A 113,956-nucleotide genomic window follows, 5' to 3' on the forward strand; every position below is an offset into this window, starting at 1 on the left:
AAAGCCAGACAGTTTAGACTCTAGAAATGACTTCTAAAGCCCCACATAACTGATTTCATCTTCATCCAATAACATTTCTATGTACATAGGAAATTAACGTCAGGCAGAAGGTTTCTACTCTCCTCCCTGACATGCCAGTTTTCTATGTGCAAGGATTTTTTCTCTTGCACAGAGGAGCATAAGAGACTCAATTGCAGTCCTAAGCACAGCAGTCAAGAAACAGCTTTATCATCCCAGCTGCTGTTTGTGAAAGCTAGGCCTAATAAGGATGGCTTTTGTGGGGAAAATATGCTAGGTATCTGACAGTAACATTTGAGTGATAGCACACCATTTGAATGCCAAAAGATTTTCCTCATAAGCAGGGACCCCTTACAAGATTTCACTACAACCTTCTATGGCTTGGCCTGTTTTAACCTTGCAGTGTTTTCTGCTTAGTCAATTTGGCAATAGCGGTTAGTCAATTTTGCTTACATTAGCACATGTTTGAATTGTGCTCACGACAGCACAACAGCTTCCAAAATACTACAAATTAAGTGACTCCCAAAGCGTTTTTGCCTTGTAGTCCCTAAACATCAGACCACACTTGTGTACCATGCTATCCTAAGTCCTTTACTTAATGTGAAAGGTGAGGCTTATAGGATTATGACAGGGAGCCTGTGGGCAATAGTAAATAGTTTACTGTGAGCTACTTTATGTCACCAGCACATATCTATCTAAACTTGTTCGAGGTCCAGTTCCCTAGCCATCAGCCCATGGGTGTAAATGGGTGTACACCAATTCTGGTATACATCAGTATACATCAATTCTTAGCAATTTTTGAAGATCACTTATGCCTGTGACAAAATTTCTGAAGAACATAAGTTTACACAACAAGAGAACATAGTATTTTGAACAGCTGCCTAGTTGAAGTGGACTTTCATTCTCTTGGGAAGGGAAGGGAAGAGAACCAACATATTTCCTTCTACAAACTTTGTAACAGAAACTTTCAGAAAATAGTTTCAGGTTGTAGATTTCTGCTTTAGCAGTGCCAGATTTCATTTTCGGTGGTGAGCTATGGAGCTACTACCACTTTCCTCTGCTAGGAAGTTAGTCCAACTGCCTATAAACACAAAGTCAAAGTCTGCACAAAATGGTGTTAGAAATACAGTGTAGCTGTCTCAAAATCAGACCATAACTCTGAAAATTAATGCCTGTGTATGCAGCAGTACATCAAACTGAATTTTCAAAACATTCTGAAATGGCCTGACTCAATATGCATTAAAATTAACAGATATGCCTTCCCAAAATATGGGAATGGGAAGTGAAAACATGATTTCAGCAGAAATAAAAGTTCTTTGGAAAACTTTGTTTTTAAAGCCAATGTAGAGACAAGACAATAGGTTTTCAGGCATCTCTTTAACTCATGTACCCTTTTCTATTTCTCTGGAAAATTTGGTACAAAGCTACAGGAAACTTCAGGAGGGATACAGTAGCAGAATTGTTAACCCAGAAGATCTGGCTGTACCAAGTTAGAAAATCAACACCTAAAGCCCTCTGCTCATTGTACAGCCCAATGAGAAATACCTATGAAACCCAATTCTCTATGTACTTGTCCCTTTTACAGGTGACCATGAATCAATTTTGGCCTATTACCCTAGGACACACTAAGATAGGTGTTTAATCCTACAATGAAGTAAATACTTACCTGGTAGGAAGCCCCACAGAACATCACAGAACTTTTTTAAGCAACCTTTTCCTAAATATAACCCAAGCTGTATCTCTTCCCTAGGGCAAACTCCTGACTTAAATAGGATGTTTATAGGTCTCAGAATTCAGAATCTAAAATGACAGCTTAAGTACAGCCCCCTCTGTAACATCATGGCAGTTTAGCCAGTGGGACCATGTTTCCCCTGCCAAATCAGTCCCTAGTGTGGCATCAAAACTGATCAGTGTTTCCTCAGTTTGATTTTGTGTACATAAAGTATATAAAAAAATGGCCTTTCTGGAGCAATAAAAAAAAATCACACTGAAGGAATAATTCTGGCCATGAGAAGCCTGACTAATTAAAGAATTTGAGAGTTAAAAAAAATACTTCTAATGTGTGTTTACGCCTGAAAATTGTGTGATTAAGCCAAGGCAGATGAGGCACATAAACCCTGAGCCGGGGGTTGCAGGGACTTCTGGAGCCAGTTAAAGTTGGGAAAGGAATTCTTACGACTACTATTAATAGTTAAATACTTCTCTCTCCATGTCTCACTCTCGCACTCATTCATATGCAGGTTATTCAGAGTTCTTCCATGACAGAAGAGAAAGCCAGGTACTGGAAGAATTGAGTTCTGGCTGGACTGCTGTTGAGTAACTCCTCCGTTGTTTGCAGTGGATATGCAGCAGCATCTCTTATTTGCAGGAAGAGCTTTTACTGCACTAAATTATCCCATGAGTCACTGGGCAGCATACAGCAACTTGTTGCTTGTGGGTGGCAGCTGGCTTTAATGCAGTGGGTTGTCAAATACAGCATCAGGCAAGATGGAGACTTTCAGTTTCTTTTCAGGCCAACTATACTCCTTTGGAAGTTTGAACTAAAAAAGCAAAGAAGTTATTAGTTAATATAACTTACTATGATGTATGATACACAAAGCAAACAAAACAATACCATTAGACCCAAGAGAAGCAAAAGTTTCCAGCTATCAGGTAAATAAGGAAATATTTTCCAAAGTGGTCATTTGGGACAGAATACTGTTATTTTATCATTATTTATTAAAAACGTATAGCACCCTTCATCCAAAGATCACAGTTCAGTTTACATAGATTACATATCCAAGTATTTCCCCCCCCCCTATTTCTACCACTCACTTGTGCATCACTGTCTTACTTTGCTTTCTTTTAACTCACCAGGGCCTTTTTTTGGCACCTGCTTAGTAAGGACTGAGTCAGTGAATTCAGAGGTTTTCTAGCCCAGTGTATCATGCATATAAGACTTCAGGGTACAGCAACACACACAGAGTTCAAGACAAAATCGAAAATTCTTTCTAGTAGCACCTTAGAGACCAACTGAGTTTGTTCCTGGTATGAGCTTTCGTGTGCATGCACACTTCTTTCAAGACATTGAAAATACAGTGAATAGGTTTTAAAATAGGTTTGATATACAGCAAACACAAGTGAACCCCCACAATAAGGTAGTTGAGGAAGAAGCTGGTGAGACTGGCAAATAAAGTATTCATGCAAGGGTCGTGGGGAAGTGAAGTCCCAATAAGCCTCTCAAGGTTAACATCCATAACACATGAACATAACAAAAACAGCAAAACTAGCAGAAATATGAGCTTCTGGTTATTTGGGAACAAATTCATTTCCCTGAGGCTGACTCTGAAAAACAGAGGGGCAGAATTCAGGGACATGTACAGGAGCCTTACTCCATGCCAACAGCAGCAGGTAGGTACCCATAGGATACCTATCTGAAGAAGTGTGCATGCACACGAAAGCTCATACCAAGGACAAACTCAGTTGGTCTCTAAGGTGCTACGGGAAGGAATTTTTTTATTTTTTATTTTGTTTTGTCCATGCCAACAGTTCATTTGCTATTATGGAGAATGAGGGTCTTAGCTGAGGAATTGGGGGGGGATTTCATAGAACTGTCCTATTTCTTGGGTGCTTAATAACTTACAGGTATGGATTGGAGAAGGGGCTAGTAAAAGGCAGTCACAAAGTTGGGGGTGGCATCTGCCTGATGGGAAGACTGTAGAATCACTTGCTGGATAGATTGTTAGATGGAGGAGTCAATGACCATTGTGCACATTGGCTGAGGAGTGGTTAAGTTGCATGGGCTTTTTTTCTGCCAGAACTTAGTTCCAGCAGCTCTCAGGTGGGCACCATTGCCATTCTAAGAGAACGAGAGAGGTATTCATGCTGAGTTCTGGCACCTCTTTTTCTAGAAAAATAGCACTGAGTAGAACATTGAGTCAAAGCCCTCCAAGGTACAGGAGTACCTCTAGTTACAGACTCCGCTAACCCAGAAATAGTACCTTGGGTTAAGAACTTTGCTTCAGGATGAAAACAGAAATTGTGCAGCGGTGGCGTGGCAGCAGTGGGAGGCCCCATTAGCTAAAGTGGTGCTTCAGGTTAAGAACAGTTTCTGGTTAAGAACGGACCTCCAGAACGAATTAAGTTCTTAACCTAACCCAAGGTACCACTGTAGTCTTTTCAGAAATGCTCTCTCTCTTCCACATACAGGACCAGCTAGACTGGTGGAACTGCAGGGCCCTAGTTCTTGGATGTGATAGTGGTATGAGGAGGAAGAGTATAGATTAAGGAAATTTCTATCACACTATTAAGCAAAGCGTTTTAGAGCAGCCATTTGCTAGACATTAGGGTCTCTTCTGGGACAAGCTGAGCCTGTACAAAAGAGGCACCCTCCACTTCAACTGCAGTGTAACTGCTGGTTCTGAACATGAAAGAAGTCACAGAGCAGCTTGTAGAATTAACTTCTCAGGGTAAGCAAACAGGAGTTGAGGATCATCAAGTTCGGGATGATTTAACACTTAAGGATGATGATGTAAATGTTTTTCAGGTAAAGTGGAGGACAGAGTACAACTCTAAAATGAGTGTACAGAGAAAAATGGTAGCTAGCAAAAACCCAAAGAGTGACTGAAGAAATTGAACTAGAAAATGTCATTTGAAGAGAGATATAATGTATAGGTGTTTATATGTTAACATTAAAGAAATCTCTTAACCATGATGGGAGAGCTTAAGAGCTTGGCAGCTAAACAAAACAGGTATCCTGGGCATATCAGAAACCTATTGTCAACAGAGAGAACCAGTAGATCATGCTTACAGAAAATCAAGAGAAAGCTCACATTAGAGCTCTGGTTCTCTGAGGGAAGATCATTCAGTGGTAAACTTATTTTAAAACTCCTCCAATAATTTCTTCACATGAAAAAATGGTTAAAAAGTAATTTAGAATTATCATTTATTCACTAAAAACTTGGATTATCTTGAGATAAATAAAAATTAGGGAGGCAGTAAACTTGGTGTAATAATGAAATACAACTTCATTCACATTTACTGGGTTAAGTATTAGATGCAAGATGAAACAGTATTTTAACTTCATTCTAGTTTGTGTTGCTGTAAACACACACACCCACCCAAATTTGATGTTGATTTTTCCTCAAAATGTCTCTCAAATCCATTGTAATCCATGTAAGAAGTGTGCAAAGCCTTCCTGCATGGCTTTAAGAGTCTAGGGAACTATGCAGTTCCTGAGCCAGCTGTCTTTCTGGCCCTGACCAAGAGGCAGTCACCAACTCCTCATATGATGAACCAAACTTCTCATCGACCTAAGACTTTGGGGAATGGAGAGAGTTCCCCATTGCCAACCCTGAAGACTGTTATGAAGCACCCCTAAAAATAAATATGAAGCATGCCTAAAAATAACTTTTCTATAGTAGCCTGCACCTTAAAAGGAAGTTTCAGTTTTGGCCAGGAGAGGCCCCAAGACAGACTCCATTGCAGAAAACCAGGTGTGCATGCTCCAAGTTGGTTGTGTTATCTCCTTTGACTATAAATTTCTGCCACCCTCCCCTTATCCTTTGTCAATTTAAAAATAAACTACTACTTTAACTTTAATTACAACACAGCGTTCTAATTCTGAGACTACAAAACTTCAGCACTAAGAATTAAACAACAGGGCTGTTTTGGCAGTAGAAGTAGGAAAGGCTGTTCTACAAGCAGATAAACCTTACTGGAGTCAACAGGAACTGTGAGAATTAGGATTATTTGCTTTTCACGGCAATGAATGAATGTTAGGGAGGATTACCTTACGATATGCACATGAAAAACCATTAGCAGTCCCACAGAGGAGTACTATAAATGCTCTTACCACAATGCATGGCTGTCAAGTAAGCAGTAAAAAACTATTGAAGGTGTCATTACAGACAGTCAAAGTCTATGTCTACATTCAGTAGACTATAAGGGATAGGAACTCCGTCGGAATTTTGCCAAGACATCAACAACTGCCAGGGGAGTGGCTAGCATAGATGTCCTAAAATAGAACATTCAATCTTTACCATCCCCAGTGCTCCGACCACATAATCTTGGGGTGGCCACATGAAGGACTTTCAAGGACTGGGTGATAACAGCAAAGAAAACATGAGCCCTGGATTTATAGCCAAGAAACCAGGCCATCAAACCATCAACCAAGCAAATCAAACCCCTGAATACAGAGAGAGTCCCTTTGGATATTAAGAGTTTAATAAACTTACTTCCTCTGAAGAATTCAGATCTTCTAGGTCTTCCAGCATTCTTTCCACAAACTCTTCAGTCAGCAGGATCTGCAAAAGGGAGAGACAGTAGTTTTATTCTTTTACGCTCCAAGCTTCACCTAATTGCCAAGCAACAGACTCTTTCTTAGTGCACAGAGAAGAAACTGTACTGTTGTTCATACAGAAATTCACAAAGCCCTTGGAGGTCGGTTTGTTTCCTCCCCTAGTACCTAGAAAATGCTGCAATTATTAGGGAATCTGGTTGTATCATCAATTATCTCCCTGTGTCAAAAACTGAAAGCTTTGATTCAGAGAAGAAGAAAAGCTAAGAATTGTGAAGAGAGATCACATTATCTGAAAAGACAGGCAATAGGAGAAAGGAGGTGCTTTTTGTCTGAAACACCATAAGCTAGCCTTAGGCTTCAATGAACTGATAGGAGGAAGAGGAGCAAGCTACTATTAGCCTGCAAACAGATTTCCTACCAAATGGGTCAAATAATCTAACCTTCAAAGAACTTCTTTGTTAAACCATGCCTGAATTACCAAGACATAATCCAGTGCTAATAGACAAAAGTTATACCTGCCCTAGCTCAAATCATGTTTCTCCTGCAAGGATCAGATAAACCAGATACACAAGGGCATTTAGGCACAGCAGCAAAAACCCTAATCTCCTACCCATGTCTTCACCTTCAAGAGTTCCTACTGCATGGCTTTTAAGGTGACTGTATCGTTGGCTATTATCAACAATATCTTTTTCACAGCATTCCTTAAATTCAGCACTGTTCCTGCAGTGGCGGCACCACATTACACTAGAAATCACATGCATTTGATGTGCATGATATTAAAGGTGACATCTGCAGCAAATCAACATCACAGGCTGTCATAGCTCTAGGCACCTCATTTAATTTCTTCTGGGATTTAGAAGCTTAGAAGTTGAAATTGAACAAATAGGCCCTGTTCTTTGAAAAATGTTCAACTTGAACTGAGCACCACCCTTTGAGAATATTTAAGAGCTCCTTTCAACAGGACACTATGAAGAGACTGGTAGCAGACAGTAGCCATTTATTCCCCTATGGGGGGATTCCCTGTAAGTAAATGATAGGAAAATCTGAGATAAGTATCTCTGTTGTTCTGCACTCATTCAAAACTCTCATCCAAGAGGATCTTTTCCTCCCAGGGAAACTTTCAGCTACAACTAACATGGTAAACAGCCCCTAGAGCAGCAAACAGTCCCTAGGCTATCAGATGGTACTCACTATGGGGCTTTTGAAATGCCACAACACTTCAATAGACCTGGTGGCATTGTGCAAACAGTTCCTGCCTCACTAGCCTGCTGTAACTGGTTTCTCAAGCTAGGACATGGTTCTGCCTTTGTATGGAGACTGTTTGTAAAACATACAACACCCCCCTCTACCTTACAAGTGTGCTCCGCCTTTAGCAACTGATGCTAGGTTTTCTAGGCTCGGGCAAACAGTGGACATATCTGGACAGCAATAACTAGAAATATGCTTCAGGAAAGACCACAGCAGGGGATGAAAATAGCCCTCCTCTGCTGTTTGCACCTCAGCTATGGATGTTTAGAGATAGACAATCTCTGAGATTGGGAGGCTCTGTTTAGACATCATATTATGCAGTGATAACACCCATCCTCTATAAGTGTGCCACTCGCATTTTAAAGTCATCTAAGCCTGTGGCCCTCACTACATCTTGCAGCACTGAATTACACTAGGCAAGATGGAACAATGAGAATACTGTGCAAACACAGAGATGATACTTTACGTTTATGGAGAAGACATGTTTGTATTTTGAGGCTATTTCCCCCATCATGCAGGATCAGCAGTTAGGAATTTGAATCTCTTTCATTGACCAAGAGCACTTAAAAAGACCAACTGAACTCACATTTCTTGTTTACAATGAAGGCTTGGCATACTATACAATGACAAAATAGGAAAGCTGATACATTTTCTATAAATGTGAAGAAGAAGAAGAAGAAGAAGAAGAAGAAGAAGAAGAAGAAGAAGAAGAAGAAGAAGGAATAGCATGCCCAGCAAAACCTCTCTCTCATCCGTTGGAGGGAGTCTCTACAGCAAGGCTAAAGGAAACTGGAGGTTTTGAGGAAGCAAAAGTAACTCTGTAGGTCTGCTTGTTAATGCTAAGAAACAATAACAAATTCCTTAAAATTACATTTTACGAACTAATGTTAACAGGAAAAACTTGGCTGCCCAACAATAGATGTTCTCTGTAAAAAGGATTTGTCTGCACCAGTTGTTACCCAACCCCAGATGTATCCTGGAAACATTCTCATTCTAATAGTCAATCTCATAGAGCAGGGGTGGGGAACCAATGTGGCCCATGAGGCCATTTCTCCCAAACCACGCCTACCTGCCGATGTCAGTGGTGATGTCAGCAGATCAATGGGAGGATGGGGCTTAATTCTGGCTTGGCTGTGTATCCTATTCCCAGCAGGATGTAATCTCTGCTCAATTGCCCATGGGTGGGAATTATATCTTGCTCAGAAGTGCTGTTTAAGGCAGCTCATGTTCTTCTCCTACAAGTACGCAGGCAGCAGCAACAGCGGTGTGAGGAAGAAAGGTCTCTCACACTCCCCCCCCCCGCCACTACCACCTGCTCACAAGAGAAGTGTGCAAGTGGCTTCAAACAGTGCTTTTGAGAAGCACTTTAAGAGAGCCCCATGCTCCTGGTTCAGCAAAGGGTTGCATAAAAGCATTGTTTAAAGGAGAATGGGGATGGATATTTCAAATAGCGCTTTTGGAACTCAGTACCTAGCAGCTGGCATGAAGGAAGAACGATCCTCCTAAGCACTGGGCTTTCGGTGCATGTGAGAGCACTTTGCTAAGCCCTGCACTAAGCAGGATCCCCACCACCATTGGCTGATGCAAGGGCAAGTGAACCTGTTTGGTCCAGGAGTGCAAGAGTGCACCCTGCAGGGAGCTCTCTCACATGCCTGAAATTAGCATTAAAATAATCCCCCTCCCTAAGCACTGGCTAATGTGAAGGGTGAGCAATCCTGCTTGCTATTCAAGAGACAGCAGCAAGTGAGGCTTCTCTCCTTTTGCTTGCAAAATATAGCTTTATTTCTCCCACCCCAAGTCAAGAGAAGGGGAGAGGAGAAACAAAGCTAGGTTTTGCCATCCTTCTCCCTTGATCCAGGTACCCCAAAGGCTATATTTTTCAACACACATTGTCTAACTTCTTAAACTATGCTGGAATCCACCAACCTGTCCCTCTGTACACGACTCCCTTGGCCTACAATGATGACATGATGACCATGGACATGACAGAAATGTGGTAGGTGGCTGAAGTGCCACAGCAAAACAGCATTTTTGGGGGTAGGGAGTATAGCTGTCAACCCTCCCTGCTGTTTCCCAATGCTATAATAAGGGAATTTCCCACAAAAAAGGGAAAGGTTGACAGCTATGGCAGGGAGAGACAATGCTGCTGCAGCTTCTATGAAGGAAAAGCTTTTTGTGGGAACAAGCAGTTTGTTGTTTGAATCCTGCTAATTATTTCACTTATAAAAGTTGCCACCTTAGACCATTCTTGCTGTGACATATTCACACCATCTAAAACCTGAGGAAGTATTTTTTGTCCTTCAGAACGATTGTTTAAGCCACCAAATGGAATCACACAAATGAAGGTTTATTAAATTAGGTTGATGGCCTGAACATGGACCTGGACCTGGACCAGTTCAAGCAGCCAGTTCACTTTCTGGACACCAGTGTGCATCTATCCAATGAAAATACAAGCACCACCTTATACCAGAAACCCACTGCACATTTGTATTCTTTCATCCCAAAGACACCACAAGATCCAAAGAACTGCATCTGTTCCAACTTGTTGGACAAGGACTCATACCTTTAGGATTTACATCAGGTATTTCTTAAACTATTAACACCCACCCAATGAAGTGAAAAAGCAGGATCATCAAGGTTATACTTGTATCCAGAAATAATCTACTACAGGAGAGTCCCATAAGGGGAAAAAATTGACAGAACACCACCTGTCATATACAGCTCACAAGTAAACCATGTCTGCATAATGTCAAGGATCTACAGGCCATCCTGAACAATGATACTGTTTTCTCACAGGCCTTGAGTTGACTTATCCTTGCTTAAAGATAGCTGCTCTCAAGATCAAGGTTCTGGTTGACACATAAAGCCCTGAATGGTTGAGGCTCTGACTACCAGAAGGAGTGCCTCTCCTGCCCAGGGTCTGATATTTCCTGAGGAGATCTTTTTAAGTACAGTGAGGGGGGGGGGAAGTATTTGATCCCCTGCTAAATTTGCCCTCTGATGAAGAAATGACCAGTCCATAATTCTAATGGCAGGTTTATTGTAGCTGTGAGAGTCAGAATAATAACAGAGAAACCCAGAAGACAAAAGTCAGAGATTGATGTGCATGATAATGAGTGAAATAAGTATCTGATCCCCTATCAACCAGCCAGATGTCAGGCTACCTGGTATCTTCACTGTATGTAACAAGCTGAGATTAGAAGCACCTGCTGTAAGGTGCTTCTAATTTTACCTGTAATCCCAGCTTGTTACAGTACCTGTACAAAAGACACCTGTTGACAGAAGCAATCAATCCAGCAGATTGCAAAGTAGCCACCATGACCAAGACCAAAAAGCTGTCCAAGGATGTCAGGGATAAGATTGTAGACCTGCACAAGGCTGGACTGGGCTACAAGACTATTGCCAAGCAGCTTGGTGAGAAGGTGACAACAGTTGGTGCAATAATTCACAAATGGAAGAAACACAAAATAACTGTCAACCTCCCTCGGTCTGGGGCTCCATGCAAGATCTCATCTTGTGGAGTTGCAATGATCATGAGAACGGTGATGAAGCAGCCCAGAACTACACGGGGGGAACTTGTCAATGATCTCAGGACAGCTGGGACCATAGTCACCATGAAAACAGTTGGTAACACACTACACCGTGAAGGACTGAGATCTTGCAGAGCCCGCAAGGTCCCTTGCTCAAGACAGCACATGTACAGGCTCATCTGCAGTTTGCCAATGCACATCTGAAGGACCCAGAGGAGAAGTGGGTGAAAGTGTTGTGGTCAGATGAGACCAAAATCGAGCTCTATGGCATCAATGCAACTTGCCATGTTTGGAGGAGGAGGAATGCTGCCTACGACCCCAAGAACACCATCCCTGCTGTCAAATATAGAGGGGGACATATTATGCTTTGGGAGTGTTTTTCTGCTAAGGGGAAAGGACACCTTCACCGCATCAAAGGGATGATGGACGGGATCATGTATTGTCAAATCATGGGTGAGCACCTCCTTCCCTCAGATAGGGCATTGAAAATGAGTCGAGGATAGGTATTCCAGCATGACAACGACCCTAAACACACGGCCAAGGCAACAAAGGAGTGGCTCAAGAAGAAGCACATTAAGGTCCTGGAGAAGCTTAGCCAGTCTCCAAACCTTAATCCCATCAAAAATCTGTGGAGGGAGCTGAAGGTTTGAGTAGTTACATATCAGCCTCAAAATCTTACTGACTTGGAGAGGATCTGCAAAGAGGAGTGGGACAAAATACCTCCTGAGATGTGTGCAAACCTGGTGGCCACCTACAAGAAACGTCTGACCTCTGTAATTGCCAACAAGGGTTTTGCTACCAAGTACTAAGTCATCTTTTGCAAATGTATCAAATACTTATTTCACACATTATAATGCACATCAATCTCTTGACTTTTGTCTTCTGGGTTTTTTCCTGTTGTTGTTGTTCTTCTGCCTCTCACAGCTACAATAAACTTACCATTAAAATTATGAACTGGTCATTTGCTCGTCAGAGGGCAAACAGGCAAATTTAGAAGGGGATCAAATACTGGTACTTTCCCCCCTCACTGTAGCTGTACATGGACACAGACCCTACTGCAACTCACATGCCTGAGTGTTTATTAGGACAAAGTTGATGCACTATTGTAAGACCTAACGTTAAGGACTCGTGCACCTGCTCATATTCCTTTGTAAGATATTGTCACCTGCCAGCAATGTCCTTCTACATAAAGGCCAGTCTCTATGCAAAAGACAAAATGTTCGCAAATCAGACACTAGAAATGGCAGCATTCAGAAACCAGTAAGAGTACATTTCAACATCCAGAGCACTGTTGCTAACCTGAAAAATTGCATTCTCTGAAATTTTTTTACAGGAGACTCCAGCGTGAAATTGTTGAATTAGAACCAAGAAGTCTAATTCTGTTCAGGTTTGAACACAGACAATAGTTTCCTGTACAGTACAAATGTTAACTAACAATTGCAAAACTTAGGATAATTATATTATCACCAATTGCTGCTTTTGTGAATGTTTTCCCCCTCCTCTTCAGGTTTATAGTTGTGACAATTTTATGTACTTGTTGCTGTTCACGGCCATTTGGCCCCATTTTTTCTCCCTTTTCTATACCCATACTGCCAACTGTGTATAATACTACATGTATCTGACGAAGTGGACTTCAGCCCATGAAAACTTATGCTAATATAAACACTGATGCCATGGGACCCTTTGTTTTCAATTCTCTGCAATGTACCTACCCAATTCTGGACAGACATTGCCAAGAACAGTGCCTCCTTCCCTCCAACAGTGGAAGGGAGAGAGGGAGGCCTGCATCTTTCTACTTCATACTGCTAATGGACCTTCTTATATGAACAGCAGCCAGGAATTTAATGGGGCAAGAGCTGGCAAACTTGAGAGCTGGCTGTTTCTTCTCTTGCTAAAAATGGGATGGTGCGGCAGTCATTCAAGATCAGACTGTAGAATCAACCCTATGCTGGTCCCTAGAGAGGCTAAACATGGCTTAATAGTGCCTCTCAACACCTACCAGAGGGTAAGGCACTATTGCCTTGTTTTGCTTCAACAAGCCTATGGGATGATTTGCACAGAGCTATGTATGTACACAAATCTTGAGAAAGTGATAAACTGCTAAATGCTCGCCTCTGGATAGCCTTACTAGAACAGAGCAATTGTACAATATATTAAGTCCGCTCTCTAAGTAAAGCAGTTTGTGGTGGGTGTTGGTAATAGTGTTGGAATGTGCTTGTCACACTCATCACACTTCCCCTGTAAAGGGAGACCTTGAGGAAATGACACAAAGACTCAACCTATATTGCTCCACAAACCTTTAGCATATATTGGAATTCCCAACATGCCACTGAGACTTGGGGAACTTTAAAGAAAAAAACTGTCATTGTTTTATTGAAACAAGAAATTACTCTTCAGAAGTAATCTCAAAAACTGCATGTCAGAGACCCTTATTTTCTTATGAAATGCTTGGAGAAGGATTTTTATGAAGAGAAATCCTTTATCAACGTAACAGAATTTTTTGGGCATGAAACCTAAGAGTGATTCAATGCACATCAAAGACATGGACCTTTCAAAAAGGTACATCAAGCTCCCTGCTCTAAAAATAAGAACCCAAGTCAAGGCCTGTTAGGGATTAGCCTTCTGTTAAATATTAAAGAAAAGTAGCTATCAGGAGGAAAAAATGGCTGAATATTAGGACATTCCAAGGACTGGTTTTGAGTCTGGCTGGTTAAGTACAGTTTCAACTTATGTTTGCTTTTTTCACCTGATGCTATGGTTTTCACCTGTTTTGCCACATTTGTGACTTGTTTCCCTATGCTGTTACATACCACCTTGGGGCCCTACATGACAAAGGTTAAATAAATAAAATACATGTTACAGCTGTTGCTATTATTACTGTTGTATAGCCAAAGCTTGAGAAGAACTTGATAGCAAGGGTGATCAACAGAATGGCAGACTGAAGCCTTAATAGTGACTTAAATGTGCACAGTGGAGCTTCTCACTTCCCATGCCGGGCCTGGTTCAAGTGCTGCCCTGCATACTTGCTTGACAAGCCAAACTCCAGGCACTTTTGAAAGCAAATTTTGAATGTGGTATGAGCAGTGGCTGCTGCAATTTCTTGTGTATTTCTTCCCATTGTTCACATATGCAGCTACACTTAGACAACACCAAGCACAGAATTAGTTACCACTACCTAAAAGGCAGTACCAATTTCTCACCGTGGCCAGCTCCTGGGAAGATGGCAAACACAACATAAATGCAAGAGCCCTCCAACACTGTTGCTCCCAAGCATATTGTTGTATTCACTGGCATACTGCCTCTTAACATGGCTCATGGGCATAGCTGGGAGGGGGCAGCTGCCCCCCATTAAGTAAATAAATAAAAAATACTTAACTAAAAGTAGAAACTGTAGAAAGATTTTTGACAGGTTTTTCTGAGCAAAAGAAAGTAATTTAAAACAGTTGTTGAGACATTTCATTCCAAATCTGCCAGACAGAGGATGATGACAGGTGGGTGTCCTGCTCCCCCCCCCCCCCCAAATCCTGCCTATGCCTATGGCATGGCTGTTTCATACACCCATTATGGCTTACATCTGTTGACATGCCTATGCTCCGCAACAAATAGGAAGTTAAATTTTATTTGGAAACAGATAACACACAGCAACAACAAGAGACATTTTTTTTACACTGCTCATACCTGTAGGCACAATCAGGCATGGCTGCAGCCTTCTTTGGTTATTAGATTTGTATCATTGTCTAAATTGTACGAAGTGACTGTATCAAGGAGGGGAACTTTTGTATTTGCGGGGGCTCCCTATAGGGAAAAGTATGGTTCCAAAATGTGCTGGAAGCTTGCACATATATTAAAGGCTTCCCCACTAGACACAGTCACCTTTTACAAAGTGGAACACGACAAAAACTGATGATGGCCAAAGCTAGAATAATCATCCCTAACAGCCCCTGTTTCCTTACCCACATTTCTTACATCTGAAGGCAGATAGTGTTGCTATTTTTAATACTTTAATAATAGCTGGGAGGGGGTGGCAGGGGAGATCCAACCAGAATCACAGAACTGGAGTATTTTTTAACCACTCTCTCCACACCATTCTCTCTGTGGGTCAAAACATGCAGATATTATAAAGGTATGAATTTCTGCCCAAGACAAATGACAGCCCCAGGGAGAAGCATTATCCCTTTCCTCTTACACTGTAGTTTCAATGGGGGGAGGCATGGCTGTGACTATTAAAATACTGTTTAAAAAATCAGCTGCCTACTGTTGTATATAGTTTGGCCCTGAGCTGTAGAACTTTTGTCACCAGCAGCATAGTAACATCCAACAGCAAAATCATGTTACAAAAAATGGCTAAACATGTTAAAGAGACTGTAAATTACAGGACTGTTTTTTCAAACAAGCTTTCGCCTAGATGAAGCTGAGGTCAGGCTCAGCACACCAGTTTCTCCAACCTGTGTATTTACAGCAAAATGAACATTTTTGCCAGTTTCAAAATAATGATGTTAGCCATTTTTCTTACCTTTCACATTATATTGTTAGATGTAAACATACAAATTCAGAGTGGGCAAGCAACAACTATGCATTTGCAAATGCCTGTTAAGCAGATAAAGACACAATGGAGCCAAGAGAGGGGTGGCCCTTTAATAAAGCAAATGCACTGGCAAATGCATGTGTGCGGCTACATAAAGCATGTATTATTTCAGAAAAAGGAATGTCTTAATGCAAGTTCTCTCTTAGCTTTTTAATGCTTTGACTATTCCTAACACAATGGAGTGACAGATGCTGGAAGAAAACAGGAAGAAATGGAAAATGCTGTTTTAATAGCTCCAATGCTATTAAAAATTTTGTATGTGGTTTCTATGACAGAAACCCCATTACACAACACTGGATAGGCTATTTGTTTGACCCAGCATGGCTGTTTTAATGCTCACCTGAAGCATTCACTCTGCCCCCAGGAAGAGGTTTGCCTTAGCAATATCTTCAGAAAGAGGTGCTGATGCTTTTGGCAGCCATTATTCCAGAGGAGGTGAAACCGTTGCTGGAAGCCTTTGATCATGTACAGCATTAGTATGAGCGTTACACATCAGAGACACTGCCACAGTAACTAACATACAAACAGAAGCTTAGTACTAACAAATGAGACTTCTTGCTTGCTTAGCATCTTTGTGGCTCAAAGTGATTTTCTCATTGAACAATACCGGAGACAGTGGAAGGTGTTAGGGAATTAAGCTAGGCTGACACAAGGAATCCTGAAGTTTCAGCTTTGTGTAACTGATTAGCAGGTATAAAAACTTGTAGAAAAGTTTTCTTCATGGACTTTAATATGTAATGCTAAAAAAATCTCAAATTTTGTAGCCAGAAAACCTTAATTTGCTATGAGATTATTATAAAATCTAAATAATAATAAGTTGCACTCCCCCCCAAACACTATTTGGGGGAGCATATAGATTCCTAAACAATCCGGAATTGTGTGTTCCAAGTTGGTGTTAGGGAGCTCAGCAAGTTCTGAGCTTAAAAAAGGTATGCAACTGCAAGAGAGTATTAAAAAAGACTATGAGCTGCACTGAGGGCAGAAGGCTCACTTTGTGACTAATGGATGCTCTCTGTAGGAAAGATGGATAGTATCTGCATCAAGTACTAGCAATAGTAGCTTTTGGGGACTCCAAACTTTTGGTGTGGAAGCTAAACCCAAACATGACAGAAGCCTTATTTTGGTGTTCAATCACCTCACATGTAAGCAAAGTGGGGCCAACAGTTGAACTCAAACCATGAAGTCAAACAAAATGGGGTCTGAAGTCACTGCAAGTCAGCTCATCAGTGGCAGCTGCAAGCCCCAACTTCCAGCAGGAACTGGCTGCACTCATGAGATCCTGTGTAGAACCAATCCCAGAAGCAGATTTGACACTCATTTTAAAAGGCACCAAATAAAAGCCCTCTCCCAATGCAGCTGTGTCTTTTTACCTGCCTCACACCTGACATGTGACATCAAGTGTGGGGTAAGTGGACATGGATTGGGGGAAATTGCCTCCAGAGGTATCTCACCACTGCTGTAATCCACTGGACGTGTGACTGTCTTTCAACAATGTTCACTGAGGCAGAATGTGTGCCTGTTAACAGATACTGACTGCCAGGGATTTTATTATTTCAGAGTTAAAACATCTAGACTGGATTTCAGTTTGCTTCCAAGGTTTTGTTTGTTTGTTTTTACCAGAGAAGTGAGTAGTTTGCTTCCAAGTTAAATGCAAAATACTGGGTTATGCTTTGTTTTCCTTTTAAAGCCTTAAACAGGCTAATGTCAGGGTATCTAAGAGCAGCCCAGCTGAATCAGACAAGGGGATGAGCTGATTTTTCTTGCTCCATTTAATTCACCTTCACCTTGGCAAAATTAGTACTTAAAGTGGAGCTAATCAATTCTTTGTAAACACACCTTGTTCCTGTAGAAGTATGGCCTTAGGGTTTTTGGCAGCTGATTTGCTGTAAGGTAGTAGTAATAGAAGGAAAAGGTGCTTTGGAAACATGAGTGCCATATTTCCAAAGAAGGCATACAAAGCACTGGTTGACCTCTGTGTCAAGATTCAGAGAGCACAGCTGGATTGCTGACTGCTAAAAGGTTTAAAGATCTTTCTATAAGGATGCACATTGTATTTAATTTATAGCTGAACATTTACATTTCATCATGTTCAGAATCAAGAAAAGTCCAACCTGGATCTTCCTTAGTTCAGTCACATGCTCACCTTTATATAAATCCTTGCTATCACGATTTCCTGGTGGTTTTTACATTAGGAAAAATAATATAATCCTCTACATGTCTACTCAGGAGTAAATCCCATTATGTTCAGTGTAGCTTATTCCCAAGTAAATGGGCAAAGGCTTATAGTCTGAATCTTACTACATTCTCTTTTGTTATTGTTATCCAAAACATGCTTTCCATTTAGAGCCAAATACCTTTATGCTTCTTATGAGGAGTCAAAGCACTCATTTAGAGGTCACATTTTTTACATTTTCACAAATCTCCCACTTCCTTGCTAGACAAAAATGAAACACAGTAAAAGGGCTGGGTATCGAACAGGGAGTAAATGTGGTTGGGTGTCCAGAGCACGCCCAGCCCCAACGAGGATAAGCAATTGGTAGTTTAGTTCTTTGTTGGCAAAGCACTCAACTACATCAGCTCCTAAGGTGCAAGGGATATACACAGCACTCCTACTAATTAGCTAGCAAGGCACCTACTTTTTCAGACTTGTACTCTGGCTCAGTCAGTTGGAGCAACCATGCCACTTCCAACTCACTTAAGCCCCCTCACACAAGCAACTGGCAACTTCACCTGCACAGCAGCTCCAGCTGCTCCTGTTGCTTTAAGCCCCTCCTTGTCCTTGGGAGACAGCGGGATAGGGACAGAGGAGCCCCCCACCCGCCCGGACTCTTCCTCTTCCTCTTCCTCCAACCCCAGCTCCTGCCTCATGGGTGGCACAGAACCCCATAAATCTCACGGGTGGCACAGAACCTCACAAATCACTGGCTTCTTTCCCTGCCCCATCCTCCTACACCCGTTCCTTCTCTGCCCACCCCTCAGGACTCCTGCTTGTCCCTGCCATTGGGGCATTCTTTATCTGATTATACAAAACCTCTGCTGAGGACAAATGTGCTCTTCCATTCCCCCCAAACATGGGTTGTGCCAAGCTGCTATTTCATTTCGAAAACTAAGAATATTCTACAACTACAGGTTCACCTACTAACCTGCCTGCTCTAGGCACTAACTACTTATTCTAGCTTTCCTATATCTGTCAGTTATGTCTAATTATAGGGCAGGTAGCAGCAAGAAGGATGGCCAGAGGTGCATGAAACTGGGTAAGGTTATTTCCAAAAATGCCACACCCACAACCAGCAAATGTAGATCATTCTTTGTTCTGAAAAGGGTCTGTGCTTTCTTAACAGCCGGAGCACTAACTGAGAAGCTATACAGGGCTCTTCAATACATTCTTACATGGGCAAATCCTAAAAAGCCATTATCTGGAGCAAATATTCAGAGGTCACAGGCAATAGTACAAGAACTAGAACAATGGACTAGATCCTTTGAGTGTCTATCCTAAATCATTAGTGTGCTGGGAAAGCGAATCCATTTCTCAGAAAACAAGCTGACAGGGACTTCCTACAGCTCTTCAACATGTTCTAAAAGCGTATCAGGTTCATATGCCTTAAGAATTTTTTTTTTAAGTTCATACCCAGTCCAATTGTGACACCTACAGGAGCAAAGAACTTAAGGGTTCTTAGGAAAGAAATGCATCTTGAAAAATGTGAGGGGGCAGAAATGGCCACACATCTAAACTTCCTGTCCTTTTCTGAACTAGTTGTAGATTATATACACAAAGCTACAGCCTTTGAAAGTATTTCAAGACGAGAAAGAGTCCTAACCTAACTGTATCTTGTGAGATACAGAAGCCATGCAGAGTCCCATCCTTCATAGGCATAGATTTCACTCAGTTGTTTCAAATAGTTCCTCTATTTCCTGCCCCCACTAGCTCATCCTAGAGGATGTATGCAGTTATGATGGCAGGATTTTAGGAAGGGTGAAACATACCCAATGTACAAAGGGGCTGGGAGGAGTGCTGTCATTTCTAGGAATTCATATTGTGGATACCTTAAGAAAAAAACGAATTCTGTGGCTCTCTCCTCAAAAACCAGGCCTCTTCACAACAGTACCCTAGGCGAAAATCATTTTGCAAGGTTCCCATTTCTGCAGTTTTGATTTTCCTTTTGAGTTTTTCATGGGTTCAAGTATTGTAACCTTGTCTTCTAGGCTGCATTGTGCTGTTCAAAAACAGTAACTACAAAAGGTAGCTGCATTGCAGTGGTAAGAGAGGGAATTAGAGGATACAGGGTTTGTAAAATGTTCTGGGATTCTGGGAGAGAAAATTGCTGTTTACACAGAAGAGAGTATTAGAGACTGCCATTACATTTTGGCTTTAAATTCTCTTTCCTAAACACTTCAAAAGAAACTGCAGCAGAATGCAAAGGCTTCCTTGGCCTAAAAATAATCTAGCAAAATGGGAAGGAGGGAGTGACTGCAGCAAGATGGAAAGAGGATGAGAGGGCTCTTACTTGTAACCAAGGCCCATGTGCTGCATATGGATGCTCCTCTGTAGCAAAGGCCCCTTCAACTCCTGTTGACACAAAAGTGATTGCTGTATCTCCCGTAATACTTTTGTATGTAAAGTGCCGTCCATGTAATAGTCTGCCCCTGGAAGAGTAAATATAAACACTCATAAATGTGATTTCTAAATCCACAGTATCTTCTCCATGTGGCACACTGCTATGTCATAAGCACTAAACTACTCAAGTCTCACAGCATCTAAGCACATTACTCTAAATTCACAGATAATAAAAAGTAAGGCATAAGTGGGCAAACTTAACATGACCACAGTAACATATGATTAAGGCCCTTGCTGACTATTTTGGCCCTGGGTAAAAAAAAGAAAAGAAGGTGACTTAGATTTGACCTGTGTTTCAGTTTCAATACTGATGAGCACAGTGTAGCCTCATGGGTTCACACCACAGGGAATTAGGTCCTACGCTACTGAGTGTGTTGTAAGGGAGCTCAAGTGAAAGCAATTCCATACCTAAACTCCACTTTCAATAACCACACTCAATCGTACACTTCCTCACTAACTGCAATACACAATCTTTCATAAATCATACAAATCAGCTGACAATTACTTAGGATTATATCGATCAATATACAGGGCTGTATATTGGACTAAATTATGATAAAAGCAGTGCCTTGCGTACCAGTGCATTATTATTAGCATGTACATTCACAAGTGAATGTCACATGGACAAAATGCCTTGTTAAATGGTGACAGTGGGCTTGAAGTGACAGCAGCAAGAGGGTGGTAGTTCACAGAATTATAGAAACGTAGAGCTGGAATCAACACCAAGGATCATCTCGTCCAACGCCCTGCAATGCAAGAATATGCAGCCGTCCCATACGGGTTTTAACCTGCAACCTTGGCATTATCAGCACCACGCTCTAACCAACTGAGCAAACCAGGCTGACTACTCACCTTAAACAAAGTGGAATCAATGCTCCTGATTCCTGGTTGAATTTCAGGTGCACACTCTCAAGCTGTCTTGTGCGAATCAACTCATGAGGAATAATTGTTGCTGAGCTTTCACTTTCTAGGCTGTCCTTCCGACTCCTAAGAGGAAAAAAAAAACATAGGTGTGCATTTAGAGCCCAAGACCAATACCCTGCTTTACATCACTTTGTAAAGAAGATTTTTATTGATGGCAAAAGCAGACAGCTGTGCCCTGGAAAATGGACAACACACTTTTCCAACAGAGAAGAGCATGGCTGTATGCAACCATCCTCAGCAAAACTTCAACTTAATAATAATACCCTCCAACTTAATATTCCGGCATATCACACGCCATTTTGATCCAGTAGTTCTGGCTCACAGGCAGCTTATTCACCAGCTCTCTTCATGTGCTGTAAGTGTTTACAATAAGCATGGGGGGGCAGTAGGGTAAAATGTGCTAGGTCCACCACTATTGCCTTCAAACCTATGAAAGCATTCCAATACACACAGGAAGCCACTACAGATACAAAAGCCCTCCCACTGCAGACAGACATTCTCCTTTCCCAAGGCAGAAGGCAAAAAATAGAGGGTGAGGGATGAAACAAACATACAGTGGTACCCCTGGTTACATACCTGATCCATTCCGGGGTGCCGTTCACACCCCAAAAAGTACACAACCAGAGCGGTGATACCGCACATGCACGCAAGTGCATCAATATTTTTTTTAAGGTGTCACTCCTACTTTCTAGTAGTATCCAGGCCACACTTAGGTCTTATGATTCTTTCAACTGGATTTGTGCCTCACTGGGGAAACTGGCCAGAAGTGTCGAGGAAGGCTTGACAAAATTTTCCAAATCCAAGCTATTGCAAAGATTCATGAAGACGTTTGGCAGGATTGTATAACCTGAAGGTAGTAGCTATGGATTGGGAATATAGAATCATAGAATTGTAGAGTTGGAAGGGACCCTGAGGATCATCTAGTCCAACATCCTGCAATGCAGGAATATGCAGCTGTCCCTTACGCGGACTGAACCTGCAACCTTGGGGTTATAAGCACCACTGAGCTATATGCATTGCATGTGAAAAACCAGCTGAGAAGTGACGTGATGTCATTTCCCTGCTGGAGGAATCCTATTTGAGACATCACTTAAGAGATGGTAGCATACCGTGAAAATATTGGGAACCTGCTAGAGCCAAGCTCCTGCAGTATCCATATTAGTATTTGTATGCCTACATAAATTTGTTAAGTCATCCAACCTCTCACATAGCCGAGATGTATGTAGCAAGCATGTCCCGCTGAGTAAAATAGGATGATCCACAAGTAAATATTCATAATATTGCCTTCTCACAGCTAAAGACCCACAGGCATATTTTCCAGAGGATTTTTCACTGCACAGCCTAGCCAGGTCCTATCATGGATGGCCTATTTTTACAGGCATCTTATAAGGCACTGTGAATATCCTCTTCAATGTAGAAACAACCTTACTGCCGATTTTATTATCATAGTGAGCTGGAATCAGTGTGAGAAGTTACTGATGCCTCTAGACATCATCTGTGATGATGGAGTCGCTAAAGGAAGAATAACCATGTCTGTTAACACTTAGTATTGATTCAAATATACATTCACACATAACGGTACCTGAAGACGTGAAACGTCTTCCTAAGTGGTGCTCGACAAGTCTGGTTGCCTTAGAAGCAAAGTTTCAAACACTGTTATATGGAATTTTTAAGAGATCAGGTCAGTTCTTACAGTACTGCTTGATTTACATATGGAAATTAACAAAGGTGTGTATCAGGAGCACAGTCTAAAGGCAGTCTGACGCCCAAACACAAGGTCAGAATGAGAAGCAAGATCTGAAGGCAGTCTCAAGTCCAAACGTCAGGGGGGGGGGTGAGCAGAGGCGTAGGAAGGTCAGTGCGGAAAATTTCTTGTCACCCCCCATTGATTTTATTTTTTTTGCCTGCAAAAATTGTTTTACGTTATTTCATATTTTCTTACAAAGGAATGTATATTCTAGGCTTCTGATAACAAGTAGACGACTATGGATAGATACTTAAATCTACAGGATGGATTGTGCTTTGGCTTGTGTTATTTTATTTATATTTATTATTTATTTAATAAAATTTATTTTTTAAAACCTGCAAAGTGGTTTACAAAAAACAAAAAAACACAGCAGTAAAATCAAGAAAAATTAACAATCCTACTTTAAAACATACAAAAGCTCAAATATTAAGATTAAAATCACTTCAACTTCCTAAGCATCTAGGTATGCTTGCCTAAAGAAGAATGCTTTTAGCAGGTGCTCAAAAAGAGTCTAGCAAAGGCACGTGCTTTGTTGCAATAGGTGGGGAGTTCCAAAGTGCAGGTGCTGTCACAGTAAACAGTACAGATATTATGTGGAACCTGTAGTAGTGCTTGAAACTACTGAAGGGAAGGTTTTATTTATTGTGATGTCACCATGCTCTGTATTATCTGAAAAGGAAGACATTTATTTAAAAAACAGGACTGCAAAGCAGCAATCTAGTCTCATCATGATCAGTGGGACTTACTTCCAAGCCAACAATGCATAAGATGGGCTGCAATCCTATGCACCCTTTGCATCCAACTTGTACCTAAAACTCTACACAAGCCTTCATCAGAGAATTGTAGAGTTGGAAGGGACCCCTGAGGGTCATCTAGCCAAACCCCTGGTGCAATGCAGGAATCTCAACTAGACCATCCCTGACCGATGGCCATCCGTCTTCTGTTTTGCCCCTCAGCCAGGACACACAACAACAGAGACTGGAGGTGGGGGGAAAGATAAATTTTGACAATGGGGCAGATTTGTCAGGTGCGCACAGGAACAGCTTGAAGACTTTACACAGAGGAACCCCACATAGGTTTCCCCGCACGTAACATAACAGGCAGGGAGCCAGCTCAGATAGAGAGAAAGACATTGGGGAAGGACAGGACAAAAGAGTACCAAAGTCCGCCCATTTTATCCTCTTTGGGATGGTGGCGCTAGGGCTCTGGGACCACCCTCCCCAAAATATTTACTTGTCTTCAATGTATTGTTACCACTGTTATTCTATAGTACAGATCCTTTTTAAATTAAACACTTTCTCTAAAATTAAAACGGCAGAAGTAATCAGTAGCATAGATATCAAAGGAAAAAACGAGAGAATAGTCCCTAATAGATGCAAGGGAGACACAGATACACAAGCACACAGAAGTAAATAATCCAGCCTTGGGGAGAGGGGTGGGAATGTACAGTTTGATGTACTTAGCCTCGAGACGGGAGACTGAAAGGGATAAAAAATTAAAGTCTTGTGTCTAGGAATATTTTTCTGCAAAAGCATCAGACTGGTTGTCAAAAGTGTGAACTTCATTAATAGACCCTATTTAAGCTTTTCTCTTCCGCTCTTGCTGACAGCAAGGTGCCATGCCGGCTAAAGGACCCCTCCAGAGCGTGCAGGTCTTCGGCAGGTAGAAAACTGCTCACTGCAAAAGAGGAAATGGCCTCATTAAGGTGAATGGAAGGCCTCTGGAAATGATAAAGCCCAGAACTCTGCAGTACAAACTGCTTGAACCAGTTCTCCTTTTGGGCAAGGAGTGCTTTGCAGGAGTCGACATCAGAGTCCATGTGAAGGGTGGAGGACACGTAGCACAAATTCGTAGTACACAATTTGGCAGTGTATTTCCAAAGTGCTGGTGGCTTATTACCAGCAATATGTTGATGAAGCTTCCAAGAAGGAGATAAAGGATATCCTTATTCAGTATGATAGGACCCTTTTGGTTGCTGATCCTTGTCGTTGTGAATCTAAGAAGTTTGGTGGACCTGGTGCTCGTGCACGTTACCAGAAGTCTTACCGTTAAAAGAAAACTATGCATTTGTTCAATCTTTTAAATAAAGATGGAGAAAACTGGAAAAAAATTTAGACCCTATTTAAAGGAATTGGTCAATTAGCCACAGAATTGCTTTGCTGATTTTTCTCATCTTCTTTTAATTACACAACTGCTTTTTTTGGGGGGGGGGGTCCTAGCTTCATGCAGGGGAGACTGGGGGCAAAGGGGAGGCCGGCATGCCCAGGGCAGCACTGAGCTGCTCCTCCCAGCACCATGTGCGAGCAAAATGGGGTGGCAGCCAATCAGCTGCGGGCAGGGGGCGGGGCAAAGGCAAGGCAAAATCTACTCAGCCTAGTCTCATTTTCTTCACATAGGCCTACTTTCCAGGACCCGGGAAACCCAGTGGAGGGTAAGGCAGTAGGGCAGTTCATAAAAAACTTGACCCTGCTCCACTGAATTGAAATTTCAGCTTTCATGACATAGGAAAACAGCCAAGTAAACAGCTATTTTTGTGGAGGAGGGTCAAGATATTAACTGATATGCATGAAATTTCATATATAGCTATATAATCCCTAGTGTAGTAAGATAAGACCGTTGGAGCAGGCATTTAAAAAAGTTTTTTATGAACCACCCTAGTAGGGCAGGAAATGTTCCTTGATAATTTGTCACCCCCCTCCATGGTGGCACCGAGGGCGCACTGCCCCCGCCCTTCTTCCTACGCCCCTGGTGGTGAGAGGTCCTAGTTTGGTAATCAGGGGATATTGAAGACTAGGAGCTGGTGCACACATTGTTCCAGGACTCTGTCTAGAACTGAAGGCTTTTAAGCTTCAAGCCTTCAGAGCCCCTACTTGTGAAGAGTGGCTTATTCTCAAATATCTCTTTGCTCAAGTGGATACTTTATACCTCAGGCAAGTACCTGCAGCTGGAGATTGACCAATTCTGCCCCATTAGGTACCTGCACTCCTGAGGACTAGGTGGCCACTTGGCATCTGCCGACAAGACATGACATTGGATCACTTCTCAGTTAGCCGGTTGTTCACATGCAATAATTATCTATAGCTACTGCCTTCAGGTTATACAACCCTGACAAACTTGGTGATGATTCTTTGCAAAAGTTTGGATTTGGAAAACTTTGTCAACCGTTCCTCAACACTTCCTGCCAGTTTCCCCAGTGAGGCACAAATCCAGTTGAAAGTATCACACCTAAGCCAGTAAAAGTTTTATTAATGCCAACCTCTCTATAAGATACTAGCCATTCTTTAATAGACGGAAGGCATAAAGAAAGGATGGGGAAGCTATGGTTCTCTGGATATTGCTGGACTCTACCTCCTGGTTGGGGCTGATAGAAGAGCCCAACAACATCTGAAGGGCCACTGGTTCCCCACCCTGACTTGGATGACTATGATCTAAGGGTGAAAAAAGGGAATAAATCTCTCCATGCAAATAGTGAAGAAAGATGTGAACAAAACCCTTTGTGATTTCATCTAAGGCAAGCATGGGGAATACTTTTCAACCAAGGGCCACAGACTCCTGTGGGCAACCTTCCAGGGTGTTCATGCCAGTCATGCATACAGCCAGATCCAAAAGCAAGTAGAACAATGGGTGTGACTCTTACCTTTCTATAACAGGCTATATCCCAACTATGTACAACTCAGAGATTTCTACACATCTCCACTCTGGCAAGCAATAGAAATGGCAAGGACACATTCCTCTGAGGCAAAAGCACTTGATCAGGGTACAGAGCAGGGCTAGTGAGAAATATGGATGGGGAGAGAGGCCTACAGGGCTGCATTCAACTTGCAGGCCAGACATTCCCCACCCAATTTAATGAACCCTGGCAAGAAGTGCAGAGGAGGATGTCTTCCATGACTCACTGATTTATTCCAGCCCACCATTTCAGAACTGTTGCCATGTGGGTCATAGAACATTCAGGTTGATACAGCTGGAACCTCTGGAGAAAATATATTTCACTCCCCGCCAAATGCTTTCAGACTAGATAGGATACAGAACTACACTGATGTGTCGGTGGGGCCTTTGTTTTTTTTTTTAAAAAACCCAACCATTGCTTGGAGCAGACTCTTGAATAATGAGTTTGGCAGTTTATCATTTTCTCCTAAAATAACTGAACAGCCAATTGACACTTAAGTTAAGCTTTCTTGATCTCCAATGTACATTTAGCAAAATTATCCTGCTACCAACACATTCTTTTTATCTGACACTAACTACTAAAAGCAGCATATAGTCACCAGAAGAATTTCAAATTTTGGCTGTGAGTCGTGGAAGACTTGCTCCCTGCCTTACTAGCCTGCTCCATCTGGCTTGGGAGGGCAGAGCCCTGACTGACCCCAGCTACAAAAGCTGAGGCTGCTGAATAGACTCTTGGGTTGGGGTATTGTTTAGGAGAGATTGTTTGGGGTGGGGTGGGGTTGGTGCTGTTATATTATTTTTTGTATGTTTATGTTTACATCTTATTTATTTACATCTTATTTATGCAGAAATTGTTCAATAATGGTTGTGTACTTTTGATATGCTTTATTCATTGTTTTTGACTACTTTTGATATGTTTGTAATTATGTAATTTTTTTCATGTGTAAGAAGTCTTGAACATGGTTTTAACTATGGAAAGACGGCATACAAATTAAATGGTGGTGGTAACAGGTAGGTAGCCATGTTGGTCTGCCATAGTCAAAGCAAAATAAAATAAAAAATTCCTTCCAGTAGCACCTTAGAGACCAACTAAGTTTGTTCTTGGTATGAGCTTTCGTGTGCATGCACACTTCTTCAGATAGAAATTTTTCAACCCTAAGTTGCAAGCTAAGGAAACAGTTGCAAACCTTATGGACACCGAAACCAAACTGTGTTTACTCTGTAGCTATAATAAAAAATGAGATTAAGTACCGTATATACTCGAGTATAAGTCGACCCAAATATAAGCCGAGGCACCTAATTTCCCTACAAAAATGTGGGAAAGCTTATTGACTCAAGTATAAGCCGGTTCACCTTTGCCACTGTGGTAGAAGAGGAACGAGCAGCCCTTTGGGCTGCTCCTTCCTCTTCCTCCTTTGCTGCTGTGGAGCTCACCCCATCGCAGGGTTTCGAACCGCCATTCTTCTGATCAGCAAGCCCTAGGGCTCTGTGGTTTAACCCACAGCGCAATGTTCCCTTGTGTTATATAGAGAAGGCTGGGATCCTGTCCTGTTTAAGCAGGAGCCATGGAAAGTGAGCACCTGTGGCGTTTTAATACTTCCTTAACTGATAGGCTTTCTGCCTTCTGGGGTCTAAAGTTTGCATTTATGTGAGCAGTTCAGGAATGGAACAAGCTGCCTGGGGAGAGTAAAGAACCACCGTTCTTGTACACTTCTTAAGGAATGGTTGACTTGAGTATAAGCCGAGGGCAGCTTTTAAAGCACAAAAAGTGTGCTGAAAAACTAGGCTTATACTCAAGTATATACGGTATTCATTGTAATGCTAAATAAGGGGGAAGAATTCATGCTTATACTCTGATGCTCCAACTGTGACAATATATTTGGCTCTAGTGTTAAAGCAGTAATAATGGCAGCTGTGTGTTTCTCCAGACAGCAATTTACAAGTAAATTTACAAGTTTTAGGGATTAGGCTCACATTATGTTTTTGTATGAGGTCCACTGCTGAGAGAACCCCAAACCATAGGAGTTCTAGGGCATAGTGGAAATAACTGTAGCCACTTAGATTTACTTAGCTGTGCTTCTGTTTACAAAAACCCCAGATAGAACTGTTCTTACTGTAGATTGTGCTCTAGTGTTAACTTGCCCACATAAATTGTGCTTCAGTGCCAACTTCTCCATTGCCAAGCCCTAATCACAAGATCAGGTTCATTCATCTTACTGAGAAGGGGGTTGCTACTGACCAGAGCACCAAACTACACATAAAACAACAGTGACCAGAATGCAAATGCCATGTTGTCCAAATGCAGTGTTATGCATCCCAAACTGCTGTAGCTGGGTCCACAGAACATCATAAATCAATAGAATATTCTGTACTATTGTATTAAGGTGTCTTCTGCAGCTTGAGAAGCCCGTATCTGTTTCTGGCAAGAGTGTAGCTGCACCACTATCAACAGCATATGTTGTGTATCTGATCACAGGTTATATTATAGTTACGTATCCCAGCGTTCATTCTGGACTGTTACAGAATAGGCTGTTAGCATAACAAGGGATATTTATGTATTTTTCTTTCTCAGAAAAACGAACAGAACTGATTTTAAAGTCCATGAACACTCCACGTGCCTTTTGCTGCTGCAATTTCCTCCTTAAAGCTCTGCCTGCTCCAGTATTCCAGGAGTTTGTTCCCCTAACCTGAACCGTGCCTCATTTCCTGACTTGACCACATCCTGATGAGCTTCTTCTCAAAACAAGACAATATATTAAGTCCCTGGAATAAGCTTCCCGTAACCCATATGTGATTCAGATTTGCTGTTCTAACTCTTGAACCAAGAGGTTTTCTTTACAGAGTGACTCCAGAAGCGTAGAATTTCCCATATACTGTAATTTGTCTCCTAAGTGAAGGCCCTTCTCTTTGCCTTGCCAGCCTTTGAATGGGAGGGTAGTGGAAGGGCCACCCACACATTAGATGTTCAATAACCTACACACTAAGCTGAAAACCAAGTATGCAGGAGATTTTCACATTCTTCAAGCATGAATTAAAATCCATGCCTGGCCTTTGGAAAAGAAGGCAACCTAGATAGGGAGTGGGAAGGGGGGAATCAGTGTGTGAGGGGAAGAACCCAATAATTCATTACTGCACTTTCTTTTATCTAAAAAATATAGCTTTAAAAATGACAGTTCAGCAAGCCTTTTGTTTCAATTACTTGCATTTTTGTGACCATTCATCTTGGCCTCTCCCTGCTCCTTCCCAAGAGTGTTAGTAAAAGGTGCCACAAGTTTTCTTTTTTGCAGTAACTAGCACATAAAAATATTGTAAACATCTCCACCAGGCTGAATGCTTCACCCAACCAACACAAATAATTCATGATCCCCATTTTGCATCCAGAAAGAAATGAAACAAAAAACTGACAAAAGCCAAGGCTGCTGTGTTAGGAGAGGGAGAGCATTTGAATGAGAGCAGTGTGCCGGAAATGCCCCAGTTTGAAGACTGCATATCTAGCATTTTATGGAACTGGAGGGGAATCTGAGATTAAAGCTCATTCCCTAGTGACTGAAGGATTGTGGGAGGTGTAAGTGTGGGCAGTTGTCAGATTAATTCTTTAGATGATTAAATTCTTTTTGTTTCTTTAAAGCTGTTTGTAGTCATGTTTGAAGTCTCTTCATTCTGAGCGAGTGTAATGCAGCAGTTACCAAGGTGACTTTTGCTGACTTTCAACTATTTCTTCCCCCATCTTCTGTCCTTACCAACAGCCTGAATTGGTTTTTAAATCATGTGAACTGAGATGAACAACAGTGCTGTTAGCCGCAGTGCTGTTAGCTGCAGCCACATTAGACTTTGGCACTGGGCTTGTGCAGCAGTTGGCCAAACTGGTAACTTGCATCAAAACCACATACAGTCATAACTCATGTTGCATACGCGCCGTGTTGTGTACATTCGGGATACACACTCCCGCACCCCGGAAGTGTTTTTCGGAGCACGTGCGACTGCTGGATGCGCAGAACGCTTCTGTGCACTTCGTGCATGCACAGAAGCGCTCAAATAGCGCTACTTCTGGTTTTTCGGGTTTTTTAAAACGTGCGTTCGAGTTATGCACGCCCGCGTTATGCACAGTGACCCGGAACAGATCACGTGCGTAACCCAGGGTTCCACTGTACTGCAGCATCTCCTTATCTTTTTACTATATGCAAAATGACTGAAGAAACAACCTGGTTAAAACACGCCATGACCACATGCACAAACCTGCAACCACCTTTGGTCCTCTTGCCACATTAGAAATAGATGGCTGAAATCAGCATCCCTTGATGCCAATTAGTAAAAATCCTTAGGCCCCTGGAGATATTCCAACACTTACTTGCTACACAAAGTTTAACCATTCCAGTCACATGCACAAAAGTACCACAGACACAGAACTCCTTGCAAAATCTTACTTTGCAGCAAACTATATTTTGCAATTTTATCCAAACCAGGCAAATTCTGGTTTGCAAAAGCCAGAGATTGCAAGCAAAGCAGAGTTCACAGGTAGCTGAAGGAATCTAACCACGCAAATTCAAGTCTCAATAATTTAATGCCAAACCACAGTTTGATGCTACATTTGAACTGACACTATGTCCATTTTATATGCTAGGATAGTACAATTCAGCAAACAGGAAAATGATAATTGGATGTTAGTAGAGTTTAACTTGCATGTAGTGCAACAACCTTGGCACTGTGAAAGTCAGTCTCCTCCGCTTCACAACTGAACTGGAAAAAAGACAGCATTTGAGCACTATTAAGCTGAGTAAGACGTTTATACTTCAATTTTGCCATATTCATAGTTGAGAAAGCCTTACTGCCTAGAATATTGCTTTGGTTAACCCATTATTTAAATTGCTTTTAGATTCTCATACCACACAACTTCCCTGTGTTTCACCTGAACAAATGGTGCACTCACACTAATTCCATGTAGTATCACAGACTACAAATGGTCTTTAGAACATTCTCACTGAGAAAAGGTGTTTAACAGATACATGATAAATAATTTGAGTTGCATTCAACTAAGTCCTACTCAGGAGTAGAACTGGCACCCACCCTTTTATTTCTAATCCCATTTTGAGGTATTGAGACCATGGGTTTGATCTGCATCTCCTAGATTTCTTGTGGGATGCAGCAGCAGCTTTAAATATGTTAAGGTTTCTGATGCAGGATTTATTGTACTGAAAACTATTAAGAAGTCTGGCTGATCTTTGCTACTCTGAGCCAGGGCATTTCATACCAGCCCATTATGCTGAAAGCTTAAGGCTGTTGCCAGTTCTGACAGTTGTGTACCCGTGCTAGCCTTTCTTCTGACATCCATCACAAAGTATACATCAGAAAGAATAAAATACATCTTCAGCATACACAACCATTCTCATACTCCAATTTTACTACATATATCAGTTCTCTCATATCCATTATTTTGGGCATTTTATTTGGCCAAGAGGCGGACAACTAACCTTTTCCATGATGGTGTATATTATGATAACTGGAAGTAAGAGAGCTTTTCATTTTTCACATCCTGACTGTCTGAGGTGCTCCCACAGTTCCCCTCATCTTCCTTAGAAGCTACGCATCTTAACTCTCCATCTTACTCATTGATCTGCCTTGCCCTTGCTCCAACACAATATGCAATGCATGACTACCTAAACTGTGTTCTGGCTGCATCTGGGTGGGCTTAAACAATCCAAACCACCACCCTTAACAAGACCCTAATCCTAAAGATTTGTTCTGGTTCTGAGACTTTGAAAAAAGTCACCATGTCTGTGATGGTACACTGCCATGTTTGAATTTGCTCTATTTGCAGGTGAAAAATGCTTGGGATCAAGCTATTTGAAAGGCTTAGCATAACATAGTTTAAGAACACCTTTCCTAACATGAGAGCAAGAGTACTGGGTAACCAATATGAATACTTTTTGCAGGTTTGCTAGTCATACCTTTCAGCATATACACTGAGTCAATAAGTGCTATGAACAAAAACATAATTTTGATAATTTTGTCTATAAGCCTCCACTTACTAGGCTAATGAGAAAATAACCTACATCACAGGCAGCAATAACCTTCTTTAGTATGCTCTGAAGAGTTTAAGACCACACACAATGCAAGATGTATTGCTCTGGTGGGCAGCTTGTCCTCAGCTTAAAGTTTGTAGACCTAATACCATGTACCACTATCCTTGGCCAAACCAAGGTCCAATCTGAAGGTAAATTCTGTGGCCAGTGCCAGGTGCTTCTGATCAAGTGCATGGAAAGCTGCAGAAAAAAAGTCTTCTTTAAACAAACAAAACAACCTGAGGATACTAGAGGCCTGTTTAGGAGTTGCTGCAAGTAATTTAGGCTGCCACTATAACCTCACTAACCTGGAAGTGAACCCCATCAAATTCAACAGAACTGAGTAAACATGGTTAGAATTGCTCTGTTAGACAAATTACTTCCTTTCAATAACTTTCCTTTGAGAGAAACTGAAACCGTAGTTAGAAAGAACACTCATAACTAGCGTTCATGTTAATCCACATACCATGTTTTCCCCAAAATAAGACACTGTCTTATATTTATTTTTCCTCAAGAAGACACACTATGGCTTATTTTCAGGGGATGTCTTATTTTTATCACTTCATCGAGGAGACTTTTACTTTCACTTTCTACCGGTCACCTCCGAGCCTCCTTACCACTGGAGGAGCTGCCCTCCAGCTGCTGCCCGTCTTCTTAACCACTCTGCATCGGTACGCGGCATAGCCACACCTATCCAGGGCCGTCTTAAGGGCACTGCCGGCGGGGCTGGAGCTGTTGCTGGGAGGCGCCGCATCCAGCCTCACCTCTTCCTTGGCGCCCTCCAGAACTGCGCCTATCACTATGGCTTATTTTCAGGTTATGGCTTATATTGCGCAAATGCTTAGAAATCCTGCTACGGCTTATTTTATGGGTATGTCTTATTTTCGGGAAAACACGATACTACCTGCTTTATCAATAGTAACTGGTTCTTCATATAGCTGAGAGAACATATCCAAAAGCATTTACAAAACTGAAAGTCTTTGGGGACATGGGAAGAAGAAGAGAAGCAACTTGTGTTTCTGTTCAGCTATCCACCAAACTGAGCACACATACACCCCACCAGTCCCTCCAGAACACTGGGAAGTAGCTGCATTTGATTCATGCAGAATACAGGAGAATATTTTTCATCACTGTGTGCCATAGGATCAAGGAAAATGGCAAAGGATATTGATTCCTGTGCTTGTTTGCTCCCAGCAGTTGCTGGAAGCCAGGCATGTGAACGGATTCTCTGTCACACCCTTTGGATGTAAGGCAACTGGGAATATGGCAATGATCACCATGCCATCACTTCCTTACTTCCACTAGGTTAAAAGGCCAATAGCTCAGTTCAGAGGTAGGTCTCCTTAAATATCTGAAGCTCAAAGAAGCAACATTCATGCAGACATGCAATCCCATCTCCAGCCCAGTCCAGCATAGACTGTATTGCAATTTATTGATTATGCAACAGAGGGCGATCTAAGGCTACTTCATGGAAGAAAAAAAAAACAAATATTCCCTGTTAACTGTTATTCTTGGATTCTTCTGTTCTGTTACACACATGGGACTGAATCTGCACAGTTCCCCCTTCCTCTATAACCATCTGGAAGCAAATAGTAGGGCACAGTAGCTTCTCATTTAGTTATTTCACACCACCGAAAAGCTGCAATTCAAATAATGTCAGTTATATTCCTCTAGAGGAGGAGAGGAGTACAATGCAATTCCAACATAAAAGGTAAAGAACTTCATTTTCTTCATGACTTATGCGATCCTACATACAGGAGATTAGCAAACTGGCTTACATGGAAAAATCTGTCAATTACACAACTGAAGAACTGCCTGTTCTGCTGCTGCAGCCTCTCTTGGTTGGAGGACCCTAGTGTAGGCTAGATGATCTTTAAGAAGATTAAGAAAGACAATGTTGCCCTCCTGAAATGTCTGTTAGGTATTAGCCTTACCAGAAAGCAACAGAGGATAACCAAGACAATCAGCCAGACTACTGTACATGCAAAGTCTACATCTTTGAGAAAGACTGGCAAGATACCAGCAGACCTTTTTGCTATTGGCAAAACCTGTGGAACAGCTGGGGATTTTGATAGTTCCTGGTTCTGATTAAACGAGAAAGTAAGGGCTTGACAAAACACAGTGTGGAGAGAGAGTATGGAATACAAAGCAAGTAATGAAGGCTTCTTAGGCTGCACCAAACCTATTCTACAACAACCTCTCATGTTCCTTTGCTTGTTCATAATCTTATTCTTTGCTAACAGTACACACTACCTCTGTGGAGTTTATTCCAACACCCTCAAGACTCATGTCACTGCTCCTCATTCCAGTGAACTGACTTGTGACTTGGGTTCTGAGATCACAAACAACCTCCCTTTCAATGAATATACCAACCTGTCACAAGTATTTAGAGCACTCTGGAACAGCATCTTTGACAAGAGTATGAACCACATGTTGTCTGAGAGCAATATTCAACCACCATTTTGGGGTGGCTCTAAAATATACATTTTTGGTGGGGGGGGGATGAAAGTAAGCTATTGAAATTCTAACAAACTATGACAAAAGGCACTTGGTGGTAGTAGTAGTAGTAGCAGCAGCAGCAGCAGCAGCAATTATTATTTAATTAAATTTATACTCTACTACTAAACTCAACTCTCTTTTCTTGTGACAGGCAAGAACAAACTTCCTTTTGTGTACCTGGAAATTATCATTTTGGGACCACCCTACTTTTTTGTGAGTCTTTGTACATCAGAGGCCAGACTTCCCCAACCTGGTGCCTTCCAAATGTTTTAAACTACAACTGCCACCAACTAGCACAACCAATAGTCATGGAGTGGTGAAAGTGGTATCAAAAACATCTGGAGGGCACCAGGCTGCTGAAGCCTATCAGAGATTATAACTACCTGGACTCAGTGCATCTCAAGGAAACCATGAAATCTGTGTTTCTCATTCGTTTTGCTGGCACCCCCACTGTCTCAGGGATAGCTTTTATTGTTAATTATTAAATTGCCATTTTGTTACATACACCCTCTCAATAAAACTCCATTTGTGTTCTTCTCTCTGTTGTTCCCTGCATGCCTTACACAAGGGCACTAGACTAAAACAAGGCAAAGCTACTCATGCTACACTCCTGCATATTTCAATAAGTGAGCTAGTTTCTGAGTCAGCTCTACCAGATGGACAGCAGCTTATCCTCTGGCACAACAGGCAGGGATGCAGTGGGTAAGTGTCTCCTTAGCACACATAAAGCCTCAGTCATTTGTGTTCAGGAATATTTTATTCCCTGAATGGAGAAGCCATCTGCAGACATATTTAGGGATGTGTGGTTAGAGTAAGCTGGGGCAGGCAAGTAGAGACAAGCTATATATACTTCTGATATTCCTTTGAAGGGACAAAGCCTTACAATAAAGGAAATGTACCGCTAAATCAGGAATCAAGTAGCAAATTGGCAATGGATTCTTTTCACTGGTTTCAGATGGGTTTTCTGGCAAGACTCAAGCTTGTGTATCTCAAGTTCAGCACATGAAAGTCCACAAGTTATTCCTGCAAGGAATACCACACTTAGTGTAGCCAACTAAATTTTACTCAGAGTAGGGCAATTAAATTAATGGATCGAAGTTAGCCATGCTCATTATTTTCAACGGGTTTACAGTGGGGAAGACTATAATTTGCTACAACCCAAGGATAGCAGAATTGTTGATGTTGGTGCTGCCTCAAACAGGGCACTATTCATGCACCTTTAAAAAAATCATCAATGCCATGCATAAGATGAAATATGAAGATATGTGTCTTTCAGGCCCAAGGGCACAAAGTGCACAGTGGAGCAGGATTTCTAGCAAACAAGGCATATAGAATTCTATGTGGCCAAACATGTTCAGCAACAAAAGATCTAATACTGGAGGGCAACCACCTGCCTATCTTGGGAACTGCAAATTAGTAAGAACAATCCCTTGCTCTCCTCCCAAAGGGGAACAGTTCTCTCACTCTTGAACAGAAGTGTTTCCGACTCCTGCAGAAGGAAGAGATTCTGACGATTCTTGCAATGTCCTGGTCTCTGTCAAGATGATTAAGAAGGCTCTGTTAGAACTCTATAAAGAGTAACTGGTTCTGAACTGGATGGACACAATGTTCCAAGCAATGGATTCCCACACTAGAAGGATGTGATTAAGCTGATACCCATACGAATGGCTGGCCAGGATGCAGTGCTTACAGATATAGTTACTAAGGCTCTGTCTCTCATGGGAAGTCATGGGAGTTGGCTACGCTTTTTCACAGACTTTTAACAAGATTCAACAATGTAATCCTCTCCAAGGTATACTGGATAGCAAATGTAGAAGATGAGATCTTGTCCTCAGAAAAGACAGTGTTTTTTAAAAATAATTCACCCCCTTGAGCCATCTACAGATAGCAGACAATGATAGTGCACAGCAGATGCTAAGAATCACCTTTGAGAACAAATTCTGCTACTCGTTACTACCACAAAAGAGAGTACAAAGGAAAAATATCAAAAAAAACCAGCAACGTATACTAGTTATACAAACAAATTTCAGAGAACAATGCTCTTCTTTATCACTACTAATGCACTGGTCATAAGGGGCCTCCCTACAATCTCATGTGTGAAGTGCAAAAGGCCTTCAAATGAAGGGAGGGATGAACATATGCTTCTGAGAAGGCTCTACTATTAACTGGATGGCAAGCAGGACAAATATAAAATACCCCAAGTATCAGTGACAGGCCTCCACATTCATTCACTCACTCGCTTGCAGTCCATAAGTAGTCATGCTTATGTTCTTTTTTGCAATTAAGTTTATTAGTTTATCAATATTCCCCCAATAATAGCCAAATTATAGCAATATCAATTAATTTCATAACAATATCAATTAATTGCCAAGCTTATGTTCTGCCCACCCACTGATAAGATCACTTAGGCCTGTTTTGCAGAGCCCCGTTTATTTAACCCATTAGTATCTATGTTCCTATCTGGCCATCATCCACTTTGCTTATATCATCTACTTTGTCAGTCCCATAACACCATGGATGACTTAACTATCAAGAGGTACACACTGTGTAATTCTTGGTCAGCAGTCTATAAATTCTGAACCTGCTCTAAAACACAAGCCTACCTTTATGTTGCATTCTCCCTTTTCAATTTGTCTTTTAGATTGTGAGCCATCTAGAAGTATTGCATAAATAGCTATCACCAGGTTAGAAACATTAAGCCAGACTTTCCTTCCATTATTTCCCCAAGGCTAAGCAAAATTAGACACATCTTCCACCACCACCGGACCCAAATACAAGACTGAACTTACGGAGCTCTGTCATTATTCAGTCCATTCTGTCTCTGATGGTTAATTGGGGGCAGAACAGGCTTGCTGTTAATCTCAAGTCCCCTTCGCAGAGTCTCCCGGATTTGCTCTGTATCTGAAATGATAGTTTGAAAACTGAGTCAGGTTCAGTTCAGATGATCCTGCAGAGCATGGACTGGAAGATTAGAAACAAACTTCACACACTTCCCCACTCATATGGCTTCCTTCCTTTCCTGCACTAAGGCAAACTATTCTTGGCTGAATTGGGAGCCGCAGAGATGGGTGTGTGTGTGTGTTTGTGCAAATTTACTGTTGTTGTTGTTGTTGTTGTTGTTGTTGTTGTTGTTGTTGTTGTTGTTGTTGTTCATGGTGCTTACCCTCCAAACCACAATCAGAAGCTATAGAAGTGGAAATTAAATGTAATGTTTTGTTTGTTTGTTTTAAAAGAAAGTGGTTGGGGGGGTGGGGGGAGATGAAACACCACAGAACCGACTCTAACTGCCGAGCAGCACACAGAGTACGAAGTGATTCAGGTTTGCTATAAATAAATTAACAAAAATTGAGAGGGTTGGGAGGGCTAAACTTTGAATTTAACTTGATATAACAAAAAATTCAAGTTCCGTACGAAGCAACTTTGCTCATCAAATAATCATATTAAATTTAATGAAGACCTCATAAAGCACACCTTGATGCAATACAGCTCCCAATTTCATACTTTTAGCCATGCCTTCTACCACTTTAAAAAATACCTGTGATTATCAAGTATGTGACTTGTAAAAATAATTTTAAAAAATAGGGAACTATCTTCTTATAATAGTCCAAAAACATTTAAAAATTTTGTATGCTGACATGGGATGAAAACAAAATATCAAGGTTGTAATGGAGGAATGCTGCAAGTATTTAAAGTTGTAAACAAATTGTACCTATTTAGAAACACAACAGTATGAGAACTCCATCCAACTTAGCTGTGATGCTGAGAAAACAACCTTCCGAGTGGCTTTCCAGGTTCCCTCTTACCTTTCCCAGACAATCGTCGGGGATGTGTGCCAATGCAGATACTTCTACTGTCTTCGTCATCCTCTGGCGGCCGGCTAAGATCATCCCAGGCACATTTAGCACTGACACCACTCAGGTTCGAACCGTCTGTCTCAATCCCTTTATCAACTCTGTCCTGCTTAAAAAAGATACAAAACATCCAAGTCTTTTGAAGCCAAAATCCCACCTGTGCCACTACAGGAACTACAACCTCATGGAGTATATTTTCCTAGATTGTGAATCACCAACACAGAGCCTGTGGATGCCCACAAGTCTTCAAACGCCTGCCTTGTCATCCATCGGGTCTCCCCACCCCCCACCCTGGCTCCTTGAAATTAGTCTTCAAAGCAGCCTTCCAGTGAAAACAAAGGAAAAAAGATTCCACTACCCTTGACAAAAATGCAACTTAACAGTGTTAAGAGGAAAACATTCAATTCTAAACTGTATAAAAATAGATTTTTAATATTCCATAAGATAAAATGAAAAGTATAAATGAATATAAATATAAGCACTTTTTTTTCACTTACAAGCCACTGCCAATTAAAAATAAGGGCTTCTAAAAACAAAACAGCCAGACACATTTCAACACAGTCTTTTTCTGTGGTTCAGTCATTATTATCTAAGACAAAAGTAAGTAGAAATCGTTATAGTCAAAATCCTAGAAAGGCAAAACATTATTTCAGAAACAAAAATATAGTTCAATTATTCACCCTTATGCCTCCTTAAAAAAAACTTTTTAAACTGGAATGATAACGTAAGTGTCCATACATGTGTACAAATCAATGAATTCCATTGAAGACATATAAACACATTTCAAATATCAGTGCAAAGCCATTCTGGAATATTAAAATATGGAATATTAACACTCTATATTTATACAACTTATAATGGAAAGCCTTCTAGTGTGGCCATTAGAAGACTTTCCAAGGCTACAAGCAAGCTGGGGAGGAAAGGGTTAATCCTCTCCTTTGGAGTGAACCTCACCCTGAAACCTCCCCCCTCACCACAATTAAGATTCAAGGAAACCTTCTATTGGCTACAATAGGCTTCTTTGAAGTCTAATTCCAAAGGAGGGGCAAAGTCTGAAGTTGTCACTGCTGGAGAAAGGAAGGATTACTCTTTCCTTCCCAGCCCCCATCCAAGCAGCTGTGACCTCCCCACCAAAAAATCCACATGGTCCCCACTGTAATTAGGCTTTAAAGTAGCTTTCTAACATAACATGTCCCTCCATCCCCCAATGTAATTTATAGGGTGGAGAAAACTCTGTGTGTGACCTCCTAGCTGAGGAGCCACAGTTAACTCTTACCTCCCCAGCTGAACTCTCCAGGAATATCACAGACTGAAACACCGTTCCCCCCCCCCAAAAAAAAACTAATTGCAGGGGGGAGATGGGATTGTGTATGCCTCTGTATGGTTGCCATGTGAGCACTTGGTGGTGTGTGTTTGGAACCCAAGGTAGAGTCTTCAGTTTGCAAATGGAAAATTGGAGATCCCTATTCTATGTTTCATTGGCAGTCAGCACTTGAGAAATGAAGGGCTTTTATACTGTCCCACATTGCTCTAAAGGAAAGGAAATGTCAGCCACAGTTTTTAATTCATCAAAACAAAATTTTGCAAAAAGTTGTTACATCAAAAATAGGCTTCAGTGAATCCTCAATACATCCTACCGACATGTGTCACTTGTGATTATCAAATTTCCCCCTTTGAACAGTGCCTGACTGTAGAAGAATCAACGTCATAGTGATTCTACAAACTTAAATCAGAATGAAAAGCTCTGAACATAGTATTCCTGCATTACATGCAAACCAGAAATTCAAAATGTAGACAGAGCAACTTAGGAAAATTATTTGTTTCAGCTTCTAACATTCACCACCAGGTGATGCTGTTAAGCTAAATATCGCGGTGAGGGGGGCCTTACAAGGAGAAGCAACTGCAGCAGATTAATGTAAAAACCAAGGAGAAAATATTTATTCAAATTTTCTTTTCACATGCAAACATATATACTCAACTCTACATGGAACTACATTTAAGAAACTTATTTCTCTGCTTCACTAATCAAATATGCTTAGCTCTTTGGCATGGTGAAAGAAAATTTCACTCTGAGCTACCAGATTCACACATACAGTGTTTCGCCATTTTTAATGCCAAATTTGGAAAGGTAAGCTTCTCCTACCACAGCAACAAAATTCTGTATTAAATGTATTTATGAACAGTTTGACATTGTAGCTTTATTAAGAGCTGTACAGAGGTAATTGCTTTTCAGCTTTTTGTATTGTATGGTTCCTGTGTTGTTCAATATGATCTGAAGAGAACCAGAGTGTACTGTGTTGGTTATTATGTCCTTCTGGTGAAGGTTAGTATATAAAATTCTTCATAATTACATGTGCTAAATTTCTGTACAGCTTACTGTTAAAGGCACAGGAACCCTACTCTGTCATTGCCGTACCTTGTAAACATGCAGAGAAAATTGCATGTAGTAAGTGACTTCCCCATTCATTCCCACCCTCTCCAAAGCATACATGCACTAGAAAACAGACAAGGCAGGGAAAATAAAGGTTTATTAGGGTAGGAGACTGAGCTGCTTGTGGCCCAGTTGCCCAATATTAAGCTGCTCAAATGTGTTCAGGGACACTCAATGAAGCCAATCACACTTTGATCAGGCAATCAGTGATCTACAACCATTGCCTCTAATCAACAAGTCTACCCTGAGCATATTCCGTTACCAGAAGGCAGCTGTTCCTCATGACAAAGAAAGCAATGCCCTGCTGTCATCAAGGACCAGATTGAGTAGTTACATACTTGCAGGTGTGGATCTATTTCAAATATGGTCTCTCCACGTCGCATGTCTGTTATCAACCATGGGCCTCCTGCTCTATAAACAAAATCAAAAAAAGAAAAATAAGTGAGTGTACTACCATTGCCCCAATGCTTCTAGGTCTCCAATGATTTTAGTGCAAATGCAATAAGGGACAGAAAGGAGGGATGGATTTGGGGTTGTGGATGAATAATTAGCACTTCTACCTGTCCATTTTAGATGTTGGATTATTGTTAAGCCTCTAATTCAACTACAGAAAATGGACAATTTAACTGCAGGATGGTAATCTGTACTGTTTTCCCATTTATCATGAAGAAAACAGACCCATTTTTTTTTGTATGACTGCAATATCTCACAGCAAGAGGGTAAAAATGGTTGTAACATCGAAGAGAGACAGGGATCTTCATGGACTGGACTTACCCTTCCTGCATATAAATGGCCCCTCAATTTGAAAGCAGAGAACAATTAGCAAAAAGATTATTCATGTCCAAAGATAAAAGTACAGAATTGGAAAGAACCTCAAAAGTCATGTAATCCTTGTACCGTCAGCATTCTCTAGAATTAAGCTGTACAAGACAGATGACAAACCAGTTTTCTTCAGATAATACTCATATTGAGCTTCTTTGTTCTACAACTTTCGTTCCTAGAAGTGAAAATTCTGTAGTACATGTTTAAGGGTGGAGGGCTTGTATTAAATAAGCGCCTGAGCACTAAATACTTTTCTAGGGCAAAAGGTTAAAAATTGCTAATGGAATTTTAAATACAGAAAAAGCAAATTGTCAAATATGCATTTCTAGATTAATTTAATTTCTAAATTAAAAGATATTCAAACATTCCCAAGCATAGGTGGAGAACCTCATATGTGGGGCCCAAATGCAGATCTTCGGGTTTCTGCATCTGGCCCTCAGGAGCTCCCAATTAGGTCATGTGTCTCTCAAGGTCATAACCCCACCAGTTCTGCTCCACACAAACCTTAAGGGCTTTTGCCTGGATGTAAAGTATCCTTAAACTGTGTTAATGCTTCTTACTTGGCCTGGATGGAAGTGGGTGAGTGGGTGAGTGAAGAAACCTCTTAACTTTGATGTGGATGGAAAGAGGTATTCTCTGCCCACCCATGCCTCTTACCATGCCCACTTTTGCCTCCAGCACGCACCCCCACACCCAAAGTTTTCTATGAGGTGGTGTAGCCACTGGTCTGAAAAAGGTTCCACAAACTTTGAGCAAAAAGACCGAAAAATTCAAATTGAGCTTTGACATCAGAATAAACCATGTCAATGTATATGCAGATATCCCAAACTACATAATTTATTCCAGCTGTAGAACTGATAACCTTTTATGACTGCATTCATCTTTATCAGGCAATATTTCTTTAAAGAATATTTACAATATTGTTTTTAGTCAGCTGGCAATGCCGTACTTACACAGGAACAGTCCGAAGCAGTTCCAATATACCCTGTCCATTCCACTGCTGTGCTGCATGAAGCTCCTCTGTACAGACGCCAACAATCTGGAAAAGGGGTTAAAAGGGGTGGGGTACACACTTGTAACATATATTAGGATCAGGTTCTACATTGGTGTACCATCTCCAAGGCTTGAAACTCTGGCTATACACTCTTTTTTGAGAAATCCCTCCTCCATCACGTTTCATCTAGATTTCATTTAGCATGAACTAGATTTACTATGAAGGATATCACAGTTGGTAGAGCATGAGACTCTTAATCTCAGAATCATGGATTGCAGCTGCATGTTGGACGAAAGATTCCTGCACTGCAGGGGGTTGGACTAAGTGATCTTCATGTTCCCTTCCAACTCTACAATTCTGTGATTCTGTGATCCCTGATTGGGCATCTTATGATGAGTGCTAATTCCATAATATGGATTTGTACCTGGGGAGGTTAGATTAGTATTGACCATAGCTTTCCTGATTCAAATATTATGTCAAGCTATAGTCAAAGGAAACCCAGAAATGAAAAAGGGAAAGGAAATATATCAGCCCATGGCACACCCTCAGTCTTCCTGTCAGAACTTAGCAAGATGACTAATAATAATAACAAATAATAAATTTTTTATTTATACCCCGCCCTTCCCTGCCAAACCGGGCTCAGGGCAGCTAACACTAATAAATTCACAACAAAAACATAAAACAATTCATTAAAATACAGCTTAAGATACAATTTAAAATTTAATCTAGACTGCAGCCTCATTTTTAAGTAGCCCACCAACCACACCAAAAGAATGATAATAAAGACAAGGACATGGCTACACAAATCCTTCACATTTGTTTTCACATGTTGAGCTCCTCAACAGAACCATAGAGATGAAGCAACAGCCTTGCATCTGCAAAGCCTAGATCTTGTTTGGAATAATACACACAGCCAACTGTATATGGAATGATCTGTTCATTGGCACAGTGGAAGCCAATACATCATTCTGAGGTTAAACAAGTTTGCTACCATTGCAACATACCAAACTATGCCAGATCAGTAAATATCACCAGCTGCCTCGGAAATCAAGACAAAAACAACAACACTTTAAACACACAATAATTGCTAAGTTAACTACAATACTTCAATACCAGTTGGAATATACTTTGTTTTGTATGTAAAAAATAGATATTGCGGACTGTATCATGGTAGTGTTTCCCTGCTGCCCCGTTAAAGCCTATGAATAAGCAACTGTATTAGTAATATTTTGCAAAAAGTCAGGGTTATCGATTCTCCCAGCTTTACTCTGTTTAAACCCAGATTTATGTATTTGCAGTCCTTCACTTTTCTGCTGCTATTAATACTCTCAGAATACTGACAAAACCTCCTAGTAACTGGTATATTAGGCTTAGGTATAAGATGGACACCAACACTAAAGCAGGAAAGTATTTCAACTAAGACTGTTGGTTTATTAAAAAAAGTCACTATGGTACATAAGGAATACTTCAATTTACACTGGGGTCCTAAGCTGTCTGGTGACAGTTTCTGTTCCTGACACTAGCCTTTAAGCGGCTTTTACCTCAGGCCAAATTCTCTGAACCTCCACCCCAGTCAATTACTCCCACAACCCAGTCCAGTTACTGGGGACAACCAGCCTCTGTACCCCAAAGCTCTTCCTGCTGTACTTCTGGATGCCTGAACAGTTTAACCAACTTTAAAAAACCAGGTGTGTGACCTTCCTCTGGTAAGACCTTACATAGGACAGCCTCTCAGACCAACTCAGCCACCGGCTCCCTACTCCTGATCTTCACCAAACAAGTGTTATTATCACAGTGGGAATTAATATTCAGGCCTCAACTTTTCCCTCAGCTTATATTGCAGGTTTCCTGAACAATAGCACATCACCTGAACCATTTCTCCATGCTTCTTAAGGCAAGGGCTAGCACACCATAAAAAAGCCCTTGGAAATCAGAATCCAAGAATATGTATTCCATGAATGAAAGCACTCCATGCAAAACGTTGACAAGAACATGAAAATATGCAGAATTTACTCAGGGCTCTGGAAAGCTTTTCACAGCTGAAAAGGCTCAGTATCATATTAGATAAACATTTGTTGTTGTTCAGTCGTTCAGTTGTGTCCGACTCTTCGTGACCCCATGGACCAGAGCACGCCAGGCACCCCTATCCTCCACTGCCTCCTGCAGTTTGGCCAATCTCATGCCAATCGCTTTGAGAACACTGTCCAACCATCTCATCCTCTGTCGTCCCCTTCTCCTTGTGCCCTCCATCTTTCCCAACATCAGGGTCTTTTCCAGGGAGTCTTCTCTTCTCATGAGGTGGCCAAAGTACTGGAGCCTCAACTTCAGGATCTGCCCTTCCAGTGAGCACTCAGGGCTGATTTCTTTAAGGATGGATAAGTTTGATCTTTTTGCAGTCCATGGGACTCTCAAGAGTCTCCTCCAGCACCATAATTCAAAAGCATCAATTCTTCGGCGATCAGTCTTCTTTATGGTCCAGCTCTCACTTCCATACATTACTACTGGGAAAACCATAGCTTTAACTATACGGACCTTTGTTGGCAAGGTGATGTCTCTGTTTTTTAAGATGCTGTCTAGGTTTGTCATTGCTTTCCTCCCAAGAAGCAGGCGTCTTTTAATTTCGTGACTGCTGTCACCATCTGCAGTGATCATGGAGCCCAAGAAAGTAAAATCTCTCACTGCCTCCATTTCTTCCCCTTCTATTTGCCAGGAGGTGATGGGACCAGTGGCCATGCTCTTAGTTTTTTTGATGTTGAGCTTCAGACCATATTTTGCACTCTCCTCTTTCACACTCATTAAAAGGTTCTTTAATTCATCCTAATTATTATTAATAGATAAACATATTAATAATAATAATAAACCTGACATTTGAAAAATATTATTAAAGTGACATGAAATATTACCATAATGGATGATGGAAAAGATCTAGTTTTGCCTTCACCCATGCCAAACCTGCACCTGCTTTTAAGTACTGGTACCCCATAGTTACCACAATCTCATTTCAAAGAAAACTCCATTGTTCATTTTGGTTATTAGCTCCTTAAATGAATACCCAGAATACTGATTCTGTTACCATACCTGAAGAAAAGTCACCACCCCAAATGGTGTCTGAACTGGCTGCATTTGTGGATCTTCAGTCAGCAGCATATGTTGGATCCTTGACTCACTGTTGTCCAACGGACTATGCCATGATACATGATCACCACTACAAAATGTATTTTCTGGTGGGGAAAGAGAAATATGAGCAATTAATACATATTTCTAACTGCGTAAAAAAAGACACCTGCACAAAAACCTTAACAACACTGAGGAAACATCCTCACAAACAAGATATATAATTTTTCCTATTACTGTTACCCATCTTCAGTGGTGATATAGTACAAAAAACAAAAAAGGAGAGACTGCTTGATAAAGCTATGCTGATATTTGGTACATCAACTTGTTAATACCAACATTATAGAAAGGCGAGTAGCTCTTTCCTATGTACAGGGAATCTGTATGTAAGATGAGTTGTTAATGTACATAACAACCTACCATTGTGCACATGCACCAAACCAGACCCCACTGCCATCACATGGTTGCATTAGACCTGATTCTGGCTCCAGACTGTCATGGAGATTTGCCTCCCATATCTCATCTAATGACCCTGCTCACATGAGCAGCAGGGACTGACTGTGGCCCCAGTTCTATATTAAGCCGTATGTACTATATTCTTCTAATTTAACATGCAAATTGCAACTCCACTCAACCAGCTGAATTATGCATTTTATTTATTTCAAGTCAACTGTAGTCTGGACTACCTATGGATAATGTACACTGGCCTCACAAACATAATGTATTGCTTGGTAACAGGCAGTTTAAAAGCATGGAGAAGAACAGCAAACTATAACACAGCTTTTTTGATGGCTCTGTCTTCTAGATGCAAGGGCTCCTGGAATTTGGTTGGAGAATGGGGTGCCAGGTGAACCACAGCTCTTGAAATGCAGGTTTAACACACATTTCATAAATGATCAGCTTCCCCACTCAATTCGATTTATGTATTTAAACTGCTCAACATTAGCTGTGAAGTGGAAAAAGAGATTAGAATCTACTTTCTCAGGAACAAATCTTTAAAACCAGCTGCAGCAAATCCACTGAAATGCAATCATGAAAACCAGCCTTATAGCCTGTTTGATGTTACTTTCCCATTTGGGCAATAGAAGAGGTGACAAGTACATGATCTGCACTATTTTCCTCCTGCTATGGAGAGATACCATATGATAATGAAGTCTGAAAGATTACCGGTAAGTAAGGAACGGATCATCTTCTTTCTTCTTGCCAGATCATAAATGGTCACAGTGAGAGTCAGGATAGCAGATAGAGCTTTCTAAATCAGACAACACTTCAGGAATGAAGGTAAGGTGGAGCTCATCCCATTAACACATTACAGTATAGCTTGCTTGGTTCAGACATCTGGTATTCCTAATCTTATACTCCTCATACACACAAAATGTGCATGGTGCATTTCAGTTGCTCCCACTCAGTGGCATGCTGTAATATGCATCAAGACTAGCATTCCTCTATTATCATATAAACTGATCTGTGGGGAGTGTTTGTTTATGGATGATCCTTCTTCTCAACAGGCCTAAAATTGTAACATTCACACCTTGAATTAACAGTCATTCACTTCTGCAATGATACTAATCTTCCTTTCTTTCTAGCACCTTTTATCAGTAGATTAAAAGGACACCACTATACCAAGATGCTCTTTAGAAAATTCTGATGATCCTGACAAAATGAATGAGCTTTGAATAGAAACTTTCCCAGTCTTGAATGCCTACATATATTTCATGGAGAGCTCCCTTGACGTGAAATTCTTCATCTTGCTTGAAATGTAAACCAAGATTATTTCAAGTTTATATATTGACTATGAACCTGTGACATCTAGATTCATCATACTAACTAGGCTCTAGGCTCACATAGTCTATGAGATATCAGTTGGCCAGGAAAACTCATTAGCTCACCAACCTTCCCTGCACTGCAAATTCCCAAGGCAGTGCAAGAATGCACATAAATCCCAGAAAGGAGGTTTACAAATGCAAAATAAGACAACAAGAACTCTTTTAAAAAGCAGAGGGTTTTAAAAAAAATGTGTTCTGCAACTAGATTTCCCAGATAGTGAACTGTATGGATTGGGTCCCCTGCATCCTGCCCCCACCCACACATGACTATATGCTACTGATCTTGTTCAGAACAAATGAACACATCTTGGATGGATCTATCATTTCAGCAAGGTGACCAGAAAGGTTTCAGACAAATTCTGTTCAGTTGACAGGTTGCAAGACTGAATCTACTTAGCCTCTTGTGGTAACTCTGATCATCCACCAGATGTCCTCACTGTTAATTTAGGCATAAATGTAGTTCTACCATTTTTTTTAAAGCTGAATTTGACTTTTTACTTTAAAAAAAAAATCAAGCTACCCAGGATTCCCAACCTTGACCATAGAAGTCTGAATTGAGGTTTAAAATTTATTCAAAATTTAAGAAACCTTAAACCAAAATTGTGGCAGTTTGCTCAATATCAACATTATCCTGATGCTGGAAATACAACTGTAGAGTATGGGAAGTACCGAGATTCTGAACACAGAGAAGATTTTATAACATTACAGCTTAGATAAACAAAAGAGCCACATAAGCAGAAAGTAACGCCACACTAAAACCCACAAAGGCAAGGACATTCATTTCTATTGAACTGTAGCCCATAAGAGTAGGGAGAAAATAATGAGCAAAATATTTAAGTAGATTTTCAAGTCTACTTAAAGTTACAGGTAGGTAGCCGTGTTGGTCTGCCATAGTCGAAACAACAACAACAACAACAAAATCCTTCCAGTAGCACCTTAGAGACCAACTAAACCCTTTGAAAACCCTTTGCAGTTTCCCAGAACAGCCTCATTGTATCATCACCAAGCTACAACAATTTGGCCAAAGGGTTGGGTGTGGGGAACATAAGTGCTGACATGAGTATAAAGGAAATGCCTCTCCATTAACTGGCAGATAAGGAAAATACAAGTATCAGATAAGAACTGCTTAATACTCAATATGATAAACTGTTCAGTTACACCAGTTGCATAGTGTGAAAAAATGAACTTACTGGTTGTTTAAAAGCCAGTGTAAAACGGACTCCATATGCATTTAAAGACTTTGGTAGAAGAAGAACTAAAAGTGGTTGTTCTACAGCATTAAATAAACTTAACAGTCCAACTTACATTTCAATCCCTAATACTGCCCAGTTCAGATGGATCATCCAAGATTCTGCTGATTAACTAAATGTTTTAATGATGAAGGCCCCACAGTCACAGTTCTCCAAAATGAACAAAGCTACAAAGGCCCTCATTCTTGAAGCCTGTCTTTCTGTCACAATATTCTGCATGTCAAATGCTCACTCAATTCTATGCTGATCGATCCCTGCATTTTTTTGCTGCCCAGACTCCTTTTCCTGGGAAATCCTAGCCATTTGGAGCTGGTTTTCAAATGCTAATGTCTCTGCTGGAGACCCACCTGTTTGTGTCTATTCGGGTGTAGACTACTTTAAAAATGTCTCTCTTCCCCACACAAACCACAAAATTCACAGTGACTGCTCAATTAAACTACAGAAAACCACCCATGTGCAAAATGATATGAAGGCCAATTCAAATCCCCTAGAGCCAGTAAACCCAACATTAAAGCTTGAAAGCCAGGACTTAACTCACCATACAGTGTCATGCAAGATCAGTCTTTCTATGGCAGTCCCAACAATACTAAAATGAAGTTACAATCTAGAGGACTCTTATTATGCAACTTGAGTTTAGTGACAAAACACAAGTTCTAAGGCAAGATTTTAATCAAATAGCAGTTTGATAATTTGTCTTCTCTTCTGTGAATTCAACAGTTCTAACTAAAGGGTCTTGCGACCCTAAAACTCAAGACAACAAAATTCTTGACACAGGAACAATGATGTGGAAAGAGTAGCACAAACAAGGGTGTAGGACACAACAGGGCTTCTGTCTGTACTGTGCTTACCAGATTCTGCTTCAGCCAATTAACATTTTGTTGGGAAACAGAGGCGGGGCAGGAGGAGCAGCCTACTTAGCTGTCAGAGAGAGTTTCTGTGTTATATACCAGGTTTAATCATTCACGCCTGCCAACTTTTGAAGATGTAAAAGGAAGATTTAGCTCTTTCCTGGTCCACAGCTGCTGCTGTCCTCATCACAGCAACTACTAATACTAAGAGAAAATGTCCAAGGTAAAGCCTCCAATTATTGCAGCGACACGTCAACCACACATAACATTGCTAGATATGATAGAAGCAAAAAGTATGTCAAACTGAGACTGGGGAAACCCAAGTACAAATCTCCATTCAACCATGAAGCTCCCTCCCTGGGTGACCTGGATAACAATCTCTCAGCCTAACCTAGCATACAAATCAGAGATTGGCCAGCTGTTAACCACAAGGGTTGGGTTGCATGTTAACAGCAAGACAACCTCTGGTTTGTTTCCTGCCCACTGAGCTTGAGAATAGTCTTTTATGCAGCTTTCCCTAGCACACTGCTCATTCATAAACTATGGTTTCAACATATCATGTGAATCATGACACTGACTGGCACCATGTTACAATCATTTTGGTTCCAGGTTAAAAGTTAATTGTTTTTGCAGGCATTTTTAAATTTTAGAATTGGTTTTATAGTATGCTTGGCTTGTTTTTAGTTTCCTCCATGTCAATGATGCTTTGAATTATAACTTTACTGTTTTCAGTGTATTTTATTTTTATGTTCTGTTTTGTAAGGCCTTTGTATACTGCCCTTGTATCTTTATAGATGGACAGTTTAAAATATTTTTTAGTAAACAAGTAAACAAATTTTCATTACCTACAACATAAAGGAGAAGGGCAAAAGTCTGGTGTTCACACTTGCTCATTCTCAAACTCCAAGCCATTTGGTTATTGCACTTCAACTTGACATTATTTTTTGAAAGAGTGTCAAATCCTGCCAACAGATGGTATCAAACAAAAAACATATTCTAGAATTAACAGAAGCATGAAACTGTTTTAGTGGAAAGTGTGAATTTCAACACTTAAAGTAGTTAAGCAATGAGGGTAAGTATAGTTTTGAAAAGCTTATGGACATGCTTTTTGCCTGTGGCTATCCATGTTTTGGACTTCTTTCACTCAAAGCTTTATATTATCACCCATTGACTAAAATGGGGAGCATCTTCCATGCACATACAATAATCCTGACAAGCAAAGCTTTACAGAGTAGAAGTCCCCTATCTAACACAATACCTACACTTTGTAAATCTGAAAGCAGACACATTTCTGCATGGGGAAAAGGCAGTATTTTATAAATACTGCCTTAAAAAGTGCCAGCTATGATTGGGTTCTTTCCCACACATTTAATTCCTACCCAATATATCTTTCTGATGGTTACAGCCTTATATTTTGCCTTAGTAATGAATAAATAAGTAGCTCCCTAAAACTTGAGAAATTTCCAAAATCAGCACAAGACCTTTTTATTTAGATGGTATGAGCTGCCAAGGTTTTTATTTTTATTTTAAAGAAATAAATACATAGAAACTTGCACAGTTGTTTTTCACTAAGTATACATAGACATAATTATAATAAATTCAAATGAATATTTTAAAATATTAATAGCACAAATTATATTATTCATAAAAAGAGCAAGCAACTGAAGAAATACTAATGTTTTGTACTTTCTTTCTCTGCTTTTCTTAGAGGAAGCTGGGGGTAGCCTAGAGTTATTATTTGCAATCCATGCATCTTTGAAGAAATTACTGTAAATATAATTAGATGTTCCAAACACTGGGATATTGTGGCAGGGTCCTGTGAAGGTGATGTATACACTTCTGTGTTTAGAGTTTGAATGTGAAGTAAGTTTTGCAAAATCTCGAAGAAACTGTCTTTATTTTGTCTTTGTTGAATGACTGGAAAGTGGAACAGCTGTAATACAGCTGACCCTCTTATTTGTCTAGGCATAGCCTACTATTACAATGATCTTGGCTCAAATCCATCTGAATTGGGGTGCAAAACGAACATACTGTATAAATTTGTTTAATAAATAATTAAATGGGAAATCCCCACACTCAATGACTTGCAAGCAAACTGGCTATATTTTTTAAAATGTTTAGAAACTAAAAATAAACATTTTTTCCACAAAGCAAGCCAAATCTAAAACAGCCTTTGATGCTAACTTCCCCTGCTTCAGTCAGATGCTCAGCATACACACACCATTGCCACACTGCAATGTTCTGTCACAGAGCCCCACATAGTGATTTTAGTTCTCCAAGGGTCATTCTTTATGTAACTAAAACAGTATCCATGCACCAGCATGCCTGTGAGAAATGACACATTTACAGAAGTGCAGTTTTGTTTTTTGTTGTTGTTTTTCCTGGTGAAGGAAATCTCCCCATTTCCCCACTCTTAATGGTGCAATGAGGATTGGGCATGCTTGTAAACTGAAGGGATAAAAATTGTGATTTTTTTTTTAAATGGATAAATACAAATTATCAGTAGTGGCTTTGTACTTTGCATTCTTGAAATAAAAAGAGGAGACAGCAATTTTTCAATCTGCTGGCAGAACTTTAAAAGATGCTTAAGCTTTGTAGTTTCATGAAGTCCAGGCCTTCTATAATCCTTTTAAATATAGTCCTGATAATTCACTTAAAAATAATAATTGGCCACTCAAGCCCAACATTCTGGGGAAGCAGGAGAGAGAGGAGAGTAACAGTGAAGTATTCATGGCTAGATGTTGCCAACATTCTAACAGCAATCAACAGCAGGGGCTCAGCAGGGGCTCTATCATCTTACTTTCTCCAAAACAGCTTTCTCCCTTGATCATTAAAATTAGTAAGTACAATACTTTAAAGATTTTTGGCTATCATTAAAAAATAGCAGTGTGAAATATAGGTTCAGTATAAGCAATTTTTTAAAAGACAAAGAGAGACACAGGCAGAATAAAAAGGCTGGAATGGATCTGTAGCTTTTGTTTGCGTTCCTTCCTGGAAGCAATGTTGGGATGATTGGCTCCAGCAGGAGTAGTATGGGAAGAGGAGGGTGTGACAAGACACCCTTCACTTAAGCTCAGTAATGTGAGCACTACTGTAGGTGTGTTTTAGAGAAATCTCTGCCTGTATTTGCTCAGCAGAGTTTTTCAATTAACTGTTCATGATAGCAGTGGCATAGCAAGGGAGGGGTGATGGGGCGGGGCGCCCTGGGTTCCAGAGGAGGGGGGGTGATACTCAGTGGTCCCTCCCGCCACTCTCCAAGCCGAGCCCCACCGCCCGGCACCCCGTCCGTGCTGCTCCATGGAGGGCCAAGGCAGCCCCACAAGCCGCCGCTTACCCGGCGCTCTCCCGCTCGCCTCGGGAGCAGCAGCGCTGGGCCAGATGCACTGCGCATGCCCGGAAATTCCGGGCATGCACAGTGCATCCGAGTCGGCACAATTGCTCCCGCGGCGACCAAGCGAGCCGCTGAGCGAGCGGCAGCCCATGGGGCTGCCCCGTCTGTAAAGCAGCACAGAGGGGCAGCCCCACGCATCATGGCGCCCCGCCCCAGGGGGGTGCCTCCACGCACCACCCCGGGCCGCCAAGAGGCTTCCTATGCCCCTGCATGATAGTGTTTATCTTTACCAACAGCAATATATTATAATTAGGTGAAGGGGAACCCGCGAACACTTAACCCTCATTCAGAACATCTAATTAAGGATAAGGCACTTTTAGGACAAAACCTGAACTTTGTTTACACTCAAAGATGTTATAGATTAATGGTTACTTTTGACAGGTACAAAACTGTTTCAAACAGAGCTTTTAATTTTTAAAAAAATAAATAAAATAATGATTTAAACCTGTCACTAGACATAAATTCTTTCTAGGATGACTATTGCCTTACACTACCCATACAACACTTCCAGCCCTTCTAGAGTCTTGACCTTCCCCCCAGGCAGATAGAACCTTGTCTGTCCCCATACAATCTCTATCTCTAACTGAAAGTCAATTCATTATTTGTCCTTACTGACATCAACCCTTTCTAATTCCACTCAGATAGTCAGAGACCCCTTCCGCCCACCTAGACAGAAAGTCCCTATCTCTAATCCCAGGTCCCTATGAAACCTACAGACAATCTCTGTCTGCATTCTCTCAGACTGTCCCTATCTGGATCTTAAATTCCACTCTCCCTCTCCCCCGATTGGCTGGTTGACTTGCCAGCTCCCTCTGGTTGCCCTCAGCTAGATCTGCCCTGCCTCTGGTCAGCTCAACATGGGTCTTTTTCTCTGCATGAAAAATGTCGTGTTTTGGCTTCTTGGCCATTCTTTCATGGTTGCTTTGTTAGCTTTCTGCCTTTTATCTTTTCTTTGCTATTTTCTTTTACCTATTATTCCATTTCTTCCTTTGTTGAAATAAACAGAGAAAAATTCCTGACTACCCACCCAAAAGAAATGTGCTGCACACGCCTATTCATATAATATGAGTAGGTCTAATGAGTAGGCCCTTTTGGAAATGTGTTAAAATAAATAACAAGCATACTAAGTTATGATCTCCTAAGAGATGCTGAGATAATGATATCTGCATACCTTAAGGCCTGAGAAATGACAGTTCATTTATGGACGGCAGCAAAAATGATTTGCCCAAAATGGATAAGCTCTACAGACACTGTGATATTATCTGGGATATGGCATATATGGTGAAATTAAACAACTTCATGAGACAGATAGACTTATTAACTTATTATTTCAACAAAAGAAAAGCTCATTTGTTTTAACAAAGCACAAGATCAAATTAACCCACAGTTTTTACTCTAGTAATTTTAGGTATAGCAAAAATACATTTCATATTTGCACCATATTTGCTTGTAATTTTTAGCATTTTTAACCAGCTTGTAATAATATTCCTTTTATGACTTATCTGTATATATTAAAACAACCTCAGTTATTTAAAAGATTTAAGCTGATCTGTATATTTATATCTGATATTTTAAAGTTCTCTATGGACCAATCCATATACAAAGGATGAAATGAAGAGAGATCAAAGCCAAGATTATGAAGGTAATTGGACATAGACTACTGAAGTCTGCATCAAAGGAATTAAGAATAATCATACTTGGATGCCACATTTGTTATCCACAAATCATGAAACAGTCTCAAAAGGCTCAAATATATAAATGGCAGCATCTCACTCTATTCATTTAATTCCAGTAAAAGAAAATTTGAATTCGTTTGATCAGTCATGCAAAAATTCACAACCACAAGTTGTAAATAAACGGAATAAAAGCTCAGTGCCTCATAAAAGGCATACTACAAAAACAAAAGAACAAACTCAAATATCACCAACCATTTGACATAAAACAAGCCACATAAATAGTACCTGATTGGAAGACGTATCTGGCTAAGCCTTGCATCAACTCTGCAGGCCATGTCGGTGGTGCAGATTCCCCGGTTTCACGCTTAAGTCGAAATGTCAGTTCAAATCCAAAACCACTTGGTCCGTCTGATCCAGTAAACCTGGATGAAGTTAATGACGAAAGGTTTCACAACAATAAAGCATCATAAGCAGATGAGATTATAATGCCACTATGTCATTCATTCCTTGTGCAAGGGAAAACATTAGAAAGAAGAACCCCCAAATATGTCTCAGAAAATGACGTCAAAATCTGTTCAGGACCAAGAGTTAATTATCTCAGATCCTACCAAGATCTAAGAGCTATAATGCCTTCCCCAACTTTAGCATCTTATTTATTTTTTAAAAATATTATCATGAAAATCAAGTCAAGGAATGGAATTGTATGGATGGATCATTGACGTTTCTCTCACACACATTTGTATTTCTTATTCTGTTTATATTTACCAAACATGTTTGCTCTGCATTCCAGGCTTTGCCAACTACCATGATGCAGAAAATATACTGGGACACTCTACAAGTACTGCATACATCTATTATTATTTCTAGTAATTAACCTATACAAAAGATACAATTAAAAGGGAGCATTTAGAGCTGGCTGGTTATATAGCATAAGCTGATCAAATGTTATATATACACAAAGCATTGGAAACAACTGGGAATACCAGTGAATGAACGGTATTAATAAAATGTGGAAGGATGCTGTAATGACTACAGAAGTACATCCGATTTACAGATGACTCCCCACCTATGCGGGGGTTACGTTCCAGGCCTACGTGTGCACAAGTGAAATTGCATAAAGTGAGGAGCACCCTCTAAAAACCTTTTAAACATCCTCTCTGCTGCTCTCTCTCCAATATGAACCAAAAATACTGTATGCAAAAATATGCACAACTAGAATTGAAGCTATGGGACCAGCAGGAGGCTGTGGGACCGACACATCAGCTGTTAGGTGGGGAGGCTGAGCAACATAAACAAAGCCCCGCTGCACCTCCAATCTCTTCATGGTTTCCTTTGCCCTCACTGATGTCCACTTAGGGCTGGGGGGTGGGGGGTGGGCGGGTCTCCTCACAAGCCATGAGCACTCTCCAGCTCTCTCCTGCCATTTCCGGGTATGAATTGAATTACTTGATGATTTCCCGGCACCATGCATATATATATGCAGTTGCATGTACCGGTAAGTGGGGGGACACCTGTCTTTATAATTAGGTGGAAGCCATACAACTTTATACCCAGAATGATCGCCCTGACTGCAATACTGTTTCAATTAAATATGAGGAAACAAAATAGCAATTAACTACAATCTTTGAAAATTAAGATATCTGATTATTCAGTGTCCTATGACACCTGTATTTCAGAACATAGCCTTCTATTTTGTATTTGTGAATTGTTATCCGAATTTTTTTTGTAAGAATGTCAGATGGTTTTAGAAGTAATATATATGATTACAGTATATGCAGCTAACTATGGAAGGCAATCAGCAAAGATATGTATGGGTGGAATAAGCTTAAGTTCTTCATTATAGTTATACTCACTACTGCTAAAATGATAGCACTTTCATGTCTTATGCTTTTATTTCAAACTTGGCCAGTAGAAATCACATCAGCACATCTGAGTCTTTGGCAGAAAGGTGAATGCATTCCTATTTCAATCTAAACATCCACATATTTTAAATGCCTTACTATATACACCCCCACATTCTAGCATCTAGGGGGTTCACAACTTCTCCTTGTATTATAAAACACATGATACTAGTTCACTGTAACTAGACATAAATAGATAACGAAACTAAAAGTGGGTGAGTATGGAGACATTCCTCTAAGTGTCTATCTGTTTTTAAAACACAAATTTTAATTTGATCTCTACAAATTTTATGTCTCTCTCTTTGCATCAACAGCTCTCCCCCCCCCCCCAAGATTCAGGCTTTCTAATTCAAAGTTAAAGCTTTTTGCCAAAATGTATACATTCTCACTTTAGTAGGTAATTTTCCCCACATTCCAGTGTAAAAGAACTACATTATTGTTCTCACTGGACAGGGAGAAAAGTATATCACATATTTACTTTAAAGCAAGGATTACTTGCATGTAAACATATTTATGAAGATGACCACTGAGGCAGCAGGCAGGGGGATGGAACTGTTTATGTGTAACTATGCCACCATTCCAATGAGCAAAGTACAAGCAGCACTTCAGGCTAATTTTCAGTGTAATTTGAACTTTGTTTTCAGAAGCTAACACAGTGCCAACATATACACCACTGAAGACTTTAAAACAGGCCAGGAGCCTTTTCAATTAGCCAATCCCAATTCAGCTAGTAACGTCTGAAGTACTTTGCATGCTAGTGTGTCCCAATACCACAATATGCTGCTAGAACATGAAAACTGAAAATTAAGCTAGACTTGTCACACTGCCAAATTACATGAAACCAATAATTTTAGACATTTACTTTGCACTATTTTTGCTCTCTTGGACTCAAACAACGTATTACATGAGATTTTTCTCTCGACACTGTTTATTTTAACCTAAAACAGCATGCCCCATGCTGCCCAAAGGGGGGTGGGGAGGGAAAGCCAGGGAAGAAGAGGAGAGATTGCTCAACTCTTTCTTCACTGGTCCTTTTCTAGTTTCATGACCACCCCTCCTATCAAGCTGTTTTTTCATTTATGGGGGAGAAATGCAGATAACTACTTAGGTGAAAGAGAAACTTGGGAAGAATGATTTTGAACTGGTTATGGTAACAGAGGAAAGAGCCTTAACTGTTCAGTTGGCCAGGTTTTAACTGAGTTTGAACTATATCACCTGGTGTCCACTTCAACCATGTTAGATGGCCTGGATTCCTACCTTTGGTTTTTATTTCATTTTTTTAAAGAGCAAGTCCCTAACCAGAAATATAATGCAAAAGAGCCAGGGACAACTCTGTTCATCATTCTGAAAGAAGCATGTTCCCTGCTTACTTTCATTGTGCTTAGTCAATGAGGGAAGCAGTGCCAGACATGTAGGCACAGGACACATTTGCATGTACCATGCAGAAGCCAACAGTGCTTCTTCGTTCACCCCTGCTCAAAATGGGGAGAAACAAACCATGATACCTGGCTTAGTGTGATGTGCAAAATAGATAGCATGGTTATTTAACTCAAACAAATCACAATTGGTAAGCCAACACTGGTTTGTGTATGCTGATCCCTTGTTCTGAAACAATGCTAAGCCAGGAGGTCACTGTTTGTTTCTCCCAAGCAGAAGTGGAGACGAGTGAAGTGACCAAGATCAGCTCATGCAAAATTTGCCATCTGCAGCTTTCATGACATGCAAATGCAGTCACTGGTGCCAATGCGAAACTTATTCCAAACACAACTAGCATGTTTGGAGATAAAAATTCCTAAGGAAGAGGAGGAAAGAGTTAAACCCCCCACTCCATTCCTGTGGCAACCCAAATGTAGCCTAAGTTGCAAAGTTGGAAGGAACCCTGAGGGTCATCTAGTCCATATTGTTAGCAACTCCTCAGAAAGGCGTAACGGATCAGGACTCTGAAGACAGCATGTGTAATTGTTGTAGGATTAAGTTTGCTTTTCAATTTATAATAAGCAAGAATAATTTTCCTTGCAAAACTCTGGTGCAATATCACATTTACTACAATTCTTGGGGGACAATGTTCAAGATCAGACAGTATTCAACTTTTCAGTATCCAAACCAGGCATCCCCAAACTGTGGCCCTCCAGATGTTTTTTTCCTACAACTCCCATGATCCCTAGCTAACAGGACCAGTGGTCAGGAATGATGGGAACTGTAGTCCAAAACATCTGGAGGGCCGAAGTTTGCAGATGCCTGATCCAAACTAATAAGTATTTCTAATATTTTTTTCCAATTAGTCTTACTTTACACAATATACAAACCACACTGGAATTGTTTTTATGGAATGTATGTAACTCACAAATATAAAAACAATTAATTCCATTTAGTTCATCCGGATGATGTCTGTTCTTTGGCAAAGGAGACAGAGAGAGATCTGGTAATGTTGCCTTCCTAGGCCTCACATAGAATGCTATAATTAGTCAGTTCAGTGACCTGTTGCAAGATGGAACAGGATTTTCCCCATTCCTACAGAGCCCATGAACAGACACAAATTAATCAGTTAGAAAACAGGTAATTAGCAGTTTAGAAAACTGATTAGCAGTTTGGGAGGCTCGGAATATTGAACAATGTAGAAAACAAGCATGATCCAGCTTGGGTTCAGCTAATGCAGGGTAGAAATAGGAGGACTGATGCAATGGGGACTAGCATGTGAGAGCACAAGTCACACACAGCAGCCCAGTCTCTCAAATACCCTGAAGAACTCAGTGAAAGGGGAACTGGGATTCTCAGTTCTAACCTAAAATGCGTAAGTCAGGAGTTAACAAAAGTGCCAACATGCTAATGTCTTAAAAGAAAAGAAAATGCACTTGGACATTTGTTAGCTTTACTCTTCTTCAACAGCCAGCCCTCCCTGCCCCCCATACCACAACTACTATCAATGTGCACTGGGAAACTATTTTACACTAGAAAGGAAAGAGGGTTATTCTCCAAGGAAGAACATGCAAGATATGCTGCAGACCGGCTTTGCCTCGAGCCAAACTTGGTTACATTCCTTTTATTAAAAGCAGCCTTCCTTGTAAGTTCAACTACTGTGCTGTAAACATAAAACAAGTCTCCCTCCACACTTTAAAAAAAAAAAACTTGAACTCTAAAATATTTAACAATAAGGATGTGTTTTAGTTCCAGGGATTGTGTGTGAGTTTAAGCAGTGCAAGGCAGCCTCTCTGTAGGTGGCCCGTCTTTTACATTAACTACCTTAAACAAATGACATTTTAAAGCCAAACACACACAAGAAAATAAATTCCACAAGGTGGCCATGGCTTCAAGGGAGGTCTACCACCAACAGAGAACAGGAAGCATGAAAAAGTGCCTTGATGCTGTGAATGAGGGAGGCAGGATACTATTTGAGGTGTGTGGCTGAATGTTTCAAGATTTATAAAAATTGCCCTAAGCAAATGTGCATGAAATGGGGACATTCATTTTCTTCCTTTTTGAAGAAAAGTAAATTGCTATGGGTAAAATAGTTTAGATAACAAGTAGAGTTGTAATATTTTCTTGATTTTCTTGTTTTATCTTTTTGTAAACCACAAGGGGTGGGTCTTTTTTTGGACAATCAAGCAACGTATAAAATTTATGAAATAACAGAATAAAATACGATAAAGGGGTATTCCAGATATCCTACACCAAAAAGGGCAAGTTAGTTGTCCTTATTCCTAAACTGAATCAGAACTAAAGATATTGTCTCTTCCTGATATACTTAAGAATCCAATTTCAACAGTATTAATTCCACAGCTACAAACTCCATCCTGACAAACGTACTGACTGAATATGTTGACGTTTAAAGCTAGTGTCATGTTTGCCATTACAACATAAATTTCTTTTTCCTAGTATTTTTGAATGAAAAGGACATCTAAAATCAGGAATAATTAATGTCACTACAGTGCTTTTAAATAAATTTATTTAGATTTAAACAACCAGTATTCAAGCAGAATATGAAAACCACACCCTTCTAACTAGAAATAAGTCTGCCAACAAGGAGGCATGGGTGGGCTACATTTCAGCCTTTGCAGGTTCATTAAAATATAAAATTGCAGTTAACATTCACACCTCACTTGCTACATCTGTTTGCAATTCCATTATTAATACAGTGGCCTCAATTCAAGCTAGACATTCTTATTTCAAAATACAGTACTGTGAGCCTGTGTTGCCCTGATTAGTGGGCATGGTCCTTTCCTTTCCACAGAAACTGGGCACCAAGGAGCTGATTCTAATGGCATTCTGCTGCTAGCAACAGGGTAACAGATTAAATTAGAGTTGATTAACTTAAAATATTACCAACCCAAACCAGTGGCTTCAAGTTACAAAAAAGGAGATTCAGACTAAACATCAGGAAGAACTTTCTAATGGTAAGAGCTATTCAACAGTGGAACAGACTCCCTTGCAAAGCGATGGACTCTCCTTCATTAGAGGTTTTTAAGCAGAGGTTGGATGGCCCTCTGTCATAGGTGCTTTAGTTGAATTTCTGCATTGCAGGGGGTTGGACTAGATGACCTTCAGGTTAACCTTTCATCTCTATGATTCTGTGACTACCTCGAAGCCTAGTTAGTGCCATATGGGAAGAGGCACTACCTCAGAGTCTGCTGGATCAGGCCAATGGTCTATAGAGTCCAGCATCCTGTTCTCACAACAGCCAACCAGATGCCTGTGGGACTGTGTCCTAGAGTCTTGCAGGATGCTGGATGGGCTAAAATGCAGTTTACTCCAGATCAAATAACTTGTTGCACCACTGCACTAATTGCTATAACCAGGCCTCTCTGTGACTAGCTATCTGACACTTTTTCTGTCAGTGTGCAATCTGTCAATGTGACATAAGGTTAGCCCAGCACCCATTCATCTGAATCCCCTATTGTCACAGGGCCAAAATGAAACATAGTACAGTGGTACCTCTGGTTGCTAATGAGATCCGTTCCGGAGCCCCGTTCGCAACATGAGCAACACGTAACATGAAGCGCGGAATTGCGGCGTGCAATTCGGTCTTCTACGCATGCGCAAAGCGTGATTCAGCGCATATGCACATGCGCGAACCGCCGAACCCGGAAGTAACCCGTTCCAGTACTTCTGGGTTCAGCGCGTTCGTATCCCATGACACACGCAACCTGCAGCGATCATATCTAGAGGTATGACTGTACACTATATCCTAACCAACTATATATTTAAATAAAATGTTAACAGATATGAAGCTACAGTTTAAAAGGTTTTTGTAACCAACCCATATTCAGTGCAGACCAATTTAAGTTGTATTCAAAACAGACCCACTGAAATCAATGTACTTATGTCATGTTAGGTTCACACTTCTTAAAGTAGTATACAGTCCATGAGCACCACAGGCATGCTGAGTCGACTGATTTTAATGGGTCTACTCAGAGTATGACCAATAACATTGTCCTGACAGTCTATGCAACAGAAAATAGAGGAAGTCTTCAGGACTGGGTCTCACTAGCAACACAGGGGACAGGGTCAGGGCAGCTAGTTGTTAATGTTACTGTGTGTACACTTTAGAAATGTTGTCCTTAAATGGACTTCCGGTTGGACGCCATAGCAATCAGTCGGGGGAATTTCGCTCCGAGATTCCCCGACGCAGCAAGGGGGTGGGGACCTCTGAAGAACCCCAGGAAGAGCGTCCCAGGGGCATGGTGACCCGGTGGGTACTCGTTACTTCTCCCCTGCTCCCCGGTAAGCTCTAATAAGAGCTGCTGAGAGCGAGAGAGGTAGGAGACGGAGCACTGTGGATCCAGAGGCTACCCTTGCTGTGTGAAGCTGCGACTGCTGATTGCCAGGAGCGCTCAATTTCTCCGTTAAATTTGGACTGGAACCATTCAAACTGTGAGTAAAAAAAGCAATTGAGACTAATTTGGAAGATGTAAGATTTAAAATTACGGAGGTCAGTCCCTTATGGTTGAAACAGAAGGAACAGTGTAACCAAGTGTGCTGGCCCCAGGGGTTTGTCCGTGAAGCGAAGTCCAAGTCCAGTCCTGGGTCTAGGGGTCCAAAGGAGGTCAGTCCGGCGGGGAGCGAGGCAGGGAGCAGGTCAAGGTCCAAGGCAGGTGCAGGCACAAGGTTACAGGTCAACATACGTTTGCAGCTAAGATGCTAACGCAACTTGGGCTGGGGCTGGCTGGCTTTTATCTGGCCCTATGCTTAGGGCAGCCCCGATCCTCTGGAGACTCGCCTCTCCTCCGGGCCTGGAGGCGAGCACTCCTCCTGTAAGCACTTAGCTCCCTTCGCCTCTCTGTCCTGAGCCTCTGCAGCTCAGGAGAGGCTGGTGGGTTACTGGACCCAGGGGCCGCCTCAGCTTCCTCTGATGAGGCTGGGAGTGGAGCACCTGCAGGCAATGGGTCCTCCCTCCCATCAGGAGCCAGAGCAGACGCCGCTGATGCCTGCACCTGGGGATCCAGCACAGGTGGGGATCCTTCAGACTCAAGCCCTAGCCCTGGCTCAGCTGGTTCTGGAGGTGGGGGATCCTGTGCAGGCTGGGATCCCTCAGGTTCAGCATCTGAGTCTGACTCCCAGGCCATCACACCAAGGCTGTTGCCAAAAATTGTGGAAAAGAAGAAAAACTTCTGTGACTGTTTCCCCAAAGAGGGGGGAAGAGAGTTAAGATTTAATTGTTTCAAATTTGGATTTGGAAAAGAGTTACCCTTTTTTCCCGAGGTCTTGAAAGATTTAGCAAGAAATCTGGACAAGTTGGTGTTACAGTGTAACGGATTGTTTTGACTACAAAGTTGTTTTTTGACCTTGCAAATGACAAAGGAAAGATGGTCTGATGCTTTTTAAAAAAAAGACTTTGGAATTGCTACAAGAGATGGAACAGACTATGAGAGCCTCAAATCAGACTTTGGAGATGGCAGTGCCAGCCCCAGAGGAACCTAAGGAATCGGAGGGAGAAGTGAAAGAAATAAAACCAGCCAAAAACGTTTTGTTAAGCGGAGTACAACAAATAACAGGAAGGAGTGGTGTGGCATCTAACCCAGAAGGACTGTTTTGCAAAGACAAAGACACAGAGGAAGGAATCTGTAAAGATGAGGATGTAAAGAACAGCATATTGCAAAAGAGGAGAAGAGAATTGCAAACAGTTTGGATTGTATCAAGTAAAGATGATCTGAGAAACAGCATACTGCAAAAGAAGAGAAGAAAACGGCAAGCAGCATTGACTGATTATCGGGTTTGGGAACTTGTGAGGGTTGGATTGGGATAAAAAGCATAAACTTTGATTGTTTTTCCCTCTATATGTGGTTAATACGGTTGGATCTGGATTTTGGCGTTAATGAAGTGTGTTAAAAATTAGGAGGATAGAGGTGAGAAGAATAGCTAAAAAATTTGAGACCGGAGGAAGGGAAGGGTGTAAAAAGAAGAAATTTAGGAGTATAAAATTAGGTTGGAGTAAGGGAAATTGATAAGGATTTAGGGGGAAGGATGAAAATTTAACGATATTGTAAAGTGCTTAAAACTGTAAAATCAATAAAAAGCATTTTGAAAGAAAAGTTGTACTTAAATGGCTGTAGCTGCTGTTTTAAAAGTATTAAATAGGGAAAACACATGTTTACATTTAAAATACAAGTCACAGAATACTTTTATACAAACATAATTCACCCTGCAATAGCACAGGATCAAATTATGCTCATTCTATAAATGGGGGGAAAGCAAGGACAGACAGGTATGGACAATTTCTCAGTAAAAACTAACGTACACCTTCACCCAGAAACTATCTGCATGTTGTTCTGCCATGTTTTAACAATTACGGTACATATGGAATGAACTTGAGAAGGGCAGCTCTGATAGTGTGTTGCAATGCAAAAAACAAAAGTGTGCCTTTGGTGCTCATGGACTGTATACCACTTTAATGACATGTGAACCTAACATGATAGAGGTATAAATGGCAGAGACTTGTAAACAGCAATGGCAAAGGCCATAAAGTGTTACACGAACTTTAAGTGACATTTCCATGGAAAAGTAAACAAAGTGACTATTCACAATAGCAGTAATTGGCAATAATATAATCCTTCCTATGCTAAATTAACACCTACAGTGGGAGATTTTTCCTTAAAACCTGAACAAATATAATAAAATTTGCTGATAAATTTTTAATTTAGCAATTTCATATTGAATTCCAGTAGCTATTTTTTTAAACTTTTGTTGAAATCTGGTACTTGCAGGCCAGCAACAATGCCCTGGGAAAAGACAGACCCATTTTATCTTTGTCACATAAACCTACTTTTTGAATGTGTGCATGCATGCTGCTGCTATCACATTTCTGTCTACTACAGAAAGCCACAATCCACAGTAAATGGGAATTATTAAAAACTTACTCATGTACTCTGTTATCACCATACAAGTCACTCAATCCAAAGCTTACATAGTGCCAGTGCTCAGGAACATTCTGGGATGGACTCCCCAAATTCCTGTACATACTGACGTAGTCCAGAGGATCAGGTCCACCTAACCTATTTGAAAAAAAGGACAAGAGTAAGCTGCAGGTCAGTATTGGAGGTGGGGGTGGTTTTCAGCAAATGCATTTTTCAACACTCAATATCATTAAACCCACTTCCTTCTGAAAAAACTCATGGCAGACAGGCAAGAACTTTGCCCTGTTATTGTTGTCCTAGATCTATGTTGTTGCCATATGAAGCTTCAAAGCATGTCATATTTTGTTTTATTACCAAATTACATTTTTAGTATTTTTGTTTACTAAATTAAAGGCAAGTCTGAAAATATACTGCATGTCTCAAGACAAAATGCTTCTTTTTCAAAAGGAGCAATAAGAATGAAAATTCGTATACAAGAGCCAGTCCCTTCCAATACTAGGTAGAAAGGTCAGAAAGTTTTAATAAACATTTACTATATATTTAAAGTGTTTCTCCAAAGTAAGTCATCTGTCTCAAACACCCAAAAAAGAAAAAGAAACGTCATAATGCAAGCCCTAATTAACTTCAGAAATACTGTAAATAACATAATTTCCCACCTAAGCTTTCTGCTCTGGAGGAAATAATGTGGAATATTCAGCTCTACAAAATGCTATTAGGACCATCTTCTGATTACATACATTTACATATAGGTAAAACCAAGTTATAAAGCAAGAGGCATTGCTACATTGTTTCTAAGAAGATGCAGAAATGGCAATTAAAAATAAAGCTGCCTAATTGAGGACATCTTACAACAATTAATTAAAAAATATTCAATTAAAAATAATCTGAAGAAGTGTGCATGCACAGGAAAGCTTATACCAAGAACAAACTTAGTTGGTCTCTAAGGTGCTACTGGAAGGAATTTTTTTATTTTTTATTTTGTGTTGACTATGGCAGACCAACACGGCTACCTACCTGTAACTAATAATCAATTAAGTTGTTTTAAATCAAACAATTAAATATTGAAGCCCTACTATTCATACTCATGAAAGCAGTTAGAATCAGTAGTGTTGCCAGGCATACCACCTTCTTAAAATCTGCAAGAAAATGTGTGTTAGACTATTGGTGCATCTACTGCAAGGGGGTGACGGCAGGATGCAGGGGACCCAATTTACACAGTTCACTATCTGGGAAATCTAGTTGGCATCCCTGTCTGCATTCACCATTCCTCATCTAGCTAGGGCAGAAGCTGGGTGGTATAGTTACGTAGCCCTCCCCACCCAGGCCCATGCAAAGGTGGGGGGCAGCAGGGTACCCTTGCCCCAGGCCTCAGAGGACTATGTTGGTTGCCCCCACCACCACCACCACTAGAGACTAGCTTCTTTTTTGAGTTTATAACTTTATTCTAACAAGACTCCCACCCAAGGCCTCAGACAAGCTCTGCACAGGTCTGCTGCCCCCACCCACTTCTGAATAACATCTTTCTTGATGAAAAGGAGTTCTGGAGAACTAGAAGGCTTGCTACCATTATGTGAGATTTTGGTTGGTTGTAATAAAGGTATTGCCCAACTGTGGATTTTGGAGAATATTTCTGATGCACAAACACACCTACCGTATATACCCGAATATAAGCCGACCCGAATATAAACCGAGGCACCTAATTTTCCCACAAAAACCTGGGAAAGCTTATTGACTTGAGTATAAGCCGGTTCACCTTTGCCGCTGTGGAGGAGGAGGAGGAACGAGCATGCCGAAAGCAGCCCTTTGGGCTGCTCCTTCCTCTTCCTCCTTTGGCAAGTTTGCATTTATGCGAGCAGTTCAGGAATGGAACAAGCTGCCTGGGGAGAGTAAAGAACCGCTGTTCTTGTATGCTTCTTAAGGAATGGTTGACTGGGGAGAGCGGGTGGCAGCACAAGCGGAGAGAAAGGGCTTCTTTCTCGTCGCCCCCACCGCCCGCCTCACTCAAGTATAAGCCGAGGGCAGCTTTTTCAGCACAAAAAATGAGCTGAAAAACTAGGCTTATACTCAAGTATATATGGTACTTTTGTTTTTTATGTACTGTAAACAATTATTTTCAGGTACATAACAAAGAATGCTGTGTCTAACCACTATGTTTTTACTCATGAATCCCAATTATAAGCAAGATAACTGTTCAGAATTCTCTTTGGAACAGTCACAAAGGTTAACACAGGATGTGAGCCTTCTAAACACCCTCTACCAAAGGATTCATTTGGAAGAAAGAACATTAGCCTCAGGGACAAAGGCCATATTTGCAAGCAGCACAATGTAGCTACAATGCTTTAAACATTGGGAAAGTGCTTAATCAGCACTGTTTTTGAGCGCTTGAAACTAGAGTATGCTGATCAGACCATTCTCACTAATGAAAAATAACCCTTGCACACACTTTAGGAGAAGCATTAAATAAATAAAAACACTGAAGTTTAAGGCATGAATTGTTGTGTTCCACTTTGAGAAACAAAAAGCTGAGAAGAGAGCCCTTTAAAAAAGAAAACCTGTCCTGTTTGTTCAATCAACCCAAAACCTGAGTGCAATCTCCTTAGTGCTTAAGTATTAAATTACATCCTATAAAATTTTCAGATGGCATCTCCATTTGAAAGGGAGCATCTATTACTGGTAATAGATTGAAGTAATGTTAATCTGTTTTAGTATTTTAATTCTTGTATGTTTTTCAGTATGGTTGTACATTTTTCTTGATTATATTGTTTTATCTTTTTGTAAACCACTGTGAGGCTTTTTACAATCAAGTGGTATATAAATGTTATGAATTAAATAAATAATAAAACTATGCTTGATTCCACTGGTAACAGCAAAAAGTGGTAGGAACATATAATTTTTTGGATAATTCTACTCTACTGTCTAAAGTAATGGGAATGTTATTTGAGAATTCACCAGCCACTGTTCCTGAAAATATTTTTTTTTAATTTTGCTTTTGCCTAGAGCTTTCTAATAAAAAGGCAATAATACAATGTTTAGTATACTCTCTATACTTTGGCCACCTCATGAGAAGATAAGACTCCCTAGAAAAGACCCTGATGTTGGGAAAGATGGAGGGCACAAGGAGGTGACGAAGGAGGATGAGATGGTTGGACAGTGTTCTCAAAGCAACTAGCATGAGTTTGGCCAAACTGCGGGAGGCAGTGAAAGATAGGCGTGCCTGGCGTGCTCTGGTCCATGGGGTCATGAAGAATCGGACACGACTGAACGACTGAACAACAACAACATACTCTCTATACAGTCTTCTCCAGCTTCTGCTGGTTCACTAGCTCAGACTAGACCCCTCCTCCTTCACAAAGGCCATTAGAACAGACTGCCTGGCATGCAGAAGAAGGGGCAGCATGCGAGGCAGACTGTCCTCACCACCATCTCTACCAGCAAGGGCTGCAGGTGCCCAATATCACAGCATGCTATGTTTTGTAACAACATCTACCGTATCTATACATACATATTATATCCCACCCTACCTCCCCAAAGAACCCAGAGGTACTTAAACTAGAAATATGGGAAGTGCTACACATGGATCAGGTAAGACTTGCAAGTTTGGCTGGAAGGAACTGAGATCGGTAACTGTTGCCAGACGGATCAGCCAGAAAAGGGGGGGGGGAAGCATTAGAGGCAGCAGTTACCTTGCTTGGCTTATCATTTAGCTGCTTCAATTGTCAGAGGAAGGAGAAATAGGCAAACTATAGTCCACGAAAACTGGTGCCATAATAAAATGTGTTAGGCTGCAATCCTAACCCCACTTACCTGTGATAAGTCCCTCTGAATACAACAGGACTTACTTCTGAGTAAGTATTGTCAGGATTGAAATCTTAGCTTTTAAGGTGCCACATATTATTTTAGTTCTTTCTCCCTTTAAGTAACTGATAACCTTAGGAGTCCACAGGCAGCATTTTTATGGTATGTGTGAATGGACATAGATGCATGGTTCTTCATGGCCACCAACTGAGTGATTCAAATTTCTTCTCCAGTTCTTTTTTAAAAGGTTTCCCAATATTTGACAAATTCAGTCATGGACTATGGCTCAAATGATGACTTGTCTCCAGTGGCGTAGCAAGCCTCTGCGCTGCTGGGGGCGGCGGCGGCGCAGAGGCACCCCCCCGGGGGAGGGGCACAACGCGTGCATCGTGACGTCATCGTGAAGTCACGATGCACGATGCGCCTGCTCTGCTTCCTTCCCCCCCCCTCCCAGCGGGTTTTTTCGGTGGGGGTGGGCCAGCGAGAAGGGGGTGTCATGCCAGTGACAAGCGTGACACCCCCCCTCGCTGGCTCACCCCCCGCCGAAAAATAGCCGCTGGAAGGGGGGAAAGGCGACACGCCCCCGTTTGGGGCTCGCCCGGCGGGGCGGGGTAAGAATGGGCTAGCCAAAGTGTCACCCCCCCTCCCCTGGAACTAGGGGCGCCCCGACCCCCGACCCCCCTTACTACACCCCTGCTTGTCTCATGAACTTCTTTGTAAAAGATTAATGTGCCTAACACAGAGATCACCTAAACATTGTCCCTGTATTCTGGGAGTTAGCATCCCATCTGAACATCATAGAATTGTAAAGTTGGAAGGGACCATGAGCGTCATCAACCCCAACCACTGCAATGCAGGAGTATTTCACCCAATATGGGGCTCAAACCCACAACCCTGAGATTAAAAGTCTCCTGCTATACTGACAGAACTATAAGGATGCTTCATATGCAACCTTCATCTAGAGCAAGGTGGTCCAATCTGTGGCCTGAGGGCTGTATGCATTTCACACACACACCTTGTGCTGCCTTCCCAAAGCCAGGTAAGTGAGGCACTGTGCTTTGGGAAGGAGGTATGAGGGCTCTAGGACCCTACCAGAGCCTCATGCCTCCTCCTCAACTTAGCCTTTGGGAAAGCAGCATGAGAGCTTGGTGCAGGTGTCCCCTCAAATTTTGGCCTCATTCCCCCTCCCCCCACCAGTGCATGACAAAGCAGTGTGCAGCCTGCGGCCTCTGTGTCAAAGTACTCTTGTCGCCCACTTGGCATGAAAAGTTGGGCCACCCTGATCTAGATAGTTACAGTTAATGGCTGGCATACAGAGTTCCCCCATCCATCCATTTAGTTGAGATTCCTGCAATGAAGGGGGTTGAACTAGGTTACCCTTGGAGTCCCTTCTAATCCTATACAATTCTATGATCTGTTCCCACCCTCTGTAGACATGATTGGGAGCAGCAAGCAAATTATGGCTTCTCAGCAGACATACATCAATTGAAAGTGCTTTCTGCATAGGAATTTTCCAACAAGTGAAGTGACACAAGAAAATACATACAACCTGTAGGCTTCATTCCTTTTTAAAACTTATTTCTTTAAAGATGCACATAGAGAAAGAACAGCCAAGGCAACTTCAATGCAGGTACTTGCAGTGTGACAAACCTACAACTCCCACCCCAAACCAAAGCTTAAGCTAATTTCCAAGTGAAAGATAGGGGCAGAGGGCATACAGCATGCCCATAACATCAGCTGTTTCAGCATTTTCAATTTCTATATAGGCAAAGAAAGCGGTTGTTATGAAGAGGGGAGACAACTTTACAGAAGAGCTTCTCAGACGCACAAAATAACAAATTAGGTCTGTGCAAGCATCCAAAGAGATGTGACATTGGGAGGCTAAAGAAGTTGAGCATTCCAAATAAGTTTTGAACAGCATTGTCTGGGCCAGATGCTTGTCTTACAACTATTCTTTGGCAAACAGACATTTCAGACTACCTAGTGCTTGCTATTTCTCACTGAGGAAGAGCAGCTCTGAGCTATGTAGGGTTACTGGAGGAGATAAAAACACCACTCCAAATCAAAGTAGCTAAGGCAACACTACTTGAAATAGGAGTTTGCTTTTTAATCTACATACCTGTATGGCTCTGCTACAAGCAGAATTATCCTGACTCTCACCAACATAAGGTTATTGCAGTCCCTAGTCTGCATTTTATGGAAACACAGTGAAATCCTATATATGCCTATGCAGAAATTTTTTCTTTAGCTTATTGCAAATTCCAACAGATTTGTCACACCCAATCTGTGGAACTCATTGCCACATCAGATGCCAACAGCCTGCAGTAAAACTGCATTCAGTAATAATTAGCCAGATTCATAGAAAATAGTTAAAGACAGCACAAAATATTCTGGTGTCACTAAACATAAATAGCCAGAAAATTTTATTGGAAAAGGTAATGCACACGTTACTACATTAAACCAGTTTAAGCTAACTACTGTCTAACTAGGTTTCCTGTTCTGAATATGGGTATGATGGGTATCACTTATATTTGGAAATAGGTCCTCCCATTATAAAAAGGTATAGCTGCATAATGTTCTCCCAATAGCATGTTTTTGACTCAACAAAGCCTAGAATCGCAATACCGAAGGCTATAGCAAGCTCAAAACGGAGTAGAACAGACAGTTCCAGCTGGGACATTCAAACTACAACCAATAATCCCAGCAACCCTTAACTACTGTGCCCAGAATTCCATGAGAGAAATGTGCCTGGTATGTGCTTTAAAGGCATAACATGTACACAACTAAAGTGTATAAGAGATGTGCTAAGACACAGGAGGTTAAACTTGGAGATGGACATGCAGCATTGGGCCACTTTAACAAATTAACATGTACACATTAAGTATCAGCACAGGTGAAGCAATTCCTGTAAATTGTACAGAGTCCTTGTGTAAACTGTTGCATGCAATCATTCAGGGCACGCACACTTTGCCTGTCTTAAGATCACATAGAGCAAATGCATATATTTAACTATAGAGGCACACAAAATTAGAGAGAAGGAAATATGAAGGTAGAGAGAAAAAAGAAACAGAGCGGGAAAGGAACACACTTCTGCAGAAAGTATTGCACAAGAATGTCACAAAGCAATTTTAATAACAAGTGCAATATAGAGAGGCTTCCTTAAGTCTATGCACCCACTTTTGCAAAACTTGCAAGCAGCAAGTGGAACACCGCTCAGTACTTTATTTTACTTCAATAAAAGGAAAGTATCTTCAGCTAAGTCCTCTAGCTAGTGTGTTACTCATGGTGGAGAGTATTTCACCATCCTTGATAAGGGAACTACTTATAGCAAAGTTTAAGAATGGCTGCTCTCTCAACCCACCACACACACACACACACACGTGTCAAGGTTTCACCGTGGCTATGGGTTCCCACGCAGCTCGGCCTGCTCCCTAGCAAAACCCACCTCTCATATCAAGGCTGCCTCAACGCTCACCTCTTTACAACACTGTGCCCATATCAATGAACGAAGCTCTGCAAAGATCACCGCCCCTCTTAAAACTCCTTATTCCAACTGAGGCCTAAATCTGCACATCCTGTGAGGGTTGAAGACTCTGACCAAGAGGCTGACCCCCACCTCCTCGCTCAGAGAGATGCCGCCCTCCCTCCACCTCCGAGCTGCTGCTCACCTACCTACCTCCTCCTGCCTCAGCCCCTCACCTACCAACTCCCCGAAACTAAAACCAGGCACCCCCGAGGCGAAAAGGCCCAGGGCACCCGGGAAACCCCAAACTCTCCCACCACAAAGCCCCTCCGGGCTTTCCCAGGGACCCTCCCCCCAAACCCACTCGACCTCCGTCGCCAAGTCCTGCCTCAGATACCGCCCCCCCCACCCCACCCGCCGCCCTTTCAGGGAGCCTAGATACCGCCCGGGGCTTCTTCGCCCACCCGCTGTGCCTCATCCCCACGGCCAATGCCGACCCTACAGCATACACACAGCAGCCCTTCCCGCAGAAGCTGCCCCGGGCCCTGGACCTCCTTCAGGGACCCCCAAGGCCTCCCTCCCTGGGAACCCCTCTCCCCCCGCAGCGGAGCGCCGAGCGGCTCTTTCCTTCCCCTCCACTCACCAGTACTTGATGATGGCGGTGACCTGCAGCGGGTTGGGCTGCTCCGGGTACAGGCGCCGGCACTCGCCATAGATGCCGTGCAGCCCCGGGGGGAAGAGCGGGGGGAAGGGGGCCGCCGCCGCCGCCGCCGCGGGGCCGGGGGGAGCGGGGGCGGCGGTCTCCATGGAGAAGTCTGCAAAGCGGGGGAGAGGAAGAAAGGGCGCGCGGGAGCTGCGCACCCCGCGGGGCACCGGAAGGGCCGAGCGAAGGACGGCAGCCCTGCCCCGCATGCACAGCCCAAATGGTCGCTCCCAACTCACTTCGCGACCCCGGCCCCGAGCTGCGGCGTCCCGCCTCCTCCCGCCTTGACAGGCAGGCGACTTCGCCAATCCCCCGCGCCGTGAAGCCTAAGGGCCGACGCCGCGTTAACCCCTTCCTGAGGCGCAACCCTGACACCTAGCGACGCCCACCTGCCATTGCAAGACGCCTTTCTGCCCGGAGGAAGAGGGAGGGCTGAGGGGGCGGGGAGGAAGAGGCGCCCGAGCTTCAAATCTCAGCCAGGTTTTGTGGCAAAAAATGGGAGAAGGGTGTTGCGGTGTAGGCTCCTCTTGGTCTGAGGCCCCTTTGCCATCTGCTCGCTCTCTGCTATGGGGGTTGGTAGTTGTTCCCTTGCTATATGGGGAGTCCGCGCGACCCCAAAGTACAGTAGAGGCGACATGAGGTCATTTCAGGATAACAAGCATCAATGATCATGTTTTTCTTATTATTATCCCATCCTTCCTCCTTCATTACAGGATCAGAAAAACCTTGTGAGGTTGGTTAAGGCTGAAAGAGTGACAAGTCCAAAGCCATCCCCACGTATCATCCAGAATGAGTGGGGATTTGAACCCAGGTTTTTTAAAATCATTCTAGTATGACACAGTAACTTCTGCATCAAGCCAGCTGTCTCTTAAAAATGATTTAAATTAATTGATCCTACAAATACATGCTTATCTATTTTATTTATTTCACGTGTTTGCATACTGCTTCATTGTCAGAATTTGTAAGCAGTGTACATAAAATTATGATGAATAAGAACAATTAAAATTCATCATAGAAACAAAAACCAAAAAAACAACAACAACCAGGTTTGGGACCACAACACTCAATGAAACAGTACTTATGAGCTATGCTCTGTGATTGGGCTGGGATATAAGGGATCTGGTGGTCTTTAAGATATCCTGGAACAAAGTTGCTAAGGGACTTGTAAATGCTACAACCTTGAACCTGACCCAGTAATACATGAGCTGCCAGTGCAAGCTTTTAAGCACCAGTATTATGTGCTGAAGTTAGTCTGTCTGTCCCCATCAAGAGGCTAGCCACAGAATTTTGTAACAGCTGGAGCTTTTGGACCAGGCACAAGGATAATCCCACATGCAGTGTATTCCAGTAATCAAGTCCTGAGTTACCAATTGCTGCAGTTATGCTATCCCTTACCAAGAATGGCTGTAGCTGACACAAAGATGGATCCAGGAGCAATCCACAAAACCTTTTCTTTCTGCAACACAACAACTCAACCCAGAAAAGGCAAGTGTCTCTGTCTTTCCAAAGTTGAAGCTCAGTTTATTAGTCTTCATCCATTCCACAACTTCATCCAGGCAACTGTTCTGGACTGTATTCAGCCTCTCCCAACTCAGATGTCAGAGAGAAATAGAACAGTCATGTATTATCAAACTTTTTGTGACCCACTTCTCCAAAACTTCAACCAGCATCTATATAATTCTCTGTAAACTCTAGTCACATTATACATATTTGATTCTACTCCTGCAAAAGACAGTGTAAATTAGGCCCCAGTGCTTCCAGATTGCAAGCTTTTAGTGTTAATTGGTAGATTCTCTTAGTATGTGAGCTGCAAATGAGATTGCAAATGATTTTCTGTATTTTGTCGAGAATAGCAATTTCTAAACGTATATTTTGTGTTATGTTTCAGCCACACTGAGAGGCATAGTACTGTATAGCCATATTGGTAGAAGAGTAACAAGGTACCTAAGCATGGCATTTTAGGCTCAATTTTTAAAATATGCAACCAAATGCTTTAAAAAAAATTTCATTGCATGAATTTGTTTTACAAATTAGAAAAAAAGGTGAAAAAGTATTTTGGTGTGCATGTAACAGCAGATTTTTACAAACCCACATTGCTAAAATTGCACTAACGGGAAATGCATGCCAAAGTGAAGAGGTATGGTGGTAGATCTCAGTCGCCTGAAATATCATTGTAATGTCTCTTTTGAAAAGGAAAAGGATAACACTAAGGCAGAGGTGAGGAACTTCACATCTGGGGGCCAATTATGCTCCTTCAGGCTTCTCTGTCAGACCCTTAGAACTCTCCTCTGGCAACATCCTCTCCCCGGGCCACACCCCTCACAGGCTCTGTTTTGCACTGTGTTTTTGCCCAGCTGGAATGTGTTTTGAACATTGATGATGCTTCTTGCCAGCCCACTATACAAAGGTAACATTTGCATTTGTTGCCCCACCCACCCACTTTTGCTTCTGGCCCTGCCCCACACTGGCATGTAACCACTCCTCCCGAGGGAATGTGGTGCTTGACTGAAAAAGTTTCTCCAATGTGTCCATTAAAAAGTTCCTTAACGAAGAGCGGCAACTGATTTGGAAGCACCCCCAATCCTGTGCATGTTTGCTCTGAATAAAGTCCTATGGAGACCAATGGGATTTACTTCCCTTTAACTGTGCACCTCATGAGAAGAGAAGACTCCCTAGAAAAGACCCTGATGTTGGGAAAGATGGAGGGCACAAGGAGAAGGGGACGACAGAGGATGAGGTGGTTGGACAGTGTTCTCGAAGCGACTAGCATGAGTTTGGCCCAACTGCGGGAGGCAGTGAAAGATAGGCGTGCCTGGCGTGCTCTGGTCCATGGGGTCACGAAGAGTCGGACATGACTGAACAACTGAACAACAACAACTGTGCATAGCATTGCAGCATGAAAGCTCAATACAATGTGTGTCTAGTGATAAGTCAGTTCAAAAGCGCTTATTCCTAGTGCTTATTGCACAGCTCTTGCAGTGCAATTCTATGCATGTCTACTCACAAGTAAATTCAACTGAGTACAATAGGGATTTTTTTTAAAAAACAAACAAACATGTTTTACCCTGCTCTTCAGCCAAACAAGGCTCCCAGGGCAACATTGAGCAATAAAAAATAAGACAATCCCCACCCTCAGGCTTACAATCTAAAAGAAGTCACAGCACAAAAATGAAAGAGATTGGCAGGGAAGAGAAAAAAGGCAACTCAATTACAAACTTTTCATGCGCTCTTGTTGACAGGGAGCAGGGGAAGCAAATCTCTAGAATTGGTCTTTCTTTAGCTGATAGATGAGGTATTACTCCCTGGAAGGTATGCATAGCATTATAGTCTAAGTGTGCATAGGATTATAGCCTTAGTTACTGGGTTTCTGATCATTGTTTCCACCCCCCAAGGCAATGTACACATCACCTTTCAAGCATGCAAGCAAACCCTTAGCAAATAAATAGCAGGGCAGTTAGAAATCAGTACCGTATATTTATACCTCTCAAATAGACACCAGCACTGCCCCTGTCTTTTTGGTAACACACCTAGGTTATGACACGTGCATCCATAAGAGTGGTTTTGCTCTCATTTCTTGCACGAAATGCAGTGATGAACCTCCTGGGATCAGTGACCTCCTGGGATATTTCCTGTAGTGTCCTGCATGTTTCTGTTTTGTTGTCTCCCACTCCCTGCACCCTACTGTTCAGTATCTGTGGTAGGGGGCAGATAAACCTGGCATGTTTAAAGCACACTAAGGACTATGTAGCTTAGCCTCACCACAGCCACATATTAGAAAACTATGGGAAGGAGCCCTACATGTGTTGAGAGGTCCTCCACATAAGGGGATAGCCTAATTGGCTAGATCATAGTCACACTACTTTCATACCATGCATGTATTTAACACGAGAGGGTTGGTGTGAACCTTTCTTATATAAGGTCAGTAGACAAGATTGGATGGAGTTCAATGACATCAGTATGCTGATAACCAGCTATTATCCTTTTTCTCTGAATCAGATTCTGCGGTCTCAGTAATTACACAGTGCAGCTGCAGTTGAGGACTGAAAACAAGCAAACTAATTCAAGATGTATCCATCCAAAGACATAATGATGAACATAGGAGAGGGGAGCAATTGGGTTCCCATCACAATCAATGGAGTTCAGCCCTTCCCACCTTCCATCGCCTATAGATGATGGTTTTATGACCTATGCTGGATAGAATTTCCATAATGGGGGGCGGGGCGGGGGCAGCGCAATTTTATCAAGCAGTTGCCCTGAAGTGCTTCTGGATCTATAGCTGTGCTGCAGGAACAGAAGAGAAGCAAAATCACTTGTTCCCAGAAACAAAATATTAGTCTGGAGTGCTTGGAAAGTGCAGCATTCCCACAACAGAAGTGCAATCTAGAGCAGTGGTTCCCAATTAGCTAATAACTGAGGACCCCCTATTTTTCAGAAGCCATGCCACAGACCCATTAGTTTTGTAAATTTTGATAACTCTATGGTAGTTACCTCTGCAAAACATTTTTTTAAAACAAAATGTGGGGTAGTCCCTAATAAGCAAAGGAATTTAGGTATACTAAAAAAAATAAACAGACCATACAATTTTTGATATGACTATGCAAAAATGACAAAAAAAATAGTTGAGGGTGAGGCAAGGGATGGAGCCATGGACCCCCTGGGTGCATTCCGTGGACCCCTAATTGGGAACCACTGACCTAGGGGAAAGGCACTAATATCTCAGCCAGCAAATGAGTAACAGCCATGCAATTGTAAAACATTGCTTGGAGAGGTCCCCACCATACCAATGCTGTATAGCATTTATGGAACCATCTCTGTTTCTCAGCAGCAGCCTTACAGCCCCAGAGTAGGGACAATGTGAGTCCTGAAGGATGACGAGCAAATTTCTAGCATTCATTGTTCCAATGTGGAGGAATGTGAATGAGCTCCTCACCTTTCAGGAGAAACCATCAGATAATCTATCTTTCTTCCCCAATCTAGTTCCCTCCAGAAATTTGGAATACAATTACCACCATCCCTAACCATGTTCCAAGCTGGTTGGGGGTTGGGGGGTGATGGGAGCTGTAATCCACAACATATGGAGGGCAGCAGGTTGGGGAAGGCTACTATAGTTTCAGTAGGATGAGTGGCTGCTTTGCCAGGGCTAATGAAGTTGTAAGTACTGGTAAGTCACCAGCCAACTCACAATGAGAGCTGAATGATCCCATGATGTCACTATCCATTTTCTCCAAATACAACACCAAGCCAGCAGCTGAAAAAGGCCACGGTGCCTTCCTTTGCAAAAGCTTCCATGGCTGGAGGTTTGATTGGAGAAGGCAATAGGCTTCCCATGAGAATGGCTTTACTCCTGTTGTAGGGATAATAGCTCATAAAACTGCACATTACTTGTTTATATTATTGGCTTCCTGAGGGAAATCAGCATTTTGCTGGGGATAGGGATGAAGGTGATCACATGCACAAATAAGAACAATTAATTTAACAGCAGGCAGGCAGCACAGCAGGAAATGGCAAGACAATTGGACACACAAGACAGTGGTTCAAGTCCCACCCTGGGTAATTGTGTGTGTGTGAAAGAGAGAGGGGGGAGAGAGAGGGGGGCACCTGCAGGAGCACAGGATTATTTTACTGAGTCCAATATGTTTTGAATATAAATCCTTCTTCAGGGGTACTATACAATACACAGAATACAAAACTATACTGTATCATAATCTAGGTTTGATCTTTGCCTATGATCTGACAGGAAAAAAGACTGGGAAAAGGACAAAAGCGCACATTTGGTATTTTCTTAGGCTAAAGTCCTAAGGACACTTACCCCTAGAACTTGAACACAAAGGGACTTACATAAACATACAAAGGAAGGTAATGTAAGAGCTGGAAGACCTGGACTGAAATGTGTGTATACTGTATGTGATTTTTGTTGATCTTGTGATGTGCAGAGCCAGGAAGAAGGGCAGCCCCCTTGGGGGGACAGGACACCAGAGCGCTACTAAGCTTTTTTACTGTGCTGTACTGTGTTCAGTGCAATTTAATCCCAAGAGAGTGTACATATAAACCTTCAACCTTAAAAATGTTAATTTGATATCTTCAAAATACATATTCATAAATCACACTAGTTGGAATGCATATTTGGAGTGTTTTAATTTCAGTGTACACCAATCATTATGGCTATTGGTCTGTTAACAAATGTTTTGTGACATTAATTTGAACAGAAATTCATATAAATTGGAAAGTCTATGGAATCATTGATAGTCAATGTAAGCTGGCAATTTTCCAAGAGGATTACATGAATCCAATATGTCTGGTATAGCCAGAGAATACTTTTCTTGGTTGCGATACTATCCCCCCCCCCCCACCAACAGTTTGAATCCAGTATTCCAAATTGCTGATTCTTCCTGAATGCTTTCCCCTCTATTAACTTAAAGTCACATGTTTCTAATGGTTTTTATTATTTTCCTCAAATCACCCAGCTTCTCACATTTTGTAGAGAAGCAGATGGTCTCAAAACTGATATTCCCCCACTCCCCCAACAGAAAAGTATTGCCATATATATGAGCTTTAGTGGGAGAATCCATTATACCCCTTCCCAAATTGGAGCGGGGTGGGGTGATTGTGGGGGGGGGGGGAGACCACAAGGTTGCTTTGGGAGGGCAGGATGTTCAAACCGTCGAAATTGTCATAATAGAATTTTATTGTTCAAAATGTTACAGACCTAGAATTTGAGATTATGAAAAATATCTTTGACAGTGTGTTCAGGAAGGTGAGAGATAGGCTAGAAATTAAACATATTCAAGACTAGAAATTGTCACAGTCCAAGTTTATAAATGTCAGCCAAGCAATTCAGAATAAAGGAGCACAGCAACGATCTGTGCATTGGGTGGATTGCACAAAGAACTCATGCTGTAAGGCTCTCACACAATGGAACTACAGTTCCCACAATCCACCGCGAAGAAAAGCCTTCCGGCCCAGTGCAAGTACACTTTCGGAAAAGTAACAGAAACATCACATTAGGGATATAAAATGATTAACAGACGGATCCCTTCAACTTCCGGGTTCGAATCACGCTTTTTTAAATGATGAAAACTAAGATTTTACTTTGTGACTAGTGGATAATATCCTTCCCCCTTCCCCCCGCCAAACGTAGCAGCAGAGTTATTGTACGTAACTCAGGCTACCTCCAATTTGGGATAACAATACTGGGTGTAACATGAAAGGGGATGATATGCTATCTTGCAATATTCTGAATTCGCAGTAGACAGACAGACATATAATACAACTCTTCCTTTAGTTTCCCGAGATAGACGGGTGACCAACCAACCTAACGGGGCTATAAAGAATTATCCGCTGTAGCCAGACTCTAACCTGCAGTGGACAGAAGAAGAAGAAGAAAAGTTTGGATTTGATATCCCGCTTTTCACTACCCGAAGGAGTCTCAAAGCGGCTAACATTCTCCTTTCCCTTCCTCCCCCACAACAAACACTCAGTGAGGTGAGTGGGGCTGAGAGACTTCAGAGAAGTGTGACTAGCCCAAGGTCACCTAGCAGCTGCATGTGGATAAGCAGAGACGTGAACCCAGTTCACCAGATTACGAGTCTACTGCTCTTAACCGACTACACCACACTGGATCTTCATTGCACGGATGTTGAAAGCCAAGCTCTCCTATCTGCACCTCTGCAGTATATGTAATGCACTACATTTTCATTGGAATTTGAATCGGCAGGACTACCTTTTTAACAAGGTAGAAAAATATTTTAATGCTCAACTTTTCTTTTTTTTAAAGGATGAACTCCTCCCTTGACTGCTCTGTTCTGTTTGGGAATGGACGCACTAATGCACAATTGCGTAGCTACCTTGAAGCTTTGACTTCTCACTTCCGCCTCAAGGCCATGTACTGTATTTGATTTCTTATCGGAAACACGAAACGGCACGTTTGAGCAACGCGATGGTCCCGTCTACTCTTTATATCTCTCACTGAAACCCCGGACGAGCCAACTGGAGGAGGGCTTTCATTTCCCTCGCCAAGAAACTCGGTTTCCCAGCATGCTTCGCTTCGCGTCCCGAGCATGCGCTTTGCCGCCTGCGCTGTCGCTTGCTTTGGCATTGACTGAGGCGGCGGCGGAGGCGGCGGCGCGCGGGCGCTCGCCATGGAGTCCTACGATGTGATCGCGAACCAGCCGGTGGTGATTGATAACGTGAGTCCGGCCCTGATTGGGCCCCTCCATTCTGTGGCCCCCTGAGGAGGTGGGGGCGGGGAAGTTCTGTCGCGATCCCTGCGGGCTGCCGTGGCCTTTGGCTCCCCCTGGAAGCCGTTCGGCGCCTCCTCCTCTTCCCAGGAGGCTCCCCCTTCCTTTTTTCATCCGGTCCTTCGTGCACCATCACCTGCTTCCCAAAGCTGGTCCTTCTTGTCTCCCTTTCGATGACCCAGCCCGGGTTCCCATTGGCTGCTTCCTTTGCCAGTCAGTCGCTGGGCGGTGCATTGCGAAGAACAACAGAGCCTTAATTAAGGGGCAGTTCACGCCCTTTGGGCTTCTTCGTCCTTTGATTGGCTCATTATGTTGCTACTCGCTTGGATTTAGCCACTCAGCCTTCAGGACCCCAGCTTGTCCCGCCTTTTTGAAGTTCATTGGCTATTATTGGAGATTAGACTGTGCTAGTTGGTCTTCTTGACCCTTAAATTTCTCCTGGTTTGTTATGATTAGTTAGTGGTGGAGAAATGAGTATGTGGTCTGGTGATGTTCTTAAGAGTGTAACCTCCTGTGATGCCTCGGTTGTGTGTCCTGCTTTCCCAGCAGGCATTTCTGCAGGTGGAAACCAGTGTTAGATGCTGCCTCTAGTTCCGACATGATGTGTTTTCTATTAAGAACAGTGCTTCCCAGAATGCCTTGAAAAAACACCGGTTACACCTTCTACACCTTTCTCATGGGCCTTTATTCAGACAATAACTCTAAAGGTCTGGCAGGGGTGATAAAACAGGCTGACTCCTCAGCAACTTTGAGGGTTGTTGTTTTTTACTATCAAGTGTGTAAATTTTATGAAATAAATAACAATAAACTACTAAAATGAGTAATATTCCCTTTTAGCCTCTTGTATTCTCCTTAATCACACTGCCTCTGCTGACCTTTACGCTTCTCATTTAGAAGCATGAGCTTGTATCACCCACACCCACACCCAGAGAGGCTTCAGTGCTTTTTCTTCATTCCATTTGGCCTTGGGTTTTTCTGCACTTTCATTGCCTGCTTGCTAGTTTGAGGGCTTAATCTGCCAATTTAAATATGTATATTAAGCTTCCTCTGAAATCTCTGGGAAATGCAATCTTTTCATACTAATGTTCTGCATTAATGGATTTTGTAGAAGTGCGTTCTAAGTAGCTTGTTAAAACTGATTATTCCTCTCCTGTATCCAGTGTCTCCTAAATATTTAAATAGGTAATAGATGAGGGCATCATCAGAAGGCACATGACACAGCAACCTTGCTGAAGCTAAGCATGTGTAGTCTTAGTCAGTGCCTGGATGGAGATTTTTGGGGTACTTTACACATACCACCTCAGGGGCAGAGAGTGTGATATAATAAATAAAAAATCATTTGACTTGTAAGCTTAGTATTTTCCCCAGATTCCCCCCCCCCAAAAAAAAAATACCACACCACCACCATGCCGAGGAATCTCTGAAGGATACTGTGCTGCTAATGCTATTGAGGGACAGAAGAACAATAACTTAAAACTGTTCAGAAATCAGGAAATTTAATCTATGGAAAGTTTAGGGATGGAAGAGGATTTTTGTTCACTCCACCAAAACCTTCCCACCCATTTGATGGATCATGATCATAACATAGACATGTGGATTAGTTTGCAAGGATAATTTACTCCAAATTAACTTAAAAACAACAACAATAGGATAGTCCAAGGGCTTCTCTGGCTCTTTTCTTTTTTAACCATTGGAGCAAGTAGAAATGGTTTTTTAAAAGTAAATAAGCAAGGGATGCCTTCAGACTATCTTGTAACTGCCCCATTATTTATTTTTAAATTGAAAGGTGTGCTGATTTATTTAGGATTTTGCCTAAAAAATTGAATGGATCTATGACAGAACGGACGTAATGGTCTACTTGCATGCAAGAAACATGAACTGAATTAAGACCGTTCTGTACATTTCCATCTGAAGTGAGGAATGTCTGGTATTCCCACCTTTCCTGGACTCCAATTCCCATCAGTCCCAGTCAGCATATCCAGTGGTTAGGGAGGATGGGAGTTGTAATTGGACAACATCTGGAGAGCCACTGGTTCTGCATCTCTGATCTACGTTTTCTGAAGTGCTTTGCATGCTGTTTTTCCAAGGGGCTTGCAAAAGCAGGTGGGTCCCAGATACGTGCAATGACTCTGTATTCTGTTAAGTTACTAGGACATATGATCTTTGGCTTCAGTGTCTAAGTCATACATCTGGTTTTATCCGCTGCGTTATGTCTGTTTCTTGAATGCACTCTGCAACTTGACTGGACTGGATGAGAAGAGTGGAAATAGGATTTGCTCCCTCTGGTGGTCACTTACGACATGGACATTCCAAACACATGGAATTTCTGGGGTGTTTTACCATTGTTTGCACGGATTGGGATGGTTACAGATAAATCACTTGAGCTATATTTAGGCTGATGCACTGTTTAGTTTATTTTTACCAGAAATATTACAGGAACTGAAGCACCTTACAATAATGGTCTGTTTTTCTATAATTGTCGTCATCAATTCTTTTCTGCTCCACAGGGCTCTGGCATGATTAAAGCTGGCTTTGCAGGTGATCAGATACCCAAGTACTGCTTTCCAAACTAGTAAGTAGCTTGGTGCACAGTTCTGGATTATATTATTGAGGCTCCATGAATTCCATATCAAGTGCAGTGCCTGTTGTGGAGAAGAGTAGGTCTTGGGTTCTACGCTGGCTCTGGGACTTGAAACCACAAGCTTCTCAGATCTGCCCTGACTGGCCTAATACAGGGGTGTGGTGAAGCAGAATTCCTTAATACTAAGGGCTTTGAGATTCTCTGTAATAGCTGCTTGTGAGTTTTGTATCCTTGGATATTCTTTTCAACTACAATCCAACCCTAAGTCCTCAACTCATTACTATATAATTTCTGTACTGAGATTTGCATAGGACACATCGCCCAAGGCTGTTCAAGTACTACTTCTTCATCATCAGTGGTTCTAGGATGGTCTCTCAGCAGTAAACTGAGGAATAAATTGTACTATTCAGTCTATTCCTTGTGTTGTGAGATTATTTTTTCCACTATGTCTTACAGCGTTGGCAGACCAAAGCATGTTCGGGTTATGGCTGGAGCTTTGGAAGGTGACATTTTCATTGGACCAAAAGCAGAGGTAAGGCAGCTGTATTGTGCTCCTCTGTCCTTGAGTAAGGCACCTGAAAGGGAAAACCTGTCCCCTCTCTTTAGTTCAAGCCTTTGCCTTGCCATCACTTGCCAGTCATATGGTTCTTCTGATAACAAGTTCAGGATTGGGACATCTTGCCCAGAATACCAGGTCACATTAGAAATATCTTGGAGTCTGAAGGCCTTTAGGATATCTGAATGCCTTGTTTATGCATAACAGAGCTTGCATAACATGTGCACATGTTAAGCAATAGGGCACCTCTGATGTGTATCGTGCATCATTTCTGTTGCCAGTAGAATTTACAATTCAGGCCCAGTAGCTGCTGTGGACTGGGGAGCCTGTGGCCCTCTGGATGTTGTTTGACTACAACTCCAGCCATCCCAGACCATTGCTTATGCTGGCTGGGGCTGATGGGAAATGGAGTCCAATAACATCTAGAGGGCCTCAGCTCTCTGAATTCTGGGTAGGGTTTGGGAAATGGTTGTTAAGTCAGTCCAGATAACAGTTTGTGTTAAGATTAATCACTGAATATCTCTGCTTGCCAAAGTCCAGACCTGATCAAATCAGTGAAAAGTGAATGCGCTAATGGAGAAGAGCTGATTTCAGGACAAAGTTCCTGATCAGTCTAACATGTGCTCTGTCACCATCTGACTCTTCCACGGTCCCTGATTTTGAACCGTGAACATTCAGAATGAAGGAAGGACAATGGCTACAGTAGCCATCTTCATATTTGTCTCCTTGTTTCTAAACAGAATATTCTCATTAACATTGTTTCCATACTGTCAATAATATATTCCATATTCATTATTATTATTATTATTATTATTATTATTATTATTATTATTATTATTAAAATGATGCTGTTCAGTGCGGTTCCTGGAAAGTAGCTCCATTAAGAAATGAGCTAGAAAGTCTCCGTGATGGACACAGCGGGTGATTTATCTGGCCTTCCCTATGATTGACTAAGTGCCTTGTTTTGTTTTTTGCTTTTGTTGACCAGGAGCACAGAGGCCTTCTTTCCATCCGCTACCCTATGGAGCACGGCATAGTGAAGGACTGGAATGACATGGAACGCATTTGGCAATACGTGTACTCAAAAGACCAGCTCCAGACCTTCTCTGAAGAGGTGAGCTACCTCTATATCCACAAGCCCCAAATGGCCAAAGAGAGCCTCCCATATCTGGTTTGGTAGAAGTGCTTTGCACCCTTACTGCTTTCTGTACTTGCATTTTCCATTCTTTATCATCTATCCACATAATAACTATCTTGCATACAACTCCCTGTACTCACTAACTCTAGTGTGTGTGTGTGTGTGTGTGTGTGTGTGTATTGGGGGTGTCAAGTTTACAGGGTTTTAAGATATGTTTGATGTAATGTGATTTCACTGAATTCTTAAAAATACCTTTGTAAGCCACCCAAAGGAGTTGGATGAATGGGTAGTAAGTAACCACAGAAAAGAACTAAACAAAATAAGGCAAAGTTCACTGAATCAAAACTTAATGAAGAAGAGCATTTGCCTGGCCATTTGCTTCAACTCGGGTTGTTTTTCCTAGTGCCCACTCTGCATTTCAAACGTTTTTGCTTGACTGTTAGTCCCCTTTCAAACGAAGCACTCTGGAGCATGTTACAGGGGGTGGGCAAACACCTCTCGAATGGCAACTTCTTCAAGATCATTGTGAACCTGGCTAAATTTCACTTCTTTCAACCTATTGCAACGGGTGACAAATTCTTCCACTGCCGTATAAACTCCTGGGATTGCCTCTTCATTGCTTTGGGAGACCTGGAAACATCCATATGATCACTGGCGGAGCCCTACCCAGCCAAATCTTTTGTGTCTCCCAGCATCCCGTACTCCTGACGGAGGCTCCCCTGAACCCACGCAAGAACCGTGAAAGAGCAGCTGAAGTTTTCTTTGAAACCTTTAATGTGCCAGCCCTCTTCATCTCCATGCAAGCTGTGCTTAGCCTGTAAGTACTTTCCTCCCATCTCTTTTGCTTTCTTGGAACTCTTTTTCATGGAAGAGGGGGCTATTAATGGCTACTAGCCAGGATGGCTATTCTCCACCTCTTTGGTCCATGCTCTGTTCCCTGGTTTCCCACAGGAATCTGGCTGGCCACTGCGATTATAGGATGTTGGGTGGGTCATTGGCCTGATCCAGCAGGCTATTCTTACGCTCTTTGGAGAGAGAATTTTTTCCCCCAATGCAAAATAAGGGTTTGCATTGGGTCTGTTTTCCCTTAAGAAAGCGGACTGGCCGGGGTGACTAGCTTGTGTAATTTTGTGCATTTTTACTCAGCAGTGGGCCACATTGTGTTCATAAGGGCTTACTCTCAGCTAAGTGTGCACAGGATTGCATCCTGGATCTTGTCAAAGATTACGTCTTGACTAAATGAATGCTCAGGTGTCTATTTGTGTTAGAATTCATCACCATTGTTTGTAGAGTTCTTTCCAGTTATTTCTGTGTCAATTCTAGTTTTGTTCTCCAGCCTATCACTTTTTCAGAGCATAGCTGTGTAGTACAAACTTTCTCCCTTTGTTGTCTAAGCCAATGAAGTATCACCGTCAGTATGTTTTTGTTTTTAAAGATAGCTCCTTAGTTCTAGAGAAGTCAGAAATAAATTAAGTTGTCCTGGAGTAAGGATTACCTTAGGAAATGGTGCTGGGGAGCCCCATTAGTTAATGTTGACTTCTGCAAATGCTGTTTTGTGTGTGTGTGTTCTGAAACATATTTCCTTTCTGCAGTTATGCGACAGGGCGAACTACGGGAGTGGTGTTGGACTCTGGGGATGGGGTCACCCACGCGGTTCCTATTTACGAAGGCTTTGCCATGCCCCATTCCATTATGCGGATTGACATAGCCGGCCGTGATGTCTCTCGTTTCCTTCGTCTTTATCTCCGGAAGGAAGGCTACGACTTCCACACGTCATCTGAATTTGAAATCGTCAAAACCATCAAAGAGGTGCCTGGGTACCCTTAGTCTTCTGCGGGAACTGAGCGCTGTAGAATGGGATGGGGTGCCGCACCTGGTGTATCTCACCATATCCGGCAGGGTCTGTGTCGAGATTTCAGGAAGGCTTGGGAAGAGAGGGCTGCTGCAGCTGCAGCAGATGCCTCCTGAAGCTGAACTTTGAGCTCCAGTGCAGAACTGCATTTCCCCTGCTCTTCAATGGCACCTTCCCTTAGCACTAGGTCCATCTCTCAGGCAGATAGTGAAGACCAATCTGTGTTCAGAAAAATCACATGATACATCCCTTCAGGGGCTATCTCTCTTCAGAACGTAGGTGTGAGATAACAAGTCTAAACGCTCCTTCATGCCAGAAACTTTCTACAAACTAGCACATCCAAAAAATTTAACATAATCCTTCTTGCTAGCTTTTGATGGTCAGAGAAGTCTTTTCAAAACCTACAAAAAGGGGAAGCTTTCAAACATGATTTCTCCCCACCACCACTTTCCGAAGTGGTAGAGTTTTAGGAAGACTTCCAAACATCCCCGTGCGTTGACACATATACATAGTGCAAGCCCTTTCATAGTAGATGTCATTGAGAACAGTGTGTCCTATGCTTGGCATGTTTTGGGAGACCTCTGGTTAGCAATCTCATGTATAGAGTGCTATTGTGTCTGGGCCAAGAGTAATGTGAGTATTCTCACCAGTGTTTGTGTTGAGTGTGTCTTTTAAAAGAATGTGCTTGACTGACCACCACTCTCTGCTTGTCTTTCTTCCACAGCGGGCCTGTTACCTGTCAATAAACCCGCAGAAGGATGAGACATTAGAAACTGAGAAAGCTCAGTACTACCTTCCAGATGGAAGCACCATTGAGGTTTGTGCAGAGGCAGCCCTGCTGGAAGTCAGATGTTCAATAAGCCTGTTATTATTCTACAGATCAACAGACTAGTTAGGAATTGTGGCTGTTGTCTGCCTTTAGGCCTGTGGTGTTCAATATAGGAAGTCTTCCTGCAAAAATTTCTAGAGGAAGAAAAAGCTCCAGCCCAAGTGTTTCAAGTTGTATAATTGGACCCTGAGGCAGAGTATAACAGCACATCCCTCCCTACCCAGCAGTTTTCTTGCCTTTGGTGGCTTTGTTCCTCCTTATTTGCTGTGTGAGCGGACACTGGTGAGGCTTAATGAATCCCCCTGGCTAATTGCGGGGAAGTTCCTTTTGTGGCGCAGTGGCTCAGTGCATCTGACTGTTAAGCAGAAGGTTGGTGGTTTGAGCCTACCCAGGGACAGCTGTGGGTGGGCAGGATTCCTGCATTGCAGGGGTTTGGACCAGATGACCTTCAAAGTCCCTTCCAGCTCTATGATTCTTTGAGTCTATGATTGTTAACATGGAGTGCAGGTGTGGTCTATTCTAAAACTCAACAAAGGTGTCTATAGTCTGTTAAGTTCCCTTCTTGTTGATTTCCTAGGCATCATATCTGAAAGAATCTACTTTGCTAGCTGGGTCACTGTTGTTTTTGATTAAACTTGGAAAAAAAGCTTGTTTCTTAACTTGATGGAATCTAATATGACAATGTTTGAGACTTGGCTTTGATAAAACAGACTCTTCCTCCAATATATTTGTTTTTTAAAGTTGATAGACCAGCCCTGCAAACAAGCTACTAGTCAGTAACAATTTTTTACTAGCTCACTTCCCTATAAATACGTATGTTAGTAATTGGTGGTGCCATCTCGATAGGAATGTTTTCTTCCCTGGGAGAGCTTTCTTGAGTTTGTCTGCTCAAAAAAGGCTGAGGTATATGACCTTTGGCTCTGAGCTTCTACATGTATATCACTTCAGGCAGATGGCCTTCTCAGTAGTGGCGCCTGCCTATCTGACTTTTAGAAGACATCTGAAGGCAGCCCTGTTTCAGGAAGTTTTTAATGTTTAATGTTTTATTGCATTATTATTATTCCTCACTATCAGCACATAAAGACTGCTTATATAGGAACAAGAAGGCCCACTCTCTCTTTCGTGCTGTTTGCAGATTGGCCCCGCCCGATTCCGAGCCCCTGAGTTGTTGTTCCGGCCAGATCTGATTGGGGAGGAGTGCGAGGGGCTGCACGAAGTCCTGGTTTTTGCCATTCAGAAGTCTGATATGGACTTGAGGCGGACACTCTTCTCCAACATTGTTCTCTCTGGAGGCTCAACACTCTTCAAAGGTTCTTTCTGTTGGTTCTTTGCCTTTGCGGACATTCTCGGCTTAACTTCTGAGCTTAACTTGAGACTCCTTTCTATCCCTTCTTCCTTGAAGCTAGCAAGGTTTACATTAGCTTCCCAGGAGTGAGGATTGGCAGAAGGAACTCCTTATGGTTCCTTTCCCTGGGGAAAGGAGAGTTCCAGAAAGATGCTGGTTTCAACCCCGTTGGAGGAGAAGGGGCTTTATATGCAGGCTGGATATCTGAGGGAATAGTGTCAATGGCTTCTCCTCGTGTCTTCTATATAATACCAAAGGGACATCATTATTCTGCCCTGCTTCTATGGCTTGTTTCCTTCCCTTGCATCATTTACCTGAGATTTGTGGATTGACAACACCTTGCCATATAGTAAGCAGTCCCCCACTTTCTGGTTCTCTTTCCAGATCAGTGTTTCTGTAGACCTGGAAGCCTGAAGTATGCCCCAACCTGTTAAATATTTTCTTTAGTGCGGAGTATGGGAAAGAGATGGAGCACAACACCATCCATAGTGGAGGCTGCAGGCTCCTTGTCATTACCAACTGGGTGGGAGGCAGGGAATGAAGCGAAAAGAGGGAGAGATTCCTCCACCACTATCAAGTCCCTAAATCAAGCACTTTGGGGGTGCAGGGCCTCCATTGATTGGGGGGAAAGAAGCCAGAATCTTAATCAGCTGCCTTGAAACTGAAGTTGACTTTTGTCTTTGGTTCAGGTTTTGGTGATAGGCTTCTGAGTGAAGTGAAGAAACTGGCCCCCAAGGATGTCAAAATCAGGGTAGGTAGAGTTTTCTCTAGGCTTTGCCTCTCTGAGGGTAACCCATGGTATTCTCAGCAGAACAGTCCCTGTGGAAGATGGGATTTGATCATCTTCTCTGTATAGTGGGTGCATTAGCTTGCTCAGTGTGAGCAGTTCCTCTGGTAATGACCATCTGCAGGGTCCTTTCCGCACAGCCCGTTTGCAGTAATGTGCACAGTGGTATGGAGACAACATTGGAATCACTGCTCTGTGCTTTTAACTCAAAGATACCCAGACGCTTCCAAAATCACTCATTCCAGAGGTTTTGCTGTCCGTTGCAACAAAACTGGCCGAGTCGCGTGATACCTGAAAGACGACCAGCATATTTATTGCAGCAAGGTTTTGGGAGCCCAAGTCCATTTTGACATATGCCAAATATCATGCCTTCCTCTGTGGCTTCTGCGGTCGAAATGCAACCCAGAAAGGCTGCCGAGAGGCTCTCTACCCTAGACAGCAGACCAGTTGGATGGAGCATAGCTGGGACTGATGGGAAGTGATGGCAATAATATGCTAGGGAAGACCTTTGTGAGCTTAGATTGTGGAGAATACTGGCTCCATCTAAATCCACCTTTCTTTTATTTCTCAGATATCTGCTCCTCAAGAGAGATTATATTCCACATGGATTGGGTATGTACAGCATCACTCCACTTGCTGCACTGTGGAAGCTCTCACTAAGTCAGGTGGAGGAAGAAGTGACTTGCAGCCAGTGCAAAGGGAGAATCTGGCCTGTAGTCGTATCCAGTGTAGTGTGGATGATTACATTTTTATTATTGAATGTCTTACCCACCCTTCACCATAAGGTCCCAGGGTGGGTTACCATAATAGAAAGAGACAAAATTAAAACCAGTCAAAAGTAATTTCCATTAGCTACAGCTAATTACTATAATTGTAGAGTGATGTGGTGGCTGCTTTGGAGGAGGGCGAAACTGCACCACAACTTCTAGCAGGGATGGGGCAGATAAAGCATTCTTTATCGTGTCTACCTTTGGGGAATCATTTCCCGCTTCTTTGTCTTTTGATGAACTTTTCTTCCGTAACAAGATTTTGGGGCATGTAGTGGGGTGGCGAGTTGATTCGCCCAGAGCCCAGGAATCCATGGTGGCCTCAAGAACTGAATGCCACCTGAAATGACCCCTGCACGTGCACATGATATGAAAATATGTAGGAGGGCCACCTCTTCTGGCATTAACGTTGAGAAACCGCAAAAAACAGAAACAAAAAAACAACCCGTCAGTTCTCTGGAAAAGTTTTAATACTAGTAACTGTAGGAGAAAGGGGAAATAGCCACATGGCCAGCCGAGGCCTAGCTGACTTCCTTGTCTTCCCCACAGAGGCTCCATCTTGGCTTCACTGGACACATTTAAGAAAATGTGGGTTTCGAAGAAAGAATATGAGGAAGATAGTTCCCGGGCAATCCATCGAAAAACCTTCTAGCCTGGTAGCATTCTGGGGTCTCCTTGGAGCGTCGTTCCTGTTCTCGGCTCGCTTTCCTGAGTCAGTGTCTGAGGAGCTCCCCGCTGGTGTGTATGTGTATGGGTAGATGAGTGCCAGCATGCCCTGGACTTTCCCTAGGGGAGGGAAGGCTGGGGTTTTGGCTTGACTTTTGATTGGTTTTGCAGGTGGCAAGTGAGAAATTGGAATGAACCTGTGGGCAAGCTCTGTTCCTTTTTCAGCTGGCCCATAGACTTTTGTTTTGGGGGTGGGGAGGGGAGTACATTTGTGTCACAGAAGATGGCAAGTATGGCTGTGGAACTGAGCAACTTAGCAGGATGAAAATGAGAGTGCGGCAAAGCAGCCAGTGCATAGGGCTCCCAATGACTGGTGGAAGAACATGGGCCACGTTGAAGGTCCATCATGGAACTCTGAGCACAGCAACTGACTACGATCCAGTTCCTCTCAGTTGCTCAGCAGTGGTTTTTTTAGATGGCCAATTCATCGCCTCCCCCCTGTACTTTTAGAATTCTCCTGCACACAAAAGATAAGCACATTCCAAGCTGTTACAAACCCATTTACGGCTGTGTGTGTGTGTGTGTGTGTGTGTGTGTGTGAGAGAGAGAGAGAGAGAGAGAGAGAGAGAGAGAGAGAGAGAGAGAATCTGTAGTATGGTGTGTGAGAATCTGGACCACAACAGGATGGTTGGAGCAGTTAATTTTAGGAACTAGTTTGTAATGCATGGTGTAGAACAGAAACACCCTTCCCTTTTTATTCTAGACAGTCCTTGCATTGGCATCTGGAGATGAGACAGTCGTCTGTCATGCAGCCAAGTGCCCAGGGCCACTCTGCAATGTGGCCTCATTCTCTTTTCCTTCTGCCAAGCCCCTCCCCTGCCTCATGTGTGTTCTCACGGTTTACAGTGTTCATTCTTTCCGAAAGGCCGAGGCTTTATGCCCACGTCACAGTCCCCGCACAAAGGGGCTATTCAGCCACGCTTGCTGGGAAGCCCCGTAATTGCTCTTCGAATTTATTTATTGAAAGCTTTTGGTGGTAACTGATCTACTAACTGGGCCCAAAGTTAGTTTCCCCCATTTTTATCTGTCCTGCTATCTACTACACGTCCTGTTTTAACATGTGCACCGGCACTGGGAATACCATACTTGCTTAGTAGTGTTGGGTCAGTCCTGCAACTATCCCCACTCCTTAGAGTACCCTGTTAATTTTGGAGTGGCTGTTTCCATGAATGCACCGCAGGATGAAACAACAAACTCTGTTAAAACACTAGGAGTTGAGTAAGGCCTCCAGAGGGAGGCTGTCATCCCAGAGTTAATTGTTAAGTCCTTTGACTGCTTCGGTACTGCTACAGAAATGGAATGGAAAAATAATCTTGCTTTGAATCATTTTTTTAATTCTTTTTTTAAATATACACATTTGGTGCTTCTTATTGTAAAGGGTTATTTTTGTTGTTGTTTTAATGCTGCTGCTGAAAACCAAATATTTTACATTCTTGGCCAATTAAGTGTTAGAAGATGAGACAGCAGGAAACAAGCATTTTGTCTCTCTGTGGGCAACTGTTGGAAGAGAAATCTCAATAGGAAGCGAGAGTGCAGGGACTCAAGAAATCCAAGGTGGAGGCAAAGTATTGTCCTGTTTGTTACCACTGATTGATTTTGAATGTGGACCCCTTGTGCTTTGGCTGCAAACTTCAATTTTGCCCTTCAACTCATCAGCTTTCTCAGAAAATATCATGAGGATTAGAATAGGCCATTTAGTTTGTTAAGAGCAGCCTGAGACCCTTCAGTGCTCAAAGCTGCAGTTGTTGTCTGGCCTCAGGGATGGGGACACCTCATAACCTCTCCTACACAATAGATAGGTGTTAAAATACAGTGAAAATTTTGTGTAATATGCAACACACACACCAGTGTTAAGAAAACTTGCAAATAAAAATGTGAGGTGATAACTGTGACAGTATAAGCTTTCCTTGTCCTTCAGTCCCTTCCTAATTGTAAAAGCAGGTGTGCCCTTAGGAAGAGTAGCTGCATTGGAAGTTTTAGGCTTCTCTATTAGAATAACAGGCTTACACTTGGAAAGAAAGTAAATGTATATCTGAGCTAAGCAAGAATTGATCCACAACCATCTTTCCTCCATTCTTTCCAGGACACCCCTTTTTTTTTGCACCAGTGCTTTCCCTGGGAAAACGTGCTCTTTAGCAACCTGAGTTAACGTTTGCGCCGATTGAGCACTAAAGAGCAGGTTTCTGCAGGAAAAGCTACAGGGCGTTAACCCAAACAGTCAGACACAGAGCTTTTTAAGTGCAGGCCTGTGCCTGGAAAGAGTAGGGCAAAAGGCAAGTGTGGATAATCCCCAAGAGAAGTTGTAGCTGGTGTTTCAAAGACAGACATATGCTACTTAAGGGCATTTCCCCTCCTGCACCTGCAAAGAGGATGTGCTTGGGCAGAGCAGTGCCATTGGTGGGTCCGGATTAGGATCTCAGCAGTATTCCCTTCTCTTTAGTTCCAAGTAACATGGCCCATAGGTGATGTATCATGAAGCGTCCCCAAGCAGGAGTGGGCAAGACTGCCCAGGCAGCAAATGCTGGGGCAATGTAGACATTTTTGCAGCGTGTGAGGACACAGCCACTGAAAGGTAGCACAGAGCCATATTACAATGAATGATCTACTATAGGTTTTATCATTTCAGGTGTCCCTCTTAAGACACATGCAGGTCTAGGAGACCCCTCTCTCCCCTGCTTCTTAAGGCCAGGGCTGGGCACCTGTGGCCTTCTAGATGTTGCTGACACTCCATCAGGCCAGCATGGCCAAGGATTAAGGATAACGAGAGTTGTCCAGTAACATCTGGAGGGCCAAAGGTTCTCCTTCCCTGCTTCAGACAGTAACAGTTGTATTAATACATCTTCGCTGAACCAAGCCCTGAAGGTTTTTCAATTGGAGTAAAATGACAGTTCTCCTAGAATGAGCCTAGCAGCTCATGGTTTTGAATGGAGTCCAGAGCTTGTTTTAATAAGCTACACCCAGATGTAAAGGTTTGTTGCATCCCTGAGTGAGGCCTTGAAACTGGTCTTCTCTGGCAGTTCCTATTCAACTTAACTGCTTGGGTTTTCAGCCTGGTTTCAAACAAACATGCTTTTGCTATCGGGGAGATGAAGCTTGAGCAGCAAGTAGATCTGAATATGATTGCTAACAGATTCCTTGCTTTGGCTCATGCTCACTTGGCGGCAGCTGCATAAAGCTTGTTGGGGTGTTTTGACCAACAGAGTGAGGTGGTCTTAGTGGTGATTTCAGTGGAACAGATACCAAAGGGGTCGTCCTGACTATTAGCTTCTCCACTGGCAAGGTGTACATCCATCAGGGTAGCCCAAGATGTTTATGGGAGGGTCTACACAACTTATGATCTTCTGCCATAGGTAAAAGAGAATGGCCCATATTTCTTGCCTTATACTAGAAGAATGTCATTGTGTTTGACCTGCCTGATGTCTAAAAGACCTGCATACCCAATGCAGGCTCTTCTATAAAGGCCTTGATTCTCTCACAGTTTCCACCAAGAGTAGAGCTTTTACCACCCCACCCCCCAGTAACTGTTTGAAAACATGTTTTGTTTGTGTTAATGAAATGTCTAATTTCAAATATAGGGGAATAGTCATTAACAATGACAGCCAGTGCATGTCAGCTTCTACTGGTAGATGTGACAGAGCAACTCCTAGGTTAGTGTAATAGTCCGTTTCAGGCAATACATAGGGGAAGAGAGAGAATCCTAGAACTGTAGAGTTGGAAGGAACCCTGTGGGGGTCATCTAGCCCCCTGCTCTCTGGTCCTTTGTGTTTTTTCCTTGTTTTTCCGCATCAGTTATCCGAAGCAGCAATGTTACACAATGAACAAACTGGCAGGTGCTTTCTACAAACTAGCATTGGTTCTATCAGGCTGACACTGTACTTTGCACAGGTGTGTGAACCACTGCTGGGTGCCGCCTAATGTACTTAAATAAAATTGCTAATATACAATGTGTAGTCTGTTTAATGGGGCCGTAAAAGATCTGGAATGTGAGCAAGTGCCATTCTCATTACAGCTATGACAGCTTACTCAAGATCAAGGTCATGAAGATGCTCCTTATGATAGGTGCCAACATTTAGCTTACCTATTTGTTCAGAACAGACGTTCCCTAATTCTTTAGCTAATTACTTCTCCTTTATACTAGAACATTTATTTATGGGCTTAATATAGAATAAATTCGTAGTAGAGCTCCAGGACTCGAAACAGCAGTTTGGCTTAGAGTTCAAACAGCAAATGCAAGGAATAAGCCAATAAGTTTTCCTCTTGCAATTCTCCATTCTAGCATGGATTTTGTACTTGTGCAGAGAACAGACCTGCCTGTAACATCCCATCTTCTCTGCACACTTGGTCACCATCTGCCTGGGATGGAGAATCTTTTTTCAGCTCAAAAGTTGTATTGGGTCAGGTTTCAAGAGGCCACATGCCAGACCAATTGATGTGATTCTCTTTTGTATAGCAAGGTGCACTCCAGCCATGAAAATGGCTCTGCAACCAATGACTCATTCTTGGAGGTGGGATAGAAACACAATAAATAAAAAGCAGATGCTTGCAGGAACAAAGACGCTCGACAAGCTGGTAAGGACATCCTACAAGCTGTGCTCAGTGTTATAATTGAAGGCATGAGAATTTCTGGCTTAGCAAAGGGATAAAAATCTTATCACACCAGCTCTTCAAAAGAGCCCTCCATCTTGATTACCATGTACATTTCCAAAACACCACCCTACAAAAATAGCTTTAAAAAGAAAGACATTTTAATGAAATAAGTTTTGACACACTTGGCTTGTTAAATTAGAAGAATAAATTACAATGTAGCCATCGAGTGATACAAAAGTGATACTGTAAACATTTTCTCATCATCATTGCTCTCACAAATTGAGAGGGGAAATGGCAATTACAGTGGCTGGCTGGGCTACCGCCTGTAGAAGCTTGAGAACACTTCCCCACCTGCTTCGGCACACAAAGAGAAGGATGTAACTTGGTCCCAAGGAGATCTGGATTCTTCCGTTTTCTACAACGGTGGCCAAAAGGGTCTCAAACCAAGAGCAGAGGGATATTCCAGTGAAGGCAGCTGTTGAACATGGGGGCGACAGGCCTCTAACCCTGATTCACACAGCCAGCTGCCTTCCTCCTTCACTGCTTGATGATGGCAGGATGTGATTCTCAATCCCTCAGAGACCCAAAAATATTCCGCTCCGGAGTAGCTTCAGGGAAGCCTGGCATTCCCCTAGCTTCTCTCAGAGTTGAGTCATCAGAAAAAAAGGAGTTGTGGAAAGAGCAGAACAGTCCTGAGGAAATTCTGCTTGCCCTTCCTAGGTTGCGGAGGCAGTATGAGGAGTGAGGTACTTGCTACCTCTGGGAGCCTGAGGGAATAACTCAGGAAGTCTCTCCTCCCTCTCTTGGCCGTAATCTACAGTCTACTAAAAAAAATTGTCATTAGGTGACGGGCCACTTCCTGTGACTGATATTCTGCAGCCAAGCTTGTTTTTGCAACTGTCAACTCTCCTCCAAGGCAGGGCATTTCTTCAGAAAAGGCATCACCCCCCCCCCCAGCAGCCATGTGCATAGTACCACTCTCCAAGGTCTTGTCCACTTAAGCCAATCCTGTAGGGACTAGCGTGGGTCCAAACTGCTTTAATCATGAGGAGGAAAGGAAGGACAACGACTAGTACTTCAAGTATAAGCCCCAAAGGCGGCATCATCAAGTTGCCCTTGGAGATTCCTGTGCTGGTAAGTATAATAGCTACAATCTTAAAAAATATCTGGTCCCACAGAAAAACCAGGATGAGTGTCTCCTGAAAAGGAGGCTGGTCTTCCATCCTAGTGAAGAGATGGGGAAATTGTGCCACCCCCAAGATGATGGTTGACCACAGCTCCCATCATCCCTGACCATGGGCCATGCTGACCAGGGTTGACATGACTTGGAGAAATTTTAGAAATTCATTTTAAAACAGCTTGGAACAGCTTCATCCAAGGTTAAGGCTGTTGTGACGTCAAAACTTGGCCAGGTATACCTCCAAGCTTCTGGTGACACAGCTCTGCATCCACCTCACAGACCCCCCCACCCCCACTTTCAGCACAAATCCTGACATGGCTGCCATAGTGTAAGAACTGGGCGCATTTGTTCTCGTGAAAAGGGTAAATTTCGAGAAGAGTGCTGATTCCCCACAGAGTGAGCATGTACTGTAAGTGGAGTACCCGGATGTCTTCTGGAAGGAATCAAGTCACATTTTGAAGAGATTCTGGCTTTCACAGTTAAACCATTTTGAAGAGATTCTGGCTTTCACAGTTAAACCTGATAGGATGGGTGCAGGGAGCGAGGTATGCCAAACAATCCAATCCAATGCAGAGGGGAAGGATGAAAATATCAACCCTACTTCCTAGCACCCAAATCAGCTAAGGCTCTGTGTATGCAGTTCCCACGAAGTTAGGATGCAAGTACCAGGATACTACTACTTAATACTCAATGTTTCCCCATCAACTTGTTATTAATATACAGCATCTTTACCTGACTACTTATCTTCCCTGTGACTTCCTCTGGAATGAATAAAAAATAAACATGATCAGCAAGTCACTATTCAGATTTTTTTTTAAGGCAAGGTGATGACTTTCTGGACCAACTTTGGCTGAAGATAGCAGATGCAAGCTTTTAACACTCTCGTGCCCTCTTCAAGGTGGATCCTACACAGTCCTGCCTTGTGGGGGGGGGGACTCCAGCAGGTATATTGTTTATTCAATTTCCAAACTGCTCTCTATCAGTTAAGATCCCAGGGCAGTTTGGAACATTCTGTATACATGGGACAACAAAAGAAAAACATTAGAACCAAACCATTAGTAACTAGTAACCAAACCGTATCAATACTGCTTGTGACCTTCATCAATTACAGTTGGCCTTACTGAATCAATTTCCCTCAAAATTTTGGGTAAGAAGGTGCATTTTTAAGTGACGCTGAAAACCAGGTAACGGCACCGCCAACTCAAAAGCTTCCACTCACCAACTTTAACCACGAAGAGTATCAGCTGCCCTTTTTCTTCTACCCACGCCTTGTTGAGTTGATTCTGCAGAAGTCCATAACGATCAGTGACATTTTCTGCTGATCCACGGGAAAATTAAATGGTCTTGATTTCTTGGGACTGACTTTCCGTGAAAGTCTGACGCTGAGCTTTCACTCTCTGGAGGCGCCTCCCATGCAGGCTGAATTGTGACCAGCTGAGGAGCTGCAGCAATGCACATGTGATGGGGACAAAAACAAGGAGGTAGAAGCAGCCCTGGCGCAGCGTCGGTTCCCAGGCTGTGTTGGAAGCCAACTTGGGCTGGGCACTCACTATATTGCTCAGGGCATCCCGCTGGAAAATGTCATAACCTGGAACATAAATTGCTGAGTAAGCTGAAAGTGGACTTGTTGACATTATGAGTGTTGAGGGCGTCCAGTATTGATCTAGCTATTGATCTTGCAAAGCAGACACTGTGATTTCTACTTGAAACCTCTTCCTCATTTCTTCCCTCTATTACGCTAGCCGCAAATCCGGGCGTCTCTTTTCCATTCACTGGAAGCGGCAATCTTTGTGAACTTTCCTTGTTAAAGGGAGAAGGCAGCACCTTTTCCCAAGAATGATGTTTTCTTGGCTGCTTAGGAGAAAGAATTTGCTTGGAGGGAGGGCTCCAAACTTGAAACATGAAGTGGAAATCCCCTCCCCTCCCACCACACCATCCTTTCCCTTGAAATTGTAGTCAAAGGCACCTAGAAAAGGTTCAGAAAAGGGCAGCCAACCATCAGGGGAATGGGGCAACTCCCCTATGAGGAAAAGTTGCAATGTTTGTGGCTTTTTAATTAAGAGAAAAGGGAGTAAGAGGGGACATGGGAGAGATGCCTGCTGAGTCGGTAGAGCATGAGACTCTTAATCTGAGGGTCATGGTTCGAGCTCCACGTTGGACAAATGATTGCCCATTGCAGGGTTGGACTAGATGACTTTTGTGGTCCCTTCCAACTCTACAATTCTATGACAAGGATGCATGGTGTGGAGAAAGTGGACACAGAAAGGTTTTTCTTCCACATGTTACTTGAACTCAGGACCATCCAATGGAGCTAAATATTGGAAGATTCAAGACAGACAAGGAAATACCTCTTCCCAGTCAAAATGTGGAATTTGCTCCCACAGAAGACAATGGTGGCCATCAACTTGTATGGCCTTAAAAGAGAACGAGACCAAGAGCTACTAGCCATGATGGTTATGTCCGACTCTGTGTGCCAGTTGCTGGGAATCACAAGCGGGAAGAGTGCTGTTGTGCTCGGGTCCTGCTTGCAGGCTTCCCATGGGCATTTGGCTAGCCACAGAGAGAGCAGAAAGCTGGACCAGATGGGCCTTTGGCTCTTTTGATGGACTGAGGAACTAGGTTTTGTGCACAACTAAGCACCCTAGCCTGCAGCCTCAAGCAGCAAGCTCACTAGGCGCTCCCCTAGAGACAGAGAAAATACTGAACATCCCACTGTGGAGAGACAGTCTTCCTTAATGGTATGTTCATGTTCCAGTGTGTCCTGAGTAGGGACACATGTCAGGATGGGGTACAGATTGTACAAGCTACATCCAAGAAATATCCTGCGGGGGTGGGGAGTCCCAAACGAATATCCTTGCCTATATTATTAACAACTAGTGGGTATTATGCCCGTTAAATTAACGGGCGCTAGGACACCGCGTCACGCTCAGCTGCACGATCTCGAGCCGCGGGCGGGGCTGCGAGAAGCGAGCGGCGCTGTTGCTGGGGAGGGGGAGGCGACGTCGACGCTCTCAGCCCGGTCTCTTCCACGCGCGCGCCCAGCCTCGCAGACACGCCCCCTCGCTCTCGTCCCCGCCCCTTCCCGCTCTCACGTCTGGGCATTCCCTGGCTGGCTTGCCGCCTCCTCGCTTACTGACAGCCAGCCTGCCCCACCCTTCCTTCCCACCTTCTCCTCGTGCCGACCTTTCCCGAAGTGTCTCTGCATTCCAAGTCCCAACGGCTGTCCGTGGGGCACATGCGCAGTAGCGCAATCCCACAGGGACTGGACACAGAGACACTTGCACTTTATTAGTGTAGATTATCGTTCACTCTGAGGTCAGAGAAACCATCAATTGTTGTCATCTCAATTCCCATTCCACTGCTCAGCCATGTGCCCAGCCCATCACCTACCTGTGTAAGCACACAGGAGCCAGGTGCCAATCAAGGGGGCAAAGGTCTGGCCTGGTTTGGTTACCAAGGCAACCATGCCAAACAAGAGGGCCGAGGCAGCCTGCTGCCTTCGATTCAGCACCAAGTCTTCATCTACCAGGTCGGTGACCACCAAGTTCAGCAGCTTGCAGGTCCCTTCCGTGAACACGCGGTTGCTGGGGAGAAGAGAAGAACAGGAAGGTTAACAGCAGACACAGGCACTGTGGAGCCTGAAGGGGTTGCAGATAAACAAAACATATACAGAAGAACCAGTAAAACTTACTATTTACATACTTGGGGGTACAACCTATGAGGAGGTAGTAGAAAACAAATGGAAAAAGGTCCTGCCTTGGATCACATGGGTTTTCACCACAAGCAACCCTTAGCTAGATTAGCATATTTTTTAAAAGTACGTTCCCCAAATTCATGAAAGCTGGATTTTTATTTAAAAACCAACAAACATTGAGTTTTTCAGGATCTTAAGTTCCCGTGTGCCCATGCATATAACTAACACCTCACCCCGCTAAGAATTCACAGTTCAGCAGTAGCAGCGAATGTGATACCCAAACCCCAGGTGTTGATGGGCTATATTTTTTAAAAAATCTTTTTTTAGATTGTTTCATAGTAGAAAGCTATCAAGGCGGAGTACAGAACACACAAAACCATGTTCCAAAAACAATTCTCACCAACCCTGACCATTGGGCCTTTATGGTTGGGTCTGATGGGAGATATGGACCAAGAACATCTGGAGGGTATTGGCTACTCTGGGTCTAGAGTCTAGCTTTGGCTCTATGACTCATAATACATGCTTAATCAACTACCCTAATGCCATGGCCTATTGTTCACACCCAGGCCAGTTCCCCAGGGCCTTAGCAGGAGAGTGGGGTACCTGGCTATGAAGAAGCAGAGCAGGTAGATCCAATCTGGTCCAGCAAGGAGCATAATCACACCAAGCAAGAGCTTCAGGAAGAAGAGTCCTCGCACCACTGCATATACCCCCCACCTCTGGCAGAGAGACAGGAAGTAGAGGTTGTTGAGATGAGGAGCTACGTAGGAAACTCCTAAGGAGAAAAAACCAAATGGGTTCAAAGAGAGCAAGCATTCAGCTATGGCTCTTTATTGTCATAAGGAACAAATGAGGTATCAAGTGATGCAACCAGCAATAAACAAACTTGCATTCTGTTGGAAACAATAAAATTACATTTGAGACCATCTGTCAAGCCCAGCCTTCAAAAACCTTGTGCCCTCATTCTTTGGACTGCAACTCCCGGCTTCAGTTCAAAACATCTGGAGAGTACCAGGTTAGCCAAGGCTGATCTAGTCTCACACAAGGAGTAAAATAGTCCTGGTTAGCATTGCCTAAGATTTCACTCTAACCAACACACTAGAGGCAGATCCAGCAACAAGTTTTCATCCTTCTTTCACAGCAGCTGCATTTATCTGAATTTGGATAACTCTTCTCCATCCAAATCCCCATCAGTTTGTAGGCAGATCTCTCTAGTCATTTCCTAGAAATTAAGCCTCCACCCCTCCTACTCCCAACCTTGGACTCACCAAGCAGAAATGATCCCATGGAGAGTGAGATACGATCAGACAGCAGGTGCTCCAGGAAGAGGGGAAAGAAGTTGCTGTTAAAGTGGCAGTGAAAAACCTGCAAAAGAGACATTTGTGAGACCTCTAAAAATGGCAATTAGAACAGTAAATAATGTATCAAACCATAAAACAGGAATCTTCATTCCAACTACACACAAACATGCCATGTGGGGAGGTCAACGGAGGTGTTATGCCAAGACGCTCAGAGTGCACGACAATCTCTAGGAGGAGCACAGGAAGACAATAACTATCACACAGGGAGGTCGGGGTGGGGGAGGGATGGGAATGCTCTCTCGTGGGCTCTGCTTTGACATCACTCTCTCTCAAAATTACCCTGAAAGGCTGTGCGCCAATCATTTAAGGTGCAGAAGACGCTGATTTCCCCTCATCCCATCCCATTTGTGCCACACCATAGGATGGCTGTATCTATATCAACATTTGCCTGGAGGCAAGAGGAAGGCTGTGGGAGAGGAAAGGATTTTCCTGAGAAGTCAGATTCTTATTACAGACATGCAGCATGCAAGCCCTTCTTTGAGCCTGTGCAGGAAATCAAAGGCTATTTTGATAAAGCTTCATGTCCTGTGCATCAACTGCAGACTAACCAGTGAAATTCATTCTACAAAAATCCAGATCGGGGTTACATCCTAATCCACACCTTGCCAAATATTTATCGGCTACAATGGGCAGGAGGTTGGCCTCAGAAGCAAGAAAGACTTATTCTGTCATGTGGGAGGCCACCTGGACTCTGATAGGTGGGCCCATGCTACACCTACCTGGATCAGGTTCATAGAGACAAACCAGAGAAAGTTCCGGTGTCGGGAGAGCTGCTTGAGGTACTCAGCCAGAGTGATTCTCTTCTCTTGTCGCACAGATGGATGGTCAATATACAGTCTGGAGGAACAAATGGACACATTTCAGTCAGTATCATGTGATGGATAAGGTGCCAGTTTCAAATTTGTATTCAGTCACAGACTCCACCTGGTTCAGCATGTCCCTTTTGCAGTCTTACAGAGGTTTTGAAAAGATAATACAGGATAGTCCCAAGGCAGTCACAAATGAGCTCCTTGAAATGGCAGAATGCAAATGACTCAATATGTTATTGCGAAGCCAACTTAGATTCTGTAACAATAAGAACCATCACACTGTGTTCTTAATGTTCTTACCAGAGAAGTCTGCCTTTGTCTTTTTCATAGAATGTTTTGAACTAGTTTACAAAATCAAAAGGCAATAAAAAATACAATTTATGCTTGATTAAAAATTGACTAGGATAAAACTACTAGGGGTTAACTAGTGTCACTGAATTAACTCCAGCACAGAAGACCAGAACCATATTTTTTTACAGAGAAACATTTGGAAAATCATTTCGACAGGCTGTTCAATACAGCATTTGGCCCCCGTTTTTGGCTACCAGCATTGGACATTCAATGGTGAGATCTATACACACTGTGGATACTAAGGCAGTATCTTCTTTCATCCTTCTGCATCTCAGAATACTGAAGCTAACACTTTCATAGAAAGGGAGGCAGAGCAAGGGCAAAGATTGGCACTCAGCTATCACTAAATATATTTAATCATATGAGGTACTGTAGACCACCTGGGCCTTAGCATCTATTGAATTATATGCAGCACTTTTTTTCCTTGAAAAATGTTTAGGGGTACTCTCATTTTGACTCAAGAAAATCACCATTTTATAGTTCAAATCAGGAAAAATAAATACAATAAATGGACAAAAGTACAAAGATTCACCAAATGTTTAGGGGTATGCGTACCCCTGTATATCCCCAGAAAAAAGCACTGATTATATGCATTGTTTATCCTGCCTTTCTAAAAGCAAAATCACTTTGCAAAATACACACAGAGGGAAAGAGACTTTAAAAGCACAATTTTTAAAAAGACAACAAGACCACGGCTAGTACTAAGTAGGCCTTGATAGAGGAAAGGAACAAGAAGCAAGGTCTCTCCAGAAGACAGGCCTACTGTGCACCCACTTGCCAGCCCAACCCTACTGCTTATGCCAGCTAGTCACATCCAGAGAGTCAAATTTAAAATCCCATTAGCCCAGGTACTGAAGCCATGGTCACATGTAGGTAGTTAATTCACTGTGTAAAAGCTTTCTATCACACTAGGAAGGCATGGCCCGGAAGGAACCATGCCCGGAAGGAACCATGGATCAAGAAGCCCAAATGCATGCTTGGTTTTTAAACAAAACTGCACACATATTACTTACAAATCGCTCTCCCTAAACTTGGGAACGTTTGTGCCTGCTGTTTCAAAGGACAGTCATCAGACCTCCACGCTAACCTTGCAGTGTGTTGACCATGTGTCCGCTGTTGGCCTACAAGCGATACACCATGCTCATTGGACAGCATATTTAAAAGGAGAATGGTTATGCAACCCGGCGCCACTCACTCTTTCAAAGCTGCGTTTTCATCCCACTTCACGTGTCCCTCAGTCTGAAACCTCTGCCTCAGGAGCCATGTGGCCAGGGTAAAACCAACTGCTGAGCCGAAAGCCAGCACCACGCAAAATATCCGGAAGGAGAAGAAGTCCTCCTTGTTCCACACAGCATAGGACATGAAGACAGAGAGAGAGCCAATGGCACTGAAGAGTGACGAGTAGAAATTGAGGCCGGTCCTGTCCTTTGCGGACACAGCGAGGTCAGCGAGCAAAGCGTTCTGGTTGAGGTCCACCATGGTGAGGAAGCTGTCGTACAGGCAGAGGCAGATGAGGAACTGCAGGCCTGGGTTGGCCCAGGCAATCCAGAAAGCCAGGAATGACATAGCAAAGAGGGGGCCATTGCGGCTCAGGGCCTTGAGTCTCTTCAAAACTACTTCCGGAGTGGAAATCGCCACTCCAGACCTACAAGAGAAGAAACACATTGCCCATGAAAATTGGATGGGCCTCTTCCCACAACTATAAAATTACATAGTGGTTTTCCTCTTCAATCTTTTGTGTTATTCGTCCACCTCGCCTTTCTGCTACCCTCTTTCATCACTGTTTAGCACTCTGCTTCCTGCTTTGTTTCGACTGCCTAAAGGTTTGTACCCCATTAAACCAGTGTGTGTGTGTGTGTGTGTGTGTGTACTTTTCTCAAAACCATTCTAGCAGGACAATTTGCTTTGTCACTCTGGACACTGGTCCACCTTGCCACCATTGTCACCACACATGTATATATATATATCACAAACTCATTCTTCAAGTGTGGACCTTCCACCCACAGGAACGAGGCATCAGCAGGCTTGGAAGAATGCAAAGTTTTGCAAAAGTGGAAAAAAACAAAACTTAAGGGGATGAGGACACAAAACAGCTCAAGAAGGACTAAGCATGCTCAGGGGCAGTATACTGTCTGACTGCTGTAGAAAACCAAAAAATGGGAGAGGAGGGGAGAGAAACGGCAGTTCCTTAAAAAGAGCATGACTGGCTGGAAGTTTAGACTTCACTGCAGTGTACTGTTGTAGGTCCCACTTTTGTTGTTTATAAATGCTCACACTGTGCCATTGTGCACACAGGAAACGGCCTTAAACTGACTCATACCACTGGTCTACCCAACTCAGTGTTGTCTGCTGCACTGACTGGCAGGGGCTCTCCAGGGTTTCTGACCAGGGTCTCTCCCAGTTCTTCCTAGAGATGCCAGGGATTGAACATGGAACCTTCTGAATGCTAGCCCTTCCTCAAAGAAGCTAAACCCAGATAATTCACCATCACAGTGTGCAAATTCATCATTCAGGGAAATAAAGACAAGTATCCATCACTTCCAAGAAGATGAAGTGCATATGTAGAGGATATAACTCATTATTGGTACCAGACAAGGAAGGAGTGGGGACGAGATGAAAGGCAACCGGACTGCTAGTCAAAACGAGGCCCACATGTACAACTGAATGGGTTAAAAGTCGTGAGAGTTGCCTCCAGAGAAATATGCTTGTTAAAAGAAACTAATCATTTAAACATGTTCTTTCAGTGGTCTCCTTGACCCTTCATAGCAATTCAGCACTCTTTAATATTCAATGCAGGACATAAATAAATCTCTGCTTACTGTTGCGTGCTAAGGAAAGCCCGATCACTCAGCCAGCCAAAGAGAGGATCATTGAGGCTGTTCCAAATCAGAAACACAGTCTGGAGGAAAAGCAGAGAATACCCAGTGAGACAGCCTGTGGTTAAAACCACTTCAACATCCAATCCTCCTGCTGCAGACATAATTATTATTTTAGTAGTTAACAATGTCTGGCTTAAAGACTTATGCAAGCAGTAACGGAAGTGGTCACCGATACGCAACAGCTTTTCTATGCCAGTGCTCTCCAGATCAAATACTGCCCTTGTGAATGGTCACTTTGTTGATTTTAAGTTTGATGTAGAATTGCCACCACACACCGTACTTTTTGCACTTCGTTGCCATTTAATATTGCTATTTACCACTGTTTCAGATAGAGCCAACTGCCAACTGAGGATGAACAGTTTAGGAACCTTATTCACAAGAGCTGTGCCATAAAATATACACTATTAGCCTTTAAAATGCCACAAGCCTCTTTGTTGTTTCAGAACCCAGTTATCTGGCTCTGACAAAGCAGGGAGGAAATGTAAGTTGTTAAAAAGTTCAAAACTCACCTCTCCAATCCAGAAGGAGAGTTTATCAATCTTATATACAGAAACAAAGGTGTCCACATAGTAGAGGAGGAAGACGTTGTGCAAAATGGAAATGAAGAGGGACAGAGACCCGTAGACCACCGCAACAGGCAGGTTGAAGAGGCAAGCCAACAGCCTGAAACCCATGGTGGCTCACTCAGAGTCCTTGGGCTGCCCACATCACCTCCAGTTCCAGTAGGGTCTCTCCCTCCAGCACCTATTAGTTCCCGGATGGAGCCGAACCATCATTACCCCTGTCAGGGAGACAAAAAAAATTATGCAGTTCAGTTTCTTGGATTCAGTGCATTTCCTCTCCCTGACCCACCTACCATCACCAAAAGAACCAGGTCCAATTAGCTTGGAGCAAATAAATAAATAAATAAATAAATAAATAAATAAATAAATAATCCAGCTGCAGGTAGTTGTTGCTCTCTGGTTCAAAATGAGATTTCTAATAGGATTTAAAGGCTAAGGCTTAGATTCAGTGCATTTCCTCTCCCTGACCCACCTACCATCACCAAAAGAACCAGGTCCAATTAGCTTGGAGCAAATAAATAAATAAATAAATAAATAAATAAATAATCCAGCTGCAGGTAGTTGTTGCTCTCTGGTTCAAAATGAGATTTCTAATAGGATTTAAAGGCTAAGGCTGTCTTACAGTAGCAAAGAAGGTTTGCTAAGCCAGGGCATCAGATGGCTGCAGCCTTCAGAGCCGAGGGAGACAGAGGAGGGCCTACTGTGCTTTTATATGCTGGCTATAATGCTCTTCATTGTCTGCTTGAGACCCAATTAGCTTGAATCCATAGCTTCAGGTGAGAGTGTAGAGGTGAGGAATAGCTAGCAGACCTACATGGAGACACCAGCTGCAGAAAACGGAGCTGTCTCCTAGTTTCCATGAATGGCTCAAAAACAAGGCCATCGCCAATGCCAAAAGTAGCCCTTCAGGGGCCTACATTTACAGCTTTGGTGGGCAGAAGACAGTCTCACCTGTGTGCCTTCCATTATAGTAGAGTTAAAAACAGTTGTTGTGTGTCAAAGGTAATGGGAGGAGGAGAGCAAAAGGCAGGGAACAAATCTAAGGGATGAAGTGAGCAATATCCAACGATAATCATACTGAGAGTAAATTCAATGAAATCAATTTACTTAGGTCCATTATTTCAGTAGGCCTACTCTGATTAACAATGAGCTTTTAATTTGGGTCCATCTCACTCTGTGTTTTGCTTCCAATACAGTAGTACCTACCCAAATGCCTTTCAAATATTATGAGCAAGGCATGATGGCAACAGTGACCCTTTGCCGTTCCTTCCTCTACACCTGAACACTGTAGTTACATTTAGCCATCCTATCTAACAGCTGCTGAATGACTTGCTCAAAAGTAACATATCTATAGCATGCATATTCCTATAAACCAGCCCCATCATTACTGTGTTTTCTGTTGTAATCCCACATTTTAAAGCCACAATGTTTGAGCTGCTAAGTCATTTAGTGCATCCAGTGGATTGCACCTGAATCAACAGCTCTCACAGCCCATTTGTTCTCAGAGCACAACTGGTTTCATCTGCCCAGCTGGGGGCTACCCCACCTGTTCCGTTTGAGGATAGCCACTGATCCATCATGTTTAATTGAAGCATGTGTGGGCTCCTGTAGCCCAGTCCCAAAACACAGTGGGAGAGTAAAACCACACCATTATTTGAAACTGATCATAATACATAATTCAAGGAAGCTGAAGTTTGAAAGACTCAGGATAAATGGAAGTACTTCTTCGCAGTGCACATAATTAAACTTAAGAAATTTTCTGCCACAAGATGTAAAAAAAGATAAAACAAATTCATGGAGAATAAGGCTATCAATGGCTACTATCCCATGATGGCTGTACAGTCGTACCTTGGAAGTCAAATGGAATTCGTTCCAGAAGTCTGTTCGACTTCCAAAACATTCGGAAACCAAAGCACAACTTCTGATTGGCTGCAGGAAGCTCCTGCCACCAATCAGAAGCCACATCGGACGTTCAGCTTCCAAAAAAGTTCAAAAACCGGAACACTAACTTCCGGGTTTCGATTGTTTGGGAGCCAAAACGTACGGGTAACAAGGCGTTCGACAACCAAGGTACGAATGTATATTATTTCCTGTATTGGCTGCGATGCACCTCTGAATACCAGTTCTTCGGAATCACAAGTGTGGAGAGTGTTGCACAAGCATCTGCCCGTCTATGTAATAACAGGAAGGGAATGGGGAAGAGGAGCAATCCATGCGCAGCTTATTGAATTGCAAGGCGACAATGTGTACAGGCCTATCTTGCCCTGGACACTGTTTTAACTTGCCCCAGATGAGTGGTTATTGTCAAGTCCTCTTTCAGCAGCACATCACTACCTAAAATGAATTAAAAATAAATAATTGCACTACAATACCTTGCAGAGATGACACAAGCAGGGATGAACTCTTGCAGCAGTGGCACATTGGTTCAGTCACTGCCTTAACTTGAAGGCATTAGTAGGTAACATCACTAAAAATGAAACACATACATCCTTGCACTGAGTGGCACGTTGGGTATTCAGAAGTGGGCTCAGTTAATCTTAGAAACATTTGCACAGATTTATTTTTTAGCAATGTGGCTTGAACAAGATGATTAAAATTAGTTCAAAAGTGTTAAATTCAGAGTTAGGGCCCAATACATTATTAATGTAAAATAAAGGAGATAAGTATCATGATCTTTTTCTAGAGCTAGTTAGCCTGAAAATGAAACTAGGAGGTTTCACTTCTTTTTCAGCTACATCAGCTGACGTGTTTTAGCAACATGCAACCACTTCCTCATACAAGAAAGTAGAGTCATAGCTTTGACTAATATTGTAGGCAGCCCTTTCTGTCTATGCACCCATTAGTCAAAATGCTGCCGAGACGTTACTGAGAATCAAACTATGCTTCCCCACATCTAAAACGGCAGATGCTTAGCAGCTTGAGCTAGAAAACTAAACTATGCTCCCAGAGATTTATGGACCTTGTGCTCTTACAAAACACAGGAGAAAGCACATAACACAGTTTGAACACTTAATAATCAAGCCTCTGCTGGAAACTGAATGGGGTGGAAAGCATTTCCAAGCACAGATCAGACTGAGTACCTAAGTTTTAGTGATTGTTGATTTTTCTCATTGTCTGTTGTAGACTGTTTTAAGTTCCTTGGGGGCAGGGAAATGTCTATTTTTACATTTGAGTTTGGCCAAACTGCAGGAGGCAGTGAAGGATAGGCGTGCCTGGTGTGCTCTGGTCCATGGGGTCACGAAGAGTCGGACACGACTGAACGACTGAACAACAACAAAGGCACCATGAGCAATGATGGCACCGTATCAATCAAAATACCTTGGCTATATTCTCATCCAGGGTCCCTATATTGTGTCTAGTTGGGAGGGGGTGGGCTGTAAAATACATAAAGTAATAGTAAAACGACCGACCCACAAAAGATTCAGTTGCATTTGCAAGAAATTTTAGACTGAGGCAGAAAATAGCCGGAAAAGTTAACATGGGTTTTCGCCACAATGCCTCTTTCAACATGCTGGAAATCACACCTCGAGTTGCCAGGTGAGAAGAGCTTTTTGGGGGAAAGGTTTTGCCCAAGTCGTTAAATGCAACCAAGCCCCAGCCCCTCTGCCACATCCAGGAGCATAAAGTGGGGGGACGGGGACGGGACGAGATATCTACACACACCTCTTACGACACCTTACAAGCGTACTGCTAAATAAGCTTTTCGTGGGCTTTGTAAGTCCACTTCCAGCTTTCATCTGGGTTACAAACGGGGAGTGGGAAAGGCATGATTCAACCGAAAGGCAGCTGGGCAAGAGGCCAGGGAGGGGAGCGCACGCGTACCTCGCAGGGTCCGTGCAGAAACTCCTGTAAGCGCATAAGATCCTGGCCAACTCATCACCTACCTAACTAACCGCCCACCGGGAGGTAAATCGTTCTTGCGCGTCAACCCAAACGTAGCTCTATGGACCAGGCAATTAAGGCAGAATGAATGGGGAGACACCATTCTGCAATCGGGCAGGGGGGGGAGAGAGGGGGGAGAATCGTGACAAAGCTCTTTAGTAGGCAGATCACTACAAACAAGAAAATAATCGAGAGCCCACCTTCTTCTACCCTCCGACTGTACCTGTACCTTCGGCCCAGATTCGCCCTCTTCCTTATCAAACTTGCGCAGTCGTACTTCATTTCCCACTAACCCGCCCTCTTTTACACGGCGTCAAGCGACTCCTGCGCGGCGGCCATTTTTGACACTGAAGGAATCCTGCTTTGAACGCCATCTTTGATGCGGGCACGACGGGCAACGGCCGTTCAGCCAGGGGGCAATCGCGGGGAGGTGGTGTTTTTCCCCTCCAGTGGGCGGGGAGAGAGAGGCTCCTGATTCTGCGAAGAGTGGCTCCTACATTTGGCTCCAAGTCCTGAGATTTATATTCTCCCCCAGTTTAAAAAAAATAAATCTTAAAACCCATTTTTAAATTAAAACCCATTTATTTCCTTTTTTTAAAGTTTACATTTTGTTATTTAGTTTACAGTCTCATCGAAATAGTTCTTCAAAACAATAGATCTTACCAACTTTTTAAGGTGAGGGCATTATTACATTTTAAAAAATATAAATATACCCCTATTTATTTAATTATAGGCTTTAATGCAGCAAAAGGTATTTCTATGTAGTAAAGCAAGTGCATACTATGATTTGACAAAATATGTTACTTTTCTCCAGTCTATAGTGATTTGTCTCCAAAAAGACTCTGAAAATGTACTGGGGGAGAAATCTCCATTTAAAACATTTTCAAAACTTATAAAATCACAATAAATTCAACCAACTCCAACTATATATTATTACCAACATTGATGTTTTCAATGGCATTTGGACTGCTCTTTCTGTTTTTGAGCCTCCTGGCGCCTCCTGATTTGATTTATTCATTCTGGCTGCTGTGATGTTTATTATGATTATGTTTTATTGTAGCTAGCTGTTAACTGTCTTGAAACACTGTAAAAAGGTAGGATACAAATCTATAAATAAAACATTCAAGTTAAATTGCCTTAATGAGCTTGTCGAATGCTGCCTGTAATATTTTTCACAAATAATGTGTGTTATCGAGGCAGAATTCAGAATATTAATCTTGAACCACATGAGGATATGTGGAATTAAATGTTATTTAAGGTTGAAAATCTAACTCCACTTACCTGGGAGTAAGTTCCATTGAATTCAGTAGGACTTACTGTAATTCTGAATAGACATGATTAGAGTGCACTGTAAACTAGTGTGACAGTGTGCCTCCAAACCAAAATAATCTGGAAAATATGGGAGACAATGCTAAAGGAAATAACAGTGGTCAAAAAATCGTTTGGTATGTTTATTTGGTCTTCCTGAGAACTCAGAATCATGTATGAGTCAGAGGATGGTGGTTATTCACAGTTCTATTAATATTATTTTATTTTGTCTCCCCTATTGTTACTAATAAATGACTCACATATTCCACTTGCCCAGGGAATACAGCTATTTGTTTAGAAGTAAGGACGAAGGCAGAGCTGTTTAGTTGTTGTTGTTGTTCAGTCGTTCAGTCGTGTCCGACTCTTCGTGACCCCATGGACCAGAGTACGCCAGGCACGCCTATCCTTCACTGCCTCTCGCAGTTTGGCCAAACTCATGTTAGTAGCTTCAAGAACACTGTCCAACCATCTCATCCTCTGTCGTCCCCTTCTCCTTGTGCCCTCCATCTTTCCCAACATCAGGGTCTTTTCTAGGGATTCTTCTCTTCTCATGAGGTGGCCAAAGTACTGGAGCCTCAACTTCAGGATCTGTCCTTCTAGTGAGTACTCAGGGCTGATTTCTTTGAGAATGGATAGGTTTGATCTTCTTGCAGTCCACGGGACTCTCAAGAGTCTCCTCCAGCACCATAATTCAAAAGCATCAATTCTACAGCGATCAGCCTTCTTTATGGTCCAGCTCTCACTTCCATACATTACTACTGGGAAAACCATAGCTTTAACTATACGGACCTTTGTCGGCAAGGTGATGTCTTTGCTTTTTAAGATGCTGTCTAGGTTTGTCATTGCTTTTCTTCCAAGAAGCAGGCGTCTTCTGATTTCGTGACTGCTGTCACCATCTGCAGTGATCATGGAACCCAAGAAAGTGAAATCTCTCACT

The 113,956-nt window shown here is 42.4% G+C and overlaps 3 protein-coding genes and 1 pseudogene across 7 annotated transcripts; 2 read left to right on the forward strand and 2 right to left on the reverse strand.

Annotated features, from left to right (window-relative positions):
* Positions 1-1,991: 1,991 nt before the first annotated feature.
* On the reverse strand, positions 1,992-73,837 carry SUFU (SUFU negative regulator of hedgehog signaling). Of its 2 annotated transcripts, none has more exons than XM_033149793.1 (12): positions 73,528-73,837; positions 65,630-65,764; positions 55,663-55,799; positions 46,351-46,493; positions 43,232-43,317; positions 41,795-41,867; positions 38,978-39,131; positions 37,964-38,075; positions 21,129-21,263; positions 20,167-20,305; positions 6,234-6,302; positions 1,992-2,558 (listed from the first exon to the last, which is right to left on the reverse strand). In XM_033149793.1, the coding sequence occupies exons 1-12, from the start codon at positions 73,794-73,796 to the stop codon at positions 2,469-2,471; spliced, it is 1,542 nt and encodes a 513-aa protein (XP_033005684.1). In that variant the 5' UTR covers positions 73,797-73,837; the 3' UTR covers positions 1,992-2,468. The 2 variants fall into 2 exon arrangements, with proteins under 2 accessions (XP_033005684.1, XP_033005683.1); XM_033149792.1 differs by having other exon boundaries at positions 38,978-39,134.
* On the forward strand, positions 24,562-25,049 carry LOC117047055 (annotated as a pseudogene).
* A 7,819-nt stretch (positions 73,838-81,656) lies between the features above and the next one.
* Positions 81,657-94,609, forward strand: ACTR1A (actin related protein 1A). Its single transcript, XM_033149794.1, has 11 exons — positions 81,657-81,773; positions 84,332-84,396; positions 84,862-84,937; positions 85,950-86,075; positions 86,792-86,916; positions 87,692-87,908; positions 88,676-88,768; positions 89,916-90,090; positions 90,815-90,876; positions 91,484-91,524; positions 92,229-94,609. The coding sequence occupies exons 1-11, from the start codon at positions 81,726-81,728 to the stop codon at positions 92,329-92,331; spliced, it is 1,131 nt and encodes a 376-aa protein (XP_033005685.1). The 5' UTR covers positions 81,657-81,725; the 3' UTR covers positions 92,332-94,609.
* A 4,372-nt stretch (positions 94,610-98,981) lies between these two features.
* MFSD13A (major facilitator superfamily domain containing 13A) lies at positions 98,982-112,094 on the reverse strand. Of its 4 annotated transcripts, none has more exons than XM_033149798.1 (10): positions 111,941-112,094; positions 110,202-110,296; positions 107,776-108,047; positions 107,207-107,286; positions 105,583-106,032; positions 103,947-104,064; positions 103,135-103,231; positions 102,470-102,641; positions 101,563-101,756; positions 98,982-99,760 (listed from the first exon to the last, which is right to left on the reverse strand). In XM_033149798.1, the coding sequence occupies exons 3-10, from the start codon at positions 107,938-107,940 to the stop codon at positions 99,507-99,509; spliced, it is 1,530 nt and encodes a 509-aa protein (XP_033005689.1). In that variant the 5' UTR covers positions 107,941-108,047; positions 110,202-110,296; positions 111,941-112,094; the 3' UTR covers positions 98,982-99,506. The 4 variants fall into 4 exon arrangements, with proteins under 4 accessions (XP_033005689.1, XP_033005688.1, XP_033005686.1 ...); XM_033149797.1 differs by having other exon boundaries at positions 111,935-112,094; XM_033149795.1 differs by having other exon boundaries at positions 111,912-112,094.
* Between the last annotated feature and the right edge of the window lie 1,862 nt (positions 112,095-113,956).

Source organism: Lacerta agilis, chromosome 5 (genome assembly GCF_009819535.1).
Source record: "Lacerta agilis isolate rLacAgi1 chromosome 5, rLacAgi1.pri, whole genome shotgun sequence".
Taxonomy (NCBI): domain Eukaryota; kingdom Metazoa; phylum Chordata; class Lepidosauria; order Squamata; family Lacertidae; genus Lacerta; species Lacerta agilis.

Excerpts from the sequence above, each read along its gene's own strand:
- ACTR1A (XM_033149794.1), top strand. The coding sequence starts at position 81,726 with ATGGAGTCCTACGATGTGATCGCGAACCAGCCGGTGGTGATTGATAAC. Across the intron at positions 86,076-86,791 it reads TCCAGACCTTCTCTGAAGAG|CATCCCGTACTCCTGACGGA; the intron begins GTGAGCTACCTC and ends TGTGTCTCCCAG. Across the intron at positions 87,909-88,675 it reads TCGTCAAAACCATCAAAGAG|CGGGCCTGTTACCTGTCAAT; the intron begins GTGCCTGGGTAC and ends TTTCTTCCACAG.
- SUFU (XM_033149792.1), bottom strand. The coding sequence starts at position 73,796 with ATGCGGGGCAGGGCTGCCGTCCTTCGCTCGGCCCTTCCGGTGCCCCGC. Across the intron at positions 65,765-73,527 it reads ACCGCCATCATCAAGTACTG|GTTAGGTGGACCTGATCCTC; the intron begins GTGAGTGGAGGG and ends TTTTTCAAATAG. Across the intron at positions 55,800-65,629 it reads GGTGATAACAGAGTACATGA|GTTTACTGGATCAGACGGAC; the intron begins GTAAGTTTTTAA and ends AACTTCATCCAG.
- MFSD13A (XM_033149798.1), bottom strand. The coding sequence starts at position 107,940 with ATGGGTTTCAGGCTGTTGGCTTGCCTCTTCAACCTGCCTGTTGCGGTG. Across the intron at positions 103,232-103,946 it reads TCTCTATGAACCTGATCCAG|GTTTTTCACTGCCACTTTAA; the intron begins GTAGGTGTAGCA and ends TCTCTTTTGCAG. Across the intron at positions 101,757-102,469 it reads CTCTGCTTCTTCATAGCCAG|CAACCGCGTGTTCACGGAAG; the intron begins GTACCCCACTCT and ends TCTTCTCCCCAG.